At 39.2% G+C, this 144,179-nt stretch overlaps 3 protein-coding genes across 4 annotated transcripts in view; 2 read left to right on the plus strand and 1 right to left on the minus strand.

The window, feature by feature from the left end:
• The first annotated feature begins 57,658 nt into the window (after positions 1-57,658).
• Positions 57,659-115,126, plus strand: dlgap1a (discs, large (Drosophila) homolog-associated protein 1a). The gene is given in 11 exon segments (XM_043253272.1): positions 57,659-57,743; positions 80,415-81,479; positions 85,876-86,087; positions 91,916-92,093; positions 93,096-93,333; positions 110,248-110,373; positions 110,376-110,704; positions 110,989-111,068; positions 112,877-113,295; positions 113,706-113,797; positions 114,652-115,126. Coding segments are annotated over 10 exon segments (3,069 nt in total). The 5' UTR covers positions 57,659-57,743; positions 80,415-80,486; the 3' UTR covers positions 115,054-115,126.
• A 10,224-nt stretch (positions 115,127-125,350) lies between these two features.
• ptf1a (pancreas associated transcription factor 1a) lies at positions 125,351-126,691 on the plus strand. Its single transcript, XM_043219234.1, has 2 exons — positions 125,351-126,089; positions 126,184-126,691. The coding sequence occupies exons 1-2, from the start codon at positions 125,357-125,359 to the stop codon at positions 126,384-126,386; spliced, it is 936 nt and encodes a 311-aa protein (XP_043075169.1). The 5' UTR covers positions 125,351-125,356; the 3' UTR covers positions 126,387-126,691.
• A 7,605-nt stretch (positions 126,692-134,296) lies between these two features.
• The window catches only part of c2h10orf67 (chromosome 2 C10orf67 homolog), a 16,515-nt gene continuing 6,632 nt past the window's right edge, over positions 134,297-144,179 (minus strand). The window contains exons 9-16 of one of the 2 annotated variants that reach the window (XM_043256039.1): positions 142,179-142,244; positions 139,311-139,364; positions 139,155-139,234; positions 139,010-139,075; positions 138,844-138,931; positions 137,188-137,253; positions 137,029-137,110; positions 134,297-134,567 (exon numbers count right to left, since the gene is read on the minus strand). In XM_043256039.1, coding sequence (XP_043111974.1) covers positions 134,524-134,567; positions 137,029-137,110; positions 137,188-137,253; positions 138,844-138,931; positions 139,010-139,075; positions 139,155-139,234; positions 139,311-139,364; positions 142,179-142,244 — 546 coding nt within the window. In that variant the 3' untranslated portion in view covers positions 134,297-134,523. Of the gene's footprint in view, positions 134,568-137,028; positions 137,111-137,187; positions 137,254-138,843; positions 139,076-139,154; positions 139,235-139,310; positions 139,365-142,178; positions 142,245-144,179 lie in introns of both variants that reach the window. The other variant, XM_043256031.1, reaches the window with a different exon arrangement.

The raw sequence follows: 144,179 nt of genomic DNA on the forward strand, positions 1-144,179 counted from the left end.
TGGCTCGAGGCCTTAAAGAAAGCTGTAATACAGGACCTTTAGTGAACAAAATCATACCCAGTAATGTGTTACTGTTATGGGGTTAGTCTGTGAGCTTGGATGTCTCTAATTAGGTTTTGAACGCTTTAAAATTTCTTCCAGTGTTACCATGGTCGAGTGGGAAAACCTACGAGAAGACACACTTAACTCGGCCAAGATCATGCCCATGAAAGAGTGTTAATAATGGGGTGAATCTGTGGGCCCAGGCCTTTACTGAATAAAGTCATGCCCAGTAATGTGTTACTGTTATGGGGTTAGTCTGTGAGGCTGGATGTCTGGACGTAGGTTTTGAATGCTTGAAAGTTTCTTCCAGGGTTACCATGGTCGAGTAAGAAAGCCTACAAGAAGTCACACTTAACACGGCCAAGGTCATGCCTATGAAAGTGTTGTAGTAATGGGATGAGTCTGTGGCTCGAGGCCTTAAAGAAAGCTGTAACACAGGACCTTTAGTTAATAAAATAATACCCAGTAATGTGTAACTGTTATGGGGTTAGTCTGTGAGCCTGTATGTCTGGACGTAGGTTTTGAATGCTTGAATATTTCTTCCAGGGTTGCCATTGTTGAGTGGGAAAGACTACGAGAAGTCACACTTAAACCGGCCAAGATCATGCCCATAATAGTGTTATAGTAATGGGGTGAGTCTGTGGGCTCAGGCCTTTACTGAATAAAATAAACCCGACAAAGATCATGCCCTTGAAAGTGTTATAGTACTGGGGTGAGTTTGTGGGCCCAGGCCTTGAAGAAAACTGTAATACAGGGCCTTTAGTGAATAAAATCATGCCCAGTAATGTCTTGCTGTTATGGGGTTAGTCTTAAGCCTGGATATCTGGACGTAGGTTTTGAATGCTCAAATATTTGTTCCAGGGTTACCATGGTTGAGTGGATTAGCATCCTGGAAGTCGCACTTAAACCGGCCAATATCGCCTGGATGAAGTGCCTGGATGAAGCCCCTGGATGTCTGGACTTAGGTTTTGAATGCTTAAAAATTTCTTCCAGGGTTACCATGGTCGAGTGGGAAAGCCTACGAGAAGTCAGACTTAAGTCGGCCAAGATCATGCCCATAATAATGTTGTAGTATTGGGGTGAGTTTGTGGGTCCAGGCCTTTACTGAAGAAAATCATGCCCAGTAATGTGTTACTGTTATGGGATTAGTCTGTGAGCCTGGATGTCTGGATGTAGGTTTTGAACGCTCAAACATTTGTTACAGGGTTACCATGGTCGAGTGGATTAGCGTCCGAGAAGTCGCACTTTAACCGGACAATATCGCCTGGATGTCTGGACTTAGGTTTTGAACGCTTAAAAATTTCTTCCAGGGTTACCATGGTCGAGTGGGAAAGCCTACGAGAAGTCACTCTTAACCCTGTCAAGATCATGCCCATAAAAGTTTAATAGTAATGGGTTGAATCTGTGGGCCCAGGCCTTTACTGAATAAAATCATGCCCAGTAATGTGTTGCTGTTATGGGGTTTGTCTGTGAGCCTGGATGTCTGGACTTAGGTTTTGAACGCTTAAAAATTTCTACCAGGGATAATATGGTCGAGTGGGAAAGCCTACGAGAAGTCACACTTAACCCGGCCAAGATCATGCCCCTATTAGTGTTATAGTAATGGAGTGAGTTTGTGGGCCCAAGCCTTAAGGAAAACTGTAATACATGGCCTTTACTGAATAAAATCATGCCCAGTAATGTGTTACTGTTATGGGGTTAGTCTGTGAGCCTGGATGTCTGGACCTAGGTTTTGAACGCTTAAAAATTTCTTCCAGGGTTACCATGGTCGAGTGGGAAAGCCTACGAGAAGTCACACTTAACCTGGCCAAGATCACGCCCTTTATAGTGTCATAGTAATCGGGTGAGTCTGTGGGCTCAGGCCTTTACTGAATAAAATAAACCCGACAAAGATCATGCCCTTGAAAGTATTATAGTACTGGGGTGAGTTTGTGGGCCCAGGCCTTGAAGAAAACTGTAATACAGGGCCTTTAGTGAATAAAATCATGCCCAGTAATGTCTTGCTGTTATGGAGTTAGTCTAGAGCCTGGATATCTGGACGTAGGTTTTGAATGCTCAAATATTTGTTCCAGGGTTACCATGGTCGAGTTGATTAGCATCCAAAGAGTTGCACTTAAACTGGCCAATATCGCCTGGATGAAGCGCCTGGATGAAGGCCCTGGATGTCTGGACTTAGGTTTTGAACGCTTAAAAATTTCTTCCAGGGTTACCATGGTCGAGTGGGAAAGCCTACGAGAAGTCACACTTAAGTCAGCCAAGATCATGCCCATAATAATGTTGTAGTATTGGGGTGAGTTTGTGGGTCCAGGCCTTTACTGAATAAAATCATGCCCAGTAATGTGTTACTGTTATGGGATTAGTCTGTGAGCCTGGATGTCTGGACGTAGGTTTTGAATGCTCAAAAATTTGTTCCAGGGTTACCATGGTCGAGTGGATAAGCGTCCGAGAAGTCGCACTTAAACCGGCCAATATCGACTGGATGAAGCGCCTGGATGTCTGGATGTAGGTTTTGAACGCTCAAACATTTGTTACAGGGTTACTATGGTCGAGTGGATTAGCGTCCGAGAAGTCGCACTTAAACCGGACAATATCGCCTGGATGTCTGGACTTAGGTTTTGAACGCTTAAAAATTTCTTCCAGGGTTACAATGGTTGAGTGGGAAAGCCTACGAGAAGTCACTCTTAACCCTGTCAAGATCATGCCCATAAAAGTTTAATAGTAATGGGTTGAATCTGTGGGCCCAGGCCTTTACTGAATAAAATCATGCCCAGTATTGTGTTGCTGTTATGGGGTTTGTCTGTGAGCCTGGATGTCTGGATTTAGGTTTTGAATGATCAAATATTTGTTCCAGGGTTACCATGGTTGAGTGGATTAGCATCCGAGAAGTCGCACTTAAACCTGCCAATATCGCCTGGATGAAGCCCCTGGATGTCTAGACTTAGGTTTTGAATGCTTAAAAATTTCTTCCAGGGTTACCATGGTCGAGTGGGAAAGCCTATGAGAAGTCACTCTTAACCCTGTCAAGATCATGCCCTTTAAAGTTTTATAGTAATGGGGTGAGTTTGTGGGCCCAGACCTTAAAGAAAACTGTAATACAGGGCCTTTACTGAACAAAATCATGCCCAGTAATGTGTTACTGTTATGGGGTTAGTCTGTGAGCCTGGATGTCTGGATTTAGATTTTGAACGTTTAAAAATTTCTTCCAGGGTAACCATGGTCGAGTGGGAAAGCCTACGAGAAGTCAGACTTAAGTCGGCCAAGATCATGCCCATAATAATGTAGTAGTATTGGGGTGAGTTTGTGGGTCCAGGCCTTTACTGAATAAAATCATGCCCAGTAATGTGTTACTGTTATGGGATTAGTCTGTGAGCCTGGATGTCTGGACGTAGGTTTTGAATGCTCAAAAATTTGTTCCAGGGTTACCATGGTCGAGTGGATAAGCGTCCGAGAAGTCGCACTTAAACCGGCCAATATCGACTGGATGAGGTGCCTGGATGTAGGTTTTGAACGCTCAAACATTTGTTACAGGGTTACCATGGTCGAGTGGATTAGCGTCCGAGAAGTCGCACTTGAACCGCACAATATCGCCTGGATGTCTGGATTTAGGTTTTGAACGCTTAAAAATTTCTTCCAGGGTTACCATGGTCGAGTGGGAAAGCCTACGAGAAGTCACTCTTACCCTGTCAAGATCATGCCCATAAAAGTTTAATAGTAATGGGTTGAATCTGTGGGCCCAGGCCTTTACTGAATAAAATCATGCCCAGTAATGTGTTACTGTTATGGGGTTTGTCTGTGAGCCTGGATGTCTGGACCTAGGTTTTGAACGCTTAAAAATTTCTTCCAGGGTTACCATGGTCGAGTGGGAAAGCCTACGAGAAGTCACACTTAAATCGGCCAAGATCACGCCCTTTATAGTGTCATAGTAATCGGGTGAGTCTGTGGGCTCAGGCCTTTACTGAATAAAATAAACCCGACAAAGATCATGCCCTTGAAAGTGTTATAGTACTGGGGTGAGTTTGTGGGCCCAGGCCTTGAAGAAAACTGTAATACAGGGCCTTTAGTGAATAAAATCATGCCCAGTAATGTCTTGCTGTTATGGGGTTAGTCTAGAGCCTGGATATCTGGACGTAGGTTTTGAATGCTCAAATATTTGTTCCAGGGTTACCATGGTCGAGTGGATTAGCATCCAAAGAGTTGCACTTAAACCGGCCAATATTGCCTGGATGAAGCGCCTAGATGAAGCCTCTGGATGTCTGGACTTAGGTGTTGAACGCTTAAAAATTTCTTCCAGGGTTACCATGGTCGAGTGGGAAAGCCTATGAGAAGTCATTCTTAACCCTGTCAAGATCATGCCCTTTAAAGTTTTATAGTAATGGAGTGAGTTTGTGTCCCCAAGCCTTAAAGAAAACTGTAATACAGGGCCTTTACTGAATAAAATCATGCCCAGTAATATGTTACTGTTATGGGGTTAGTCTGTGAGCCTGTATGTCTGGACGTAGGTTTTGAATGCTTGAATATTTCTTCCAGGGTTGCCATTGTTGAGTGGGAAAGACTACGAGAAGTCACACTTAAACCGCCAAGATCATGCCCATAATAGTGTTATAGTAATGGGGTGAGTCTGTGGGCTCAGGCCTTTACTGAATAAAATAAACCCGACAAAGATCATGTCCTTGAAAGTGTTATAGTACTGGGGTGAGTTTGTGGGCCCAGGCCTTGAAGAAAACTGTAATACAGGGCCTTTAGTGAATAAAATCATGCCCAGTAATGTCTTGCTGTTATGGGGTTAGTCTTAAGCCTGGATATCTGGACGTAGGTTTTGAATGCTCAAATATTTGTTCCAGGGTTACCATGGTTGAGTGGATTAGCATCCGAGAAGTCGCACTTAAACCGGCCAATATCGCCTGGATGAAGTGCCTGGATCAAGCCCCTGGATGTCTGGACTTAGGTTTTGAATGCTTAAAAATTTCTTCCAGGGTTACCATGGTCGAGTGGGAAAGCCTATGAGAAGTCACTCTTAACCCTGTCAAGTTCATGCCCCTATTAGTGTTATAGTAATGGAGTGAGTTTGTGGGCCCAAGCCTTAAGGAAAACTGTAATACAGGGCCTTTAGTGAATAAAATCATGCCCAGTAATGTCTTGCTGTTATGGGGTTAGTCTAGAGCCTGGATATCTGGACGTAGGTTTTGAATGCTAAAATATTTGTTCCAGGGTTACCATGGTCGAGTGGATTAGCATCCAAAGAGTTGCACTTAAACCGCCAATACCACCTGGATGAAGGCCCTGGATGTCTGGACTTAGGTTTTGAACGCTTAAAAATTTCTTCCAGGGTTACCATGGTCGAGTGGGAAAGCCTATGAGAAGTCACTCTTAACCCTGTCAAGATCACGCTCTTTAAAGTTTTATAGTAATGGGGTGAGTTTGTGGGCCCAGGCCTTAAAGAAAACTGTAATACAGGGCCTTTACTGAATAAAATCATGCCCAGTAATGTGTTACTGTTATGGGGTTAGTCTGTGAGCCTGGATGTCTGGACTTAGATTTTGAACGTTTAAAAATTTCTTCCAGGGTTACCATGGTCGAGTGGGAAAGCCTACGAGAAGTAACACTTAAGTCGGCCAAGATCATGCCCATAATAATGTTGTAGTATTGGGGTGAGTTTGTGGGTCCAGGCCTTTACTGAATAAAATCATGCCCAGTAATGTGTTACTGTTATGGGATTAGTCTGTGAGCCTGGATGTCTGGACGTAGGTTTTGAATGCTCAAAAATTTGTTCCAGGGTTACCATGGTCGAGTGGATAAGCGTCCGAGAAGTCGCACTTAAATCGGCCAATATCGACTGGATGAAGCGCCTGGATGTCTGGATGTAGGTTTTGAACGCTCAAACGTTTGTTACAGGGATACCATGGTCGAGTGGATTAGCGTCCGAGAAGTCGCACTTGAACCGGACAATATCGCCTGGATATCTGGACTTAGGTTTTGAACGCTTAAAAATTTCTTCCAGGGTTACCATGGTCGAGTGGGAAAAGCCTACGAGAAGTCACTCTTAACCCTGTCAAGATCATGCCCATAAAAGTTTAATAGTAATGGGTTGAATCTGTGGGCCCAGGCCTTTACTGAATAAAATCATGCCCAGTAATGTGTTGCTGTTATGGGGTTTGTCTGTGAGCCTGGATGTCTGGATTTAGGTTTTGAACGCTTAAAAATTTCTTCCAGGGTTAATATGGTCGAATGGGAAAGCCTACGAGAAGTCACACTTAACCCTGCCAAGATCATGCCCCTATTAGTGTTATAGTAATGGAGTGAGTTTGTGGGCCCAAGCCTTAAGGAAAACTGTAATACAGGGCCTTTACTGAATAAAATCATGCCCAGTAATGTGTTACTGTTATGGGGTTTGTCTGTGAGCCTGGATGTCTGGATTTAGGTTTTGAACGCTTAAAAATTTCTTCCAGGGTTAATATGGTCGAGTGGGAAAGCCTACGAGAAGTCACACTTAACCCTGTCAAGATCATGCCCTTTAAAGTTTTATAGTAATGGGGTGAGTTTGTGGGCCCAGGCCTTGAAGAAAACTGTAACACAGGGCCTTTAGTGAATAAAATCATGCCCAGTAATGTCTTGCTGTTATGGGGTTAGTCTAGAGCCTGGATATCTGGACGTAGGTTTTGAATGCTCAAATATTTGTTCCAGGGTTACCATGGTCAAGTGGATTAGCATCCAAAAAGTTGCACTTAAACCGGCCAATATCGCCTGGATGAAGCGCCTGGATGAAGCCCCTGGATGTCTGGACTTAGGTTTTGAACGCTTAAAAATTTCTTCCAGGGTTACCATGGTCGAGTGGGAAAGCCTATGAGAAGTCACTCTTAACCCTGTCAAGATCATGTCCTTTAAAGTGTTATAGTAATGGAGTGAGTTTGTGGGCCCAAGCCTTAAAGAAAACTGTAATACAGGGCCTTTACTGAATAAAATCATGCCCAGTAATGTGTTACTGTTATGGGGTTAGTCTGTGAGCCTGTATGTCTGGACGTAGGTTTTGAATGCTTGAATATTTCTTCCAGGGTTGCCATTGTTGAGTGGGAAAGACTACGAGAAGTCACACTTAAACCGGCCAAGATCATGCCCATAATAGTGTTATAGTAATGGGGTGAGTCTGTGGGCTCAGGCCTTTACTGAATAAAATAAACCCGACAAAGATCATGCCCTTGAAAGTGTTATAGTACTGGGGTGAGTTTGTGGGCCCAGGCCTTGAAGAAAACTGTAATACAGGGCCTTTAGTGAATAAAATCATGCCCAGTAATGTCTTGCTGTTATGGGGTTAGTCTTAAGCCTGGATATCTGGACGTAGGTTTTGAATGCTCAAAATTTTTTCCAGGGTTACCATGGTTGAGTGGATTAGCATCCGAGAAGTCGCACTTAAACCGGCCAATACCGCCTGGATGAAGCGCTTGGATGAAGCCCTGGATGTCTGGACTTAGGTTTTGAATGCTTAAAAATTTCTTCCAGGGTTACCATGGTCGAGTGGGAAAGCCTACTAGAAGTCAGACTTAACCCTGTCAAGATCATGCCCTTTAAAGTTTTATAGTAATGGGGTGAGTTTGTGGGCCCAGGCCTTAAAGAAAACTGTAATACAGGGCCTTTACTGAATAAAATCATGCCCAGTAATGTGTTACTGTTATGGGGTTAGTCTGTGAGCCTGGATGTCTGGATTTAGATTTTGAACGTTTAAATATTTCTTCCAGGGTAACCATGGTCGAGTGGGAAAGCCTACGAGAAGTCAGACTTAAATCGCCAAGATCATGGCCATAATAATGTTGTAGTATTGGGGTGAGTTTGTGGGTCCAGGCCTTTACTGAATAAAATCATGCCCAGTAATGTGTTACTGTTATGGGATTAGTCTGTGAGCCTGGATGTCTGGACGTAGGTTTTGAATGCTCAAAAATTTGTTCCAGGGTTACCATGGTCGAGTGGATAAGCGTCCGAGAAGTCGCACTTAAACCGTCCATTATCGACTGGATGAAACTCCTGGATGTCTGGATGTAGGTTTTGAACGCTCAAACATTTGTTACAGGGTTACCATGGTCGAGTGGGAAAGCCTACGAGAAGTCACTCTTAACCCTGTCAAGCTCATGCCCATAAAAGTTTAATAGTAATGGGTTGAATCTGTGGGCCCAGGCCTTTACTGAATAAAATAAACCCGACAAAGATCATGCCCTTGAAAGTGTTATAGTACTGGGGTGAGTTTGTGGCCCAGGCCTTGAAGAAAACTGTAATACAGGGCCTTTAGTGAATAAAATCATGCCCAGTAATGTCTTGCTGTTATGGGGTTAGTCTAGAGCCTGGATATCTGGACGTAGGTTTTGAATGCTCAAATATTTGTTCCAGGGTTACCATTGTTGAGTGGGAAAGACTATGAGAAGTCACACTTAAACCGGCCAAGAACATGCCCATAATAGTGTTATAGTAATGGGGTGAGTCTGTGGGTCCAGGCCTTAAAGAGAGCTGTTATACAGGGCCATTAGTGAATCAAATCTTGCCCAGTATTCTGTTACTGTTATGGGGTTAGTCTATGAGCCTGGATGTCTGGATTTAGGTTTTGAATGCTTAAAAAATTCTTCCAGGGTTACCATGGTCGAGTGGGAAAGCCTACGAGAAGTCACACTTAACCCGACCAAGATCATGCCCATAAAACTGTGATAGTAGTTGGGTGAGTTTGTGGGCTCAGGCCTTTACTTAATAAGGTCATGCCCAGTAATTTGTTACTGTTATAGGGTTAGTCTGTGAGGCTGGATGTCTGGACATAGGTTTTGAAGGCTTCAATATTTCTTCCAGGGTTACCATGGTTGAGTGGGAAAGCCTACGAGAAGTCACACTTAAGTCGGCCAAGATCATGCCCATTATAGTAGTGGGGTGAGTCTGTGGGCCCAGGCCTTTATTGAATAAAATCATGCCCAGTAAAGTGTTACTGTTATGGTGTTAGTCTGTGAGCATGGATGTCTGGATTTAGGTTTTGAATGATTCAATATTTCTTCCAGGGTTACCATGGTCGAGGGGAAAGCCTACGAGAAGTCACACTTAAGTCGACCAAGATCATGCCCATAATAGTGTTGTAATAATGGGGTGAGTTTGTGGGCCCAGGCCTTTACTGAATAAAATCATGCCCAGTAATGTGTTACTGTTATGGGGTTAGTCTGTGAGCCTGGATGTCTGGATTTAGGTTTTGAACGCTTTAAAATTTCTTCCAGGGTTACCATGGTCGAATGGGAAAGCCTACGAGAAGTCAGACTTATTCCGGCCAAGATCATGCCTATAAAAAGTGTTATAGTAAAGGGGTGAGTTTGTGGTCCCAGGCCTTAAAGAAAATTGTAATACAGGGCCTTTATAGAATAAAATTATGCCCAGTAATGTGTTACTGTTATGGGGTTAGTCTGTGAGCCTGGATGTCAGGATTTAGGTTTTGAATACTTCAATATTTTTTCCAGGGTTACCATGGTCGAGTGGGAAAACCTACGAGAAGACACACTTAAATCGGCCAAGATCATGCCCATGAAATTGTTATAGTAATGGGTTGAATCTGTGGGCCCAGGCCTTTACTGAATAAAATCAAGCCCAGTAATGTGTTACTGTTATGGGGTTAATCTGTGAGCCCGGATGTCTGGATTTAGGTTTTGATCGCTTAAAAATTTCTTCCATGGTTAATATGGTCGAGTGGGACAGCCTACGAGAAGTCAGATTTAACTCGGCCAATATCATGACCATGATAGTGTTATAGTAATGGAGTGAGTCTGTAGGCCCAGGCCTTTACTGAATAAAATCATGCCCAGTAATGTGTTGCTGCTATGGGGTAAATCTGTGAGCCTGGATGTCTGGACGTAGGTTTTGAACGCTCAAATATTTGTTCCAGGGTTACCATCGTCGAGTGGGAAAGCCTACGAGAAGTCATACTTAACCCGGCCAAGTTCATGCACCTAATAGTGTTCTAGTAATAGAGTGAGTCTGTGGGCCCAGGTCTTTAATGAATAAAATCATGCCCAGTAATGTGTTACTGTTATGGGGTGTAATGGAAATTATTCTAATGATTACATTTAATGTTTATTGTTCACTTTTAACACTGAATTGAATTAACTTCACTATTAAACTAACTTCACTTAAAGATAGATTACATATATATGATGTTACATATCGTAACATCACGGTACTAGGCACGAACACAAATGCGCAATTAGTGACCTGGAATGTTAGAGTTATGGTAAACATACACTGTGTGCGTGGCAGAGGTTAAACCCATGTTAAACAACCTCATGTGGGTACAGGATGCCCTATCTGTGCTAGGTACGGGAGATAAACTAGAGAAAAACCAGACACAGTAAGCACGAGATGGGTGACGTGACTTTGGACTATTTCAATTGGTTCGAGGTGGATTTGAGCGACCTTGGAATGTATACTTTTGCCTATAAAACCTCTGACCTGTGAGCTCACTGTTATCTCTTTGCTCACAGACTTCACTGTGTGTAAACTAGATCATTTCATTCTCTGCGCGGAGAAATAAAAGCAAGACAAAGACAAATTTGCTGGACTCTTTATTTTTCAGTCTTCACATAATTTTGAGTTGAAAATTCCATGACAATCTTGGCGACGAGGATGGGATCCGACAGCTGATCGTCCGGGACTTGAAAGGCGTTGGTAGGCTGATCACCCTAAGCCCACAAAGGGTCTTAGCCCTGTACCCCTAAACGGTTTCAGGGAAGAGGGAACTGACGTCTGAGGGCCCAGTGGACCGTCACTGCTGGATTCCTTAAAAGAACCAGGAAAACGCGTGCGTGCTGAAAACGGTGAGACTGATTTTGAGACACAAGTTTGTCTTTGTCTTAAAAATTAAAAGGTATATATAAAAATAAATTTTCTTTCATCTTGGTCTGACAAAAACAATGAGCGGTTTGATATTCCTAGATTCACGAACGCATGGCCGAGCCGCCCTATAGGTTTCACGGGTTAGTGAAAAAGGTATTGTCTGCGTAGTAAGCAGGACAGAAGGGCGTAAGGGACTCTGTACGAGTAAGTACAGGAGTATAAAAGACTCTGCGCGAGTTTAGAGCAGAGCCACACGGCAGTGACGACTGAGTGTGAGGAAAGAGGACGCGCGTCCAGGTACAGGTAAAGTCTCGGATTGCAAGTATGGGGTCTAGTAATGTCAAACCTGAAATCGATCTAGACGATTTGAACAGCCCAATTTATGTTGACATGAGAAAGAAATATGGACAGAGAATTATGGAAGTGATACCGATTTGGATCAAGATCATGATTTTCCAAAAGGGGCACGTTTAGTGTGACAACTCTAAACAGGGTGAAGGAAAGTTTGGAAAGGCGTGAAAGTAAACTTAGGGATAAGAAAAAGTTGAAAAACAAACAAAAAGATCTGTTTCAGAAACATAGACAATATCTAAACTATTGGCTAGAAGAGGCGGAACGCCGAGAAAAACGGCAAGCCCTGAAAGAACTGCCTCATAAAAATGTAGAGTCAGAAGCAAAGGAAGTTAAAGGAACAGAGTATACTGCTCAGAAATCTTCTTCTCTCTATCCTCTCTAGAAAACCAGTGCGCCGCGGTGGACTTTGATCTTGACTCCTGGCCTTACCCCTACCAGCAAATGCCCCAGCCGCTGGCGCCACCACCGCAATCGCCACCACCACAACCGCCGTCTTACTACCCTGCAGCGACGACACCCGTGGGCTTATGGAAAGGAGGACAGTTGCCTGCCCCTCTTACCGCTCCAACGGCACCTGCACCATCTCAGCCTTCTACATCCAGCGACGGAGTTCGAAAGATGAGATACTCCGTGACCGGCACGAGAACCAGATCCAGATCGCTTGAAAGACTGGCACTAGAACCGGACTGCGTGGATGAGAACGACGGTGAGGGAAACGCGACATCTTTCCCCATGATTCAAGTGGCTGGCCCACAAGGAACCACGATGGTTTTTCGACCGTGGACTGAGACAGACTTGAGGCAGGTTATGACAAATCTGCCAAACCCCAGAGACTCAGGGGAAAAGTTTGTAGTGGAACTGGATGCGTTCTGTCAAGAATTCAGCCCAACGATGCTCGAACTCAAACGTCTGCTGATGATCAAGATGGGGCCGACGGACTGGCACAAGATCCGACCAGATTTCCCCCAGGCGGACACGCGGAGAGTTCAAGCAGAGTGGGGACACGCTGAGAACGAGCCATACAGGTCAGCAGTGGAAGCTCTGGGCGGACGATTCAAGGCCCTTTTTCCTGCTAGGATTAACACCGACAAGATCAACTACTGCACACAAAGAAGGGACGAGTCAGTTGACGACTATTTTGTGCGACTGTATGAGACTTTCAACACTTACAGTGGAATGCCAGAGCCGGACATTAGAGGGGAAATTCCACAGATGTGGGAAGCTCATTTACGCAGCCGCTTCCTGAGTGGACTGAAACCCGAAATAACGACTATCGTCAAGCAAACCTGCATCGAGTGGGAAGACGAGAAACTGGAGAGGATTCGAAAACATGCGTTGCATGCTGAAAAGATGTTAGCGGAGAAAAGCGTGAAAAAAGGCTGAAAAAGGAGCTCCAGTTGCCAAACCTGACAATGTACAGAGGAGCGAATTATCGAGGCCGAGGCGGGGAGAGGAAGAGGGCAAAGACTGTCTCAAGTTGATCCGGATGTTTGTTTTTATTGCAAAGAGCCCGGACATTGGAAAAATGAGTGCCCGCTTTTGAATAGACGCGCGGCGGCTGCTGCGCAAAATCTAAACCGAAAGCAGATTGACGGCAGAGTGCGAGAGAGGAGGGGGGAGTTGAGAGCAAAGTCTACGGCGACCACACTTCAGTAACAGATAAGTTTGACACACACACACCCACATCTGACACTGCGAATTGCAATGAAGAAATGCTTGCTGCGAATTGCAATGAAGAAACGCTTGCTGTCATACACGATTGCATTGCTAAATTAGAAAATGAGAAATCTTTCAGACAAAGAGAATTAGGCACATATACTCATTTGAATGACTTAGCATATCAACAAATGCCAGAGGTTAGCTTATGGATAGACGGAGTTGAAAGGGTGTTTTTAGCTGATTCGGGGGCCACGAGTTCAGTATTAAGGATAAATGAGCTTGCCTCTGTCCCCAAATTGAGTGGAAATTTTGCATGGACGATTTCTGCATCTGGTCATACTGTTAAAGAGAATTTTACAGTCCCTCTGAGGTGTAAAGATGAGAATGGTGCAAGTTTCAGACACAGTTTCCTCCTCTCACAGCACTGTCCCAAAAATCTGCTGGGAGAGATTTGATGTGCAAACTAGGTATTTCTCTAATATCTGGTCCAGAAGGTGTCAAAGCAGTTCAGTATCAAATTCAAACTCTGACTGCAATCCAACATACACCACTATACGTTTATCAATGGAAATTGCAAGATGATGAATTATGCGAAAATCTTGTCAATGCTGCTAAAGATAGAGTTTCGCCTGATTCTGATTTTATGCCATTCTCAGACTTACACTGCTCAGCACATGTGTCTCTGGCTAGAGACGAGTTGTTTGAACAGAAATGGTTTCCACGTATTGAGACATTGCAATTGAATTGGCTAATTTGGACAGAAAATAAATGTGCTGCTGCTGTTGCATTAAACGATGAACAGCAGATGTTTTTTGATGTTGTGGATTCTTTTCCCCATGTGTCGTTGTCGAAAGGGAGCGACAATCGTTGGGAAGACATTGGTCCCTTTGTAAAGACGTGCATCTTTCATGAAAATTGGTTGCGGACTGCTGAGGAAAATGTTGAATATAATCCAACTCTGTCTGCATATCGAATGAATTTGACTGAGCCTGCTGCGATGGCTGAACGCACAGTTCATGTGAGCGAAAGTGCATTGCCCAATCACTGCTTCCTTACAGAAACTGAAATGGAAAGCATTCCAGCTCTCAGGGAAGTTCCAAAGACCGTTTGGGCTTCTTCTAAATATGACGTGGGGTTGATCAAGAATTGTGACCCTATTCAAATTATTCCAAAATCTGATTACAGACCATGCAAACCTCTATCCTTTGAAAAGGGAAGCTATTGAGGGAATCAAACCAGTTTTTGAAGCATTGAAAAAGGCTGGAGTGATTGTGGAATGTGAGAACTCTCCTGTGCGTACACCCATTTTTCCTGTCAAAAAGATAAGAGACGCAGACCAGCCAGTTGAGTGGAGGTTTGTGCAAGACTTGCAGGCTGTAAATGATGCAGTTCAGACACAGGCTCCTATTGTCCCCAACCCGCATTACACTCCTCCTATCACAAATACCAGGTGATGCTGAATGGTTTTCGGTTGTTGATCTTTCCAATGCTTTCTTTTCTGTGCCGGTTCATAAAGACAGCCAATTTTGGTTTGCTTTCAATTTTAATGGCAAACCTTACACTTTTACTCGACTTTGTCAAGGATTCAAAAATTCGCCTGTGTTGTTCGGCGAGGCACTGAAGAGAAGTTTGGAAACATTACAATTGACACCAGGGTCAGCTTTAATTCAATATGTCGATGATCTCTTAATAACAGCCAGAGATGAAGAAACTTGTACACAGGACACTGTAAAGCTGTTGAAACATTTGGCTGCTGAAGGCCACAAGGTCAGTTTGTCAAAGTTGCAGTTTGCAAAAAGGAGGTGACGTTTCTAGGTCACATTATCAACAAGCAGGAAAATCTCTAACACAAAAGAGAATAGAGGCAATTCAAAAGATTCCAAAGCCTCTGACAAAAAAACAGCTCATGTCATTTTTGGGAATGTGTTCGTATTGTAGAACATTTATTCCCAACTATGCCATTGAAGAATCACCTTTGAGCGCTTTGGCTCACGGAAAAAGGTTGCAGCCACATGACAAACTGACCTGGACTCCTGAAGCAGAGAAAGCATTTGAAAGGTTGAAAATGTTGTTACAAACATCCCCAAGTCTGGGACTTCCAGACCCTGAGAGAAATTTTGTACAAACAGTTGATGAGAAAAATGGTTTCATGTCTTCTGTTCTGTTACAGGATCACGGGGGAAAGCTGAGACCGGTGGCATATTTTTCAAGTAAACTCGACCCTGTGGCAGCAGGTCTACCAAATTGTCTGAGAGCTGTAGCAGCAGCAGAAAAAGCTATTTTAGCTTCAAGGGAAATTGTGGGGTATTCTGATGTAACACTACTAGTGCCACACGCTGTCTCTATGATCTTGTTGGAACAGAAAACATCTCATTTGTCCACAGCCAGATGGCTCAGATATAATACCATTCTATTGGAAATGCCAAACATCACAGTGAAACGGTGTGTACAGTGTTGAATCCTGCCACACTGCTCCCAACCGAGCAGGATGGCGAGGAACATAATTGTATCGCTGCATTGGAACAGGTGTGCACACCGCGACCAGATTTAAAAGAAACCCCCCTTGACAATGCAGATTTGGTTTTATTTGTTGATGGTTCAGCGTCTCGAGACCCAGAAACCGGTAAAAACAGAGTAGGTTACGCAGTAACCACCGCGCATGCGACATTAGCAAGTGGAGCGCTCCCCGCGCATTACTCTGCGCAAGCGGCCGAATTAGTCGCATTAACTGAGGCCTGTAAAATCGCAGAAGGAAAAACAGTCACCATCTACACAGATTCTCGTTATGCTTTTTCGACCTGTCATGATTTTTCGGCTCTATGGCGATGTAGGAAATTTCTAAAATCCGATGGTAAACCCATCCAAAATCATGACAAAATAGCAGCCTTGCTAGAAGCGATTTTGCTTCCAAGGTCGATTGCTATTTGCAAGTGCGTCGCGCATTCCAAGTTTAACGATTTTGTATCATTAGGAAACAAACGCGCTGATATCGCTGCGAAGAACGCAACAAAGGGAACAGAACCTTCTCTTACATGTGTAACTGTTAACAATGACGAACTAACATTCCCTTCTAGTTCTCTTGCAGCTATGCAGGGTTTCGCAACACCAGAAGAGAAAAAACAATGGGTGAAGGCCGAGTGCAAGCTGAAAGACAACGTTTGGCTGAGCACCAAGACAAACCTTGTTTGCCAAAACACTTTTTCCCACACTATGCCAAATTAGTGCACGGGTTAGATCACATAAGCAAAATGGGAATGTTTGACATGATCAATCAATATTGGTTTACAAAAGGATTTACTTCCTTTGCAGAAAAATATTGTCAATCTTGTATGATCTGTGCCACAAATAATGTAGGAAGAGGACAACAGGTCCCTTTGGCAGCACATCCACCACCAAGTCAACCTTTTGATCATATAATGTTCGATTTCATTGAACTGACACCATGTGAAGGTAAGAAATTCTGCCTTGTTCTGGTTGATATGTTCTCAAAGTGGGTGGAAGTTTTCCCACATCTAAGCAAAACGCTGGGGCTGTTGCAAAGGCACTGGTGTCTGAGATCGTCCCAAGATGGGGAATACCAAAAAAGATTAGTAGTGATAATGGCACACCTTTTGCTAATGAGGCAATCGATCAGGTTGGGAAATTCTTAGGAATCGACATACGTAAACATACCTCCTATCACCCAGCGTCCGGGGTAGTGTTGAAAGAGAAAATGGAATTTTGAAAAATAAACTGGCAAAGTGTTGTGAGCAAACAGGTCTGTCTTGGGTCAAAGCACTTCCCATTGTGTTGATGTATATGAGAATGAGAAAAGAGCAAAGTCTAATCTCAGCCCATTTGAAATCTTGTTTGGCAGGCCTCCATCGCTTGGAGTGGACCGGAACCCGACCATTGCCCTCTACTGCTCTGTGTGAAGATGACATGTTGAACTATTGTAAAAATCTGTCTTCGACTCTCTCTCAGATCTCTCAACAGGTCAAGGACGCTCTACCTAAGCCAGCAGAGGATTTCTGCATGACATCAGACCTGGTGATTTTGTGGTGGTCAAGGATTTCAGAAGGAAACATTGGAAATCAAGGAGGTGGAACGGCCCGTTCCAGGTCCTGCTGATAACGCACACTGCGGTTAAGGTGGCTGAGAGGGCTACGTGGATACACGCCAGCCACTGCAAGAAGGTCCCACCACCACCAGAGGGGACCCAACCCAATAAACAGTGATTGACCCGCTGCCCGTGCCAAGGGGGACGTCTGACTGACAAAGGTAAACAAACACACAGTGGTGTATGGGAGCTGAACACGCAGCAACATCACTGTGTGGGAGTGATCTGATGTCAGTACAGGCCAACGGATGCCGAAAAGGAAAAGGATTTTTCCCATCACCATAGAAGAGCAAGGGCTCTCTGGATCAGACGCTTGAGGTGGCACACCAGATACCCGTTCACCCGATTCTATATCGCTGCTATAAGAGGAAAATAGGAAACGACGAATGTAAAGTAGTTAGACAAATAGTTGAACAAGATAGTGCAGTGTTAGCTGTCATTACCACAATTGGCTGGAGAGCATCACATTTGTATGAAGGACAGACTGCTGCGTTCCTGTATAGTAAACCAAATATAAGACCTCAATTAGATAGACAAACAGGGCAAATTTGTTTCTTCCCTACAAAAATACCAGGTGTCACGTGGCAGTATCTGACAAGATGGTATCCTCTAAATTGAGAAGGAAGATAGACAAGTTCAAAAAACTATACGACTTGTACCCAAACCTCTTGACCCTAATCATAAGTATGGCGCTGGTCGTCCTCTCATTTGCACTATTCATCATGATATACATGGAGAAACAACGTGAACATCATGTCACTGAATGTGACGATATGATCAATCAAACTCTCCTCCGGCAAGTCAGAGCGGTCAAGACAGGAGATGAGCACTGGTTAGATCACCCGAATCCGCCACATCCGTATGCTAACAATATGTGGTGGAGGCTGCTTAACTTCACTGCTAAAACGAATGACTTGACTGACTGCTACGTGTGTGCACAACTCCCTCACAGCATAACCGAGAGGATTGGTGGGCCTATCAAGACCCAGATAAGGATCTGATCAAGCACATAACAGCAATATCAGTGGCAGCAGCAGGGCTACCCGAGCACAGTGACTTCTGGATCATGGAGAATTCAACTGAGTGGACAAAGATTAGAACCCTGAAGAGGGTGGCAGGCCGCATTGCTATAGTGAAAGACATACCATCTAACCTGACCTGTTATCGAAATGACGGGGGACAAGACTCCATGGGAGAAATACCCATCAATCACTGCAATGAGATGTACAACTCACTCCTGATCACTCAAGAAGCCGGTCACAAATGCATGGGGTGCTTGTTGAATACCATCATTGGGGTAGGACTTCTGCCACAATGTCACATCAGCCGACGTTACCTCACGGTAGCAACCCCAACGATCGGGTGAGATGCAAACAAGATTGCTCAGAAGTCCACATTCCTGACAACGATGGTACCAGTGTGGTGGAGGAATGGTACTGGCTGTGTGGACATGTCGTGTATGCTTCACTGCCCGTCGGTGGACAGGCACATGTGCTATGGTACAGTTATATGGAGGAGCTATCGCGGTAAGAGCACCAGAACAACTTCACACGAAGAAGCCAGGACATCGCCTCACTAAGGCCAAGAGAGAAATCGAAAAAGGGTGACTTCACTGCGTGACCGAGTCAAGATATCAAGCCTTGGACGGAACAACCCTGTCCCGAAAGAACATCGACTATGGAATGGAGCTGAGAAATTCTTCCAGGCTTTGATCCCGTCTCTTGGGGTAGCTTTCCTCCAAAATGAAGTGGAAGTGACACGGTATGAACTAATCAGCTTCATGAATACCACAAAGGTGATGATGGAGGATCAAGGAGGAACTGAGAGGCCTGAGACTGACAGCGTTGCAGAATCGACTTGTGTTGGATCAACTTACAGCTATTTCTGGAGCGTGTGTGCTGTTGTAGGGACTGCATGTTGTACCTATATTCCTGACAATGATGCTGATGGTCATATGATAGATTTGGGTATTCAAAATATCACTAATGCTGTAAACAGGCTAAAGGCTAGGAGATTAGTGCTGATGATGATGTGTGGGGATGGAATTGGTTCAAGGGATTATGGCAAAAAGCTGAGTATATTGGTTTGCTTGCCATTTCAGCACTATTTGTGTTTGTCCTGTTACTATGTATATGGCCTTGTGTGATGAGCATGGTAAAAGAGCAGTGAATTCGACTATGAGAGTTTGGTCACCCACCAAATGATAACGTTTAATCACTGGGGAGTAAGATAGAGGATAAATCCAGAAAGGTGGTGAATATTGTTGATTGTGATGATTATGATGATTCAAGTGATGATGAAGAGTGTCCTAATGATTAAAGGGGTCTCGAGTAGATAGTTTCAAAAGATAACACCATTTAAAGGAAAAAAAATTCTACATTTCAATTAACGTTTTTATATATATAAAGTCAAGAGATGATTTCCTCAGATTGAGTTTATGTAATCTCCAGTTAATCACAAGTTAAAAATGTTTATTATGTTTTCAAACCCTTATTGTGTGATGGTGTGTTCTGAATCCATGTGAATTTACACACTTGATGTTATCGTAAGGGATTTTATTTTATTATATTCTAATTTGACAGGTGATCAAGAATGATCAAAAGGGAGGAGTGTAATGGAAATTATTCTAATTGATTACATTTAATGTTTATTGTTCACTTTTAACACTTTAACACTTTTAACTTTGAATTGAATTAACTTCACTATTAAACTAACTTCACTTAAAGATAGATTACATATATTCGTAACATCACGGTACTAGGCACGAAACACAAATGCGCAATTAGTGACCTGGAATGTTATGGTAAACATACACTGTGTGCGTGACAGAGGTTAAACCCATGTTAAACAACCTCATGTGGGTACAGGATGCCCTATCTGTGCTAGGTACGGAAGATAAGCTAGAGAACAACCAGACACAGTAAGCACAAGATGGGTGACGTGACTTTGGACTATTTCAATTGGTTCGAGGTGGATTTGAGCGACCTTGGAATGTATACTTTTGCCTATAAAACCTCTGACCTGTGAGCTCACTGTTATCTCTTTGCTCACAGACTTCACTGTGTGTAAACCAGATCATTTTGTTCTCTGCGCGGAGAAATAAAAGCAAGACAAAGACAAATTTGCTGGACTCTTTATTTTTCAGTCTTCACATAATTTTGAGTTGAAAATTCCATGACAGGGGTTAGTCTGTGAGCCTGGATGTCAAGATTTAGGTTTTGAACGCTTAAAAATTTCTTCCAGGGTTAGCATTGTCGAGTAAGAAAGCCTACGAGAAGTCACACTTAACCCGGCCAAGATCATGCCCATGAAAGTGTTATAGTAATGGGGTGAGTCTGTGGGTCCAGGCTTTAAAGAAAGCTGTAATACAGGGCCTTTAGTGAATAAAATCATGCCCAGTAATGTGTTACTGTTATGGGGTTAGTCTGTGAGCCTGGATGTCTGGATTTAGGTTTTGAACGCTTAAAAATTTGTTCCAGGGTTACCATGGTCGAGTGGGAAAGCCTACGAGAAGTCACACTTAACCCGGCCAAGATCATTCCCATAAAAGTTTTATAGTAATGGGGTGAGGCTGTTGGCCCAGGCCTTTACTGAATAAAATCATGCCCAGTAATGTGTTACTGTTAAGGGATTAGTCTGTGTGCTTAGATGTCTGCAACGTAGGTTTTGAATGCTTAAAAGTTTCTTCCAGGGATACCATTGTCGAGTAAGAAAGCCTACGAGAAGTCACACTTAACCCGGCCAAGATCATGCCCATAACAGTGTTATAGTAATGGGTTGAGTTTCTGGTCCCAGGCCTTTACTGAATAAAGTCATACGCAGTAATGTGTAGCTGTTATGGGGTTAATCTGTGAGCCTGGATGTCTGGACGTAGGTTTTGAATGCTCAATTATTTGTTCCAGGGTTACCATGGTCGAGTGGGAAAGCCTACGAGAAGTCACACTTAACCCGGCCAAGATCACGCCCGTTATAGTATTGGGGTGAGTCTGTGGGCCCAGGCCATTACTGAATAAAATCATGCCCAGTAAAGTGTTCCTGTTATGGGATCAGTCTGTGAGCCTGGATGTCTGGACAAACGTTTTGAACAGCTCAAATATTTGTTCCAGGGTTACCATGGTCGTGTGGGAAAATCTACGAGAAGTCACACTTAACCCGGCCAAGATCATGCCCATGAAATTGTTATAGTAATGGGGTGAGTTTGTGGGTCGAGGCCTTAAAGAAAGCTGTAATACAGGGCCTTTACTGAATAAAATCATGCCCAGTAATGTGTTACTGTTATGGGGTTAGTCTGTGAGCATGGATGTCTGGATTTAGGTTTTGAACGCTTAAAAAGTTTTTTCAAGTGTTACCATGGTCGATTGGGAAAGCCTATGAGAAGTCACACTTAACCCGGCCGAGATCATGCCCATAAAAGTGTTATAGTAATGGGATGAGTCTGTGGGCCCAGGCCTTTACTGAATAAAATCATGCCCAGTAATGTGTTACTGTTATGGGGTTAGTCTGTGAGCCTGGATGTCTGGACGTAGGTTTTGAACGCTCAATTATTTGTTCCAGGGTTACCATGGTTGAGTGGGAAAGCCTACGAGAAGTCACACTTACGTCGGCCAAGATCATGCCCATAATAGTGTTGTGGTAATAGGGTGAGATTGTGGGCCCAGGCCTTTCCTGAATAAAATCATGCCCAGTAATGTGTTACTGTTATGGGATTAGTCTGTGAGCCTGGATGTCTGGACAAAGGTTTTGAACGCTCAAATATTTGTTCCAGGGTTACCATGGTCGTGTGGGAAAACCTACGAGAAGTCACACTTAACCCGGCCAAGATCATGCCCATGAAAGTATTATAGTAATGGGGTGAGTTTGTGGGTCGAGGCCTTAAAGAAAGCTGTAATACAGGGCCTTTACTGAATAAAATCATGCCCAGTAATGTGTTCCTGTTATGGGATTAGTCTGTGAGACTGGATGTCTGGACAAAGGTTTTGAACGCTCAAATATTTGTTCCAGGGTTACCATGGTTGTGGGAAAACCTACGAGAAGTCACACTTAACCCGGCCAAGATCATGCCCATGAAAGTGTTATAGTAATGGGGTGAGTCTGTGGGTCCAGGCTTCAAAGAAAGCTGTAATACAGCGCCTTTAGTGAATAAAATCATGCCCAGTAATGTGTTCCTGTTATGGGATTAGTCTGTGAGCCTGGATGTCTGGACAAAGGTTTTGAACGCTCAAATATTTGTTCCAGGGTTACCATGGTCGTGTGGGAAAACCTACAAGAAGTCACACTTAACCCGGCCAAGATCATGCCCATGAAATTGTTATAGTAATAGGGTGAGTCTCTGGTTTGAGGCCTTAAAGAAAGCTGTAATACAGGACCTTTAGTGAATAAAATCATGCCCAGTAATGTGTTACTGTTATGGGGTTAGTCTGTGAGCCTGGATGTCTGGATTTAGGTTTTGAACGCTTTAAAATTCTTCCAGTGTTACCATGGTCGAGTGGGAAAACCTACGAGAAGACACACTTAACTCGGCCAAGATCATGCCCGTGAAAGTGTTATAGTAATGGGGTGAATCTGTGGGCCCAGGCCTTCACTGAATAAAGTCATGCCCAGTAATGTGTTACTTTTATGGGGTTAGTCTGTGAGCCTGAATGTCTGGATTTAGGTTTTGAACGCTTAAAAATTTCTTCCAGGGTTATCATGGGCGAGTGGGAAAACCTACGAGAAGTCATGCTTAACCTGGCCAAGATCATGCCCCTAATAGTGTTATAGTAATGGAGTGAGTCTGTGGACGCAGGCCTTTATTGAATAAAATCATGCCCAGTAATGTGTTACTGTTATGGGATTAGTCTGCGAGCCTTGATGTCTGGACGTAGGTTTTGAACGCTCAAATATTTGTTCCTGGGTTACCATGGTCAAGTGGAAAAGCGTCCGAGAAGTCGCGCTTAAACTGGCCAATATCGCCTGGATGAAGCGCCTGAATGTCTGGACTTAGGTTTTGAACGCTTAAAAATTTCTTCCATGGCTACCATGGTGGAGTGGGAAAGCCTACGAGAAGTCACACTTAACCCGGCCAAGATCATGACCATAAAAGTGTTATAGTAATAGGTTGAGTCTATAAGCCCAGGCCTTTACTGAATAAAGTCATACGCAGTCATGTGTAGCTGTTATGGGGTTAGTCTTGAGCCTGGATATCTGGACTTAGTTTTTGAAATGTTAAAATTTTTTTCCAGGGTTACCATGGTTGAGTGGGAAAGCTTACGAGAAGTCACACTTAACCCGGCCAAGATCATTCCCATAACTGTGTTATAGTAATGGGGTGAGTCTGTGGGCCCAGGCCTTTACTGAATAAAATCATGCCCAGTAATGTGTTGCTGCAATGGGGTTAGTCTGTGATCCTGGATGTCTGGATTTAGGTTTTGAATGCTTCAATATTTTTTCCAGGGTTACCATGGTCGAGTGGGAAAACCTACGAGAAGTCACACTTAACCCGGCCAAGCTCATGCCCATGAAAGTTTTATAGTAATGGGGAGAGTCTGTGGGTCGAGGCATTAAAGAAAGCTGTAATACAGGACCTTTAATGAATAAAATCATGCCCTGTAATGTGTTACTTTTAAAGGGTTAATCTGTGAGGCTGGATGTCTGGACGTAGGTTTTGAATGCTTAAAAGGTTCTTTCCAGGGTTACCATGGTCGAGTAAAAAAAGCCTAAGAGATGTCACACTTAACCGGACAAGATCTTGCCCATAAAAGTGTTATAGTAATGGGGTGAGTTTGTGGGCCCAGGTCTTAAAGAAAACTGTAGTACAGGGTGTTTAGTTTATAAAATCATGCCCTGTAATATGTAACTGTAATGGGGTAAGTCTGTGAGCCTGGATGTCTGGATTTAGATTTTGAACGCTCAAAAATTTGTTCCAGGGTTACCATGGTCGAGTGGGAAAGCCTCACGAGAAGTCACACTTAAGTCGACCAAGATCATGCCCATGATAGTGTTGTAATAATGGGGTGAGTTTGTGGGCCCAGGCCTTTACTGAATAAAATCATGGCCAGTAATATGTTACAGTTATGGGATTAGTCTGTGATCCTGGATGTCTGGACGTGGGATTTGAACGCTTAAAAATTTCTTCCAGGGTTACCTTGGTCGAGTGGGAAAGCCTACGAGAAGTCACACTTAACCCGGCCAAGATCACGCCCGTTATAGTAATGGGGTGAGTCTGTGGCCCAGGCCTTTACTGAATAAAATCATGCCCAGTAATGTGTTGCTGGTATGGGGTTAGTCTGTGTGCCTGTAAGTCTGGATTTAGGTTTTGAATGCTTCAATATTTCTTCCAGGGTTACCATGGTCGAGTGGGAAAGCATACGAGAAGTCACACTTAACCCGGCCAAGATCATGCCCATGAAAGTGTCATAGTAATGGGGTGAGTTTGTGGGCCCAGGCCTTAAAGAAAACAGTAATACAGGGCCTTTAGTGAATAAAATCATGCCCAGTAATGTGTAACTGTTATGGGGTTAGTCTGTGAGCCTGGTTGTCTGGATTTAGGATTTGAATTCTTCAATATTTCTTCCAGGGTTACCATGATCGAGTGTGAAAGCATACGAGAAGTCACACTTAACCCTGCCAAGATCATGCCCATAATAATGTTATAGTAATGGGGTGAGTCTGTGGGCCCAGGCCTTTACTGAATAAAATCATGCCCAGTAATGTGTAACTGTAATGGGGTAAGTCTGTGAGCCTGGATGTCTGGATTTAGGTTTTGAACGCTCAAATATTTGTTCCAGGGTTACCATGGTCGAGTGGGAAAGCCTACGAGAAGTCACACTTAAGTCGACCAAGATCATGCCCATGATAGTGTTGTAATAATGGGGTGAGTTTGTGGGCCCAGGCTTTTACTGAATAAAATCATGCCCAGTAATGTGTTACAGTTATGGGATTAGTCTGTGATCCTGGATGTCTGGACGTAGAATTTGAACGCTTAAAAATTTCTTCCAGGGTTACCTTGGTCGAGTGGGAAAGCCTACGAGAAGTCACACTTAACCCGGCCAAGATCACGCCCGTTATAGTAATGGGGTGAGTCTGTGGGCCCAGGCCTTTACTGAATAAAATTATGCCCAGTAATGTGTTGCTGGTATGGGGTTAGTCTGTGTGCCTGGATGTCTGGATTTAGGTTTTGAATGCTTCAATATTTTTTCCAGGGTTTACCATGGTCGAGTGGGAAAACCTACGAGAAGTCACACTTAACCCGGCCAAGATCATGCCAGTGAAAGTGTTATAGTAAAGGGTGAGTCTGTGGGTCCAGGCTTTAAAGAAAGCTGTAATACAGGGCCTTTAGTGAATAAAATCATGCTCAGTAATGTGTTACTTTTATGGGGTTAGTCTGTGAGCCTGGATGTCTGGATTTAGGTTTTGAACGCTTAAAAATTTCTTCCACGGTTACCATGGTCTTGTGGGAAAGCCTACGAGAAGTCACATTTAACTGGCCAAGATCATTACCATAAAAGTTTTATAGTAATGGGGTGAGTCTGTTGTCCCAGGCCTTTACTGAATAAAGTCATACGCAGTAATGTGTAGCTGTTATGGGGTAAATCTGTGAGCCTGGATGTCTGGACGTAGGTTTTGAACGCTCAAATATTTGTTCCAGGGTTACCATCGTCGAGTGGGAAAGCCTACGAGAAGTCACACTTAACCCGGCCAAGATCATGCGCCTAATAGTGTTCTAGTAATAGAATGAGTCTGTGGGCCCATGCCTTTACTGAATAAAATCATGCCCAGTAATGTGTTACTGTTAAGGGATTAGTCTGTGTGCTTAGATGTCTGGAACGTAGGTTTTGAATGCTTAAAATTTTCTTCCAGGGATACCATTGTCGAGTAAGAAAGCCTACGAGAAGTCACACTTAACCCGGCCAAGATCATGCCCATAACAGTGTTATAGTAATGGGTTGAGTTTCTGGTCCCAGGCCTTTACTGAATAAAGTCATACGCAGTAATGTGTAGCTGTTATGGGTTTAATCTGTTAGCCTGGATGTCTGGACGTAGGTTTTGAACGCTCAAATATTTGTTCCAGGGTTACCTTGGTCGAGTGGGAAAACCTACGAGAAGTCACACTTAACCCGGCCAAGATCATGCCCATAAAAGTGTTATAGTAAAGGGTTGAGTTTCTGGTCCCAGGCCTTTACTGAATAAAGTCATACGCAGTACTGTGTAGCTGTTATGGGGTTAATCTGTGAGCCTGGATGTCTGGACGTAGGTTTTGAATGCTCAATTATTTGTTCCAGGGTTACCATGGTCGAGTGGGAAAGCCTACGAGAAGTCACACTTAACCTGGCCAAGAACACGCCCGTTATAGTATTGGGGTGAGTCTGTGGGACCAGGCCATTACTGAATAAAAAATCATGCCCAGTAAAGTGTTGCTGTTATGGGGTTAGTCTGTGATCCTGGATGTCTGGATTTCGGTTTTGAACGCTTTAAAATTTCTTCCAGTGTTACCATGGTCGAGTGGGAAAACCTCACGAGAAGACACACTTAACTCGGCCAAGATCATGCCCATGAAAGTGTTATAGTAATGGGGTGAATCTGTGGGCCCAGGCCTTCACTGAATAAAGTCATGCCCAGTAATGTGTTACAGTTATGGGGTTAGTCTGTGAGCCTGGATGTCTGGATTTAGGTTTTGAACGTTTAAAAATTTCTTCCAGGGTTACCATTGTTGAGGGGGAAAGACTACGAGAAGTCACACTTAAACCGGCCAAGATCATGCGCATAAAAGTGTTATAGTAATGGGTTGAATTTGTGGGCCCAGGCCTTTACTGAATAAAATCATACCCAGTAATGTGTAACTGTTATGGGGTTAGTCTGTGAGCCTGGATGTCTGGGCGTAGGTTTTGAACGCTTAAAAATTTCCTCCAGAGTTACCATGGTCGAGTGGGAAAGCGTACAAGAAGACGCACTTAACCCGGACAATATCTCCTGGTTGAAGCGCCTGGATGTCTAGACTTAGGTTTTGAACGCATAAAAATTTCCTCCAGGGTTACCATGGTCGAGTGGGAAAGCGTCCGAGAAATCGCATCTATCTTGGCTAAGATATGTTGGATGAAGTATCTGAATGTTAGGACTAAGGTTTTGAACGTTTAAAATTTTCCTTCCGGTTGGTAGGATTCAAGTGTGAAAGAGTCCAAAAAGTAGCACTTATCACAGCCAAGATCGGCTATATGAAGCGCCTGGATGTCTGGACTTAGGTTTAAAACGCTTAAAAAGTTCTTCCAGGATTACCATGGTTGAGTGGGAAACTGTCCAAGAAGTCGAGCTTAACCCGGCCAAGTTCGGCTGGATGTCTGGACTTAGGTTTTGAATGCTTAAAAACTTGTTCCAGGTTTCCCATGGTCGAGTGGGAAAGCGTCCGAGAAGTCGCATTTAACCTGGCCAATAACGACTGGATGAAGCGCCTGGAAGTTTGGGCTTAGGTTTTGAGCGCTAAAAATTTCTTCCAGGGTTACCATGGTCGAGGGGAAAAGCGTCCGAGAAGTCGCACTTAACCCGGCCAATATCGCCTGGATGAAGCGCCTGGATGTCTGGGCTTAGGTAAAAATTTCTTCCAGGGTTACCATGGTCGAGTGGGAAAGAGTCCAAGAAGTACCAACTATCACAGCCAAGATCGGCTAGATGAAGCGTCTGGATATCTGGACTTAGGTTTTGAACGCTACAAATTTTCGCCAGAGTTACCATGGTCGAGTGGAAAAGCGTCCGAGAAGTTGAATTTAACCTGGTCAATATCACCTGGATGAAGCGCCTGGATGTCTGGGGTTTTGAATGCTTAAAAATTTCTTCCAGGGTGGTGGGAATCGAGTGAAAAAGTCATCCAAGAAGTCGTGCGTAACTCGCCAATATCGTCTGGATTTAGGTTTTAAACGCTTAAAAATTTCCTTCAGGTTACCATGGTCAAGTGGGGAAAGTGTACGAGAAGACTCACTTAACCCGCCAATATTGCCTGGATGAAGCGCTTGGATGTGTGGACTTAAAAATTTCCTCCAGGGTTACCATGGTTGAATGGGAAAGTGTCCGAGAAGTCGCACTTAACCCGGCCAAGATCATGCTCATGAAAGTGTTATAGTAATGGGGTGAGTTTGTGGGCCCAGGCTTTAAAGATAACTGTAATACAGGGCCTTTAGTGAATAAAATCATGCCCAGAAATGTGTTGCTGTTATAGGGTTAGTCTGTGAGGCTGGATGTCTGGATGTAGGTTTTGAATTCTTAAAAATTTCTTCCAGGGTTCCCATGGTCGAGTGGGAAAACCTACGAGAAGTCACTTTAACCCGGCCAAGATCATCCCCATGAAAGTGTTATAGTAGTGGGGTGAGTTTGTAGGCCCAGGCCTTAAAGAAAGCTGTAAGACAGGGCCTTTAGTGAATAAAATCATGCCCAGTAATGTCTTGCGGTTATGGGGATAGTCTTGAGCCTGGATATCTGGACTTAGATTTTGAAATGTTAAAAATTTCTTCCAGGGTTACCCTGGTCGAGTGGGAAAGCCTACGAGAAGTCACACTTAACCCGGCCAAGGTTATTCCCATAATAGTGTTATAGTAATGGGGTGAGGCCTTTACTGCATAAAATCATTGAGTCTGGATGCCTGGAAACAAATTTTGAATGCTTAAAAATTTTTTCCAGGGTTACCGTGGTCAGTGGGAAAGCCTACGAGAAGTCACGTTTAACCCAGCCAAGATAATGCCCATAAAGTGTTATAGTAATGGGGTGAGTTTTGGGCCCATGCCTTAAAGAAAACTGTAATATAGGGCCTTTACTGAATAAAATCATGCCCAGTAATGTGTTACTGTTATGGGGTTAGTCTGTGAGCCTGGATGTCTGGATTTAGGTTTTGAATGCTTCAATATTTTTCCAGGGTTCCCATGGTCGAGTGGGAAAACCTACGAGAAGTCACACTTATCCCGGCAAAGAAACGTGCCAATGAAAGTGTTATAGTAATGGGGTGAGTCTGTGGGTCCATGCCTTAAAGAAAGCTGTAATACAGGGCCTTTACTGAATAAAATCATGCCCAGTAATGTGTTACTGTTATGGGGATAGTCTATGAGCCTGGATGTCTAGATTTAGGTTTTGAACTCTTAAAAAGTTGTTCCAGGGTTACCATGGTCAGTGGGAAAGCCTACGAGAAGTCACATTAACCCAGCCAAGATCATGCCCCTAATAGTGTAATAGTAATGGGTGAGTCTCTAAGCCCAGGCCTTTACTGAATAAAGTCATGCCCTGTAATGTGTTACTGTTATGGGGTTAGTCTGTGAGCCTGGATGTCTGGATTTAGGTTTTGAATGCTTCGATATTTGTTCCAGGGTTACCATGGTCGAGTGGGAAAACCTACGAGAAGTCACGCTTAACCCGGCCAAGATCAGGCCCATAAAAGTGTTTTAGTAATGGGGTGAGTTTGTGGGCCCATGCCTTAAAGAAAGCTGTAATACAGGGCCTTTAGTGAACAAAATCATGCCCAGTTATGTCTTGCTGTTATGGGGTTAGTCCTGAGCCTGGATATCTGGACTTAGTATTTGAAATGTAAAAAATTTCTTCCATGGTTACCATGGTCGAGTGGGAAAACCTACAGAGAAGTCACACTCAACCCGCCAAGATCATGCCCATAATAGTGTTATAGTAATGGGGTGAGTGTGTGGCCCATGCATTTATTGAATAAAATCATGCCCAGTAATGTGTTACTGTTATGGGGTTAGTCTGTGAGCCTGGATGTCTGGACGTAGGTTTTGGAACGCTCAAATATTTGTTCAATCAATCAATCAATCATTTTTATTTATATAGCGCTTTTAACAACACAGGTTGCATCAAAGCACTGTACATTATAATGACAGGGATGTAATAATGAGAGTGACCAATTTTTTATTAAATGCAGAGACGGTCTCTGTAGTCAATTCAACGATAGTCACTAGAAGTTAAGTGTCCCCAACCAAGCAAGCCAGAGGCGACAGCGGCAAGGAAACAAAACCCCATGCATACAGAATGGAGAAAAAAAACCTTGGGAGAAACCAGACTCAGTTGGGGTCAGTTCTCCTCTGACTGGACGCCCAGCACTTAACTTCCAGTTCAATTTTAAACGCAGCTGTGTCAGGTAGTGTAAATGACTTAGTATGTGCGTGTGCGTGTGTGCATCAGGATCTGGTGATTGGTCCACGGGCGCATCTAGGTGTTCTGGTCTCTGATGAACATAATCTCTGGGTGCTGATCCACCATCTGGTCTGGATACAAACTGAAAACAGATTGAGAAAGAGACAGGACTAATATTAGCGTAGATGCCATTCTTTTTTTACGATATCACAAGTACATTGTATTTTAGGAGTAGTGTTCCCGGTTCCAGCAAATCTAAGTAATGCAGCCTAAAAATCCTTTATGGATTTGAATAATAAAAGGTGTGTTGGTGTGTTATGTGTAGGCTAAGTTAAAAAGATGTGTCTTTAATCTAGATTTAAACTGGCAGAGTGTGTCTGCTTCCCGAACAGAGTTAGGGAGATTGTTCCAGAGTTTAGGTGCTAGATAGGAAAATGATCTGCCGCCCGCAGTTGATTTTGATATTCTAGGTATTATCAAATGGCCAGAGTTTTGAGAACGCAGCGGACGTGCAGGACTATAATGTGATAAGAGCTCGCTCAAGTATTGAGAGCTAAACCATTCAGGGCTTTATAGGTAATTAATAAGATTTTAAAATCTATTCGATGTTTGATAGGGAGCCAGTGCAGTGTTGACAGAACCGGGCTAATATGATCATACTTCCTTGTTCTAGTAAGGACTCTGGCTGCTGCGTTTTGGACTAGCTGAAGTTTGTTTATTAAGCGTGCAGAACAACCACCCAATAAAGCATTGCAATAATCTAACCTTGAGGTCATAAACGCATGAATTAATATTTCTGCATTAGAGGTTGAAAGCATAGGTCGTAATTTAGATATATTTTTAAGATGGAAAAACGCAGTTTTACAGATGCTAGAAACATGATTTTCAAAGGAAAGATTGCGGTCAAACAGCACACCTAGGTTCCTAACTGATGATGAAGAATTAACAGAGCAGCCATCAAGTGATAGGCTGTGTTCTAGATTATTATATGTGGGGGTTTTAGGTCCAATTATTAGCACCTCTGTTTTTCATAATTTAACATTAAGAAGTTACTCATCATCCAGCTTTTTATATCAACTATGCATTCTGTTAGTTTCTCAATTTGGTGTGTAACACCAGGCTGCGCTGAAATATAGAGTTGAGTATCATCAGCATAGCAATGAAAACTAACACCATGACTCCTGATAATATCTCCCAGAGGTAACATGTACAGGTTGAAAAGTAACGGTCCTAGCACTGAGCCTTGAGGAACTCCATAATTCACTTTTGATCGATATGATACCTTCTCATTTAATGCCACAAACTGATAGCGGTCAGATAGATATGATTTAAACCATGCTAAGGCGCTTCCTCTAATGCCAACATAGTTTTCTAGTCTATCCAAGAGAATGTTGTGATCGATAGTATCGAATGCTGCGCTAAGATCTAATAGCACTAATAACGAGATAAAACCACGATCAGATGATAGAAGCAAGTCATTAGTAACTCTAATGAGAGCAGTCTCAGTACTATGGTACGGTCTAAAACCTGATTGGAAATCCTCACAGACACCATTTTTTCCTAAAAAGGAATACAGTTGTGAGGATACTACCTTTTCTAGTATCTTTGACAGAAAAGGGAGATTAGAGATTGGTCTGTAATTTACTAAGTCTTTGGGATCAAGATGTGGTTTCCAGTTTAAAGGTTTTGGGAACATAACCTAATGACAATGATGAATTAATAATGTTCAAAATAGGATCTATGACTTCTGGAAGCAGATCTTTTAATAGTTTAGATGGAATAGGGTCTAACATACATGTTGCTGGTTTAGATGATTTAACGAGTTTGTACAAGTCTTCTTCTCCTATAATAGAGAAAGAGTGTAATTTTTCCTTAGGGGATCTAAAGCTCATTATCTGATTTGAAACTGTAGTTGACGGCTGCATAGTTACAATTTTATCTCTGATGGTATCAATCTTAGAAGTAAAGAAATTCATGAACTCATTGCAGCTATACTCTTGGGGCATATTAGCACCTGTTGATGCTTTATTTTTGTTAATTTAGTTACTGTACTGAATAAATACCGAGGTTGTGTTTGTTTTCTTCTAAAGGGATGAAAAATAATCAGATCTTGCTATTTTTAATGCTTTTCTGTATTTGTTCCAGGGTTACCATGGTCGAGTGCATTATCGTCCGAGAAATCGCACTCAAAACCGCCAATATCGCCTGGGTGAAGCGCCTGGATGTCTGGACTTAGGTTTTGAACGCTTCAAATATTTGTTCCAGGGTTACCATGGTCGAGTGGATTAGCGTCCGAGAAGTCGCACTTAAACCGGCCAATATCGCCTGGATGTCTGGATTTAGGTTTTGAAAGCTTAAAAACTTCTTCCAGGGTTAATATGGTCAAGTGGGAAAGCCTACGAGAAGTCACACTTAACCCGGCCAAGATCATGCCCCTAATAGTGTTATAGTAATGGAGTGAGTTTGTGGGCCCAGGCCTTAAAGCAAACTGTAATACAGGGCCTTTAGTGAATAAAATCATTCCCAGTAATATCTTGTTGTTATGGGGTTATTCTTGAGCCTTGATGTCTGGATTTAGGTTTTGAATGCTTCAATATTTCTTCCAGGGTTACCATGGTCGAGTGGGAAAGACTACGAGAAGTCACACTTAAACCGGCCAAGATCATGCGCATAAAAGTGCTATAGTAATGGGTTGAATCTGTGGGCCAAGGCCTTTACTGAATAAAATCATGCCCAGTAATGTGTTCCTGTTGAGGGGTTAGTCTGTGAGCCTGGATGTCTGGATTTTGGTTTAGAATGCTTAAAAAGTTCTTCAAGGGTTACCATGGTCGAGTGGGAAAGCCTACGAGAAGTCACACTTAAGTCGGCCAAGATCATGCCCATGAAAGTGTTATAGTAATGGGGTGAGTCTGTGGGTCCAGGCCTTAAAGAGAGCTGTAATACAGGGCCTTTACTGAATAAAATCTTGCCCAGTAGTGTGTTAATGTTATGGGGTTAGTCTGTGAGCCTGGATCTCTGGATTTAGGTTTTGAACGCTTAAAAATTCTTCCAGGGTTACCATGGTCGATGGGGAAAGCCTACGAGAAGTCACACTTAACCCGACCAAGATCATGCCCATAAAATTGTGATAGTAATGGGGTGAGTTTGTGGGCCTAGGCCTTAAAGAAAACTGTAATACAGGGCCTTTACTGAATAAAATCATACCCAGTAATGTGTTACTGTGATGGGGTTAGTCTGTGAGCCTGGATGTCTGGACGTAGGTTTTGAACGCTTAAAAGTTTCTTGCAGGGTTACCATGGTCAAGTAAGAAAGCCTACAAGAAGTCACACTTAACACGGCCAAGATCATGCCCATAATAGTGTTAGAGTAATGGAGTGAGTCTGTGGGCCCAGGCCTTTACTGAATAAAATGATGCCCAGTAATGTGTAACTGTTATGGGGTTAGTCTGTGAGCCTGGATGTCTGGATTTAGGTTTTAAATGCTTCAATATTTCTTCCAGGGTTACCATGGTCGAGTGGGAAAACCTACGAGAAATCACGTTTAACCCGGCCAAGATCATGCCCATAAAAGTATTATAGTAATGGGGTGAGTTTGTGGGCCCATGCCTTAAAGAAAACTGTAATACAGGGCCTTTACTGAAAAAATCATGCCAAGTAATGTGTTAGTGTTATGGGGTTAGTCTGAGAGCCTGGATGTCTGGGCGTAGGTTTTGAGCGCTTATAAATTTCTTCCAGGGTTACCATGGTCGAGTGGGAAAGCCTCACGAGAAGTCACGCTTAACCCTGCCAAGATCATGCGCATAAAAGTGTTATAGTAATGGGTGGAATCTGTGGGCCCAGGTCTTTACTGAATAAAATCATACCCAGTAATGTGTTACTGTTATGGGGTTAGTCTGTGAGCCTGGATGTCTGGGCGTAGATTTTGAGCGTTCAAACATTTGTACCAGGGTTACCATGGTCGAGTGGATTAGCGTCTGAAAAGTCGCACTTAAACCGGGCAATATCGCCTGGATGAAGCGCCTGGATGAAGCGCCTGGATGTCTGGACTTAGGTTTTGAACGCTTAAAAATTTCTTCCAAGGTTACCATGGTTGAGTGGGAAAGCCTACAAAGAAGTCACTCTTAACCCTGTCAAGATCGTGCCCATTAAAGTTTTATAGTAATGGGCTGAGTTTGTGGCCCAGGCCTTAAAGAAAACTGTAATACAGGGCCTTTACTGAATAAAATCATGCCCAGTAATGTGTTACTGTTAAGGGTTAGTCTGTGTGCTTGGATGTCTGGACGTAGGTTTTGAATGCTTAAAAATTTCTTCCAGGGTTACCATGGTTGAGTGGGAAAGCATACGAGAATTCACTTAACCCGGCCAAGATCATGCCCATAATAGTGTTATAGTAATGGGGTGAGTCTGTGGGCCCAGGCCTTAAAGAAAACTGTAATACAGGTCCTTTAATGAATAAAATCATGCCCAATGTGTGTTATTGTTATGGGGTTAGTCTGTGAGCCTGGATGTCTGGACGTAGGTTTTGAACATTCAAATATTTGTTCCAGGGTTACCATGGTCGGAGTGGATTAGCGTCCGAGAAGTCGCGCCTTAAACCGCCAATATAGACTGGATGTCTGGACTTAGGTTTTGAACGCTAAAAAACTTTTTCCAGGGTTACCATGGTCGAGTGGGAAAGCCTACAAGAAGTCACACTAACCCGGCCAAGATCACGCCCGTTATAGTAATGGGGTGAGTCTGTGGCCCAGGCCTTTACTGAATAAAATCATGCCCAGTTATGTGTTAATGTTATGGGGTTAGTCTGTGAGCCTGGATGTCTGGATTTAGGTTTTGAATGCTTCAATATTTGTTCCAGGGTTACCATGGTCGAGTGGATTAGCGTCTGAGAAGTCGCACTTAAACCGCCAATATCGCCTGGATGTCTGGATTTAGGTTTTGAATGCTTAAAAACTTCTTCCAGGGTTACCATGGTCGAGTGGGAAAGTCTCACGAGAAGTCACACTTAAGTCGACCAAGAGCATGCCCATAATAGTGTTGTAAAAATGGGGTGAGTTTGTGGGCCTAGGCCTTTATTGAATAAAATCATGCCCAGTAATGTGTTACTGTTAAAGGGTTAGTCTGTGTGCTTGGATGTCTGGAAATTGGTTTTGAATTCTTAAAAGTTTCTTCCAGGTTACCATTGTCGAGTAAGAAAGCCTACGAGAAGTCAAACTTAACCCGACCAAGATCATGCCCATAGAAGTGTTATAGTAATGGGGTGAGTCTGTGGGTCCAGGCCTTAAAGAAAACTGTAGTACAGGGCCTTTACTGAATAAAATTATGCCCAGTAATGTGTTACTGTTATGGTTAGTCTCTGAGCCTGGATGTCTGGACATAGTTTTGAACGGCTCAAATATTTGTTCCAGGATTACCATAGTCGAAAGTGGATTAGTCCCAGAAGCTCACTTAAACCGCCAATATCGGGCTGGATGTCTGGCGAGGTTTTCAATGCTAAAAACGTCTCTCCAGGGTTACCATGGTTGAGTAAAAAAGCCCAAGAGAAGTCACACTTAACTCCAGCCAAGATCATGCCCATAAAATTGAGGCTATAATAATGGGGTGAGTTCGGTGGCCCAGGCCTTTACTGAATAAAGTCATGCCCAGTAATGTGTTACTGTTATGGGGTTATCTGTGAGGCTGGGATGTCTGGACGAGGTACTTGAATGCTTAAAAGTTTTTTCCAGGGTTACTAGTTGTCGCAGTAAGAAAAGCCTATGAGAAGTCATACGCTTAACCCGCAGATCATGCCCATAATAAAAGTATAGTAATGAATGGGTCTGTGTCTGGGGTGGGCCTTTATTGAATAAAAACCATGCCCAGTAATGTTACTGTTATAAGGTCCGTGAGCCTTCCGATGTCTGATTTAGGTTTTGAATATCAATATTTCTTCCAGGTTACCATGGTCGAAAGTGGGATGTGCACTCCACGAAGTCACACCCAACTCGCCAAGACTGGCACCATGAAAGTGTTATAGTAATGGGGGTGAGTTTGTGTGCTCAGGTCTTTGAAGAAAACTACCACAGGTTCTTTAGTGAATAAAATCATGCCCAAGAATGTCTTACAAAGTTATGGGGTTAGCCTTGAGCCTGGATATCTGGACTTGGGTTTTTGAAATGCTAAAAATTTCTTCCAGGGTTACCCATGGTTGAGTGGAAAGCCTAAGAGAAGTCACGACTTTAACCCAGCCAATATCATGCCCATAATATTGTTATAGTAATGGTGAGTTTTAGGCTCCAGCCTTTACTTTAACAAAGTCGTGCCCAGCAATGTTACTTATAGGGTTAGTCTGTGAGGCTGGATGTCTGGCGTAGGTTTTGAATGTCATCGTTTAAAAGGTTCTTCCAGGGCGTCATTATGTATTTGAGTAAGAAAGCCCAAGGCGAGCAAAGTCACACTTAACCCGCCAAAGATCATGCCCATAAAACCGTTATAGTAATGTGGGTTGAGTTTCTGGCCCAGGCCTTTACTGAATAAAGTCATACGTAGTAATGTGTAGCTGTTATGGGGTTAGTCTGTGAGTCTGAAGATGTCTGGATGTAGGTTTTGAACGCTTCAAATATTTATTCCAGGGTTACCAATGGTCGAGTGGGAAAGCTTCACGTAGAAGTCACACTTAACCCGGACAAGACTGTTCATAAAATTGCTGGTAGTAATGGTGAGTTTGTTTGCCCAGGCCTTTACTGAGTAAAATCATGCCCAGTAATGTGTTAATGTTATGGAATTAGTTCATGAGCCTTGATGTCTGGACGAGGTTTTGAACGGCTCAAATCTTTGTTCCCGTTACCATGGTCAAGTGGGAAAAGCATTCGAGAAGCTACGCTAAACTGGCCAATATCGCCTGGATGAAGCGCCCGAATGTCTGACATAGGTTTTGAACGCTTAAAAAATTTCTTCCAGGGTTACCATGTTGAGTGGAAAAGCTCTCCGCAGAAGTCACACTGTATTTGTTTTAAAACAACAATATATTAATTAATACGATTTAATAAATGCTTCTTGTTCTGTGTCCTTTGCTCTTCTTTATTTGGTTGTATCTCTAGCAAAGAATGACTGCCAAATACTGCCAAATAAATGTTATCAAAATGAAGGAAGTGTCTTACAAACTACTTTATAGAATTTATTACATTTGGAAATATTTTAAGCTTAACATTTCCTCAGATAGTCAACTTTGGTAAACAAAAGAAAACTATTTAGCATCTTCTTTTCATTTACTCAAGATTGTTTTGGAAAGGTTTGGAATTGTACATTAATAGAAATTGGAGTTTATGGAAAGCAAAAATGTATCAACAGTATATGTACAGTTGTGGCTGTTTTGAGAAATGACATAAAATATTGAAATTGGAAAAGTTGTTGCTTGTTTTTGTAATAGCAATTTGGTATACTCCAGAATGTTATGAAGAGTGATCAGATGGATTGCATAGTCCTTCTCTTTGCCATGATAATGAACTTAAACCTGAAAAAACTTCCACTGCATTTCATTGTTGTCATTAAACCACCTGCTGAGACTCATTTTCAGTAAACGCCTTGTTAACTCAGGTGAGAATGCTGATGAGCACAAGGCTGGAGATCATTATGTCAGGCTGATTAAGGGAATGACGGACTTGACATGTTAAAAGATGGTGACAGCTTGCATAAAAATGGCTTCACAGATTGCACTCTCCAACCAACAATATATAGACTCATCAAGAACTTCAAGGAAAGAGGTTCCACTCTTATTAAGAAGGCTTCAGGGCGCTCCAAGAAAGTCCAGCAAGCGCTGTGATCGTCTCTCAAAGAGGATTCAGCTGGCAGGATCGAGTGCCACCAGTGCAGAGCTTTCAGGAATGCAGAAGCAGGCAGGTGTGAGTGCATCTACACGCACAGAAGCTGAAATTTTGGAAGATGGCCTGGTGTCATGAAGGGACAGCAAAGAAGCCACTTCCCTCTCCAAAACATCAGGGACAGACTGATCTTTTTGCAAAAGTATGGTGAATGGACTGCTGGGGTACTGGGGCAAAGTCATATTCGCGATGAAGCCTTTCCATTGTTTGGGGCATCTGGAAAAAGGCTGTCCGGAGAAGAGGTTGGGTGAGCGCTACCATCAGTCCTGTGTCATACAACAGTTAATTCTGAGACCATTCATGTGAGAGGTTACTCATCCAAGGGAGGCTCACCCACAATTTTGCCCAAAAATACAGCCATGAACAAAGAACCTGTACCAAAACACCTCCAACAGCAACTCTTCCATCAATCCAACAACAGTTTGGTGAAGAACAATGCATTTTTCACACCGATGGAGCACCGTGCTTTCAATGCCATAAAAAGTGATAACTATGGCCTGGGACCAAAAACGCTGAAATTTTGGGTCCATGGCCTGAAACTCCCAGATCTTAATCCCATTGAGAACTTGTGGTCAATCTCAAGAGGCGGGTGGACAAAACAAAAACCCACTACTTATGACAAAATCTAAAAGAGTGATTAAGAAAGAATGGGTTGCTATCAGTCAGGATTTGCCCAGAAGTTGATCGAGAGCATGCTCAGTCGCACTGCAGAGGTCCTGAAAAAGAAGGCCAACACAAATAATGACTCTTGCATAAATGCTATGTGTAATTGTCGATAAAAGCCTTGAAACGTAAGGGAAGTGCTTGTAATTACACTTCAGTACATCGCAGAACAACTGAAACAAAGATCTAAGTTAGTTTAGCAGCAAACTTTGTAAAAACTAATAATTGTGTCATTTTCAAACTTTTGCCACAATTGTATACTAATCAGATTAAGTTCATCAATACCATTTTTGATTGAATGTCGCTTTTGGGATGTACTAATCAACTACGTGACTCTCTATAAGGAGTCAACCATGTGTTTTTTTAACCTCGAAAAAAATTCTACTAATATTATTCTTATTAAACAGTTTATTTACCATTTTTACAAACATACATAAAATAAAATGTACATTGTAGCAACTGTGTGAGAGTGTATATGTGTGTGTCTGTGTGTGTGTGTATGTGTGTGCTGCTTCAAGATATCAAACATATACTTGTAGTTGTCTTCTTTCAGTTTTATATTCATTTGTTCTAAATCATTCGTAATCATTTGACCTTTTTATATTATAGAGTGAAACATGGGGCCAAGTGATGACGGATGAGATTTAAATCAAGCATGATTTTATTCAAACTGAGCTAACATGTAAAATATGAAGCTAAAGTATGAAAGTTATTCCATGTTTAAAAATAAATGAGAAAAAATCAAGGTGGATATTTCTGAGATGCTAAAACAGCATGAACTATCAATGATTCATCTAAATCAGCTTTTAGTATGACTCATTAGGTTCATTTATTTACAGTGAAGCCCATTTTGACTGGTTGACTCTTCTCCACTTCCTCTTCATGATCATGTGTGCACGGCTCTGACAGGAGATGAAACGCTCTCTTCTCTGGACAGGTGACCATTGTCTGGAAATCCCTTCATCAGCGAGATCACGAGGGGGCATGTGGCTCACCAAGAAGCTTCTGAAGACATGAACACTACGAGTCCTGGCTGAAAGAGAAGCAGACACATCACAAGTTAAGAGATCTAGACACTGGTAAACACGGCACATACTCGTGCTAAATGAGTAAACAGTACAGGAAACGTTTTTTGTTGGGTTCAACATGAGAGCAGTTAAAGTTCTCCTCCATCTTACAGGATGGAGATCTGTAGCCTCGGCCTCACACACACTGATACTGATAAACATACTAGTGAGTCAGCAAAACAACTGTTAGCTTGCTGATATAGTGGTTTCATCGACAACACACTGGCCTGAAGTTAACGCTGGTTTTAGTTTTTTTGTAGTTTTTTGTTGGAACAGTGAACACTGCCAGGTATTTATTTTTTAACTTATAAGATATAATAATGCAAGAGGAATAATAAATTCTTGTTTTCAATAAAATACTGCAACATTTTCAAAAATTCAAAAACAATGGATCTGCCAAAAGTCTCGAAATAATCTCTCATTTGTAAGAAAGCGCCCCAGAGCCAGTAAACGCTATGAGAAGAGTGACTGTACATCTTTAAAATAGCAATTACAGATGTGGTTGTTTGTCCGCACTCCAAACTATCCATCAAGTGCCAAAGCACAATAAACTCCTTTTCAAGACCCTTTGGCTTAAGTAAGAGGGCTTGGGAATCCATGCTCTAGTCTCATGAGACCAAGTTAATCATTCTTAGATCTGACAGCATCTAAAATGTTCTGGTGTCAAAAGAGGAGTGCATACAGTGAGAAGTGTCTGGTTTCCACAGTGAACTTCAGGTGTAAAAGCTCTTTCTGTAGGGACGTATGAGAGCTGAAGGTGTGAGAGAGTTAGGTTTTATCAACCACTGTGTGATAAAATACAAAACCTCAATCTCCCTAAACCAGAACTCTCCCCATTAAAGACTCAGGTCATTTAAGAAGGAGTTAAACAGGACAGATGTAATAGTTTGTAATAAAATTTCCACATTCAGTGCCAAGAAGTTACTGTGAGCAGTACACTGTATACATAGAGTTATGGGAGGACATATTACACTAAAAACATCACACCTTGTTGAATTAAATCTGTGTTGTACTCATTTCCAAGTAATCCCATATTGAAACAAAAATGGCTAATTTTTACAGCTATTAATAGCATATATTTCTGCTTTATTAAGAATATGTTTACTACTCCAATACTTGCTATCTATTAACTAATACAGGTTATTAAACAGACAGTTTACTAAACTCTAATGACATGTAGCTGAAAAGTTGCTTACTGATCGTGGGAATGCCTAAAGTGGACTGTCAAATGTTGTCTAACTCAACGTTTGTAGGTATGTTAAAAGGAATATGGTTCACTGATTATTATTTACTGAATAAATACTTTATTCAGCTTCTGGTCAACCACAGAAAATTAGTTTTGAATCACAGTGAGCCTGAAAAGACTAATTATGTTGTTATGAATCCAATCTATAAATCAAGTAATTTCTGTTAAATATAAACAACTGTTAAATATGTCTTTCTGAAAACAATTTTGTATTTCATCGTATGTGCAAACCAGGGTTGCAGTGACGTGGCTGAACTAAATATTTAGTTTGTTTATTTCTATTTATTTTGCTAATTTTCTTTACCCTGATAATTTGCACAGATGTTAGCAGTCTCACCGCTACAGTTAAAGCACTACGGGGAGGCAAACTGAAAATATTACTGTTTAAAGGAATTTACCTAACAAGCAAGATTTTGTTATCATTTACTCATCCTCAAGCAGTTCCAAACTTGTATGAATTTCTTTGTTCCTCCCAACACAAAGGAGGATATTTTGAAAAAGTATGGAATAAAGGTTTTAATACCATTATTTTTTTCCTTAAGCATAAAATAGCTTCTTTATTTATATATTTGTTTTTGCAATTACATTCCCATGTATCCCCTTCATTAATTTGAATCACTAAGAGATTTTTCTTCTGATTTCTTCTTTATTTTTGGTCCTTTTTCTGTCCTGATTACAAAAAAGTAATACTACTGTGATACAGCCAGATGTACAACCCTGTTATATACATATTTACACTTTATTGTGGAGAGAAGTTACACATATTGATCTGTGGGTGGTTTCAGCCACACAGTGTTCAGACTCCTGCAGCATCCACACAGGAGATCTTCATCGACTGGAGCAGAGGATCCAACCCCTTCACCATCAGCCGCCCATGATCTCTGTTCTTCTGGAGGCTGCACTGTGAAGCCGCCTCCCTGCACTTCTCTGTGTCACTCCTGCTCACCCTATACAAACAATCAGAAGCATTAATCTAGTCTGATCCTCTAACGACAATCCAGCCGTGACTGCTGGGTGAGAGTCAGATAAGTGTGTGTTCCTGGCCACCTGCCCAGTGTAACCAGGGGTGGCGCTCAATGTCCTCTAAAGTGGGCCGTCTGACGCCGATGCACTGAGACACCAGCCAATCAGCTTGACGGCACTCTGTTGCACAACACAGTGTTCAGGGAAGACAGAAGCAATACTGGCTTCCACTCCTGGATCTGGACGTGACTCTGCTTCTTGCCTGTGGACAGCTCTTCTCTAGGCGCAGTCTGCTTCTGAGGTGACCCTCAACGTGCCTCTCTGAAGGGGAAACAGCCGCATAAGATGTTGTAGAGCCGCCACCACCATCAAAATCAGAGGCTGGTCCTTGGCGGATAGCTACTGTTTACTAAACCACTCAGGAGGGCGACTGAAGAGTGCCTGAGAGAGTCAGGGGTCAAATAAGACCCCAGACGCCACCCGAATAGGTTCCATTAAACAAATACAGATCACCGCAGTGAGATCAAACCCACCTGCAAAGTGTCTGTAGGCCGAGTTTTCAGCAGATCTCCAGCCGAAGTCCAGCAGCTTGATGTCGTGTGACTTGCGGAGATCAGCAGTTCTCCGGTTTGACGCCCCGGTGCAGGACTCATGGGTTCTCGCAGTGTTTGCGTGCCGTGACCAGCTGCAGCAGCACTTTCTTTGGCCAGACTTTCTCCAGGCGTCCGCTCTGGGCTTGCAGAAAGTGTCCAGATCTGCAGGAACGACGCCCAGGACCAAGGTGTAAGGCCTGGGAAAGTCTAACCACCCAGCAGCTGCAGGACGTTGGGGCAGGCAGGAGCCGACTTGACCAGACTCATCAACGCCACCTCAGCGCAGCTGATCCTGACCTTCCCAGCAGGACTTAACGCTAGCAAGTATCCAGTCAATCAGAGCAAGCAGAGCAACAGATTCACTCTGAACTCACGACTCCGCAGTCTCGTGTTCCTCTTTACAGACGTGCTTGATGGCAACCTGTGGACAGATGAAGACCACGCTGACTAATTATCACAGACCACGCTCACTGACGGCAACATTTCTTAACGCAGGGAGGTGAGAGGAAGTCTTACTGGCAGTCCGTCAGACCTGCGGTCCTGCATACACCGGGAGCCGGGACCCACCTCGCCCAGCAATGGGCCCTGACATATCGCCTGCAACATACAAGATCACAAGAACCTCTTTAACGTGGGACTTACTGTAACGCTCTTCAGTGGACGCACTGCTGAGTGAGTGGTGAGGTGTTTAATCTCAGGACTTGACCTGCGTGGAGCGCTTGGCAGCTCTTCTGCAAGGAGGAGAGACCTCATCCTCCTGGTTGCCGCCTGTCAGCTCCTCTCTCCCGGGTGGAGATGACGGACACAGAAACGGCCAACTCTGGACGGCAGAGGAGCCGATGCACCCAGGCGCAGCTCTGGTTCAGAGGCAGTAGTTTAAATGGTCATGAACCCTGAGCCAGCTGGCCACCAGAGTGCCGCTTCTCCTAACTCCTGAGCAGTCAGCCTGAGAGACAGCAGCACCCTGATCTGGGGAGCTGTCCAGGCTGCAATATTTCACACATCAGACACTTTACAGCCTCTACAGCCTTTATCATAACCAAGCACCAATTGCTTTTACTTCTCATTTGCTCTTGAATAGAAAATCAAAGGCATATCTCTTCACATTAATCTAAATAAAACATTGTACAACATCATACCATCATAGCAATAATAAACAAAACGTCAATTTTGTCTTCACTCCATAAGAGTTGCTGACAATCTCTCCAAACTCCACGAATACAGTAAATAAATAAAAAAATTAATTAGTTGAAGAAAGAAAGAAAGAAAGAAAGAAAGAGAGAAAGAATGAGAGAAATAAAGAGAAGGAAATAAGAAGAGAAATAAGAAGAGAATAAAATCCTCCTTCAAACTGTACTCAAAGGAAATATCCCCATCTCCTAAAATAAAAGTCTCTCTCGCTTTCCAGAACTGCGCCGAAAATCAGTGTCAGGAAATAATTCGGAAGTCTTCTGAAATCGCCACGCCTCTCAACAAACAGATATCGGCGGGTTTATGTTTATGTAGAATTCACGCCATAACACGCACGCCATAGAAACTATAGTTCACGTGACGCAGCGCTGACGCCGCGCAGTGCGAGTACAATAGCGCGAGCGTACGCTTATAGGAAGCGTTGAATCTTATGCACTTTTTCATTATTATATAGCGCAGATTTATTAATAAATGTATAAATTAATATATAACCAGAGTAGTTACATGATCTCGATTAAACTGAACGCGCTTATTTTCTCCCCGCCGATTTAACCGATCACTGTCAGAGGCCAATCATTCAGTATCTTCACAAATATCAAACTCAGAGTAAACCTGCTTGAAATGAATGTTTAAAGAAAAATTACTGAAAGATATTACTGAAAATATCAAGCATTTGATACAGTGATTCATTAGTTTTATTTTTTTTTTTTTCATAATTTCTTATTAAAATCCTTCGAATGCCTTCCTAATGATATATTTAATTTTCTGGAAGCATAGATTTTTAATTGAAACATAATTTTTCTGCTGACAAAATTCCCAAGCAAATTGGCCGGTTTTCACAGACAAGCTCTTTTCACCAGCTGCCACCCCACAACTATTTTATACGGGCCAACAAGGGCATATTAATTAAAAACAGATCTTTATTTTATCGTTGGCTCAAAGGAGGTATTCTTAGTAAGATGCAGTAAATTAGTTCATTTCAATGGGTAATGTTGTCGTGATACCAGGATTTCTCAGAAAATCCAATCACCTGTGAAACCAGGAGACTAGCATTTTTTCCAAAAGTGTACATTTGAAAAACTGTATTTGCTTTAAGACAACAATATATTAATTATCACTTATTTGGACAAATGTTTTGTTCTGTGTCCTTTGCTCTCTTTATTTGGTTATATTCTGTGTTAAAGAATGAATATCAAGCAACAAATGTTGTATCAAAATGAAGAAGTGTCTTACAAACTACTTTATAGAATTTATTACATTTGGAAATATTTAAGCTTAACATTTCGTATATTGTCAACTTTGGTAAACAAAAGAAAACTATTTAGCATCTTTCTTTTCTCATTTACTCAAGATTGTTGGAAAGGTTTGGAATTGTGTATTAATAGAAAATTGAGCGAGAAAGAAATGTATCAACAGTATATGTACAGTTGTTACTAAAGGTTTGAGAATGACATAAATATTGGAAATTGGAAAAGTTGTTGCTTAAGTTTTTTGTAATAGCAATTTCTGTATATACTCCAGAATGTTATGAAGAGTGATCAGATGATTGCATAGTCCTCTTTGCCATGAAAATGAATCAACTTAAAACCTGAAAATCCACTGCATTTCATTGCTGTCATTAAACTACCTGCTGAGACTATTTCAGTAAACGCCTTGTTAACTCAGGTGAGAATGTTGGGACGCAGCACAAGGCTGGAGATCATTATGTCAGAGGTGCTGCTCAGGTCCCAAGAGACCTGTTTAACCTTGTAAAGCTGCGTATTACAAGGTTAAAACGAGTCTCTTGGGGACCCATAGACAAGCACCTACATTAGATCTAATTAGTTTTTGCTGTTTTGTCCTTCTGTCTAGTCAGATTATGCATTAGGAGTCATGATGGTTGACTATTAGAGCATTTGAAAAATTGCTCAAGGCAATTTTCCAGTAAGTATATCATTTCTAGATCTGGGCAATAAAATAATAAATGCACACAGTTCACACACATATATTAAGTATTACACACATGCAGTATATAATTTAGAATTTGAAAATATTAGCATGCATTTACATGTGCATATATTTATATTTATATTATAAAATATTTATTTTCTTGAATATATACAGACATGTGTGTGCATGTACATAATAAATAAGCACAGTACACACACATATATGTACTCAAAAAATGTTTATTTATCATGATTAATCATTGCCCAGCACTAATAATTTAAAAAAGACATTTTACAATTTTACAATTGCATTTATTTTATTAAAAATGCAGTTAAAAAGTAATATTGAGAAATATGAATACATTTATCATTGTAATGTAATTAATAAAATGTAATTTATTAATTCGATGACAACGTTGAAGGCTGTCTTACATGGTCCTTCAGAAATCATTATAGTATGGTGGTTTGCTACATAAGCAACATCACTTATTATTATTAATGTTGAAAACAGTTGTGATGCTTATTAATTATTTAGGAACTTTTATTTTTTCAGGGTTCTTGGACAATTAGAAGTGTAGATAAATTAGAAGTATAAACAGATAAAGTAGATGATAATTTTGTAGAAATTAAGAGTTTCATTTTACTCCCTTTTTCTCCCTTTTCTCACACAGATGACAGGAAGCAATCTTAAAATTGCATCCACACCCAGCTTTAAATGTTGGATATTTAGGACTCATTTACTTTTAGTTCATGATATACTCAAATACAAATATTGAGACTTTTGTAAGTGTGAATGAAGACTCTGCATCCAGGGGTAATTTTTGGGATTCACTGAAGGCTTACTTAAGAGGCCTAATTATTGTCTGCTCTTCTGGCAAAAAGAAGAAGAAAAAAAGTCTACTATATTCTCGAAGGAGTAGGAATAGACCTTATCTAAAGATGATTCTGTGCTTAAAAGATTAAGCACGTTGAAGCAGTGAGGGAGTATGACATTCTTACTAGCAGAGAGCCAAAAGAATCAAACAATACTAGTATGAGAATGAGGATAAATGGGGAAACTGCTCACTTGAAAATGTAAATTCCCAAAAATAAAAATAAAATAAATAAATAATAAATATATATAATATAAATATATATATATATATATATATATATATATATATATATATATATATATATATAAATTCAAGTCTCAAATCTCAAACATGATTTGGAGATTATACAATTTCAAGATTATATGCCTACAGGACAGAATTCAGTGTGAATACTTTTCATTCATAATTAATCTTAAAAAAGATGATATTCTTTTTTTATATTATTGTTTTGTCATATGAACTGTATTAAGATTTTTCGATTAGCTTGCAGACATTGAACAAGTTTATTCTTCGGCGTTCAGGCGTACATGTACTTACCTCCAGATTTGTTTGGAAAGAGAACATGGCACAGGTTAGCTGAAACCTCAGCACAGGCCATTCTGTAAAAGCTGCAGTTCCCCAATTTCTGTTTATTTTACTGTGCAGTCCAGATAAGAGCTGGATGGATTTGGCAAGCAGAATATGCTGACTCTCCTGTATGGCAACGCTTAAAAGAATCACAAATTGAAGGTGTCCTTCTTGCTGCTGCAACCATTTCTTCCCGAGTTACTGAGTAGAAAGCTACTGCCAATCCATTATTATTACTTGTAAGGTTTGGACAGATATACAGAAAAAGTTAAATTGTAAGCAAATTCTTTTTATATTAGATCTATTCTCATTGTATTCTATACCACCTGTTCTTACAGATGGACTAGATCAAGCTGGTTTTATCTCATACCTACATTAAAAAACAAAACAACTTTTGACTTTTTATATTCATTTTGATTATTTATTTTAGTCAGTCAATTGATGTTTTTAGGCTATATATTTATTTAGTTAGTTAGTTTTATCAGTTTGTTCCTTAAAGATTTGACCCAGCAGTTGGATTAATTGTTTATCCCTAAACTGAGTAGTTATATTTAACATTTAAACTATTGTTTAAAATGCTTATATTTCTTGCTTAACATGAACGGAAAATAGGTTGGAAAATAATATTTATTAATTATTAATGAAACAAGCTTTAACATATTAGACTTAATAATTAAATAATAAATAATGATTAAACCGCTTACTAATAAATGTTCATCTTTTGATTATTACTGATGCCTCTATTAATCGTGGTGTCTAAATTCAAATTTTTCTAAAGTATTTTTGGTTCACTTTAAGGTGGGCTGGGTAGAGGACGACCTTCTCTTGAGAGACCAGTCTGACAGACTGATTGATGTTGCTTTGTTGTTTTGCAGTGCTCTCACATCTTTGTTTGTTATATGTGACGCGGCTCCTGTGATTTCTGTGTGTTCGATGCACGATGCGATACCTGTGAAACTTCGCTATCCTCTTGAACGTGTGCTGGCGGAGGAGTCGAGAGTCAGGTAAACAGGTCACGACCTACATTTCCATCACATAGAGTTTCATTGGATAAGCGCACTAGGCTTCACGGAGATGGTGCTTATTATGTATTTTTGTTTTGATAGCAAGTATGGCGACGCCGTCTTTGTACGCTGAAGATCTCTTTTGCTCTCTCCTCTCCACAGAGTGTTTGCTGATCTATCACCTGAAATGTAAATATTGTATGTTTTCATTATTTAAATGCTCTATTTCACTTAAAAGAAAAGTAAAAATCACGACTAATAAGTGGCTTGTTGTGTTCTTTTACCATCTTTAAACAAGCAAATAATTTAAAGTTGCGGCCAATATTCCTAGACAAAAATTCAAAAAAACATTGAATAAACAAGGGACGTAACATACACTGTAAAACATTTAATCGACTTGAAATTCTTTATTAGCCAGCTGACAATTTTTTTTTTTTATTTGGTCAACTTGAAATTTTAAGTTACTTAATGTTAGTTTAAGTAACAACTGCAATATTTTAGTTGACTAAACTAAAAAGTGTAAGGATTTCGAGTTTTCAAGCCCATTTTTAAACAATATTTAAACAAGTATTAAACAAAAAACTTTATAGGAGAGATGATTCTTTAATGCGTGCATTGTTTGAAGATGTAATTGTAAAACCTTAGAATAGTAGAATAGTTATAATGCTCCAAAAAACACAAAGCTGATATTACATCATACAATGTGGATTAGCTGCCTTTTGTTGTGACCACAAAGATTACAGCTCTGATGTGGCGTTCAATTTTCAGCTCAAACCTAAAACTTCTGTAGCATTTTCAATTGAAAACTTCCCATTAGCGCCCGACTCTGGTGGGCAAGTGCAATGAATGTGGCCTGGCACTGTTGCATCGGTGCCGTTATATTAAAAATAGCTACATCACAATGAAGCTACGGGGTGCGTGAATCATTAAACGGAAGTTAGCCCGTCTCGCGTGTGTCTAAAGAAAACTCTGAAGCTTCCTGCTGTTTTCGTATTCATCATTGTCATTATGACTGAGTGTAATTGCTTGAGATAGAACAGCAGATTCGCTTTGCTCCAGGCCCACACACTTGCACACTGGGCTTGTGTGACTCACTGAGGCGTCCAGAGGTGAGGAGAAGGTCTTGTGGGGTCAGAGGAAAAGCTCGGCAGACTTGGGATTTAAGCATAACACAGGCTTTGGGTCATTACTGCTCTAAATGAACGACTTCTTATGTGCTTGGAGGGAGTGTCTTTTATCTAATTAAAGTAATGTTTGTGTGTATGTCATTATGCTGTGGGAATCTAATGTGCGCTGTCCCTTTAAGCTGATGTATCTGGGCTTCTGAGATGAGACTAAAGGGTTGAACTAGGGTCACAAGGCTTGTGTGGTCACATGCCTCCTAATTAGGGAGAATAATAACCAAGCCATGATTGGAGAGACTGAGCTGAAGGCAAAGTATCTGTCAGATTTGTGGATAAGGTGAGAGGGCATAATTTTATCTCACTTCTGTGAAGCTTGGTGCTGCTTGAGTGTGTGTGAAATTTTGTATATTGTATATATGGGTCAAAAGCACAAAAGACCTGTAATCACACTGAAATGTGATGTGTCAAAATGTTATTGAATTAAATGGCAATTTATTATTATTAATAATGATAATAATAATTTATTATTTATTAAACAAATGCAGTATTAAATGCAGTATTATTTATATATAATAATGATAATAATAATAATAATAATAATTTATTAAACAAATGCATTTTATATATATATATATATATATATATATATATATATATATATATCATATTTTATTTTGTAATAAATATATATTTTATAATGAGCGGTTGATTGGTATTTATTTATTTATTTATTTTGCACCAATATATAAAATGTTGAATTATTTAAATTATGAAGGTAAAACTGAAGGTAAAATTGTTTGTGAATTATTAAATATGAAAAAAACTTGACAAAAAATATCTGTAAAATAAAAAGGTTTATTTAGATGTCAGCTGGTTATTTCTGTAATTCTATAATAGTACTTTTCAGAAAGATAATCTAAGTCAGTCTATGGAGATTTTTTTTTTTTTTTCAAATAAAAAACATGCAGTAAATAGTGAATATGACATGGGATCTAACTGCAGCTTTAAATTGAAATAACATTTTTAATAGTTTGAAGGAACCTTTTGACGTTGTGCATGTCCAGTGACAGAAATATCTGTCCAAATCCAGTTTACAGAAAATGGATGCTCGGATGCTGGAATTTTCAGTGCAGTCCAAAAAAAAGCCCCATTTTCAAATTCAAACAAAAAACACATTGGCCAAATGGAAAAACCCATTGGCAATGCAGGTCTTAAAAAGAAACATGTCAGCCAATATTATGGGCCTTGGATGGATGGATGGATGGATGGATGGATGGATGGATCAAGATGGATATAGATATAGATAATATGGGATATCTATAACATTTTCAGCAATGTGGACAGGCTTGTCGCCAGAATCTTGCATCGACTCGTTCAGACAGAGTATTCGTTCAATTGTAGTGAAGATCCCACAGGCTTGGCCTCCTTCTGAAGTAATAAAAGTAGTAATTCTTATGCAGAGGCAGTAGAGGAAGGTTGTCTGTGTGCGCCAGCAGTGATGATGTGCTGGAAGGCTGGCGTCAGTGAGGTGCCAGTCTGCACGCCCACTCGATGGCCACCCCCGGCACTGCGCTCTCTTACTCATCTCTAACTGCTGGAAAACCAATCTCTTTCAGCCTCTACAGTTATTTACGTGTCCACAGCCGTACTTACCCGTACATAGCACCCTGGAATGAAATGATCAATCTATTAATGTGATCATACCTCGGTACAGTATGATTACCATATTTATATGTCATGATATTTAAAGGGTACCTTCAAGGAGTCCAGTTTTGGCTGATAGTCATGGCCTAATTCACCCTTGTTGGTAAATGTCTATATATATATATTTTTTTCCTTTTTCACAGTATTACTGTCTACTGTATTTTCAGTCAAATAAATGCAGCATGAGTCTAAAAAAAAAAAAATCTTACATAACACAAATATTTATTGTATTGTATGAACAGTGGCGTTTTTGGGAAGACCTATACGATTATTAAATCCCTTCAAAATCATTTTAGTATTCAAAAAGCATGCTGTCGTCATATCTAAAATCAATTATGATACTATGGAACCTTTCATTTTTTGAATGATGTTTTGATTTTTAGCAGTTCTACTTCTTTTAACTAAATGAATAACTGCATTGTTCTGTTTTGACTTGCCACTAAAAATGTATTTAAATACTCCAGTGTTCGTCATAGTTTTCGAGCTTTAGCGTGGAGGCTGTATGTCCTTGTGTAACGGTGTTTGTGAGCTTCGTCTGCCGGATGAATGACACTGTTGTAGCCAGCGCAGCGCCTCGTGAGCCGCTCTAGTGACTGCTCTCCATGAGAGGCCTCCATTTTCATCCTCATTCAGTTTTAGCTGAGAGGCCCATTGATCCTGAAATCACAGAGCACTTCCCTCTGGAGAGGTCGTGGGCCGTCTCTCTTTACACCTACCAGTGGTGCATGCAGACCATTTCACCATTAAAGTGATTTAATATTTAAATATGCATTTTGTTGTCTGTTATGAATAGAGAGAAGACTACTAGTGGAGTTATTATATGCTGTAAATAATAGTATTTTTATATATTTACGTCTATGTGTCATCTCGTCTTGTCTTGCTTTTCATCAGCTCTTTAAATACCCAGGCTTTACCTCTTCTCCCTTAACTAGGCCTGGATATTGTATGAATTTGATCAATTTCGATCCTGATTCTTACTGAAATTAAAAAGCTCACGGGATTCATGAACGCATGATACAATGAATCAATTAAGATTAACTCAAAGAATGATTGATCAAAGAATGATTCATGAATGATGCAAAGATGAATACATTTTCACAGCCCGTTTCAAGCAAAAAACAACAACAAAGATTCACACAGGAAATCACAGGTAGAATTAAAATTGTAATTTTACATCAAAAATCCTATTCCTCATCCGATTCTGGAATTGAAAGTCGTTTTCAATTCTGAACACTTTCATATCCCGCTCCGCCTTTTCTCAGTCCTTGATCGCGTCTTTTCTTCCGCTCACCTTTTCCAGGGTCTGGGTTTTCACACGTAACCCAGTTAATGCACCAAATGTCATGGCGGCCTTTAGTAAATTGCATTTCCTGGGTTGTGTGCATTAGTACTTACCAACGGTTATCAGTATGATTGTATTTGACAGCGTACCATGTGCTTTTAAACATATAGTGTACCTCTGCTTGCTTTACGGTTAACCAGAACCTAGAATTAAAGCTATTATGTGTTATTACAAACATGCCAATATTAATGCAATATTTTTACAGTATATATTAAAATGTAGTTTATTCTTGTTTTGGCACATGTGAATTTTCAGCAACCGTTACACCACTCTTCATAGTCACATGATCCTTCAGAAATCATCTAAAATGCAGTGTGTGTGTGTGTGTGTGTGTGTGTGTGTGTGTGTATAAGCCCAGCATTGTAAGCGTTGCTTTTAATGAAATAGCAATGACTATGTAATGATAAAATGAGCAATAAGAAGGCATATGGATCATTTAAACCACGAAGATCTAGTCACCTGAATATCTGACCGACTGTATATGCACCTTTCCCTCTCACACACACGTATTGTAGTCATCTAAAGCCTGCTGAAAAGTGAAGAACAAAGCACATGCAACTCTACCAGTGGTCCTCAGTGATGTGTTGATTGTGTTGAGGTTTCAAATTTGGGTTCACACCAGTGTCATTGTGTGAAATCCTGCCCGTGCTGTCCGTTTCAAACCCCATTGCTCTAGCTCATTGTACTTTCTGAAATTCCACATTCAGTGGAAGCACCAGTGTGAAGATACAAGCGTCAATACTGCAAAGTAAACCAGTAAGCAGATGAGCCAGTAGAGGTATTGCTGTCTTTCATCTGTGTCACATGATCAGGCTGGGTGTCAGATGAACTGTGCGGTGCTGTGGGATCTGAGCTGCTTCACTACAGACGCCTGGAATGAGGTTCAGAAAACGCGGGTAAGGCTTTACGCAAATTCATATTTACTTAATATGCACAAGGAGCCAGAGGTTATGTTACTGTTAACCGTGTTTGTAAGGACACGAGATGTAAGCCTTAGCTTAGTTTTTTTCAGTAGCACTAGAATTACATGCTGACCGGTGTATGACAAGGCAACATTGGCTCAACTAGGGAGAGTTTAGTTTGCTTGACTGATGACTGATGGGGGAGCGTTCAGGGAAGTCTCTTTGAATTTTTTATATTTTGTGACACGAGTAGATGAAGGGCGAAGCAAATAAAAACTTAATGTAAATAAAATAAACTCTTTTTAAGACAGTTCTTTGTTTGTTGTAGAGTGTCAGTAGTTTACATTTCCAAACATACCTTTCACTATTAATTGTAATAATCCAGTGAGTTTGTTGTATGCACAAGAAATCTGTATGCACAAGGTTTCTTCAAGCTGCACTGAGATGCTGCCACTGTTCTTCTAAATTTAGAAATTTAGTCTGTCTTTTTTTTTTTTTTTTTTTCTTTTCTTTTTTGATTCTACATGTAATCTCATATGCACTGTGTGATGTGAGATCGGATCTCTCTGTGGAGCACTGGCTGTTGCCAGACATACAAAAGTGTAACATTTTCACATGTATTGAATTTTTGTATTAAGATAAAAGAAAAGAAAAAAAGAAAATGTTTATTTTTACCTGTTCATATAAATGTCATTTTTAGTTTTTTGATTATATAGTGATTTTAAAGTGTTAGATGATTTTTTTCTTTTTTTTTTTTCTTTATTGGAATAAATATTTTATTTAATAGTAATTTAGTAGATTTTATTAACTGATTAGTTATTTATTAATGTATATTTTTAGTGGTGTAGGGAGAGAGTCATTCCAACTGAGCTTTGTTTATAAGTACCTCTAATGTATGATTCCCTGATTTAAGTCCCCTTTCCTTAATATTGATATCATCTGATTTTAGCCGTACAGTTTCGAATGAATTAGCCTTTGAGGAAAAACCCTTACAAATCTGTACAGATGATGCATGTTGCCAGAGTTCTGCTGCCTGTACAGGAGACGTGATATAACTCCAGTGAGCCCTGGCAGCTGTTTCCAAAGCCGTCTTTTAGTCTCTCTCTCTCTCTCTCTCTCTCTCTCTCTCTCTCTCTCTCTCTCTCTCTCTCTCTCTCTCTCTCTCTCTCTCTCTCTCTCGCTCTCTCTCTCTCTACTGCACACTCCTTCCCTACCACTCAAAGACTAGTATAGTGCAATAAAATGACAAACTAATTCACTTTAAAAATCAGCTATCTTTTGCTAACTTTTATCCAGTCGTCAGTAAGGTGATGGTGGTTGTATGTCAAACACTTAGAGCATCCATAAAAAGCTGCTATATAAAGAACTGTACTGTAAGTGGCACCATATGCAATATATGGAAAAGATTAAATTTTATGACTTCATCTATTCCTAGATACATTTCATGGCCCAAGTGAAAATATTAAAGGCACAGTCCACCCAAAAATGAAATTTATGTTATTTACTCACCAAACATGCACGGGATGACTCTTCTTTTCTGAGGAACACAAAAGAAGATATTTTGAAGAATCTTGATAAACAAAATTGATTCTTTGTGATTTTTTTCATACAGTTGAAGTCAATGCTAACAGGCACTGTTTAAAATATCTCCTGTTTTCTATATCATCTTCTTTCACCGGCTTTAGTCGGTGCTGGGTTTTAAAACAAAAGCAGCTATATTCACTATTCCCCCTCTCTATTTCTAAATGAGTTTGACTGCTATGTGAAGAACGGCAATCTGAGCTGCTCTAAAAGTGAACATATTGCATTAGCATGGGTTAGTCAGTTGCCAGGTAGCCTGAGGCAGTGCCATATATCAGTGAGACTGGCTGCTCGGGCCCCTGGCCTCTCCAGCGCTCAGCGTTCCCACCACGTCCCTGCTTTGATATTACTTCACACAGCGGCCCGCATCACGGTAATAGATGTAGACTCATTCATTATCTCCATCAATCACAGGCGCTTACACACAGGAGCTGGGTGTAAGAAGAGCCTCTAGTATGGGGACTGAGAATAGCAGACAATTGAATTAAGTTAAGCTCTATATGCGGCCTGTCAAGACAGTAATTCTCCTGTATTAGCAAAAAGTCAAAGGTCATTTGAAGAAGATCTGTTTTGGTGGTGTAGCACTGACGCGCTGAAGATACTGAAAGAAGCTTAATGTGCTTTTTGGTCAAGGACATTGAGAGGATGTTTATGCATGTGAGTGTATTTCACTGTATACTGTACTGTGTGCTAATATATTTCTCCATGCTAAATTGTTTGTTTGCGCCTGAGGCGCCGGACTATCTAAGTGTTATCTGTATGCAAAGTAACATCAGCACTTTATTATTATGTATGAAAAGACCATAATAATTTGATGGCAGGAAGTCAATTTCAAATGCACATTTTTCACACCAGGTCAAACTATATTTAAATCCACAGTCAGCAAGAGTTTACTTCAAAGAATTATTTATGGGTTGTTTTGACATTTTTATTTTATTATTTTACGTAATGCATTTTAATGTCATTTAATTCTATTAATTGAGTTTACTTTAAAAAAAAAAAAAAAAAAAAAAAAAAAAACAAAAGTAATTCATTTTGTTTAATTTCTTATTTCCAGAAAGCATTTTTGGCGATGTCCAAATGAAAATTAATTTGGGATATTTTGACACACGCTTACTTGTGATTGAGATATTTCTTCGTAAATAAATTACATTAAGTACACCTCATTGATATTTGTGGTGCGTAATGATCCGAAAATGTATATGCATATGTATGAGTTCAAGAGTTCATTGAAACTCAAACACATTTGAAACAAATTGAGAGTGAGTAAATGATGACAAAATTGACAAATTTAAGGTTAAGCCTTGAAGTGATGTAGTACACAGCAACTGAGAGGTCGTTTAAGGACATAATCTGTGTATGTTTCACTTTAAGAAGAAGTGTTCTCTCTATAATAACTCTGGATCACCTATGGGATCTATAGAGAGGGTACAGGGCAGAAAGCCTCCATAAATTCAGTTCAGCGGGGAAATCAAGACAGCGCTTTCCACTCATTACGTCTCACACTCAGCCCACAGTTTACCCGTTTGTGTTACGGAGTTTCATCAAAGATAACATCTAATGATCAAAGCCAATGATGCTCATCTGTGTGAATAATGATGCAGAGGAAACAGCTTGTCTTGAGCTGCATCCGGAGGCTCAGGAAGAGTCCGCTTAATCATACAAACTCTCAGTGTGTGTGTGTGTGTGTGTGTGTGTGTGTGTGCGCGTGTTATCTCATGATACATCCATGGCTCTCTCTAATGCTTTGACGACTTTTACTGTGGAGGATCTCATAAAGAGTTCAATATGCAAATGGAGTGAAATCATAATATTGATCTGATATCTCTCCATGACACTCATAAAGGGCTCTTTGGAGTCTCGGTTAAATGACATGACGGAGCGCTATCCTTGAAGTGCCATGAAGAATTTTTATTTTGAAGGCTGAGTTGATATCAAACTTGCCAGAGATGAGAAACCAAAGCCATTGCGCTCGCCCTGGCAACAAAAATCGTGGATTACACGTTTCATTAGTTATTTGGTTGTATTGGTGTTTCTTAAAGATTGTGTTTTAGATGCATACTCTCAACCCCAAAGATTAAACTGATAGTTTTATTTATATTTTTAGTAGATAGTTTTAGATTTATTTATTTGTTAGTTTTGTTGTTTTATTTGATAATTTTTCAAATTTTACTCAACTATAAATAGATTTTTCTATGTTAATAGCTTGTGTTTTGTGCTTTTTCTTTTTTCTTTCTTTTTTTTTGGAAAATAGTATAATTTTATTGATAAATTATTTTCATGTTATATTGTTCTTTATCATTTTTTGTCTTTTTTTCATGCAAGATATCAAAACATACTTAAATGAGGGTAGATTTATTGGAAGGAACACTGTTCAGATCTAACTAATAATATAAAAACAGGTTTTTGTGAGGTTTTTGGTGAAAACATTTTACTTTTGTAATAATATTACTTAATAATTCTCACAAATTATTTTATGCAAGACTAAAATGGTAATTAAGAAAATACAGTCATTTACGGTCAGCTTTTATTTTTATTTGACGTTATAAAGGTTTATAAGTTTAACAAAGATATTGCAAATTCCGGGTGGTCTGAAATATGATTAATTTATTAGTTCCCGTGCATATTTCCAAGGGCAACATCTGCCTGTCTGTAAATGCGCTTTATATTTGTTTAGCCTGGTTTGTTTACAAGCCTGTCTTTTGTCTGCGAGTGTGTCAGGAAGAATCCTCTTCTCGTTCTCTCTCACCCCGTGTGTTTGAAGTGCCTTCGCCTTCAACCCTCTTTTGCTGTCTTCATCTCGGATAATAAACACGCAACCGCTTCTAATGAGAACCATAAAACCTCTCCCATTTTATTCTTCTCTTGCTCAAATTAGGTAGCGGTATATTTTTTGGCTTTGTGAACGTCCCTGTTGGTGCTCTTGCTAAATTTAATAACCTCAGTTCTGTTTCTCTTTATCCCCGTCAGGCTGGTGTGGAGTTTTGTAACAAAAGGATTCCTGTGTGCACTGGAATATATCAGCCGAAAATGAGGAACTGTTGAGCGTGAGTACGATTTCATGCGTTTTCACCAAATATTGTGTCGTATTATGAGCTTTGTGGAAATCTGCCTGTTTTGCTGATGCTGTTTGTTTGGTAAAATTTAGATTAACCTCATTCTTGACCTGATTGTAATATGCATAATAATAATTTAATTAGATGGGACATTGTTTAATATGCTCTCTGTTGTTTGGAAGTGTTATTGTGGGCCACATGGAAGGACACAAAGTTGTCTGTGAGAAGCCACAGACAGATGGGGTAGTACACACACACACACCTACGCTCTCACACACACACACACACACACTCATCTCTTGTCAAGGAAAACACAGTCTGTTTAATAGATAAGGAAAGGAGGATTAGGCTCGCTTTCACCTGGTTCTTGGGTGAATCTCTATAAATGATTTGATTTGAGAACGTATGTTAAAAGAGTCCACTATCTTTTAGAAATCTTTTACATTTTGTTTCATAAGGTTTTGAATATATGTAGAGCATCAATTTAAATGGGTACATTTTCATAAAAATACAAAAAAATGTAGAACATACGAGTGCAACTATATGAATCAGTATTAATAAAAAAGTATATTTCACAGGGGAAAAAATGTTTTAAGAATGTAATTGAATTACATTTGAAGCAGTTATAAAATATTTTTTCTCTGAGAAATTAAACTAAAAGATCATTTCAAGAATGCACTACTTTTTAATAAGGGCACTTTTATATATATATATATATATATATATATATATATATATATATATATATATATATATATATATATATTTTTTTTTTTTTTTTTTACTTATTTTTTAAAATAGTTGAATATTTAATAGTTTTTTATTAACTTAATGTCTAGCGGTTAATAAAGTGCACGTGTCTTGCAGAGGAACGTTGTAGCCGGAGCTACAGTGTTTCAGGACAGGACAAAAAAACGCTTATTATATAAATTTTGAAAACAAGCAAGTAATTGCTTGTTTTTAAAATCTTGTTTTACCAGAAATCAGCACTACAATCCAGAACACAAATGACCCCCAGCTGTCGTAGCTTTAGCTAGCAGCTAAACACAGTGTTTACGGACACATAGCAGGCGCGGTTATAGTGAGTATGGAGGAACCATGAGCCTCCGTCAGGTTTCTCCCGAGGCTGTGGCTCCTGTGAATCAGCAGCGTACTTGGATTAACTGTCCTGCACAGGACTATCACCTGATACTGCAGCTCCAGCGCTCCACACACAGTCTGCAGGTTCACCGGATGAGAGTCATGGCTGTTAAGATATCTAGGAGTGCTCTGTAGAGGACTAATCTGACACACACTGATAAGGGCTTCTGGAGTGCTGCAGCACGGCTGCTTTCATTAGGACAGAACTGTTTGCTGCACAGGAACACCAGTTAAATGGAGGCAGTGACACGGCCTAATTTAATCACACTCATGTGCTGCATGAATGTTCAATCTACAGCTGCCATAACGCAAGCAAAACAATCTTTCCACTGCGCAGTGGGTCTGCAGTGTTTGATAAGATGTGATTTGATTTTAAACACTTATTTAGTTTTCAATTTTTTTTTTCTCTTTTAAAGTGTTTTTGAAATTCATGGGAATGGATGCTGAAATATGGAAGAGCATATGAATCATTCCTTTTGAATTATTTTTTTATTTTTTTATTTTTTCTTTCAGCGCAGATGTAACAGCATGTACCTTATGCAAAAAGGAACACTGGAAATGAGAGGTTGTTAATCTTACAACCATCGATTGTCTAGATCTGTATATTTTAATAAACATTAGAATCCCACGCAGAGTGACACATAATGATGGGAACACTTTGGAATAAATGCAGCATCTAAAAGAAACATCATTTAGTCCACAGCAGCGTCTGAGTATAAGTCGATCTGAAGAGCAGTACTTGATGACTAATCTAGAATGACGTCCATTGACTGCGAGGTGACAGTCGTGAACCGAGGGAGATATGACGCCACATTTTTTTTACATTTATTTTTATTTGTTAATTAATTCATTCGTGTTTTGTTTTTGTTTTTTGTTTCAGTGGGAGAACAGACGACTAAAATTAGTTTTCTTCATCTGAAATCAGTATTGTTCTTTTCTTTTAGGCCATGGCAGTATGAGATACCACCAAGTTAAACAGCTACGCTCTAGGTGGGGCATAGTGTTAACCTATTCAACTTGATTCATGAATATTAATGATGATATGAACATGCCTAGTAGTCCTAAGTCCTTTTTACTATATTTAGTACTATATTTAGTATATTTACTATGTTTTCTTCACACCTTTGAGTTGTCCCAAATGTAATTTTTTTTATATATATATATATATATATATATATATATATATATATATATATATATATATATATATACATACATACAGTATGTAAAATTGCATTTATAACAACTCAAAGGTTAGTAGATGATGAATGATTTTTATGTATTTTTTTCTTTTAAGTGCTTCCTTGTTCATTTCATGTAATTTAGTTTGGTAAAGTGAAAGTTGCAATGCTACAGAAGTAGCTAGAGACCTTTCTCTTGTATCGTAATATACATCCAAATGAAACAAATTATCCCCAAAAAAAGGAAAGACAATTTAAGTTGGGGTCTTGGAGTCTGAGATGTGTCTTTTGTAATCAAAATTAGAGGGTCCAAAACATTGTGTAGTAAGATCAATAACATGCATTTAATAAGTGGAATTTTTATTTCACAGATACGTTATCTTTCAAGCGGGGCATTCTGTTGTCGTTTTTAACTTACAAAAAATTCTTTTTGACGGTAGCCTGTTATTTCCCTTGATGAGTAAAAAAATCCAAGTAAATATCAATTAATAGCCTAGATCTACTCAATATGAATTAAAAACTCAGCAAAAACAGTTATGACTGCATATTTGCTGTACGCTTTAATACTGCGCTTGACTGTAGTCGATTTGTCGATTTTTAACCCATCACCCAACTAGGTGTAACTCACCTTGTTATTTTAAAGACTATTTTTGAAACACACACACACACACAATTTCCTGCTCTCACTTGGCAGAGAATGGCAGAGATTATAAATTTCACTTTTTTTAAGCAGATGTAAATTTGTCTTAGAATAATTCTATTAATCTTGTGGAATACCTATTCCCAGCGTTCTTAATGTATTCTGTGGGTTTTGGTGAAAATCAATCCGAAATGACAAGTTACATATTTGAAAACCTTGCGGTGCGGTCCTGTGCGAGTGCGTGTATATCCCACACAAGAGTATATATTTTATCGGTTGTTCTCCGACTGTAAGATCGTGAACATTATAAGTGTTTTGTAAGTAAATGCATTACTCTTTCATTTGGGCGACCAGTTTATATCTGCACAGAAGAAAGCGCCTATGTTCTGGCCCCGAATTAATTGTATGCCGCTATTACTTTCTGGATATTTTATGAGAAAAAGATTCAATTTAGTTGCAATAAATGCATCAAGAATCCGTACCTGCAGCAGGGGAGGAACTGCATCACAGAAGATCATTGGCTCACCAAGTAAAAATAAAAAAGTGTAAAAGTAAAAATTAAGCTGAATTCTTGTTTTTGTTTCTTGGAAAAAATGAAAAAACTTAATAGGAGCTGTTTTCAATACTAAAACATAAAACAAGTGAACACCCGGCTCCCTATTTTTGGTTTCAAAGGAACATCTTTTTGCCATAAGTACACAGACCTTTTACCCGACTGTGTTTTTTTCAGCAGAGCTTCTCTTTCGCATTATCCAGTACGTTTTTTAGTGGATTTATTTTCATAAAGATTGAAGCAAAAGGTCTCTGTAAATAAAGCATACATGAGTTCAGTGATAGAGCTGCCTAAAGTTGCTGGGCATTTTCTAAAAAATAGGCCATGTTGTGCCATTCATGTGTACTCTTTCCCGTCTTTTGTGAGCGAGAGCGAACCGAGCCGTTTTTGGCACCAGCGAGCGTGTCACAGCAGAAGGTGAAACACGTGGTGGGAGATGCACTTTCTCAGAATGGTGGCTCTGCGTTGCCCGTGGCGAGAGCTCCGCTCATTAAATTTTCAGTTTAATATCTCCATATTTCCCCTCTTTTCCCATGTTCTGCTCCCCATTTAAAACAGCTTTATCTGATGAGAACATGAGCTGAAAAGTTGAAAAAAGTGCCAGTTTTTTTTGGCGGTTTTGTTAGTGACACATCCTGAATCACACAGGAGCAATAATGGAAGTGAGACACATTTGTGACCCTCATTTTTAAAACTGATAGGGATGTGATGCTCATGCTGAGTACAGATGACGCATTGTAGTACAAATCCCACTACTGCATCAAAATGACAGATGATTCAGTCGTTATTGATTCCAACTCTCGAAAAAGAAATTCACTGTACCCTCAAATATGCAAATAATGTGCTGTCATTTGCTTTCATCTTTGTTTTGCGTATCTTTTTAAATGTTTTTTTTTTATTTTTATTTCATATGCGTGAGTATCTTGAAGTGTGTGCAGTGCACGTTTCTCCAGGATATGCTGTTGATACACTTAATATTGATTCTAAATGTTTTCATGCTAACATTTCTCTTCAGGCATTAGTTACTCAACATGCTCTCACACAGAATCACTACAAACCCCATCAGCTGCCTCCTATTCAGAACGCAGCCTCCTATCCCAGAATGCATTGTTAAGCAATTTAAGAAGGTGGTTATGAGAGGAAAAAATACTTTTATTATAAGTATGAATTAAATTCATCAGAATTGATATTTATAATGTTACAAAAGATTCCTATTTAACCCTTAAAGATCTAGAACAGTTTTGGAGCAGCAGTTTTTTCAAGTCTATCCTAGCAGTCGACATCAAGCGCCATGTATTATTATAAACAGGAGAACTTAAAGTTTGTCTAGCTAATTTAAATTCCCAACTGTGCTGCTTTTTGTTCTAAAAATGAATGAATTTCCAGAATTTTAGAAAGTTGTATCTGGTCGTTTTACACTTCCAAATTAAATTTTGTCTACATATACTATTCCCCAAGCAAGTTATAGCCATTTATTGCAATATCATTATAGGAGTTTTTAGTGAAAAACAGGTCAATTTAGTTTATTAACACTATAGACGTGTCCAAAAACATTTACTGACAACGAAAATTAAATCAGTGTTATATAATAACAAAACAAAGCAAAAAGTCACAGTAAAAATACCTTTTTTTTCCAGAGAAGTATATTTTCAAACGGAAATAAATAATAAACCCAAAGTATTCAGCTAATAGTGAAAACCATTTATAAAAATACAAACAGTGCAAATGATTCACAAAGTACAAACAAATTGAGTGATATACAAATATACAAAGGATTTTTTTTTTTTTGCTAATGATCTTAATGAGCTATATAATGTCCATAATACGAATAATAATAATCAGAATCTCTTCTACGGGACATTGCTTTGTGAAACAAATCTAACAGGGTTCCATCAAAAGCCTATTATATTACTTGACCCCAAAATTTGAATGGTAGTAGTATATATTTGTAGAGTGTTCTGTCATCACCCCTGTTAAAATCAGTTGTGAGTCAAATCTCTACATGTATGACGCACGGAGTTGCTGCCTATGTAGAGTGTTCCAAACCAGTCACTTACGAAGATCTATTTCAGTTTGGATTCTGTCATAGACGGCAGCTGTGTATGTAGGCAGTAGGTAGCTCACTAGGTTTTGTAACAGACCAAGTGAATTTCCTTCCTGCCGTACTCGTCTTAACGGAACATTTTGCCTTGTGATGATTCACTCTTATTGTTATATTTTTAATTGCGTATGTTCACTTCACATTAACATGGTGCTGTCTTAAGCATTTCCTGTATGTTCGCATTCTCATGTCGGATCTTTCGCTACACGGCACCTTGAATGAAAAGAGGTTGTGCACTCGATGAAAGCCCAATGAGCTGCAGAGGCTTCCTTTCTCCACCATTACCTCTGACCTACAAACACACGTGTGAGTCAGGCTAGTAGTTACTAGCGGCACTGATTTAGCGCTCACATGTGAGGCATGAGCACTGTGGACACCTCCTCCTTTTTCAGATTGCTTTCTTTATTCGAAGAACTATATGCTTATATTTTTATAACACTTTAGAATAGGTAATTCTTTTTATCCTCAATAAATTCTTAATTTGCTTATTATTAATAGTTAAGATAATTGTTAAATTTAGATATTGGGTAGGATTAAGGATGTAGAATAAGGTCATTTAGAATAAGGCATTAATATGTGTTTAATTAGCACTAATAAAAGACCAATATTCTAATAATTTGCATGCGAATAAGCAACTAATAGATGTCATCTTAAAATAAAGTGTTACCATTTTTAGACACAAAACTGAATTTAAAGTTCTTACCTCAATAAACTCCTAATTGCTGGTTATTGATAGTAAGAGTTTTTGTCATAGTTTAGAGCATAAAAATAATAACTGTATATTAAGGTATTTGTGTTATATATATATACTAATAATCAGCCAATATGTTGGTAATACTGAATAGTGTTCACTAATCCAAATAATATATACTATTGTTCAAAAAGCTTGGCATCAGGATTTATATTTTGTAGTTGTTGTTCCTTCTCCAATCCAATGTCCCCAAACACTTTCAAATTTTTTATTTATTTTTTTTAATCCTTTGAACTTTTGATCAACTAATCCTGAAAAAATTTGTATTCCACAAAAATATTAAGGAGCACAATAGTTTGCAACATTGATAATACCCTGAACTGTTTTTCGAGCACAAAATAAGCATACAAAAAATGTCTTCTTATGATTTATCAATTTATCAAATCAAGTATCCACTTTATTTCTACGTTACATAAAGTGTCGGCTACCAGCTGTTCAGTCAGTTACAATGTTTGATGTTGCAAACTTGCTTTTGTTATTATTATATTGTTTTAATTTGTAATCGTAATCATTTTCCATAATCGTTTGTAGCACAGTTTAATCATTTACTGCACTTTGCTATTCTGTACTATTCTGGTTATTTACCTACACTGGCTAATGAATCAGAAGTCATGCATAGAAAGTAACTTGGTTCTGCGTTAAAAAATAAGGCAAATATTGTAGCAGAATAGTTTGTTTTTATAATGACTCTAAACCAGGTAACGGAACTAAGTGTTCCCAAATTAAAAAGGTTGTTATTGGCAACTTTACAGATCAGATAATAAAAGGGCTTGTGCTGAATTATATATACACAAGTATTTAACAAAACATGAGCTTTAAATGTCTGCTTTTAAACTGTCCCGAACACTGGTCTAGTTAATTAAAACAGCAGTTCCTCCCCAACAAGAAGAGCTGAGTGTGAAAGTGCAAATTGATGAGCGTTCGGCAAACACTGTTACTGGTAAATTCAACAGACGGTGGCATTTCAGTACTGTGCGAAGGAATGTGCGCTGAACATGGACTGATAGGATGCCAAGCCACATTAGTACAAGGCAGGCCACCCTGTGTATGCTGGGGGAGCTGTCCAGGGTGCTGAAGTTAATATGATGACTCCGTGAATGTGGGAGCTGTCCGTGGTAGCATGTACTGTTAGAGATGCAGTAACTTAGTATGAATTTCTTTGGTGACCGTTTCATAACGTTTACATTTGTGTAACACGGTTGTCATGAAAGTCGGTCAATCATCATTCTCAGTGAAATTAAAACAAGACTTGTATCTTCCATCAGCTCCATGTTAGATTTCCCACAAGACTTTACAGTCTTACAGTGCAGTTTGAATCTGTTTATGCAAATTGCATGAACTTTTATGTTCCCCCAAGTCATCCAACTCAAGGCACTAAACATTAACAGAGGACATTTGCATCTGGAAAATGTGAAGAGGGCGCCCGTTTGATATTTGTTTGCTTGTTTCTTTTTTCCCTTCTTTGTCTGTGTGTGTGTGTGAATGTGAGAGATAGAGAAGCACATTAATGAAACAGTCATGGCCTGAAGAAAACATTTCATGGGGAATGCAAGTGGCTAATACCAGCTTCATGTACTACAGAAATACCGGCAAGACATTTTCTCAGCTGAAGACACACTCCCTCATAGAACCTGTAGGAGGTTTTTTTTTCGGTATGTACTGTCCTTGAACTGTGAGTCTGATTTAAATAATTTGCAGTTATGGCAGAATTATAAACTAGGCATGTGAGGCACATGCTTCAGGTCCCCAGCCATATTACTTTTATTTTTTAGGTTGAGTTTTTTGGTGTCGTTTTTTTTGTTCTGTTCATAAATGACTATCATCTCATAAATAAATCATTTTACTTTGCATTTGGGAACAGCGAATGTCTTAAAAACCTAAAACCATGCATTATGAAGCAGTTCCTAATAACGTATTTTTTAAAATAACTTAGCAACAAGCAACATGGGCTTTGTGAACTTGATTTTGGACTCAAAAAACAACCATTTTCTTTTTAACAAGTAGAGATGCTTACACTGTATCATAATCGCTGGAAAATATGTTTCACATCGAGGGCGTCATGGGCATCATGGGTGGGTGACATTTGTGCCCCAGGGGCCGATGATGCTTTGATCCAAACCTGTTTGCCATGATTGACAAAAAAAGTGAAGAGTTATGATCTTACCGTGATCTATAGGGACACCTGACTGACAATGATAGGCCCCACCTGACTAGGACTGATGTTACACCTGTCATCTCGTAATCTTGTGTTCTTGCAAATATTTTTGACGACATGGATTTTAGTGTCTTTTTAACAAGCCCGCACTTGAATAACTAAAGCAGCTGGGTTTACTTGATCAGTCGATACTCTATTGCCTTGTAAAACCTAGCAGAGCATCACAATTCACATATTACTCATACTTGTTGTGAATCAGTTGGCCATGTTTTAGATTTAAAAGGATATTAAAACTTGTAATTAATGACTATGCCATTCCAAATATATAAGACATTAATTCCCTTCAGAACACAAATTAAGAAACTTTTGATGAAATCCAACAGTTTTTTGACCCTGCATAGACAGCCAAGAAAGTACCATGCTCAAGGTCTAGAAAGGTAGACATTATTAAAATAGTCCATGGTTCAACTTTTAATTTTATAAAGCTACGAGTAATAACTGCTCAAAAAACAAGTCTTTATTCAACAATTTCCTCTCTTTTGTGTTTTTGAAACATGTTTATGAGACTACCACAAATTATTTGTTTTAATTTTAACAAATCATTTTCCAAAAAAACGTGAACAGCAGTTTTCGCACTCAAAAACGTATGTTTATTTAGCGTATATGGTTCTCTATACGCTTCTTGTCTTCCTTGTGGCTATACTATAAAAATTGTGAATATTTTAACATTTTATTCATCCCATTTGCTTCCATCACAAGTAGCCTACCTCAGTTTAACCCAGATTTTTGAAAGAAAAGCATTGAAAAGTGAAAGCAATACTCCTCAGACGTGTCCTGACAAGCTGAAGCCATCAGGAGCGAAAACACCTCAAACCTGCCCAACTCTCCCTGTCCTCGGCCCAGCAGCCTTTCTCCTCAAAGCGCTGCCTGAACACCAGCTGAAAGGAACATTGCAACATAGCGGTGAGGAGTGGATAAAGAAACACTCTCTCACTCTCATTGCATCTCCTTTGCTTGCTTCTCTCTCTTCTCCGTGTCTCTCCTCTCTCGCTTTCTCTGAAAGAGAGCTCTTTCTCTGTCGCTCTTTTTCTCTCTCTCAAGCCCACGCCTGGTGCAGGCTCGGTTGAATCATGGGATTGAGTGGGTGGGAATGTGCTTCTTTTCTCCCAAAGACACGCAGACATACATAGACGCTGGCGCACACAAACTCACACACTCTGACGTATCCCAGGCGGACTGGAGGATGCAGCCTGCGGCTCAGCTTTCTGACATTTCTCCTCCCTTATCTCTTCTTTTCCTTCGCAATTCCTCATTTTCATGTGCTGATGCATAATGGATTTCTGCATACTGCCCGATGTGTGACATAATGAGCCAGTGCTCGCTAACCTTTTGATTCCATTAAAACTGCATTACAGATGCTTTTCCTTCCCCCACTCTGATTTCTCGTGCACGGCCGCTGAAAAGCAGATTGGCGTGAGAGTATAAACAGCATTACTCAACATATGGTTTCATCAAGCCAGCCACCATGTATGCAGTATGCAGACATTGAATTGTGATTTTGATTAGCCGATTGTGGCATTCTGCGGTCAGATATTTGTGTGTAATGATGCTAAAGTGTAGATTTGCCTGTTGTCCCTAGCAACGAATTTCACTCCATAGTCTTTCTAACAGCACACTAAAATAATTTCGGCTCAAATCAATATCGCATGCCGGTGTTATTTATACAAGTTGAAAATGTACAATCAACCAGTTATAACTGTAAAATAAACCTCAAAATTTGACAACAGGTGCCTTCAGGTCATTTAGATTTTTATTTTATTTTATTTGTCTGCTTATACAAAATGAATAATATAGAATTTGCATCTGATATGTTTTGCTTTTAAGTTTGTATATAATTTGTGGATGTGCTGTAATTGCAGATTGACAAATTTACTGTTAATACAGATGCTGCATCAATTTCCAAGCCTTAAACTTGGAGACATAACTTGAATGATTTGTGGTGAAACTGAAGCTTAAAGTGAAAGGCACTTCTGTCTCAGTTAGGGGGTCAAAATGTGTCTGGTTAGCTTATATTAGTCCCAGCTGTATACTCTACACCATCTGGGCTCAAAAAGCATCATTATCAGTCAGTAATTCAAAAATAGTCATGCATTTTGTATTTATGACAATGAATGATTTGTGTATATACATACAAAAATGTAGAAGTAAATCAGGGATGACATGCTGGCATTTGGCCCAGAGCTGCTTTGTAGAGCAGACAAAGCATGGGTCAATCTCACTGCTTGATTAGCCTGCACAAAAATAGCCTTTATCAATACTTACCTGCTTGCTGAACACATGAGACTTCCTTTTTGAGTTACATGGAGCTACTGGAACATCCCAGGCACATTGTGGAGCCCTAGAAACACCTGTAAATTATTTCTATATATTTCAAACTGTTTGGTATGTATCTTGGTAATATTTAATTGCTTTAGTAATTTAGAAGATAGATGCTGGGGAAAAAAAACATGAACATTTTTTAAATTCTGCGACTATCTTTGCACCTGTTTTTCTGTTGACATTTTTTTTTACTTGAGAAAACTCAAACTTGAGTTTTCAGCTGATTGGCTAGAGAGGGGTCTTTGTGGTCTGTAGTTCCCAGGCTGTAATCACGGCTTGATTGAAGGAAAAAAAGGAGTAGTGTCACGAATGCAGGGCCTAGTGAGGATGCTAAAGCCCTGTGGGATGAGCGGCTAATCAGTGGAGGATGTGTGTTGACAGATAACATCTGCACTGACTTTAAACATCTCTCATGTGGACCTCACTTCAATTTTGTCAGATAAAATGGCTTACAGTTAATATGATAAAACACAACCAGGCCTTTCCCTTTGCTAAAGTTACACCCTAATGCTTCTTTTATTGTTTTCCACTTTTCATTAGCCTTGTAATATCAATTCAGAGAACAACACAGACAAAATGTAGATTTTTATTTTTTTATTTTTGTAAAGGTAAAGGAAGGAACCTGTTGCCGTAATAGCAATGCTAACGTTTGATCCCAGTTTTGTGGTGAGTAGCTACGTAATCCAATTCTGTTCGTTTAAACTCATTTTTAGTTATTATAAACAACATTGCATGGTGCCGTGTAACAAGTTTCTCTTTCCCATGCAAATATATATGTAGTTTGAAGGCTGTTTTTGAATTTTTGGCTGTGTTAGTGAGGCCTAAGCTAGCATTTCTTTGAAATATTTATGTACCGTCCTCCTTTTCTTGACGGTTGGGTAATGATGAAAGGAAAAAGGAAAATGGCTAAAGATGTATTTTAGGGTTAAGATATGACAAGCCTCGACAAAGTAAACTTTCAATTTGTTTAAGATTTAGTTTGATTTGGTCACTTCTATCTAGAATCAGTATTGGGTGGACCAATAACAGGTATATTGACAATAATTGATCTCTGTATTTTGTCTATGCTTTTTTTAACGGCTTTACATTTACTCTATATTAAAATTCTGATTGTTTTGGAAAGCATAGCACTTATACAGTGTGTGTTGTGTACTTTTATTATCACTAAGGAACAGAGTTTAGTTTATGTATGCAAAGTGCAAAGAACAGACTTTGAGAGAAAAGTGTTATCTACTTGATGTAAGTTTTAATGTGTTTTTTTTTTTTTTATAAATAAGGTGCCAAACCATGTCTTATGTTTAGTATAGCTCAACGTCAAGTCCACAACGCATTGTCACCTCAATAGAAGTATGCTGCATTCATTTAGTACAGCACACGTTGTACAGTATGCACAATGATTACACTGAATGGCTTCCCGAACTCAAGTGCTTACATTTAAAGGACGGAACCCATCGGAGAAATACCACGCCACTGGGGGTTTTGTCCTGATTTAGCAACATAATCTCCCTTATCACTGCACATAGTTGCTAAGAAATCCAATCCAATAGCTTTTTAATTATCCTCATTCAAATGCTTGCTCTATCATTAAAAGGTCATTTGGCAGTCTGAAAACCCAGTGGTGTGCCCTTTCCTTTAGTATGTTCACAATGCTCAGGAAAGCTCATCGCTCACCACACTAAACATAGGGTGACGTTATTGAGGCTCATTAAACAATTAAAGTCAGATGACCATAATGACCTGCAATTCAGAGAAATGTGTAATTGTAACCGTGTCGCGGATGAATCCGTACCTGACACTGTGATTATTTAAAAGCCTCATATTACAAATCGATGCAGTTCTTAGTTAATTATTTATTGATCATACTTATGATACAAATGAACAAAGTAAACATTTAAGTTACCCGTGTCAGAATAGTGCTGGATTAAATAAGCACAGTTAATTAAATGCATTAATTATTTAATAATTGAACACAAAGGGGGACATCTGTTTATTAAAGTGGTAATTGTTGAATGAAATATGATAAAACAGTCAACATGTATGTATTGCACATGAAGTTTTGATCTGCCAGTTGCTCATGGCAGCCACACTATAAATATATGTACTGTACAATTTGTACGTTACCCACCCCAGTCATACACATTTTCCTCTGTGCTTGACAGCAGCTTAATCGCAAATTATTATTTTTATTATTATTGTCGTGTCAGTTCAGTGCTATAACTCAGAGTGCATTGTCAAATATTTAACTATATAGAGAATTCAATTGTTCAAAAGGAAATTAAAAAAAAACGAACTGCACTAATAATAAATATAGGTCTATATATGGAATAGTGGACACGCAGTACTTGGACATGAAAAGTGTTTTACACATTAACATTTAATGCATTTTAGAAGTGATTTACTGTGTCATCCATTCATCCTCACCTGAACTGATCCAAAACAATTTACAGAAGAAATGCAGTTTTTACTTTCACTTGTCTGAATCTAAAAGCCTCAAAATAATAAAGACATGCACTAGCATATGAAGCTAAAAGCTGAACTGAAGTCATCTTACAGTCGCTTTCTGTATACCCTCTAAACACAACCCCTTGTTTCCCACAGCTGGTACTGTCCTTGTGATGGAATCCTTGCAATGCAATTTTCCGGATAACTTGTTTTAATCAGCTAATGCCAATGTTTTGCAGACATGACATTGAAACCGTTCAGCTATAAAGGAAAGGACTCTTATTTATAACTCTAACATGTTTGCATAATTACCTCTATATACTTTCTTTTTCACTGCAGTTTCATTCAGTTCTTGGGAGAGATGTGATTTTGACATACATCGCCATGTAGCATTACGTAGTTATGTGCGTGACTTTATTTCTGCTACAGCTGTCTCAGATTTAAGAGTCCTTTAGAGGTCAATTAATAAAAACCAATTGAATTTTAATATCTAATGTTGTTTTGCTAGTTCATTGGTGTTTTCCCAGATGCCAGTGCCTGGTACATTTCATGGAGTCATGCCCAGGCTGTTTTTAAAAGGAGCAGAAATGTTTTGTAGAAGGACTGCAGCAATTTATATTAAAACCATCTGTTACCATGGTGACATTCACCCCTCATCTTTTGAGATATTTCTGGAACAGAACGTATTTGTGCACATACACACTAAATCCAGAACTAAACACAACCACACAGTATATTACTCAACTGTATAGATTCGATATATATAATTTTTTTGTCCCTATGTAGGTTCTGTGAACATAAAAGGCTAAAGTCCTGCACTGTCATATATCAGGGTTTATTTAAGGTCATATGGAGCACGACTATCTAGAGAGAGTCAATATGAAAGGCTTAAAATACCCACATGACGTAGTAAAACAGTATTCAAACAACAGATTGCTATAGCAACGCAGTTCAAGGTAGCGCGAAGAACTACGTGTAAACTCCTCCACTTGAATAAACATCCGATGGTATGTTAAGAGCAAGCACAGCTTTCCAAAATATGTAGCTTGTCTTATTTACCTTGGATGTGTGTGTGTGTGTGTGTGTGTGTGTGTGTGTGTGTGTGTGTGTGTGTGTGTGTGTGTGTGTGTGTGTGTGTGTGTGTGTGTGTGTGTGTGTGTGTGTGTGTGTGTGTGTGTGTATAACAGCTTGTAAACAGTGTCACATAATGTCACATTTACCTTAGAAAAACATATCTGGCGACCATAAACTCATTAGTCAGGTAGGTAAATTAACTCTAGAGTGGAGAATTTTGCACAACTTATAACGTTCATTATAATTTCTACTGTTCTTCAGTGTTTAAAAACGGTTAATTTTTGACAGACATCAAATGTTTGTTTCAAAAATGAATTGGAGTAGAAATAATTATGCTATTGTCATTTATCATTATAAATATATCATTAAGTGTAATTTAAGCATTTGTATGTATAGGAAATCAGTTCATTTTTACCTTTAATATTATAGTAATATAATATTATATTTTTCTTGTGAAAATTTGGCATATACTGTACTCGATATTGATAATTAATTTAATCTAAGTGAAATGGAAATGAAAAGATTGAGAGTCAGAATCTAAATGTCTACATTTAAATGTAATTAAATTAGTCAAAACCAGTGCTACTATTTAATATTATTAAATCAAAACTTCACACAAATTAACAGTTACAAATCGCTGTTTAATGCAATGAAAATTCTACCAAAATGCACAACTGGCACATTGTTCCAAACATGTATGACTTTATTTCTTCTGAGGACATTTTCTAGACTAAAATTTCTTTTTTGTTTTTATGAAATCTCAGTGAATGAAGACTGGATATTTTAAGCTTTAAAAACGATTCAGAACCACTATAAAAGTATCAAAGGTCAAGAACATGGCTTGCGCGCTATATTCCAGTTATAGCTATACAATAGCTTTGTCAGCCTGACATTTAAAGGGGTAGTTCGCAAAATGATTTTACTGACCCTTCGTGTTGTTTCATATTTCTCTGACTTTCTCTCTCTTCTGTAGAAAATAAAATATATTTTAAGAAATGTCTTAATAATGGAAGTCGCTGGTCACAAACATTTTGGCTACATGCATTCTTTAAAATAGTTTTTTTTCTTGTTCTGCATACAGGTTTGTACCAGCATGAGGGTGAGTGAAATATGGTGGAGTTAAAACTTTTGGGATAAACTATACTCTGGGTCATTTTTACTGATATCTTCTCTAGTAGGTAGTTAGACATTAAGTGAGTGATGGTTTAATATTTACTCAGATTCTTTAAAGATTCATTTGATCTGTTTAAAAAAACCTGCTTTTCTTGTGACGAGAAGTGATTTATGATTTTTAGAAGCAGTTGTGATATATTTATGGTACGTACATGGTCAGTTGTTTGTATAAAATGATTGCATGTCTTCAGAAGTCTACTTTGAAGCTTGACTGCTCCAGTCCTCAAGATGTTCATTACAAAGAAATGAGTGACCAGAATATTCTAACCTGGTCTACTAAAAATATCAACCTCTGTGCACTTTTTGTGCAGCACCATCTTTACTTGCCTTACTTCACGTTTCACTGCAGTTTTTAAGAGAAATGTCCACTGACTGGTGCTGGAATTACGTTGATAGCTATGGATTGCAGCCATTCAGAATTGAAGTATCCATGGACTCTTGCAAAAAGTTAATGCTCTATCATGTTGGAAATATGTCCTATACCAAATCCAAGCTGGATATGTGTGATGATAGCATTCGTTTTCAAATCTCCCAGCTTATTAATATTGTTTTGAAGTCATAACATGATATTCTATTACGTTATATTACACTTTATTAATCAAAACTCTGTAAATTTGTGTGAAAAAAAAAAAAAAAAAGGTGTCAGAGATTTACTGTTCATTTCTTTTGGAAACTGCAGGGATATGAACTTGTAGGTACGAATTTTGTGTCTTTTTAAATGGTGCACCATTGTGGTGTTTGTTTATGCCATGAGACCAGGTTGGAATATTCTTATATAAATATTCTTGTATAACTTTTATACTTTTAAAAGCCCTCCAGAAATGTGCAAAGTGGAAAAACGTGAATAATATAAGTTATTTAAATCAGAATACTTGGCTGCTTTTTGAATAATAAAGTTTGCAGTGCTAACCTGACCTCTCAAATGCTTCTGAGCTCTTTTCGAAGATCCATTAAACATGATTCACAAAATAACTTGTACAATATAAACAACCCACAAGCGAATCCATAGTCTACAGAGGCATATCCGGCAATGACACATGACCTTTCCCTTCTTAAGAAATGCAGGCCCATGAAAATCAGATCCTCCTGACAGCTAATGAACATTACACCCCTTCTCCTCTCTCTCTGTCTCTCTCTCTCTCTCTCTCTCTCTCTCTCTCTCTCTCTCTCTCCTCTATCTCATTCCCTCTGCTTCTCTGATTCCTGCGTAGGAAGAGAGGAAATCTATTCAAGTTGAGTTTATTTTTGGCTCACAGGAAGTCTGCAAACAGAGGCTCTTGAGTCACCAAAATGCACAATAGGCCTTTGCATCGATTCAGTAGCTCCGCCATCCTCACTCCAGCTAAAGCTGTGCCAACTAATTACACAAGTCTCGATACAACTACAGCCACTTTTAAAACCCTCTTCTCTCTGCACAATACCTCAGGATAACCCAGACGTACAATGCGATTTGTCAGAAGGTTCATAGCTTATGAACCTTTTTTTTTCTTGCATTATCATTGATCATAACTAATGCGTTCGATCTCGTAGGCTAATCCGTTTTCTTTAAACGATGTATAAATGTCAGATGGATATTGTGTTATAAACAAATCAAATTGCAGTATATTATCCTGGTCCTTGGGATGTTATCAATCAAGCTGCCTTCCAGCGGTATACCGCCGGACTAGGATCGATATCTCTCTGACCCACATCTTTATCAGCTCATCATTCTCTGCACGGACACGCGAGTGTGTGTGTGTGTGTGAGCATGTACTGTAAGTCCATGTTTGTCATCTTTATATTGATATGTGCACCTCCATTCGTCTGTAAGTGATATATGAGCAATTGAGGAGAGTCAAGGATCCAGTTCCCTGCTAAGATTGGGGGTTTTGAAGGCCATAGGCGTCCAAGTCTGTCAGCCGAAGGGAGAAGGATAGGCAGGAATAGATGGATAGAGAAAAGGGTGGATAGAGACAAAAATGGCTGGTGAGGAACAGAAGGCCCCATGGATCTTTCTGGGGTTTGACTTAGGAAGTCAGGAGAAAAGTGGTGACGGATCACATTTCCTGAAGCGGAACAGAGAGGGAAATATAAGCACTGTGCTTTCATTCATAGTTTTCAACAGAGATTTGACCTGTTATACCATGTGTCTATATACAGCGCTTCTTTTGGAGGATTTCTTGCGTCAAGGATGTTATGAATGCAGTTCTGAATTTTTTATGCAAAGTTGTAATTATTCCCTCACTGGTAAGTGGCTTGGAAACTGGAGAAAAAAAGTGTTGGCTCTCCATAAGCTGGTGGATGCCCACAACTACAGCATTAAATCAGGAGGAAAACACTCTCAATTCATCATAGTAATCCCATTCTGTCACAACTGCTGTCTGTACGAGAGCTCAGAGTCAGCTGTGATTTCAAGCATCACAAAGATACAAGTAACCGTTCAGAACTCTAGTCTTTTTCTTATTCTGTGATCAGGACATGGGACAGTAAATCAAAATGGCAATTGTTTCATTAATAGGTACATCACAAATCATGTAGATCACAGTTCTATCTAAAATCAATGTATTAGTAATAATGATCAAAAAAACTGTGTTTACAGTATACGGTGTGTGTGTGTGTGTGTGTGTGTGTGTGTGTGTGTGTGTGTGTGTGAAATATGACCTTTGAATGTGGGCATAACTATGTATTTTGCTCTACTTTTCTAGTATGTATATATTTTGTATGTATTTTTTCCCATCTGTTCAGCCACTGTGTGGTGACCCTTTTCCCTCAGAGACTAATTACTCATGCTGTGTAACCTCTCTCGTTAATACTCATGAAAAAGACAGATGGACATTGCCCATGCAAGACTGCAGTAATGGAATATACTTTTTTGTCACCCATAAAAATATGGCCCAGCAAACACTCCAGCACATATTCTGTGCTTATGCTTAGGCAGCATATAAAAGACGGTGTAAACAGATTTTCATGATAGAGTAGTACTGTGATTCCATTTATTCAATAAACTCTTAATTATTAATAGTTAGCAAAGTAGTTGTTAAGTTTAGTAAGGTTTGAAGTGATCTAAAATATGGTCAGGTAGAATAAGGCATTAGTATAGATTAATAAATAACCAATATGCTTGTAATATGCATGCTAATAAGCAGCTAGTTAATACTGAGAATTGCTACTTAATACTGGAGAGTGAGACACATATAATGACATTGTACAGTAGAGATTCACAATCTATTCTCAATATAACTATATCTTTGAGTGATTTCATATTTGAACTTTTTTTTTTTTTTTTTACATTGCATAAGATTTTTATGCTGTGCTGGTAAAAAAACAACACTAAAGGGAACAATGAATTGGCGTCAAGTCTTATGAATGGTAGCAGAGGATTCACCAGTATTAGGGGAAGGTGGGTGGCAGGTGTTAGTCTCCATTAGAAAGCTTTTACAGGGAATCACTTCATGGCCAATCCACACTCCACCTGTCACAATGACCTATTTCCCTTGCAGACGGAATACAATTCCAGGACTTGAGCCACAGGAGCTGTTAAGTTTTTCTCATTTGGCATCTCTCCAGAGACGACTGAAGGGAATGGCTTTATCAAGATGCATATGACATTTTGTATGTCAGTTTTATATGCACTGTAAAATAAAGGGAAAACAAAAGGATGGTCCACAAAGTGCTTTTCTATAATAGCTGAATGTTTACGGAAGAAGTATTACATTAGTTCACTATTCAATCGATAAGTCGATTTAATACTGTGCTAAATAATAATTGCCAACTGGGGAGCTGATTCTTATCAAAGCTAAAACAATAGCATACTTGAACTGCATTATTTTTATTCACTGGTTACAAAATTCCCCCAATTTTCAAGTGAATTATTTCCTTAACCTCTTCCTGTCTAGCTACTGTATCATTTAAAGACATAAACAATGCAGTCGTTATAATATTTTATTGATATATGCAATATATATATATATATATATTATATATGTATATATATATATAACTCTATAAGGCATAGTTATTTTATTGATTTTTGCAATATTAATTAAAAGTTCTGTCATTAAACTCTAGAAGGCATAGTCCGATGGGTCAAACTCAATCCGACTTACTGACATAATCGTATAAAGCAGTTGATTGGCCCTTTTGTATCAGGAGCCAATAAGCTTGCTGCTTTTTGAACACTTGTCTAGTACTCCAGCAGTTGCAGTGAACTTCAGAAACCCTTTACTTTCCCCAGCACCACCTGTATAGATCTGCTACTGGTTGATTCATGTATGCCATATGGGGGTTATTTCATTTGTGCAGCAGTATTTCTTTCTGTGAATGTATTGGCAGTAGAAAGTAGAAGTCTTGGTACTTGCTCTGCCACAGCGGCTGCTTAACATATCTATTCCGCCAAGACCAAACAGATTAACATTAGCTATGTTTTCATCCAAAGATTTGAATTATATACATGTTCAAAACTAGAATATCACATAAAACATACGCAAATAGAGCGCCGTTTTCTTGCAAAGAGAATAACAGTGTCACTTCCTGGGAAACTGTGGCATTAAATATCAATCAAATGAAGCAGAAGGCACTAAATATAATCATTTTCATATATGATACAGGCAAATTAGCCTACTTGAGCCTCAGAGCGAGCTGACAAAACGCAATAAATGTAGTCATTGCTTTTGAAGGCGGATGCTGCTGTTTAGGAACGTAGTCGTGTAAAAAAGTTATAATACAGACTACAGAATTTGCTCATCCAGTTCGGAATGATCATAACATGTGAATGAGATCGTTCAAGTTATCCCGTCAGTAAATGTTCTTATTATTTGGTAAATGTGTTTTACTCGTAGCTTATGCATATTTTTTCTAATCAGACAAAAAGTTTATTCTATTTAAATGTGCTCATAAGTTTTTGAGCACATTTTTAGAATTTATTCTCATTTATTTGCTTGCCATTTCCATCCAATTTTTTATTTTTTTTTTGATATTCCAAAATGTGCATACAAATAGGATGGAAACGTAGCCATGTAAGTTACCATGCCATTCCCTCCAAAAGTTGTCATAATATGTGTGCGTGTATGTATATAGTTCCGTACAGAGCATGAGCTATAGATGCTGTGTATCTGGTTGATGCCTGTTGTTATGAATAGGATAGGTGATGCTGACACGACAGTGAAGGACATTCTCAGCACCAATGTGAACCCCAGTGCTATGTGAATCAGTGTCTTTGCAATTGGCTGTCTAAAGATTTGCTGTAAATGAGCTCCTCTCTTCCTGTTTGTGTATGTGTGATATGAGTGTGTGGCATGTAGGTGTTTGAGATCCGTTGCTTTGCACTCCAAGCTGCAACAGCCCCCTCCCATTAGACTGTCACAAGGCCCAATAATAACCTCTCTAATAACAGGGTTGGCTCTCTCTCACTCTCTGCTGCTCTCTCTCTCTTTCTCTCTTTCTTGGAACAAATGTTCTTCTTCATATCCAACGTCACGCAATTAGTGTGGCTGAATGAGGATATGCTAACCATCTGCAGTTAGCCACATTTGGCTGTATGCCTTACAAAATGCCCAAAATTGGGATGACGAAGTTGTTCACATGAGTGATTCAGTCGCATCATATACCTGACGAAGGGGTTTATCCCAGCTAATTTTTGCCTGCAATAGATAACCTAACTGATAAATGGAACAATCCGTTTTGGTTTTTGTGAACTTAGTTCAAACAGTTACGGAGTGTGAGCTTTCCAAGAAAAGCCTTGATGAAAGCCTGGGCTCTGAAAACATCTGAAAAGACATCAGTATAAAAAGGAAATTGAGATTTTCTCAAATCAGTGGCTCTAGGAGTAATGATCAGGCTTCACATCGAAACAGTGCCCCAGTAGACACAGCGCTGCCTTGTGTCCCATCAGGCTCAACATGCAGTGATCTTAATGACTCTGACAGAAAGCAGCTGAAAGTAGCTGTGATTGGTAATGAACTGAAAGTAGTGTTCTAGGGGTTCTAGGGGTTGTACTGCTTGACTAGTCATTAGTTAACATGTTGGGTTTGTGTCACAAAGTCTTTTAAAAGCACTTGAACTGCTCTGGTTTAATTTGTGTGTGTGTGTGTGTGTGTGTGTGTGTGTGTGTGTGTGTGTGTCTGTTTACGAATTAAAAAATTAATTACATTTAAAACTTTAAAATGTTAAGCAACATTGAAATAAAAAAAAAGTTTTAAAAACTCATAAGTTAACTCCGAGCACTCCAGAGGGCCTAGTTTCTCTTAAATACTTCATTGTGATTCTCAATACTACTTTCCTTTTTACATTGTCTATCTATCATCTGAATCTTAGCTTTCTTCCCTTCCCTCTGAGAAGAACAGAAAAATATGTCAAGACTTCTCAGCCTTGAATAATCCTTTCAAGTACTGTCAGACAAAAAAGCATTTTGAAAGCCTGACTGTTGCTGTGTAATGTCAAACACAGATGTTCATTGAACTAACAAGGTGTTTGATCAGATCAGCTCTGCTTGGGTAGGTTTGAGTACATATTGTTTTGTGCAAAGTGGTTGTGGTTCCACTTTTCAAAGAATAAGAGTTTTATTGAACTGTTTGTTGCTGGTGAAAGGGTTAATAGATTAGGTCACCCAAAAAAATGAAATTTTTACTTATCTTCGAAGCATCCTAGGTGTATGTGACTTTCTTATTGCAGACAAATCCAGTCAGTTATATTAAAAACTGTCCAGACCCCTCCAAGATTTTTTTTTTGGGACTAATCGGGTGTTAACTGTATGCACTTTGGAAGAGGTTAAATAAAGTACACACATCCATAAAAAAAATGCACCAATGGCATCCACCAACTGCTTCCAGTTACCACAGTCAACAGAAATGAGAAATAGTGTTTATTACGTTTGAAAAATGTTATTTTTCTCAATATTTAAAAATTATTCTTACATTTTTATTTAGAATTCAAAATTGAAAGATGATATATACTCAAATCATTGTAGCTGTGAACTGTATTTTTGAATAAATTAATAGATCTGGCAAAAAAATAAATAGAGCAAAACAAAACAAAAAATATATATATTTTTTTATTTAGCTCATGGTCATTTATGTCTTTTTATGTATTCCCTGCAGACCGTCAGGTAATTTTGGATCCGTACTGTGCGTGGATGCCTCCGACCCTCGCTGGATGATTCCATCTCTGTGATGAAAGGCTTATCCAGCAGCCGCAGCCACCACCACGTGGTGACCTGTGACCCCTCTTTTGACTCCATGGGTCACCACTTGGACCACAAGCCCTACCTCATCAGCCAGATCGACAACCCCCACCCGGTCGACCACTCTTACTACTCCCAGAGAAGCCCCTACCAGCCCGACTGCGTGGTGCCTTATGGGACCTTCCCCCGCCGACACTACAGCTCTCAGCATGAGCTGAAGGATGAGACCGCTGTGGTTCCCTACACCGGGGGAGGGGTTCCAGCCAACAAGGGTCAACAGCGTCTCCCTGTCGCCCTGTTGGATCAGTTCGACCGGCAACTCCCAGTGCCTCGGGACGGCTATCACACGCTGCAGTACAAGCGTGCCGGCGCAGCCTTGGAGCAACGGAGCGACAGCCCTGGCCGAAGTCGGCACCTGGTGCACTCCGTTCAGAAGCTCTTCACTAAGTCCCACTCACTAGAGGGCCCACACCATGGTCACGGCCACGGCAAGGGCAGCATCAACGGAGGGAAGGCAAGCCCCGACGGAGAACCCCCTGCTATTCGGCACCGCAAGCGCAGCAAGAGCCGAGAGCGCTGCAAGTCGGCTGAACCCAAGAACAGGACACCACCTTCTGGCTACTGGAGTTCGGATGAATTGGAACGTGAGGCCTGCCTGTTTCACCATGGACCACCAGGCGTCATGACCATGGGCCGTCACCCGGATAAGTCGCAGTCGCAGTACTTCTTGGAAGCCTACAACACCATCAATGACCAGGCACTTAAAAACTCCCGCAGCAGCAATGATTTGGGCAAGTGCTCGACGTGCACGAGCATCCCGCTGAGCGTGGACGCGTCACAGCTCGTGAAGAAGAGCTCGTGGTCGTCCTCTCTCACGGTGAGCAGAGCACGTCAAGTCTACCAGAAGGCCTCAGTAAATGTAGATAAGGCTCTAGTGAAAGCAGAGGCTTGTCAGCAGGAGCGCTCATGCCAATTCTTGCAGGTATGCAAAATGCCTTTCAATTCTCCCCTACACCCACATGCTCACCTAACCCACCTCCACCTTTCCACCACCCTCCTCTTCTTCCTCCACCACTGGAGAGAGCCTCCAGTTTTGATTTGAGTTCTGCCGAGAAGTAAGTGCAACCCACTAGCTGCCTTACTTTCTGTTTAGCTGACAAGCATCTGTTTGGATCCATTCGATCTCTGACTGGTATTATTTCCCTCTCTATACCTGAAAATCACTTTTTCTTTTTCTTTTTTTACACCAATGTTTTTACTAAGTTCTTATTTTATTGGGTTCTGTGTGAGTTTGTATGTGCGTGTCTGTGTAGGTGGTGGGATTGGATGAGTGCTGTTCTTTGTGGATGTGTATAAAGAGGATAGACTACATCCATTATAGTCGGTGTCATGAACAGTTATGTGCTAGCTTAGCATACTGTTAGCTGATTAGCCTGCTAGCTTACCCTATACAACAGAGCTGTGCAAAGTTCAGAAGTAAAGAATTGGCTCCCTTTCCATTAATCAGCATGAATTTAAATTCCATATGAAGTTGAATTAGACTAACAAGAGGAGTAATGCAATTTAAAGAGTCCATGGTCCAAAACATTATTTGACTAGAAAGCTGCAGTGTGTAGACTTTTTTGGTCAAAGATTAGTAAACATTGGTTATCAAGGTTAGCTTAAACAACATCTGCAATATCCTACACAATATTTTCTTTTACACGCCTACAACAAACAGCTGGTAAGGACTAGGATCAGCTTTACATAACATTTACATGAACATGCAACAAAGGGTAATGTTAAGAGGTATAACATTAGGTAATATGTAAAGTTTTTGCTGTTCCTTTTGTACGCAAGGATGCACTGTCCGAGAGAAGAGACAAATGAGGTAACCCGTTACGTTATACATGTATTAAACCAGCGAACTAGAGAAGATCTTAAGACCACCTGCAGCGCACTGTGAATCAGAGTTTGCACGTGGGCAGCCACATACTAATTCAGAGGCTAAATTGAGCTGGCAGGATGTCTCACATGTTCTCTATCATGCTCTGTCAATACAAAGAATAATTGGCATCTTTCTTCAGGGCTAAATCTGGATGCCAGTTGCCATAGTAACCATGAGTGACAGGGCATTGCACTGTGCTGTTCTTGTTCTAAAGGTTTGTGGAAAGATTCTTCAGATGTTCAGCAAGTTGTTATTCGCTGTCAATATCAAGTTATAATTATGATGTGGATGTTGTAGATTTTATACAGACATTTACAGTTTCCTGTTTGTTCTTTTGGGGGTGTGTGTGTGTGTGTGTGTGTGTGCGCGCACTGAGGAGAATCATAATAATCGATCAGTATAGTGTTTTAAGTGATATTTTAGATTAGATTATTTCTTTCTGAAATGAAACTCCAGGTTTGATTAGTTTATAGAGATGCACAGTATGACCAACAAATTGTACTCCATATATTAGTATGACATAATAATTAAGTGAATTGTCATTATTATGTATAGTAATAATATATAAAACATAGGCAAATGTAAAAAGTACACTAACTCTTCTGTAACTTTTTTTTGTTGTAGTTGTATTTAGAAATGATCCAAAATCAATATTTGAGCAAGTACATAACTAGCCAGTGTTCAAAACTATCGCCTTACTTTTGCCCGATTTACAATGGTTACCTTATAATGTTTTCTAATTGGTATGGGTAGACTTTTGCAGGAAATTTGAGCATGGAACTGTGTCATTACATGTCTGTAAACATAAACAAGTTGTCCCAGATACTAAGCTAAAGCATGTGAAGATACTGTAAGTGGCGGATCATATATAGCCTTTTCTCATAGCAGCTGGAATAATTAAATGTCAAAAAATCATTTTAATGGCTGATTGTAACTGAGAAAGGGTTATACGAAACGCATGTGAATGAAATGAAATTATATTCCATTTTTAAATGTGCTTCTGATTAAAGATAGCCTGGGATTATGCAAGATTTGTAAACACTAGAAAGAACTAAAATCAAATGTAATTTATAAACCTTAGTGACGATATGACCCTGCCTCCATTGTGACGGTTCCTGTGTCAGCTGTGCAGCATGCAGCGCGCTTTGATTCACTCACGCTGTTTGTTAAATTACGTCTCACAAGGTTTTCAAATTACTTTAAAAGTTATTTAAAGTTCCCGTATTATGCTATTTTTAAGGTTTCTAATATTGCGTTCGGAGTCTCCTACAATAGCATATTTTGAGAAACCAAAAGCGTTTTTACCTTGCATGCGTTTAATATCACCGTTTTACCGTGATTCTCACAGGATTAATTCAAAGCAGTTTTACGATTCCGTGAGCCTACTCTGTTCTGATTGGTCAGATGGCCCAGTCTGTTGCGACTGGTCTACAGCGTACAGCAGTTGTCAGTACAATATATAGACCACCGCTCAAATGTCCCTAAGCGATAATCGACCTATAGTGATCGGTAGCCAATCAATCAGAGGACCCCTACATGTAACGCATATATTAATAAATATATATTAACACGTATATTCATGTAATTTAAAAGTATAATTGTCATATCAAAAAAGATGTCATTTTGATTAATCACAGAGCTGTCGTCGGCGCACCAATAGCCTTGTTCGAGTTCGAGTCCTGTATTTTGGACCTTTTCCGATCCCATCCCATCCCTCTCTCTCTCTCCTATTGAAATAAAGGCACAGAAAACACTTAAAAAGTCACACAGGCTTCGTCTGGAGAAAGCTCCAGCAAGCAGCCAACATTGCTTACTGCACTTTTAAAAATGTGCTATGGGGCTGGAATACTCACCTAAAGATATAAACTGAAATTCTGTTAATGGAAGCAAATGGTAGCTCTCATGTGGGACGCAGTCTTTCATCCCTTGAAATGAAGAAGCAAGGCCCAGTCTGCTGTGAGGAGTCTAAGTCTTGTACCCAGGTCTGCTCAACAGGATTTATCTTCATTTTCTGCTCATCAGACTCGATGCTTGTGTGGGTGTTGGTGGTATCTTTGAAGGAAGTTTTTGTGTTTGTCGGATCTGTGAGCGCGTGTGTGGGCAAAGAACCGGTGTTACTGGAGTCATTCTTCCTCTAACTGCCTTTTATACACTTCCTGACGTCAAGGCCAGCCGTTTCCCCAGTAACGCAAGCCCTGCTCTGATTCATATAATCACAGTGAAATTCTTTAAAGTGGGATTTTCTCTCGATGCCAGCTGAGAATCTCTTTCTGAACCTTAAAATGAACCTCAGTGCAGAGTGATGCATGCAGCATACGCACAGCTGTGCTCTCTGTTTTGTATGGCCTTAGTCTTTTGTATGCTCGCATTCTGGCATTTTCAATTAATATTTGATTTTTGCATGGAAGCAGTGTTTAAATTGTATATAATATATATTGTTTGTATATTATATATATATATATATATATATATATATATATATATATATATATATATATATATATATATATATATATATATATATAGTCATTTAAACAGTGGAACTAATAGTGGATCCTTGTGGTTATATGATAAGAGTACAACCTAGTCTTTTGTCAATGTACTGTGGACTCATGCAATTAAAATTATTTATTATACTATTTACGTATTTGCTGAACAGTCACATTTATAACAAACCGGCAGGTATTTCTGCAGATGGAGTTTACAATAATCAAGTTGATTAAAACGAAAATTAAACCAAATGAGGTCCTGCTTCTACATCTGCTGGCCAAAATTTGTAGTTATACTTGATTTATTAAAAAGGGAAAATGTAGTTCTATATTATAATTCTTGGAAATTGTGCCTTGGTCATTGTGCATAAATTTGACAGTGAAATATTGTAACTATTAATAATTTATATATATATATTTGTGTATGTATATGTGTGTGTGTGTGTGTGTGTGTGTGTGTACACACACACACACACACACAGTGGATTCATACAATTCTCATTTTATTACATCAGACATGCTTTTATGTAGTTTTAATGAGCATTTGTCAAGGCTTTATTTCAATTAGATTAACATTTGATTATCATAAAACCAAGCAGCTGAAAATGTAAGCCTTTCCCTTTTGTCAGTCTGAGTTGTTCCTCTCTCTTGAAACTGCAGTCCAACTTCTCATGCTTTCATAGAGAGTCCTATTGATGAGAGTTTGCCCTGGGAGAGCTGCACTGAGACAGATGCTTAACTACCCAGGGAGGCGTCGTTAGTGTAATCATGCAAGCTCACACCGGCAGCCTCATTAATTATCTCTGCCGGCTCAAAGAGAGGAAGTGGAGATCAGAATTTGTGTATGTGTGTGTATGGGTGTATGGGTGATTTGTGGAGCCGAGCACATGGGAGACAGTTTGGACGGTGACATGCACCTTTCAGAAGAGGTTCATGACACAGTGTTACCTCTGACCCCGCAGGTCCCTCAAGACGAGTGGGGAGGCTTTCCACTGGGGAAAGATGAGGATATCCCGTGCAGACGCATGCGCAGCGGGAGTTACGTGAAAGCCATGGCGGAGGATGACAGCGGAGACTCGGACGGCAGCCCTAAACCCTCGCCCAAGATGCAGGCACGACGGGCCAGCTACCTCAAAGCCACCCAGCCATCACTCACAGAGATGACCACTCTAAAGTAAGTTTAGAATTTACAGCCATTGTGTTCACATTTAGTTTTATTCTACTTTAATTACTAAGTTACGAAAACCTAAATAAAAATTTCAATTGAAAAATGTAAAACTATATATATATATATATATATAGACATATTTGGGGGTTATACACAATAAAAACATGCACAGCAAACTGAACGTTTAACTGAAATATAAATAGAAAAAATAATAAAAATATTGATAATAAAACTATAATAAATGTTCAAAAAGTAAATAGTTGATTGCCATGCACAGAATCATATATCATGCGGTCGTATTTGTGCAGTGAATTCTTTAATATACCAACTGTTTCATATTTTGGAAATTTATTATTTAATAAAATAATATAAATTATATATGTAATTATTGTTTTTGTCTGTTGTTGTTGTTTCAGTAAGAACGGAATTGAACGTTTTTGGAAAAATTAGCTATATGAAAGGCGTCACATATGTAATACTGGTAAATTGGTAGATTATCTAGGTAATTGTCCACCTATTTTCTTTTATGAAAATGGCAGCTCAGTCCTGACATCCGGTTTCTACCTTAATTCTCAACTGCAATACTTCTCTGAGAAGCTGTGAGAAAAAGGGCTATTTTTAGATAATGAACTACTAAACTGATCAGCGACCGTGCTCTGCGGTTTCATCTAGTGATGACTGATTCAAAAGTGGCTTTGTAATGACTCATTTTAACCAGTTTGGAAGTCACTCTTCCAAACTTTTCACTCTTGAGTTATCTTTTGAACGAGCTAAATTGATTCACCGAGTGAATGACTTACTGAATCAAATGACTTGATCGAATGACTGATCACCAGTATGGCAGATTTGTTCTGGAATTGGGATAAAAAGTTAAATCATTAACAAGTATTATTCAACAATAAGCAAAAGATGTATGATATCCTATTATGTTGACCTTTGGACCAGTTGAATCAGTTATCCAACACCTTCAAAATAAAAGCATAAGAAGCACTGGACTGCATTGATGGCAGTTATTATATTATTTAAGTTTATTCAGTAATGGATTATTGATTTGCAAGTATCAATTTTTTGTTCCACAGTTAAGAGACTTCATAATATATTGCGTGTGTTACGTAAACTGCAAGTAAAGTGAAATAAAAGTAAGCATGAAAGTGTTTGATTTTGGCAACAGCTTTAACCACGTTCTTCTGCGCTGGTATCCAAAGCTTGGCAGTTCTTAAAGAATGACTGTGCTTTAGCCACGTAATAGTCATCCAGCTGGCCATCTAACAGCTCGAAATCCTCTGCCTGCCCAATCCCCATTTTAAAGCACACCAGCGCTGTAGTCAACACCTTTAACACCTGCCAAGCATGCAGATCTGTTATCATGTAGCTTTAGAGAGTGACGAGTTTATTAACTGTCTGTTTTATCTGCTGCGCTGCACTCATCTCCCTATGGAGAGGTGCAGGGAGAGTCTGTTTTTCTAGTCAAGATATTAATTTGTCTGGGACTCAGATCTCTGTTGTTTTTGGGTTCTCATATATTTGCCGTTTTTATGATAAGACATGTCAATTTAGTCAGGCTTTTGTCATTTTCGTGTGCTGCACATTATTATTTTTTTCTTCTGTAAAAAATGTAATCAAAATTCAAAAAAGCTACAAAACAAAATGCATTTGTTATGTCTCCCAAAATGCATAATAAACATGCTTTTGGTTCTAGTGTCCTCATGAGGACAAATCAACTTCCTGTTTTGTAACAGAAAGTCGTTTTAATTTGAAACCCCACAACATTTTCCTGAGAGGTTGATTTATGACATGATTTAAATGATAATTACAAAATATTATAATTTTTCATAAGAGTTTCACTAAATTAATTTCAGAAAGTTTCAGAGGAGAGGGAGTGGTCACAGTGTAACATCCAATCATTTGCTCTCTCTGAAAAGCTCTGAATGTGCTCTGTGCAGAACATGTAGAGTCTCAGAGAAATTCACTAAAATATATGTCCTCGCATGAGTACGCAGAGTCTTAAGAGGTTAAATATACATTTATTTATACAGTATATCCATAATAAATATATTCAGCACACACATTATGTAAAGAAAAGCATTTATTTTTGATGTGGTTAATTGTTTGACACACTAATATACATGTAGTTTTTTTTTCTTACTGTTCTCGCTCTATGAGCGAACAAAAAAGCTTTCATGCAAGCCCAGTCCAGTCTTTTTCTCTGTTTTGCTATTTGTATTGCTTTTTTCATGTATTACTATTTTATGCAGTAAATTGCTTTGTTAGGAAAGCATTTGTTAAGAACATGAATGCGATATACAAAAGCTTTTGCCTTCTAGGTCGGTGCGCAATTCAAATTAATCATGTCTTTGCAATTCAAATTGAAAATCCATTAGCGGTCTATCCAGAGGGGCGTCAAAGACTCACTGTTGTATAAATTAAATAATATCAAATGACTGCCGTTGGATTCGGGAGATATTACATTTAATTTAAAGTTTAAGCAAAACATTAACCTCGAACTGGGTGCCCGTGCCCTTTTGACTACCACTCGGAACTGCGTTCTTTGTGTTCTTCCTTTTGGTTTGGTCCAGCTCTGAGCTCAGATTGATTGGGTTGCGCTGGTATTCCTCTATGCCCCGCTTCCCCGTGCGCTCCTGACTCCTGTTCGTGTAGGTCACCAGGCTTTTCTGTTACTGCTGAGTAATGAGTGGCTAATCAGCCAGGGTTCTGCTCTGCGCTAATTACCAACCTGCTGTATGACTTGGGGCTCCTAGCACAGCTTGACGGGCAGAACCCATAAAGGATCCGCACGGAGACATTGAAGGGTGCAAGATTAGATGGTCAGAAAGACATGCTTCCCACAGCGGAGATATCAGTCGGCGTCTCCACAGTAACACAACACCATTATTCCTGCAGGTCAGGAGCCGAGTGTGGATTTAATTAAGGAAGGACAATATGGCACGCCACTGCAGTGGCAAAGGTACAAGTAATTACTCTAATTAGCCCAGAGACTTCCTTAAAAGCTCTTGCATTGTAAAACACACTCCCATGCCAGTTGACTGAGGTCTTGTAAGCAGCAGGAGCTCGTCAGTTATTCTAAGCATTAATTGACTTTACAAGTTCTCCACTGATATATTTAGCAGGCTTAATATGCAATATTACTGCATCACTGTGGTTTTAAAAAGTCCAGCACATCACAGCACATGCGAGTACACACACATGCTCGCGTGCGTATGTGTGTGAGCGGAGGTCGGTCTACGTCGGCCTAAGTCATTGTGGGTTGCCATAGTAACAGATTTGTGCTGTAATATGTCAAGGTTGCCTCAAATGGTCTGTAGGTGGGTTGACTTCATTAAATCAGTTGTTTGTTCTTATTGTATCTGTTCTCATTTCTTGCATTCTTTTCTGTTCTGTTTTTGTCTTTGGAGTCTAATGTACAGTGCTCATTTTTTCACACTTTTTTTTGTCCATCCATTCAGACTAGTATAGCATTTAATTTCATAATTTGTTCCCATTTTTTATCAGATGTAATTTTAGTATATATGACATTTTAATATTTAATTTTTGCATTTATAGCCTATTTTGTGATCTTTTTTTTTTTTTTTTTTTTTTACCTCTGCAAGGTTTTGACAACAATGTGCAGTGATCAATTTCACAGTTTTTTATTTAGTCTTAGTTTTTTGTCACGTGGGAAGTGATTGTCATATTGTTAATTAGTTTTATTTTAGTTTTTGGGTTTTGAATCTAAATTTTAGCTGACAAAAAACACATTTCAATTTGTATATTCATATGCAGTATATACAGTATATATAGATTTATATATATATATAATATATATGTGTGTGTGTGTGTGTATATGTATATATGTATAATATATATATGTATATGTATGTGTGTGTGTATATATATATATATATATATATATATATATATATATATATATATATATATATATATATATATATATATATATATATATAATATAATATGTATATATAAATCATATACAGTATTAAACGTTATACGTTATACTTTAAGATGCAGATTGTTGATCTCATTTTCATCAGCGGTGAAACCAAAAGTCCTTTGTTACCATTTTTCTCAGTAATTTCGTTGTTGAGATTAACACTGTCTGACATGTAGGATTGACAAGACAGCAGTGTAATTTCTTTGCTTCAATTTCAGATTGATATCTGCTCAAGCTCTACAAAAGTGCTCCGAGATTCCACCCTAAGCGCAGTGGAAAGCCCAGACAAGGATTGGAGGATTTGCAGATTTGTAATACTGTTCTGGCATTATGAACGCTCATAAATATTTCATCTTGTGGAATTTCCTCAATCCCGCGTTTTGATGGTTTTATCTGTTTATTGACGAAGAAAAGCTTCAAATGCCAGTGTTACATCTGCATGTGAGAGGGAGGTTTGTTTGCTTCAGAGTACAGTCGCAATCCTTCCAACCAACTAATGCCCTGATTATATGCCAGGGGACAGTGCTTTGACCTTTAACTTTGTCTGCTTATGATTAATAATACTAAGTGAGTGTTTGATGTCTATATTTATCGAGCTCGTTCTTTATATTAGGTAGGAGTTGAGCTGCTTATTTTATAGCTCAGAAGACCGAATAACTCACATGTATATTAGTCATCAGATACAATTCCGTATCTTTGTGAAGCATGAAAATAGACAGTCTTAGATGCCTCGGGGAGCTGCCACTGCAGCAGAAAGTACGTGAGGCACAGCTCTACATTGTGAATGGCTGACGTAATTAACAAGCGTTACAGCGACCAATCCATCGAGACGACCGCGACAGCGAGGCGGAAACTTATCGGCTTATTCCGCAACGATGACATCATGCATAACCGGTTCCCCAAAGCCAGGTTCACCATGGGGGGACTCGCCCCCCCCTCCCCCGGAGCGCTTCTTGTGAAGTTTAGCCATACTGTTCTCCAGTAGTGTAGAGAGAAGCCCTGGGGCGTCTTGGACCGCACTGCTCCTTCGAGGAGTTGCTGTGTTCACTTATTATGTATGTGTGTGTGTGTGTGTGTGTGTGTGTGTGTGTGTGTGTGTGTGTGTGAAGCCATGCAGATGGAGGGTGGGAGATCTGCGCCAATGCTGGAGCTCCCACTAATTCCCATACTGCTGATGCGGATGCAAGGTGTCTGCCTGTCAGCAAAGCGTCAGCACGAGCGCCGGGCATGTGTGTGCTGGGCTGCGTGGGCGGCCTTAAGTGAGTTTAGCTGTTTCTCTCCTTGCCCGCTTGCTGCACTCACCCCACCTGCTTTATGCCTGAGTGACCTGATGGAGCCGTCTCTTTATCTATTTAAAGAGCCACATCCATAATGCTGTGCACTGGACACATGCAGTGGTCTTGCATGAGAGTTTGATTTGCTCACAGAACCCCCATCCTCGCAAGGCCTGATGAAGGAGCGTGGAGTCTGAATGCTTTTAATACTTGTGACGTCAAGGAACATGCTACACTTTTGATTGGAGGAAATGATATGTGGCTTTCAGTTTGCATTATGCCATCCAGAGAAGAATGACCTGTACAATCATTATAAATGCAATACAATTATTTTAGGGAAAGCATAAATCTAACCTGATAACTGGTCCTATATTTTAAAAATATTAATTTATTAATATGCTTCATATAAAGTTTTTTTTTTCATCAAAGAACAATAATAAAATTATATATATATGTATGTATATTAGTGAATTGTATTATTGTTCTTTGATGAAAAATGACATTTGTCTACACATAATATTCATTTGCATTATCAATTATTAGGTAAGGTAGCAGGTATTCTCTTTCAGCAAATAAATAAATATCTCTTGTTTCTCCTCCATGTACAGTATCTCCACAGAACATTCTCCAAAGCTGCAGATCCGGAGTCACAGCTACTTGCGGGCGGTGAGTGAAGTTTCCATCAATAGGAGCCTGGACACCCTGGATCCCAAAGCTCTGCTAGCCTCTCCCCAATACCGCTCACGCAACGAGAGCTACATGAGGGCTATGAGCACCATCAGCCAGGTTTGTGCTCGCCCCCAAACACACCGTCACAGCGGGGTGCAGGGGGAGGAAGGTCACAGTCGGTTAAGATTAGTCCCAACAAGTCCAGTTAAAATCCATAAAACCGAACTGTGATTCATCCAGATGAATTTTGGCCATCACCATAAACATCGTTCAATCACAGATGTATACGTCTAACCAACTAACATTTTCCATGTTTTGTAGAACTAGGATGGCATTCATCAGACAGTTACTCATTCTTCTTAGGCACACTTAGTCCCCAAGCACTGATTTGTCATGCTAATTACAAAATGGCAAGCATTACATCATTGTCATTTGGCGCCAACGTTGACTCTGAGATGGCATGTGCTCTTTGATAGAAGCTCAAAAAACGAAATAAACAAGAAAAATTAGCATTAGAAATGTTTTAGACCTTCCTGTAAAGACTTTGTAGATGGCGCATAATTCTAACCTTTAGTTAGTAAATAATAACATACCCATCTAGCTCTCATGAGTGATTGGGACAGAGTTTCAAGCTGTAGACCTTGTCCAAAACACCCACCCTTTCTAAAATCCTCTTTCCACATTTCCACCTCATCACATCTTCATTTACCCCCTGTACTCATCCACCCTTGGTTTCAGTTACAATCAACACTAATGAACATGTTGATCCTGTCTCTTTGTCTTCCACCTTGTCAATAAACCCCAATTGAAGAGTTCCTCCCTGCTGGTGTGGCTTGCATCATCATTTACCCTGTGAAGCTGTCCTTTTTTTTTTTACTCTTCCTCCTCTTGTCACTGCCTTGCGTGTTTTACCTGCACCTAATGGCATCTCTGCAGGCTTTGTTTTTCCCTCCCCTATATTCAGTACAGTGCCCCGTGGTAAGTGGGTCTTGAAGCTCATTGGACGGCTCTTTTCCTCGACCACTGCCCTGTCTGTTTCTCTTGACTGTTCTTTTCTAATTTTCATTTCTTGTCTTTTCTTTCCCTCTGCATCTTTCCTCTCTTCTCCTCTGCCTGCAGGTGAGTGAGGTTGAGGTTAACGGGCAGATCGAGGCAGTGTGTGAGAGTGTGTTCAGTGAAATGGAGTCACAGGCGGTGGACGCCCTGGACCTGCCCATGCCCGGGTGCTTCCGCATGAGGAGTCATAGTTACGTGCGCGCCATCGACCAGGGCTGCTCGCAGGACGACGACGGGCCTTTGCTCCCTGCCTCCCCCCCGAGGACCACCACTACTGTCAGAACCATCCAGAGCAGCACAGGTCAGCCTGCGAATACGTCATCATTTTGTTGTTTTCTTTATCCATCTATTGTCCTATCGTTCAGTCTATTGTTCTATATGTCATCTAGCAGTGCATTTTTAGCAGTTCGTGCTGGGTATAAACAAGCCGTCCAGATTAAAAACAAGTGAAACGAAATCAGTGGCAAAGAAATCGTTTAGCTAAATGCATGCACTTTCAGAGACTGCCAGAAAGATGCCCATACCAACACGGTGCTCACAGAGCGTGAGAGTATTGAACTAGCCTATAGCCCTTGAATGGTTAAATACACACATTTGTTTGTGTCAGAATGCACATTTTTGCTGTGATTTAGGTCTTAAGTGAAAGCAAACAGCTAAGAATGTAACCGTATATTGGATCCAGGTACCTCTTAAAGTCACAGCAGTCTAATATTTCTTCATTCACGTTAATCAAACAACAAAAGAAAGAAAATCTGTCAAAAATCTGTTTTGTAACTTTAATAAGAAGAAATATTTAATTCACACAGTGAAGAATACGCTGTTTTTTTTCCACAATATTTATACACGATTACTTTGTGCAATATATTTGTATTTTAATGCTTACTGTTTACTTGTCTTCAGCTGGCTTGAGTTTTTTTGGGGGGGTGATATTGACACTGGGGAGAAGAACTATAAAATTTCCATCCATGGTTTCATTTTTTTATATCATAAATACCTTATTTAAAGCAAAAATAACCATATCATTACATACATTGTTATCGTAAAATAAAATTACGTATTGTGAAACAAGATTTTGGTCATATCGCTCACCTCTAATAGCAGTACAGAAAACTCTCTATCATCAAGGAGGTTGCCAAAAGGAAGTATCAGTATTCATTTGTTGTCTTTTCTGATGGTCACAACATGTTTATCCTCAGAAGCCCTGACAGGATGTGTCTGATTTGCTTTTTATTAGCACTGCGAGGCACTAACAGCAGTAATGGGAAACTGAATGATTGAGTAAATCTGATTGATTGAATCTGATGTATAGAGGAAGAGTAAATCATTGCATGTGCTCTGCAAGTAGGCTGTCACTAAAGAATATATGAAACGGAAAATTGAGTATCTTTTACAAATGTATATACTTGTGCAAATAATTGCTCAGCATCCAAGCTTAGATTTCAAAATATATTGTGATATTTCAAGTGACCAATAGTGATCCAGATGTCAGGCAGGATGTGTAAACTCAATGTGACCTGTGTCTGCTTTTGCTCTGGGGTTTTCTTTCATCTGAAACCCCAGTGATCACTAAATCCACCCCCAGCATAAGAACCCAGTTTGATTTAATCACAGTTGGCATCTTCATAAAATTGTGCCCACAGTGCCTCAAAAATGCAAGGCTTTTGTTTACTATTGAATGAAACCTTTTGGTGATGCCTGTCTGTTCTTAAAATATTTTACCCCAGTTTAAACGTGATTGTAAAGACCTTTTGTTTGTGCCGTCGGTCGCTAGAATGTGTTTCTATTGTTAGCCGTTATCGGCGGGCTACATAATGTATTGCCTCTGAAAATAAGATGTCAGTCTGTTTTGACAAGGAATCAATTTTATTTCTGCAGGGGAGAGCATTTGGATACAGCAGTGCTGCATAATACATCATATCATGAACAAGATGAACGATTATCAATGCATGAATTTAACCTGCGCAGAATTTCTGGCTCAGTTTTCTACAATTTATTTTTATTACATTACTGTACAGTATGCAGATAGAAATAATCATATGTGACATTATCATTTTGAGACGGGTGTCATAGAACTGTTTATAGAAAGACAATGAAGTAAAAAAATGCTTTACGATTGAGTCTCATCTTTCAAAGTATGTGCATTTTATCTTGCAGTTATATATATATATAGGTGTGTGTGTGTGATATAGTGTGATTTTTTATATATATATATATATATATATATATATATATATATATATATATATATATATCTGTCACATAATCACTCAGCCTTGTGTAGGAAACGCAATGGACTGAAGCAGGTAATGTTCTCCTGGCATTCACCAAATATTCAAAAAGAGATTTGTGACTCCATATAGAATGAGTTTCCACTGCCTGTGGCCAAAATGCTTTCACTATCCAGTAATATGACTAACATGGAATACCTAACAATGGTGAAATTTGACAAACAGATTTATTTCAAAGGTAGCACCCTTTCACGGTACCATTCAATTCACTGAGCTCTTTAAAATGACCCATTTATTCATGAATGTTTTAAATGAAATAGCCTGTGTATGTATATATGCAAAATGGACAAAGCATGTCAGGTACAGAACAGCGAAATGTTGACATTATCTCACAGGAAACCAATCATCTCTGGACAATAGTCACTACAAATCACAGATTCTTACTGGAAATGAATGACTTCCGGTTGCTGTGTCGCTGCAGGTTGCAGTCAGTGTGAACAAGGTTTAAGTTTGACAGCGTCTCTGATGGAGTTTTCACATTGGCAATTTGTTGGGAAAAGCAGAAGTATGTAATATTTTGTCAGTAAAACATTAAATGAGAGATTATCCACAACGCTGCAAACTTTGACATGTTGAATTTGAATAAATCAGGATGCTCTGAAAACCGTCTGATGTCGTAATCCTTACTGGAAGTTGCATTCACTCTATATGATGCTGTTGAGGCAGTACTGCAGTCTCTCTCTGCGCTGGTAATGCAGATTGGAGTGCTGTGTTCTCCACTCGTCTTACTACTGTTCTCAAAATGCCTGCGGCTAGTCAGAGAGCCAACATATGGCCACCAGCCTCAGTGCATCTATGGAGAGAAGACAGCTGGCTGAGGGAGAGGAAAGTGAAGAAATCGTAAAAAATTCTTAAAATCCTATAGGATAACCTTTAGGGTCTCACGTTAGCGCTTACGTCACCTGTGGGTCGATTTAATGGAGTGGAAGTGCAGGCCTTTGAAGCGCATATTTGAGTCACAGCTTCAGTTATGGCCATTAGCATGGTGCTCCTATCGGAGGGGAGCAAAACACCAGGGAATACAGCCTGTCAGAACTGACAAACTGTTATTTCGAAGCTTTCATTTTCATGCCATCCCTCTCGATAAGCAGCCAGACCTTGTTTATGGGAAGATTTTAAAAATAATTAGAGGCAGCGTGGTCTAAAGGGTTTGGCCCTTAGATCAATACGGGGGCAGTGATGTTTTAAGACGCCAATCTTTTCAATTCGTCTCACACAAAAATGCAAGCAACCAGGATCCTTTTAAAACATTTTATTACTCTATGCTTTTAAAAGAGTTACAGAATTAAAAGATATATATTTAACGTAATGCCACTTAGTGTTTTTCTGTCTAAGCTTTGCTACAAATATTTATTAATATCATTAAGTAATTATTCAAGGAATGTCAAAATTAATTACAGCGTTAGCTGTATATTTTATTATTACGATTATTTTTTATTTTTGTGGCATTGTTTACATTCACTTTGGACATAACTGATTGTTTACATTAATACCTTGGTAAGATTTTGACACATTTTTGTGTCTGCTTGTTACTGAAGTACTGCATTTGACATCCTTATTTAAAGCATACCAAGCGAACAATGGAAAGTAACTGGCTTGGATATATTGTGGTGATATAACCATCCGCTTGTGTTTCAGCCAGCTGCTGAAAGAAGTGTGATGTGGATAATTAGAGATAGTGTGTTCCTCTACATGGGCTGCACCTGCCAGCCAGAGGCAGATGTAGTTTGGCAGGGTTGCGGAATCGATAGCTGCCATTTGTTTAAACTTCACACGCTGACAAAACTCAGAAGGGAGCAGGAGCCTGATGTGACGCTTTGGCTGGGGTGACTCTGGCGAGAGATGTGACAGACGTGACCTGACCTTCTATCTGTGCCTGACGTTGATTTGAGAATGAGAATTGTTGTGCATTTGAGTGTTGTTTGTTGGGGACAAAGTCTGCGTGTATCTAGCGCAAACTGGGTTTGCGTAGTTTTGAATTGTCTTTTGCAACCGGTTCACCTGGTTACCGCAAAAATATTTTGGTGGGATTTGATTTATTGGATGATAGAACGTGTTCCAGTCCTGTGTATCGTTATCACGTGCTGCAGTTATTGTTTCGTTAAAGTGCTGAATGTTAAAAGATCTTTAATTTGTTCTTTATGGAAGTGATCTTTGAGGTGGCTTCAGATTGTTTTTAATTACTTGTTAACTAAAAAAAAAAAGAAGGATACAATTATATTTTTCCTGGTTATAGTTATAGCTGTATTGTGGACATAACTACTCACGGAATTAAGGCCATGGCACACTGAGTGTTTTTTTTTTTTCATCCTTTTTCTATAAAAATGCTTGTTATGGATGCAAGAACGCAGAAAATCAAACCTGAGCTGAACGTTTTTATGACGGACGAAGCTTTGAAGGCAGTTTGGAAACGTGATTGACAAAACGTGAGGTCGTATTTATTTTTGCAAAACATTCGGATGAAAATTTCAGACTCCGTGTGCAGTGACCTTTAGAATGATTAATAAAATTGCATAGCTATAATTATAGTTGTCTTCATCTTAAATGTGAATGCTGCCTTTGCATAGAAAAATAAATGTTACTCGTCGCTAAATAGCGATTTGGTGGTAAAGAAATGGTTCAGCCACATAGTTGTTTCATCATTTATTCGCTCTCATGTCTTCCCAAACTTGTATAACCTTTTTTTTGAAGGAAGTTTCGACATGAAACGAAAGTTACAGGTGTTCAGTGTTATGTTCGAACCCCGCTGACTTTCTTTGTACGGGCAAAAAAAGAAATACACCGAGACGCTTTAAATCATCTTCTTTGTTCCACAATGAAAAGAGAGTCGTGCAGGTTTGGACCGACAGGAGGGTGTATGAACGATCCTGTATCTGTAGATACCAGTGTCCAGTCACCCCTGTCCAGTGTGGGCCCTTCCAGATGTCCTCGCCACAGAGACCCGACCAGACGAATTATGAGATGGCTAATTGAGGGAGCTGTCAGGGTTGACATTGAGAGGGCACCTATCTTCCCTTCATCCCCCTCAGAACACCACTGCGTGTTCAGACGAACAGAGCGGCACCATCTGCCTGGTACCCAGCAGGCCCCTTATCACACGCTGCAACACTGCCTTTGGGGTAGCGAGCAAAGTCTTTGAAGTGGAGTGTGGCGAAGTTTAGGATTTTACACTTTATTGTTTACGTTCGAAATGTTCCACTGAAGCTGTTATTCATGTTTATTTTATCGTAATAACATGCGGCTTTTGATAAATTGTTAATGGCTTGGCTTTGCTGCGCATTTGTCTTTTAGTACAGCTAATTGGCAAACCATTAGTGTGCAATATCTCATCCTCACCACAGGGGGCACACAATGAGTCAGAAAACATAATGAGTTCTTGGGAGCACGCTCGCGTGTTCAACGAGTCATGAATGAATGCGATGGGCAATTTCTTCTATTACTGTCACTCATTCCCAAGTAAGGCGTTACACTCTTTTGCATCCATTTGCAGCCTTTTAAGATATAGTTAACCACAGAAATTAAGATTTCGTCATCATTGACTCACCCTCATGTCATTCCTAACCTGTATACTGTACGTTTCTTTACGTTGAATGCAAAAGAAGATATTTTGAAGAATGGTTGGTTTCCATTGGACTTTTTGAATACTGTGGAGGTCAGTGGGGATCATTAGCTATTTGATTAGCAGTATTTTTGAAAATATCTTCTTACATGTTCAACATATAAAAGAAAATCATACAGGTGTGGAACGTTTTTCATGAAGCCAGTTTAAAAATGGAAAAATTATCCTAAACTAGTGAAATAAAAGAAAAATTTCCAATAAGGGATTTTCTCCCTTAAATTGATTTCAAGTGAGGGTTTTTGATATTTATTAGGAAAAAATGTTATTAAATGCAATACGTTTCATGTAAATTCATATGTTTGTTCAGCAAATACGATTATATTAATAATATATTACGGGGGTGTTACCAATCAAAAAGAAATATCAACAAAATCCATCTTTGCACTGCAGACGTGAAACACTTGCTGCATCTGAAGTGCTATTTAGATTTACACAGATGTTTAAAACTAATCAGAGATGCCATAAATTACACTGCAGTTACATTTGCATAATTTATATTCAGAGATTAATGTGTTAAATATAAAATATGCTGAGTATAGAACTATGAAAAAATACGTATGAAACTGAAACTGGCAACAAGTCATCGCTTATTTAATGAGTGAGTCATTGATTCATTCAACCAGTTTGTTCAGAAGAGAATGAAGCAAGTCATTTTGTAACTGTGTAGTTATATACTACTATATGCTGGAAATAGTAAGAGGAGTACGTTAGGATGCAGTTTTTAATTTAGCATCTTTATAGCTCAACTGATTCATTCATAAACACTGAATTATTCAGGAACAGAAACATGATCGGAAACGCAGTGATTGGCAAAATAGAGCAAAACGGTCCATGCTGAGAACGTACATGATTTGATATTAACCTAACATTTAACTTTTTTTTTTTATATATATATATATATATATATATATATATATATAAGTATATCGAAGTCTAAAATAGTGATCTTTAAATGAGATCCATTTCGTTTCAAGTCGGACATGAAATTTCAAAACCGGACGGATGGCCACCCTAGTCAGGACACAGATACAGCCGAGCTTGTTGCTTTATATCAATAAGGTTAAAACATTAAAACCCGTAGCATGCGTGTGTTTACCCAGTGGTGTTTGCTTCTTAAATATTAAAGCGTGCCTGAGCTGTGCAACACGAGCGGAGGATTCTGACCCCCGACAGGCAGAAATTGAGCAAAAGAGGTGGTGAAGTAAAAGGCAGGAAGTTTAGAGAAGCAGCCAGGGGTTAGATGTTGACAGGTGGGCTGTTGCACTGTGGAGCATTTGTTTGCACGGCGTTGTACCTTTTTGTAAGGCTGACTGCACAGAGCGCTCCGGTGATGCTTTAGCTGTGACGTCCCTCAGGCTGCAACTGCAAAATCCTCCCACTGTCTCTAAACTGTGTTCGCGGCCCGGCAGCAGCTATCATTTAGACTCATAGTCAAAGGACGGAGGCTATTTTAGAGCTGTCCTCAGTCTGCGTATGGCAGGAAAATACCACAGCTGCCATCTCTGGGACTGATGATCAATGTTCCCTTTAAACTACACAAGTGTGTGGCCTCGCAGCTCTCATGCAGACAGAGCGAAAAAATGTTAGACCGAAAATAGCCGGATGTGTCTTAAATCAGAGCTAAATGTACAGGCAGAGCGTATGCCCATTGCATTTCAGCACTGAAAATAAAGCTCTGGGACAATTTGCAGAGGTGGCAATTTCACAAGATAAGGACCGAATATTAAAATAGCAGCACCAAATATTTTTAATCATCCATCTTTGGCTTGACAACTTTTTTTATATATATATATATATATATATATATTATATATATATATATATATATATATATATATATATATATATATATATATATATATATATATATAATGTTTACAGTATACAGTTTAAAATTGTCTCAAAATGTGACTTTAATTTTCACAATTGTGACAGTTCTCCATTTTGTTATTATTTAATTTGATTGAATTATTTATTGCTTGAATGCAAAGCACAGGCCGTGCATCATTTTATTTTATTATTTTTGTATTGCAGTATTTTTTATATATTATTTTTCACTTTTTGAATGAAGTCATGTTACGCTGAGCGGGAAAAGAAGTGAATGCAAAGAATATGGATTACAAAAAGAATGTGCGTTTTGGTACAAAATGAAGTTTGAATCTATTATTTTAGCATGTTTTCTCAAAATAGTGATCATGTTTTATGTCAGCGTGTGTAAAGTATTCGTCTTTTCCCAGTTTTGTATTTAGCAAAAACGCATCATAATACAAGATGTAAACAGGCCATTAGTTATGTTTTTTTTTTTATGTTGGCAAAGCAATGCTGACAAAACAAGTTATCGAATTATCTTGAATAATCCAAGGCCTCTTTTCTGAGAAATGCAGTATAAGTAGTCTTCTGGTGCAGTTATTCTTTAAGCCTATGTATTACTTTCGTCTTTCTGTGTACAATGAAATACGAATAAACCCATAAATGGTTCGTGTTAAATTGCATAGCTAAAAGAAAGAAGTGGACTGTTCTGCATTAGTTATTTAAATACAATAGAATTTCTTTGTGAATAATGGCGCGGTGAACACTCCACAGTTCAGGTACGTGGGGTGTTTCGGTTCAGGTTCAGGTGGCAATGCGTTTCTGCACAAATTGGAAAAAGCATAGCTGATGATATGCTCGCCTGTTATTCCTAAACTCCCTTTTCTCTGGTTGAGTTGAGCATGGAATCCGGCAAAAGTGTGTGTGGGGACGTGTGTGAGGGGTGAAGTGTGATTGTACATGACGTGCATGTAATACTGGTGCGGGCTGAGCTCGAGGCTGAGATATGGATGGGATAATACTGCTGCTGGAGAAGAAGGCCCGTCACAGTCACTCTTAGTTGATGCCTGACTCATGCACACACACACACACACACACACACACACACGTACACGCAAACACTTTCACAAGTACAGCAGTGGGAAGCGAGCATTTATCAGTGGAAGCTGTGACGACGCTCTGCCACATTATTCCACATTTTCAGACTGGGAAGTCGCTGCTTGGATGGCTTTGTCAGCTTCTTGTTATCTGCCTTGGTTGAGGAAATTATTCTCCATTCTTTTCCTTCGTTCTTTTGTCATTACTTAGGAGACATTTCGTTTTATTGCTGACAAAGTGATTGAGTGAGGATTTGGAGTACAAATACCTTTGCATATTCATTCACGCGCTCATTCGCAGTGAAGGTCATTTTCAGGGCAGCGTGCCAGACACTGGAGTGGACAGTGGGTCTGAATGCTTTCTTGATTAGCATTTTAATATGGGCCATGTAAAACTGCATTTACGTTTCATTTATTGAAATATTATATATTACATTCTTGATTCAAGTAAAACAATATAATATATAATTAGTACTGTCAAACAAGTAATCATGATTAATCGCATCCAGAATAAAAGTTTTTGTTGACATAATGTGTATTTGTATATATGTGTGTGTGTGTGTGTGTGTGTGTGTGTGTGTGTGTGTGTGTGTAAGAAAAAAATGTTTAGAGTTTAAATATCTTATATTATAAACTATGATTATGTAAATACATGCAAATATAATCAAAGTATTTACTGTGTGTGTATTCATATATACATAATAAATATACACACTACACACACACACATACATGTAAATGAAAACTTTTATTTTTATCTTGACTAAATAAATCGTGATTAATCCTTTGCGAGCACTAAATGTAATGCAATATAATAATTTATTTGACTTTAGAACAATGATCATACAGTACCATTCTGGAAACAAAACATCTGTAATATAACATGTTTTTTATATTAATATTGATACTAATTAATATACCTATATATATTAATAGTATATAATATAGTATACCATATAGTATATAATAATATACTTTTTTGCGTACACACTGATACACACTGTCCTGATACACACAAAAATACATGGCATGGTCAGTAAAAGTATTATATACCTAAAAGACAGTAAAGTACCATAAAAGTAAGACTATATGCAATATATTCCAGGACTTCTGGAATATTCCATGCAATATCTTTGAAGGAAATGGTGTACGGTGTGACATCAGTGACTCACACTCGGCGACTGATGTGACCGACACGCATAACATACATCTACATTATTCATAACACACACATTTTGCAGCTTTTAGCTTCGACTTCTGCCTGCACACAGTGTTTATCATAGGATTATGAGCAGTGTGTAATGCGTTTGTGCGGCAGAAGTCAACACACTGAAAAGATTCATGCATTACGTTTAACCTTTTACCCCCAGACCGTGATAATCTGCAGGTCACTCTCGTAACCCTCAAGCTGGACGCAGTCACATAAAAACTTGCCACGATTACTCTCCGTGTCATTTTACTACGCCAAACACAAAGCAAAAAAAAATCCGCCAGAATAGTGTGTGAGTGGCTGTCGGACGAAGTTTTATCCTGGGACCCACAGTTTGGATGGCACTTGACCTTTCTTCTTGTACGGCCGCCTGTGTACTTTTTTTAGCCAGACGGCTTGTGTTAATTGCCTCTCGTGGGGCAAAACGACAGCCAGCGCTCTCTTGAGCTCTCTCTTTTTCCTCTCAGGTCTCATCTGGGAAGAATTAGACCGCATTAAACACTTTGGCAGCTTGAGATATGGGAATAAAACCCAAAGATTCCTGTCCAGACCGGATGGCTTCTTTTGTGGTCTTAAAAATCACTCAGGATTACGCCGATTAGCCGAGCATATACGACTCTGTCCTTGAAAAAGATCCCACGTTAGGGGATGTTAAGGGCACTCGATACGCGTGTGGATACTCGCGATTATGGATGTGGAGTGTGATTCGTTATGATGTTTCTGTATGGCTGAAAGACCATTCGCCTGAGGAAATGGAGGTGGGTTAATTCTGCCGGTTTGTCATCCGAAACAACCCTGTCAGGGTGTTTAAGTACAAGAACGTGCAGAGAACGTCTTGTCATTGTGGGACAGACGAGTGGCGGGCCGGAATTGATTTGTCTGCGACCGTATCGTTCACCTTGTCCTCTGAGCTCAGGGTCAGAGCGTTGCAGACACGATACAAATGTGTCAGTGACAGCAGGTCAAGGTTTAAACACTTAAACACGCATTTTATCATCTTTTCGCGCACTCACACGTGTGCGAGTAGCAAAAAAAACGCATCTCTTCTAGTAAGCAAATATGTCATCGTAATCTCCTTCTGGAAGCTAAAAGCTTTACACGTTTACTCTCAACGAACAGCAGTAATTAAGTGAAGCTATTAAGATATATTAAAATAATAGGCTGCTAGGGTTAAGTATCAGATATCTGTGTTCCAACACCAGCACATAAATAGTTTTATCATCTAGAGACATCTGTTCGCTCCCGTTTTTTCTTTTGTTTGTTTGTTTTTTTGGAAGAGTTAAATCCCGAGTTGATCGCATCTCACATTTTGAAGGCTTTTCGAACAGGCTCTGTATGACGTCTGTAATGCACGACCTTGTAAGGAGTGAAGTCTGTGACGGGCCAGAAGAGCAGCGCCTGTATGTGTGGGTGTGTTTACACTGCGCTTCAGCAGGACTGCTAACTCAGCCCATCTCTTCCCTTTACATTTACATTTTAGTCATTTAGCTGACACTTTTCATTAGTATAGAGAAGTATGGAACACTGGAGCAGGATTCCCGTTTCTTCCTCGAAAGGTCCGTGATGGCTCAGGTTGGACGTATCTGCCAGTATCCCTGCATAAATTGCATTTAATATATTTTATGGCTCTGTGGCTCTGGTTGCATGTGGCTCATACATATATATATATATATATATATATATATATATATATATATATATATATATGTATGTGTGTGTGTGTGTGTGTGTGTGTATATATATGTATATATATATATATATATATATATATATATATATATATATATATATATATACAGACGTGACAAAATTGTTGGTACCCTTTGGTCAATGAAAGAAAAAGTCACAATGGTCACAGAAATAACTGTTATCTGACAAAAGTAATAATAAATAAAAATTCTATAAATGTTAACCAATGAAAGTCAGACATTGTTTTTCAACCATGCTTCAACAGAATTATTTAAAAAAATAAACTCACGAAACAGGCATGGACAAAAATGATGGTACCCCTAGAAAACACTGAAAATAATGTGACCAAAGGGACATGTTAATTCAAGGTGTGTCCACTAATTAGCATCACAGGTGTCTACAACCTTGTAATCAGCCATTGGGCCTATATATATGGCTCCAGGTAATCACTGTGTTGTTTGGTGATATGGTGTGTACCACACTCGACATGGACCAGAGGAAGCAAAGGAAAGAGTTGTCTCAAGAGATCAGAAAGAAAATTATAGACAAGCATGTTAAAGGTAAAGGCTATAAGACCATCTCCAAGCAACTAGATGTTCCTGTGACTACAGTTGCACATATTATTCAGAAGTTTAAGATCCATGGGACTGTAGCCAACCTCCTGGACGTGGCGCAGGAGGAAAATTGATGACAAATCTAAGAGAGCGGATAATCCGAATGGTAACAAAAGAGCCTAGAAAGACTTCTAAAGAGATTCAAGGTGAACTTCATGCTCAAGGAACATCAGTGTCAGATCGCACCATCCGTCGTTGTTTGAGCCAAAGTGGACTACATGGGAGACGACCAAGGAGGACACCATTGTTGAAAACGAATCATAAAAAGCAAGACTGGAATATGCCAAACTACATGTTGACAAGCCACAAAGCTTCTGGGAGAATGTCCTGTGGACAGATGAGACAAAAATCGAAGTTTTTGCCAAGGCACATCAGCTGTATGTTCACAGACGAAAAATGAAGCATATCAAGAAAAGAACACTGTCCCTACTGTGAAACATGGAGGAGGCTCTGTTATGTTCTGGGGCTGCTTTGCTGCGTCTGGCACAGGGTGTCTTGAATCTGTGCAGGGTACAATGAAATCTCAAGACTATCAAGGAATTCTAGAGAGAAATGTACTAGCCAGTGTCAGAAAGCTTGGTCTCAGTCGCAGGTCATGGGTCTTGCAACAGGACAATGACCCAAAACACACCGCTAAAAACACCCAAGAATGGCTAAGAGGAAAAATTGGACTATTGTAAAGTGGCCTTCTATGAGCCCTGACCTCAATCCTATTGAGCATCTTTGGAAGGAGCTGAAACATGCAGTCTGGAAAAGGCACCCTTCAAACCGGACACAACTGGAGCAGTTTGCTCATGAGGAGTGGGCCAAAATACCTGCTGAGAGGTGCAGAAGTCTCATTGACAGTTACAGGAAGCGTTTGATTGCAGTGATTGCCTCAAAAGGTTGCGCAACAAAATATTAAGTTAGGGGTACCATCATTTTTGTCCAGGTCTGTTTCGTGAGTTTATTTTTTAAAATAATTCTGTTGAAGCATGGTTGAAAAACAATGTCTGACTTTCATTGGTTAACATTTATAGAATTTTTATTTATTATTACTTTTGTCAGATTAAAGTTATTTCTGTGACCATTGTGACTTTTTCTTTCATTGACCAAAGGGTACCAACAATTTTGTCCACGTCTGTATATATATATTATATAATCATTTACAAAATAAAGGTTTTTCTTTACATATCAAATGTATGTACTGTGTATATTTTATTAATATAAATACACACGCACACATTATGTTCATATATTAAATATATTTGTTAGAATATAAATATATGCAAATGTAAATATTTTCCAAATACGCTGTATGCGTGTGTCTTTACACATAATAAATATACACAGTACACATATATTATGTAAACAAAACAATTATGTATTTTTTTTGGAAGAGATTCATCGTTTGACACCACTGTTTTTTTTAGTGTTCTGTGTTTTCAATGACTTCAGAGTCACATGATTTTTATGATTCGGGTGCAAAATTTGTTGTACCCACAAGTGAGCAACTCAAACACGTCTAACGGGTCTTTTAACTTCCTTTGAGGCGTGTTCTACTTTCTCCGGGTATTACAAGAAAACAATTCGGAACAACATTCGGACTGCTAAGCTCCGGCCACTTTCAGAAGCCGTTTCACGCTAATTGCATCCTGTCCGCTAATTACCTCACGTGACGAACCCCCGATCACAACGACCATTTTAACGGTCTCGGAACAATCCCGTCTTACTCTTTCACCAGTTATTGTAGAAGCAACTATTAGGACGCTTTTGAAAGCAATTGTCAAACAGTCCTTTGAACATCTGTTTTTGCATAACGACAACAAACGGCGAAGATAAAGACACAATCAGCAGCAGTCTCGCTGGTAATTATGCAAAAACAATCACGCTTTGCAACAATGCAGCTTTAGTGATCCCCTGTATCACTACAAACCCAGGTGGACCATGAAAAGAGCGAGCTGATTAGAAAGGGTGAGGGGGGGAGAGGATGCCTGGATGACAGAAATCTCTAGAGCTGGAGCAGCATCTGATCTACGGGCTGTTATCTCAGTAGCGCACACTGTAGCTCCAGAACACAAGTTTGTCCTCAACTTACCAGCTAGACGTCTTGGGATGAAACGGAGCGTTTGTTTTGGCTGCAGTCGTGTGTGTGAACCTCGATGCCGAACGTATGCATGTGAATAAATGAGGATGCGAGAGACTGAGATTAAGTCTGGAGGAGCAGTTGTGTGTACACGAGCTGTTTGATACACTGTAGCTCAGGGGAGATGGATTCAGCTATTCAAACACATATCGGGGCTTTCTCTGTGAAACTGCTTGTCAAAGAAGCAGACAAGAACGGGGCGAAGACAATGTGATAGACCGTCTTGTGAACAACACGGTTTTATCTTACGGAGATTTGAAAGGTAATTCAAGAAGGGACGTTTTCTGCCGAAATGTCAAGCTTTGTTAAATAACAGTCATTAGTCATTTTTATGAGACAAAATGTCATAATTTTGCAATAGTAGGTATTTATGACCGAACGTGGAAATTGAGATTTAAAGTCGTAAAACAAGTGTTAAAACAAGACAAAAATCTTAATTATGAGTTTTGAGTTGAGAAGCCGTTGTTTGTAATATAATAAATCATAATTATGAGATAAAATATTGAGATTATGACAGGAAAAAAGTTAAAAATACATAACATAGTTTGAGTCATTGTGTTGATATTTTATAAATTTTATAAAATGTGTTATAATCAACAGCATGATTGAACCATGCGTTTTTTGGGGTTTTTTACTGCGTCTTGTCAAAATGTAAACTATTAAAAATGACTGAGCATGCTAATATTATATTTTTTATGTGCATTGCATATATATATATATATATATATATATATATATATATATATATATATATATATATATATATATATATATATATATATATATATATATATATACTAAAAGTGTACTTATATTTTAAAATGTTCAGATTTATTTATAATACATTTTGGAACATAAAAACAGTACAAGAACGTCACTGCATAAGTAGGGAGAGAACAAAAAAAGTGTGAAAATGAGGAAGCCAAATCAGAGAGGATGTTAACAGCTGGTCTCTGTCTCGCTCTAGACTGCCCCCTTGTGGATTTAGAATTTAAATGATAAGGAAAATACATGCCTTGCTCACACGGACTCTCTCGCTGTTTATCTCACAACACACACCTCTATCTGCCGCTTCATGCAGCCATCGATTAGTGATTTGATGTTTAGTCTGGGTCGTGAGGGGTTGTTGCGCTCTTTGAAGTGAAGTGCTGGAGGAAATGAGCTCCACCAGCACTGTGTCAAGCGGTAGCACTTCAAGATAACACTTTCAATGTCAACAGATGGCCCGCTGATATAATGGGATTCTTCCATAAGTATGTTAATAAGTGAATATTTAATCATGCACTCTGTCAGAAGGACTTAAAATAAAATGAAAATGAATGTAATAAATATAATAGCCCGTGCTGGTCAAATAATATTGTTAAAAGGTCGTAAATGGGGATACGTAAAGTAGGAAATGTATTATAATTTCAAATTTGGGGTAGTTAAGTTACATTTAGTTTAATTTATTTTATAATTATAGTTTTGTGCCAGCACAGTCTTGCTTTGAAGCAATTTCTGCCTTTTGTATTTATTTGAGAGTTAGTGAGGCTTTAATGCAGGATGTTGCCAGTTTAGCAGATGGCAGTGGTCTGGTAAAGAGATGGAAAATCAGCTCACAATGCTTCACATCGAAAACGCACAGAATTCGCTCTTCCGTCTTGGGCCCCATCTGTTGCCGGATCACAGACCCTATCTGTGTGGCATTTGGGCTTGACCTGAAAAAAGTTTGCTAGACAAATCTCATGCAAATCCTTGGTTTATGAAAGGGCTTTTTTACCGCCGGATTCAAGGTGGTGGCAAAGGCAACAGATTAGCACACAGAGTCATGTTGGAAGCGTGGTGTGTTCTGAGTCTTATCTCTTATTCCCCATGACTCCAGCAAAACATTCCTGGCCTCTTTAATGTGCTTAGCTGTGTGTGTTGAAGAAAACTTAAAAACCACCGGCGTAACGGTGGGCGGCGTTGACTTTTCGTTCTAGTAATGACAAGTTACTGCAAGATAGGCACTTACGATGTGTAAGATTTTCAAGCAGTTCAAAAAGATTTTATATATATATATGCTGAAAGTTGTAATGAAAACTGTTGTGCTGTTTAATATTTTTTTGGAATCCTTTTTCTGGATTCTATGAATAAAACTTAAAAAAGAAGAGCATTTATTTAATATATAAATCTTTTCCAACAATATACACTACTGTTCAATATTAAAAATAAATAAATAAATATTGTGTGTAAAATAAATCAGCATATTAGAATGACTTCTGAATAAATTCTGCTTTGCGTCATTTAAAGTATATTCAAATAGAAACCGTTATTTTATGTTGTAGTAACATTTTCCCCTGTATTTATGATCAAAATATATGCGGCCTTTTTTAGCATAAGAAACTTAAAAAAATGTAAAAAGAATCTTACTGAATTCTTTGTATCATAAGAAACATAATAATGACTAATGTTTTAAATATGCATTTGACATCATGTGACACTGAAGACTGCAGTAAATGCCGAAAATGCACCTTTACCATCAAATTTGTATGAAATGTTTTGGAAAAAAAGGAATTATTAGTTCATATTAGTTTTAAACAGTTATTTGTTTGTTTGTTTTGTTTTTTATAGACTTGGTAAATATATCCTATAAAGGTTTTTTGTCCTTATATCTGTTTCCATTCTAACTTCTACTATTTACTGTTAACATACTTTTATTTTCATGCGTCTATATTTGTAAGTTCGAGTGGACAAAAGCATCCGAGAAATAAATAAGTGTACTTTCTCCTCCTGTTCTCTACAGTATCATCATGTATCACCACCTACAAGAAGACTCCTCCACCTGTACCTCCTCGCACCTCCACCAAGCCCTTCATCTCCATCACGGCCCAGAGCAGCACAGAATCCGCGCAGGACGCTTACATGGACGGTCCGGGACGCGGGGGGAACCCGTCCTCCACTCTGGCCTGAGCAATTCCACCGAGAGCATCGATAGCATGAAAGCGCTGACGGCAGCCATCGAGGCGGCCAACGCTCAGATCCACGGCCCTGCCAGTCAACACGTCAGCAACAGCACCATCACCATCAGCACCACCCCTCCCTCTCCGCTGCCCATGCCCATACCTATGACCATGCCCATGCCTATGACCATGCCCATGCCCATGCCCATGCCCGTCCCTGTCCCCATACCCATCCCTGCCCTGGAAGACGTCCGCAGGGATGTGCTCAGGAAGAGCAGGTGCCTTTCTATCGGCATCCAGGTGAGTGAGATTCAGAGTGTTCTCGTTGTTTATTCATCTACTGAGATGTTCCTGCTGGCTATTAGAACAAGATTTAGTTGTAACATCCACTATAATCTGTTTATTTGGTATCTGTACACTAAATATATATTCATACAAGTTCAATCTTCCACAAGCTGGTCTTTTTATTTCTGTATACAAACCCACACAGGGTGAGTTGGAGATTTGTTTACTTCTCCCTGAGGTAGATGATTCTTCTGTGGACTGTGGAGGTGGTTGGTTTACTGTGTGATGTGTCTAAACAGGTGGATGGGCCTGAGGACCAGGAGCTGGAGGACCAGTCCAAGTTTCAGTCAGTGGGGATTCAGGTTGAAGAAGAGCACGGGTGAGTCTCTGTGTGTGTGTGTGTGTGTGTGTGTGTGTGTGTGTGTGTGTGTGTGTGTTTCAGAAACAAACAGCACCCCTGAGTCACTTTTACTTTTGTAATACTATGAAATGTTTTTACCATTTAAAATAGCTTTTTTATTTAAGCATATATACAAATGCAATTTATTCCTGTTTTGGCAAAACTGAATTTTTTTAGCTATTACTCCAGTCTTCGGTGTCACATGTTTCTTCAGAAATCATTCTTCAATGCTGATTTTGGTGCTCAAGAAATATTTTTCTTAATATTTTTGTGGAAACCATGCAGTTAGCATGCAGCATTTATTTGAAATAGAATTTTTATGCGCATTAATATGCATCCTTGATAACATATCCTTAAACATTCTAAAGCAATCTTTCTCTGGTTCTCTCAGAAGAGAGTGTATCTGTGCTGTTTGGTAAATTAGCATCCAGTGATGCAGGGCTGAAACAATCACAGACATTAAAAATTCTCACAGTAGTCATATTAGTGGTAAATATTGTCACTCTATTATTTTATATTTGACTACACTATTGCACTTATTGCAGTTATGGGTCATTATGTCGACTGCTGCATCAAGTTTCCAAAATATCCACAACGACCAAGTCTCTCATCATCATCATCTGTTCTCTGTGACCTTTAAATGGTCCGTTTACTCTCAATGAATCACGGTCTAAAATGTCTGATCTCTGTTTATCGGATTGCTTCAATCTATAAATGACTGCGCTTGATCGAAGTTCATACTGTTGCTTTCTGAAAAGTATTGTTTATCCTCTTGAGCTGTTATATTGCACGCTGCATATGGTGAGAGAGTGCCTTAAATTTGAGGATTAAGAAACTCTGTATTATAGAGACACTTTGACTTTATTAAACTTATTGAGCAGGGACAGGATTATCCCAGAGCGCTAAAGCTGGCACACCATGGCTCTTCTCAAAACTGCCTAGCTAGACAGTATTAGCTCCTGATGTCGCAAAGTGTAGACAACAGACAATGCAGCCTAATATTTTGCTTAGATTTGAACTACATGTTGTTGTCTCGATAAGGCACTCTCGCAGCTCATTGTGACAAGCTTAGCAAAACATTTTCATCGGTAATGATGAAACAAATGATGAAAGTAAAATGTTTATTATGTCACTGCTGAAAAGTGTTGACGGGAAATTAAACGGCTTTAAAAGATGAAATATTTTATGCAATTCTCATGTTTGCTACATCGTTTTTATTAAATTATCACTAGCTGTGTGCTTTAAATGAGTCTCTTTTGCAGATCACTTGAGTGCTGCAATTTGTCTGACAAATAAATGGCTGTTAATGATGTTAGTGCCAACAAGAGCATCTCAAACAAGTTCATTTTGTGGTATACATGGTGTTTATGCAGACAGAAGTCTGTGGCATATGAGTACTTGGACATGGTAACGGAAAATAAAATATGTAAAATGTAATACATTTAAATTGATCAATTTAGTCAAATGATTTCCATAGTTTTATTTAAATAATAGGATAATATTATACATTTAAATTGATAAATTTAGTCAAATAATTTCTGTAATTTTATTTAAATAATAGGATAATATTATACATTTAAATTGATACATTTAGTCAAATAATTTCCGTAGTTTTATTTAAATAATAGGATAATATTATATCCAAATAATGGATAATAATAAATCACGAATATCAAAATGAATAATTAGATGAATTATTTAAGCTATTTTCTTCATAGAAGAGTGTGTGGTCACTGTATATATTAAACTATGAAATGATAAAATCCTTCTTTTGTTCTTGGGTTCAGTCACCGGCGGTTCAAGCGTTCGAACAGCGTGACGACAGCGGTGCAGGCTGATCTGGACACTCCGGACTACACACCAGCCGACTCTCCTGTCACAGATTTCCCCTCCTCGGGCTGCTTGTCACGGCAGTACTCACGTGATGCCGCCACCTCCACCGTCAGCATCCAGGGCTCAGGGAATCACTACCACGCCTGCACCTCAGATGACTACGAGGATGTCGGCTTCGATCCCTCCATCCTTCCTCCACCTGACCCTTGGATCGATAGCGTAACGGAAGATCCCCTGGAAGTCGTGGGCCGCTCGGTGTGTCAGCGTGACGGCCGCTGGTTCCTGAAGCTGCTGCAGGCGGAGACTGAACGCATGGAGGGCTGGTGCAGGCAGATGGAGCACGACGAGAAGGAGAACAAGCTACCTGATGACGGTGAGTGTTCTGAAGTCTAATAGTCCAACAATTATAAAAAAAAAAAAAAAACATTTTAACACTGTAGTATGTTTTGTGTATTGTTCTAGTACCCAATAGGCATGTGAAAAGAATGCTTTTTAAATTGTATTCATTTACAGAAGAAATGTTTGCTGAAGTGCAAAAATGCAGCAACTATTTACTGAATTAATCTTACCCGCTTTGAAACGATCTGCTCCCTGCTGGACATTCTGGTCCTCAAAGAGTTTTTCTGACTTCAAACCTATCTTCGTAGGCTCTCCTAATTTTTATAATAATAATAACAGAGCTTGATGGATTTTTTTTAATCCCGGAAGGAGCAGAATTGTCCTTTTCTATTGCTCTAGGGCTGTTATTATGCTCACCTGTTTGTTTTTGTGCATGCTGTTCAGTCCTGGGGAAGATCCGCAGTGCGGTGGGAAGCGCACAGCTGCTCATGTCCCAGAAGTTTCAGCAGTTCAGGGAACTGTGTGAGGAAAATCTTGTGAGTACTAGTAGGATTGATATAAAATAACGTTTTATTTGACTTCAAAGTTTATAACTGATTTGAACTTGTTTTGAAGTTGATTAACTATACACTGTTGTAACTGAACTGAAACAGCTTGAGCTATTGTAATCATGCTGTTGTCTTTTTAGTGCTTTTAATGTAAAATAAAGGTGACAGTCAAGAAATGTCTGATACATTAGATTTCTATATTTTTTTTAAAGCTGTTATTTCAAACTTTATATTTAGGAAATTCATCAACTCTTCTACGAATTCACCTTTGTAATCTTAGAATTAAAGGAATAGTTAATTTCTAAATTATGCCAAAAACTACTCATCTTGAAGCCATCTTAGGTGTATATGTCTTTCTTCTTTCAGACGAACACAATCAGTTTTAAAAAAAAAATGTACCTTGGCTCTTCCAAGCTTGATAATGCTGGTGGATAGTGGCCATGATTCGGAGAAACTCATATACACCTAGGACGGCGTAGGGGGTTATTGGTTTATGGCAGAATTTTCATCTTTGGGTAAACTATTTCTTTATCAAAGGTAGAAAAACATATTTTAAATAGTACAATATTTCACAATATAATTTTACTACAGATTTTTTAATTAAAATACATTCAACCTGCACAAATATTTAGATAAAAATGCAGACCCCGAGCTTTTCAGAAGTATTGTAAGGCTGTGAATCTTCGTAAAACAATGGAATTGTGGGTACTTTTGCACCCTTGCGAGCGCAATACCAGGATGGACACACCCTCTCCAGAGAAAACAGATCCATCAGGTCCTTTCAGACGATTAGGCAGCACAGTTTTATAGTTCTACCTTTGTTCCTTCTCTTGGCTCAACAGAACCCAAACGCTCACCCACGGCCAGTGGCTCAAGATCTCGCAGGTTTCTGGGACATGCTTCAGCTTTCCATCGAGAATATCAGCTTAAAGTTCGATGAGCTTCACCAGCTCAAAGCCAACAACTGGAGACCCCTCGACCCCCCTGAGAGAAAGGTACAACAAACTTGCAGAATCAGTACAGAGTCGTTGACAAAAGAAGAATTAGAATGCAGACATGCTAGCTGCCTGATTGCAGGACAACGTTGTGTTTTTTTTTTATTATTATTATTCATGTGCATGATCTGTTGCTTCTGTAGTGTGATATTATTCATTCAAGGGTGGGCACTGGCAATAACAAACCTCCAAAATCAGCTGTTGCTGTTGCCTCCCTGTGGCTCATGTCGGTCTGTTGGTCTAATGTGACTGTGAATGTTTCACTCACTCTTAATTTGCTGACATCCTCTTCATGTTTGCTTTGTTTGTTTGTTTGTTTGTTTGACAGTGAGCTGTTTTCAGAAGTCATTCCATCCGGCACGCACCATGGGGGCAGCGGCCCCAACCTCTCACCCCCGCCGGGCCGCTCTCTTACCGCACGCAGTCGGCCGCGGAAGCGTTAGCGCCGCTCCGTAACGCTAGCCGCGGCTGGCCTTAGCGCTGTCTGTGTGCAGGTGTGCCATATTGCTGTCTCGGCTCGTCTTTCTCCGCCCGCCGCGGCGGCTAACTGACTGTTTGTCGCCCTGTTCAGGAGAGAAGGCTGCCTCCCCCAGTGCCAAAGAAACCCCCGAAAGGCCACCCTTCCCTGGCCAGAGATCGCTCGTTGGAAAGCACTGAGAAGCAGCGGCAGGAGGCGCGCAAGCGTTTGATGGCGGCCAAACGAGCCGCTTCGGTACGGCAGAACTCGGCCACAGAGAGCGCAGACAGCATCGAGATCTATATACCTGAGGCCCAGACCAGATTATGAAACTGCCAAAACGCACTCTCACACACACACGAACGCCCAAGTGCAGAAATCCGCCGTGAGCACAACACGTCACACAGATCTACATTTGCCTAATGATAAGATCACTGTATATTAGGAGCGACATACACCAGCACCATGAGAGCACAGTAGTAGGAATTTGACCTTTCATTACTAAAACAAAGGACATCCGAGATAGATCTACATCATATTTCTATGACACTAAGACTTCAGGACAAATCACTTGTTTAATTTTACACAAATGAAAACGAGGCTGTTGTTGTTTTTTTTTGTCTCTTAGAAACGTTTTGGAAAGACTTTATAGGGTTTCTGAAAATTAGTACTTCCTGAACGTCTTGTGTTGGAAATGATTTTTTTTTTTTTTTTTTTTTAGAAGCAGCACTGCATAAAATATTAAGACTTGTTTCAGTAGTTTATATATTGATTATACACTACGAATATCTTATGCTCACCAAGGCTGCATTTGACTCCAGTCTTTCTAATCATTCTAATATGCTTATTTGCTTCCTAAAATTCTTACTATTATTATTAGTGTTCCCAAAATGTGGAAAAATTAGCCTTTCAAACATTTGTTTGAATAGAAAGTTTAAAAGCAGAATTTATTTGAAATGCAATCTTTTGTAACACTACAGATTACCTCAATTTAAGCCATCCTTGCTGGATAAAACTTTTTCATTTCTTTCATTAAAAGAAGAAGAAAATAAAAAAGAACTCATTATATATAATATAGTATAATATTCTAGTTTTAAAGATACAATGACCAAGTTTCATAGACGGTTTAAGCCAGGAGTATGCTATAGTCGACTTAGGACATTTCATTTTTATAAACAAGCCTTAGAAAAAAGTATTACTGGTGTGCATCTTAAGACAAATCAAGGGCCCTGGCACGTTTTAAGATCAACTGAAACAGCTCAGATTTACATTTTAGTCTAGGACTAGGCTTAAGCCTTGTCTATGAAACTGTCTTATGCAGCCTTGCTTCTCAATTGATTGTGTTTCAAAGATTTTTATATACTTTTACTGGAAAATATTACAGAAATTCTCATAAGAACATGACTTTTTCAGTGTGTAATCGTATACTGACTGATATATTTACTGATATTTTTCTTTTTCTTTTAGATTAGAGCAGAACTGTCCCTCACAGCCTCGCTTTTTATTTGCATCAAATTAAATATTTCTACCCTGAATGAGATCTACGACTAGATCATTCACATGCGCACTATTTGGAGCTCAGCCACTTTATATATATATATATATATATATAAATATATATATATATATGTACTCTTTTTTTAATGCATGTGTGATTACATACAGTTTGTTTGTAAACACATACAGACGTGGTTGCAGATGCACACGTGCATAACAACCTCTCTCGGAGCCGTCGGCTGACCTTCGCTCGCAGTGTAGATAAATATGAGCATATACACACGTATATACTTTATCATTTAACATTTCTACACAGACTCATCACAAATAATAAACATACGCGCATTCACTCTCGAGTGGAACAGGCTGGGTGTTTGTAATATAATCTGTCTGTACCCTTTTCCTTAAGAGTTGAAGGAATGTTATAGCAGGTTTAACGTTTTACTTCTCCAGTCGTTCCATCTGTCTTTCTCTTTCACACACTGTCTTAATCTAATGATCTAAAGAGATGTGATCATAGTGAATTATGTTCCTAGCCCTGTGAAGTAGGTAAACCTTTTCTCTCAGTCCATTTAGGAAATACAGTATCCTGTTGTCTTTTAGCATTCCTGTTTTTGTTTAGTTTTTCGTTTTAGTTGTTTTTTGGGTTTTTTTGCAGAGCAGATCTCTTTCCCGCTTCCATCCCTGCCCTCTCTTCTTCTTCTTCTTCTTCTTCTTCTTTTTTTTTTTTTTATGTTCAATTGGAAAACTATGACCACATAACAGGGTATTTTAAGCTAAAAGCAATACTCATAAGAAATTCCAGTATTACTACATTATTTTGATGCAGAGATTCTGTAAAACTGATTCATTGCTAATGAAAAGATGCCTTCACTATTCTGTAGCCATTTCTGTTTCCCGCCATTCTGACGCTTGCTATTGTGAACGCTTATCAATGGCCACTCTTCTTCTTATTTTAAAACCTCTTTAGTCATATGTAAGACCTTTTAGGCGCGTTATTATATTCTTTAGTGTATAAAATACAAATAAACTTACTAATCATTTTTCTAACATAGATTCGGGGCCTTCTGTGGATTTTTATGTAGACAAGTAGAGGTACTTCAATGAGACGACTGCAAAAAAGTGACACAAGAAGGGGAGTTTTAATAAAATGCAAGCTTTTCATCATTGTTCACGAGATTATGTCTTTCCAGTAGCAATTTCAGTGACTTAATTTAATGTGTTTTAATACTGTGTTGGGGCACAGGGGAAGTTTTTTTGTAAGCTTTGTGCTCAAAAGGGTTGTGACTCTGAGAGGACCGTGTGACTCTGCCTGATCGGTCGCGTCAGGTGAGCTAAACTAGCGTTAAACTCTCAGGAAAAGACAGAGGTGAAGTGAGTGCAGCAAATTCAGGGTCTCCCAGTGGTGATGTTTTCCGCGTGTTTTTGTGAGCGTGTTTGCGTGTTCACTGCGCACAGGTGCGAGTCTGTTTGTGTTTTAAAGAATGTATGTATCTTTATGGTAAATTGGCGTGTATGTGAGCCTGTGTGCATTGCGTGCGTGTGTGTGCGCGTGCGCGTGAGTCTATAAAAGTGCTTCCTGATTTTATTGGTTAACACAATCTTTGAATTTTTTCTGTTGGTTGAAGTCAAGTAGCCTCATGAACTCGTGTACAGTATCAAAGCCCCTTGTTCTTATTTTAGTCTATATTGTTTGTACAAGAAAACAATGATGAGGATGTTCCTGTAAGCATGCAGACACAATATGAGTCCTATAGATATATATCTGATTTATACTATTATTTATTTATGTACTTATTTATTTGTCTTATCTATTTAGGGTTTATTTTATACGGTTTTGATTCTGTTTAGTGATCTGTCATGCCACCCTCATATTGTGAATATGTTGTACTGTATGTATAAACATTATATGTGCATACATACGATGAGCAAAGAATAAATTCTTGAAACTTTATTTGTCTCGCCGTGTATTACAAAATAGCACAAGCAATACACATAAAAATGGTTTACGTGTTTTGCTATATACTGAAGATATTTATTAGATGTTGTTGTGACTTTAATACCTTATATAACAAACACTGGGTTTATAATGAAAAATATACAATGTCAGTTTTGCTGTCTACTTTTCAGGTGGCTTTTAAGGGGCTCTTTGGAATAAGCTCTTTTTTAACTTTATGTAATATTTATAGACCTACCACTTAGATAGAGCGACGCTTTAGTCATTGAGAAGACTCTTGAGGAAATGTCCCACTTGTGATGTTGTTTAGCGCAAATACCTAGTACGAACAGAAGGGGGCGCGCTAACGAGAGAAAACTACCAGAGATGGTCTGGATCTCGGAAGCAGGCCTACAAAGACGCCGGCAGTACAGCATAGTTAGTGGCATCGTGTTCATGAGACTGGAGGATTTTAAGAGATTGCGGGTCAAACAGACTAGGCAAACAAGTTTCCCGCTGGATTGACTGCGCGGAGGAAGAAGGGTGCTTGCAAAGCTAATATTCCTCATTATTCCTCGAATTGCCTGTGCGTGAGTCATGTCGTTTAAAACAAACAAGACCGCTTTATGCGATGTACGGTGTAAAATTCGAAATGAAATGACAAATTATGCAATTCTACTTAGTTCTTGAGATCTGATGCGACAGTGCCATCGTCCAACCACTAGGCGTCACTGAGGATACAGCAACAAAGCACTTGTTGCTCTTAAGCGACCCTGCGTGCGCTACAGCACGTTCCCGGTGTTGTGTAAATGAGCTTTTATTTCATAGTTGGGCCTAAACGTAATTACGATCCCTTTTGAAAACGATTGCGCGAACCATTTTGGAATTTGTGACCGTTTCCTAAAAGCATCATTAGGCAAGCAGTGTCTACCTGAATGAATGTCGTGCTCTAGGACTGCACGTTCACGCCTGAACGTAATAATGGCCTATGGCTCTTTATGCGTTAGTGGTAATATCAAAGTGCTTTTGTTATAAATTGAAAAATGTAAGTATTTCTGACAACACCTCATGGGTAATCGTGTCATTGTCATTGCCAGGAAACGCGGCCTTAGTGGAAAAAAATAAACTTGCATGACAAAAAGGCAGCATTTCAAAAGGCTACGTGAAGAACTGATTGCGACTTGAATATTATATAATATGCACAGGAACGCTAATGTTTTCTGTTATATTAAGCATAAACATATTAAGCACAAACATAAGCACAAATCTGAATAAAACACAACCAAGAATCAAACTACTGAGGGTGTTATATATATATATATATATATATATATATATATATATATATATATATATATATATATATATATATATATATATATATACATATATATATATATATATATATATATATATATATATATATATATATATATATATATACATATATATATATATATATATATATATATATATATATATATATATATATATATATATATATATATATATATATATATATATATATATATATATATATATATATATATATATATATATATATATATATATATATAAGAAACGAAATAGAACTCAACCCGAAATAGAACTCAACCCGTTACTTACGCGCTGTCTCCTCACGCACCCGAACTGAACTCGGCATAATCACTGAGGTATAAATATTAACAAAAGTTCTTCAAGTAGATAATGGATAGTTTTAATTAACCATGCTGAGGCTGTTGAACTTGTTTTTGGTATAACTGACAAAAAGTTAGACGCGTCCTCTCCTCTCCTGTCCAGCAGATGATGTTCCTGGTTGTCATGGTAACTCACAGACACCAGCAAGCTAGCTAAACCTTACTATAAAATAATTTTATTAAAAGGGTTTTAACGTCTTTCCAGAGTTCAGGTTCTCTGCTTTATACATTTGATTAACCTATGTATTAAGCATAAATTGTAAGACTCCCCAGAAAAGCTAATTCTTCTGTTAGACACTTACTCTTTACCAGTGAGGCTAATTCTTCTGTACCTCAGACCGTATCTGTCCCGATAAAACATCTATCTGCGGCAGATGAGATGGTCTAGCCAGTCTGTGTGTCATTATTTCACTTTCATAACTCGTTAAGAAATAAAAGTTTGATAACTCATATTTCATATTTCATATTCATCATGTTTTCCTTTCTTGTCGATATCGAGCGCGCGGCGATCAGTTGTGGAGGCGCGCGCTCTGTATATCACGTCACTATACATATCGCCCTAATTCTGACTCTCTGAAAAAAAACAATTTTATCTTTAAACAACGTTCAATCTAGTGTCTGAATTTTACTTACACCTATACAGCGACCCCTTATTATATTATGTGTCATAATTTAGTCAATGGTTATATTTTGCTAGATTTTCTGTGCTGGTGCGGTTAAAGATTTCGACATCTGTACCCTGGGCTCCTCTGTAGCCTACCTGACTGCATCCGTTCGTTCTGCTTAAAAAATAAACCGTAATGAAGAGGAACGGGAATGGGACTAATGCAGCCAACCCCCGCGTTTATTTGCTGGACGCTATAAAACAAACACCTCACTAATCTCAAACAGCCTGCGGGCAGCCATATTTTCAGATTAACACAGATAGACGAATCAATTAGTCTAGGATGTAGTGAATCAATAATCTTCTTAATCTCCGCGAGGATGAACGCAATAATAACTACGTGACACTTTTCTAGGCGCTGTTTACGCTTTTGAGGGGATTACGATTAGCCTGCGCTTCCAACTACGTTCCCGGTTTCAGATCCGTGAAACCGATGCTTTTAATCTAAGAGGAAAATATAAATCTTCCTTTAATGGGTTTAATCGAAATGTGCAAACTCGACAGGCCCATGCTTCTTTGAGACGCCGAGCCCTGGTTTCTGCCATATACACCGCTGCCTTTCTTAACCCGTTACGGGACAATGCGTCCCCGTGTGATGTGACACTTAAGAAAAGAAGGCTTTATTTGTTCGTCCCTGTGAATGCAGGAATCCCTCCACGCCCCACGACCGCCGTTCTAATTTGTCTGGCAAGCTGGAGGACGAGCGCTCGGTGCGCAGTCGCCGCTCCCGTCGCTCCGGCGCATGTGGCTGGATTCCCAGGGATCCCCAGTGTTCTGCAGCTTGCGCTCCTAACATCTATGACCCTTCAAAGAGGCCGTGAAAAACGCAAAGCTCCTGTAGTCAATAGTTGTCTACCAGTCAATCTTTTTGAATACCGGGTCAATAAATGTAAAGTGCGGAAACAATGAGAGCCACTTGACAGGCGCGTCGGCGAAGTGTGGTGCCTTTTAACGTTTTACATTACCCAACACGCGAGGGCCGGCGCCGCTCGCGTCGCGCGCCTTTTGTTTCAACAGTTGTTGGCTATTTGTTGCTGAAAATGGATTTTTTTGTAAATGGCCCGCGAAGTGTCTTTCAGTCAAAATCGTGTCTTCTGTAACGTTAGTGGTTCGAGAGGTTCGGTGCCCTCACTATCAAACCCATATTACCTTGTTAAGTAGCCCAATTATTGTCATTGATTGATTCGTTTAATCTCTCTTTATATCTAATCCTTTCTCTAATCCTGTTCGACACAAGAGATTAAACGGATTAGCAGCGATTTGTGTTTAGAATTAAATAAACTTTCCTTTCGTTAATCCAAACTGTTTCTAAAGCATCTGTAACATAATAATAATAATAATATATTAATAAAACAAAATTCACTTTTGATGATTATTGTTAATAGCATTATTAATATCGTTGGCTTTTGTGTAGCTTTCGAAGATTTTGCCGTGTCTTTCCCTGCTGCTTGCAGCCTTTACGCGCCTCCTGATCTCTAATGCACCGTGACCTGAAATAAGACGTCTCATTTATAATGTTCATCGTTGTAATATCTGCTCGGAAATCCATGTGTTGCTATTCCCATGCCAAGCCCAAGGTCTGCAGCCGCGTCCGCTGAGATATGTGACATTGCTTAATTGATAGCGCAAAGGTGACGGTCACGGTCCTGTCTGCGCTTAACGCCTCAATGAGCCGCTTTGCTGAACAACCGGTGCGCGTTCAGGTGCCGCTTGTGTCGCTCCGCGGTGGACTACAGGTGCACCATTCCGAACCGCGGGCGCTTTATATGCGCGTTACGCACTTGAACGTGAACTTTGTGCTCTCGGGTAAACGGTCCTTAAGTGACATTTCTTATTTATGCTAAGAAGACGAACGAAACCGCTCGGTGAAATGCTCGCAACATCGACGGAGACGTTCTGACGTCCTCAGTTTAGAAACTCCCAAGCAATATATTAATTAAATTAACAGACCTCTTACCAAAAAAAAACAAAACAGACATTTATCAACACCTTTTTTAATATTCTAAATACGCGTTTTAGCATGCAAGCTGTAGGGCTGCTGTGTTCATTCAGTGCCGGTCTCTTTGAGCGCAGAGCGCGCAAGTGGTGTGATTCCCACGGATTGTCCCTCGCGTTGCAGCTTGCAGCGGGGTGCAGCAACCATACACTCACCAGACCCTTTTTTCCCTTTTACTAACAAAGTGACCCCCTCCATCTTTATTTGAATAGCGGAGAATAAGGGTTGTTTATGGGCTCCAACCAGTTAGCATCTCAGGTACCGGCATAATTTGTTGTGAGGTGTCTTACAAACCTCCTCATTGGGCGACCACTGTGAGGCACACTGCTCTTAATGCCAGTACCAGCCCCCTACATAATAAAACCATACCCGCTGCTTGTCGTTTGTCCGCTGGTATATTTATTCTTGTTTGTTATTCAAGCACTTGTGTAACGACGTCTCGCGATAAAAGAAAACATTTAAAGCACCACTTTATAGGACAAAAACTCCCTCTTTTCCAAAGATTGAATTTGTCTGTCAAACGCGTGGCGCTCTCCGCTAACCCTCAACGGTATTTCTTACAATAATTATTTTAAATGTAATTTATCTGGTATCCATAATACATCTATTTTAAACCGTTATTTTAAGCAATTAAATTCTTTCAGGAAAATGAACGTGGAGGTTTTAATGAAGGATTTACCTACGTTTTCCTGCATGCATATATATATATATATATATATATATATATATATATATATATATATATATATATATATATATATATTTCTTTATATATAACACTGAAATCTCACTGAATAGAAACATCCTAGTTGTTATAAAATGGCAAATAAACTTTATTTATTTTTATTCTTATTATTCTTCTTATTATTAATTACAAAACTAAGAGACCCTGATTTAATGTGACGCTCTGCAGGTGTCTTTCAGATAGCCTGTCTCCAAAGTCATTTTTATGTTTGTTTTGCCATTCTTTTTTCCGCCTGTTCAGGAACACTTATTGTCACAGATCGTTCGCTTAGGGTGACAAAGCTCCAAACGCCCCCGCTTCATCGCTGAAGCTCTTGCCTTATTCTTTTGATTGTTTCTTGGACAGGCGAGTGTCCACTGCTTCGACACAAACCGGCGGCCTGGCACCCTACAGCCCGTGATTGATGAGAGACCTATTCTTTACCCTTTCTGCCTCTTAAATGACAGCTCCTTTCACCGACATCACTCATACACAAATGTTTGTGCTGTATTGTATGGACCTCGTGCACAACCAATGGGGCTTTAACATAGCTGCACGTCTTGATAATTAAGAGGCCGATGGAAGGGGCTTCGCGCACGCGAATGGTAAACGCTTGAATAGTTACCTGCTTTAAGAGGAGCCTCAAGGTGACAGGGTCAACAGTGGGCCTACCTACCTCTCTGACCCCTTAACTAGGTGCACTTTATCCAGTTAACGTTAATGGCGGAAAGACAAACGGCAAGACAAAACTAACATTTAAGCTTCAATAATTAAGAGAGCGCAGCATGTCCTTAAACCGCTGTCACGTGTCTGTCTTTTCATTAAACAGCGGAGGAACTGAGAAATTAGACGATTCACACAATGACTGTACAACTTTTGGAGCATCCATAGACTTTTAGAAAAAAAGGGTACAACAAAAGTTATCACTGGGGTGGCACCTTTTCCAAGAGTACACGTTTATTTAAGCGGGTGCATGTTGGTGCCTTAAAAATAAACGTCGTGAATAACCATTAACATTAATGTAACCTTTTGTTGGACAAAAGATTTTTCGGGGAACCCCAAAATTGTTCCTTTTGAATCCTTTATGTTTCATACATGCATTTCAATGCATGATGACATACGTATTAATTCTATTTTAGGTAACTAATTTCGTCCTAAAATATTCGTGCTTTGCAGCTAGGCTTTATCATTGCGTGTGTGGATTTCCTTGATCGGTAATATTATTATTTTATAAAAATTTAGTGTGCTTTAAAAATCGCAAACTTCTAACATTTATGTCGAACAAAGTGTTTAAACGCTAGAAAGCGATAAAAAACCAAAAACTAAGAAATAATGCATTTATTTAGTACGGTCATGTATTAAGGTTCGACTGGGTCACTGACGGAGACACTATTTCTGATACAGTTGTCAATATAGGCAGTCGCTTTGTCGACAATTTAGGAGCATGTCCTGTCTCGGTGTTTTGGGCTCAGGGGGCGTGTACTGGGGGGCTGGCCTGTAAACATGCCTTATCCTAAGGTGAGCTGCCTCAGCTGCGGGCGCTGGGGATGCTTGGCGCTGATTGGTTGGCGCTTACGGTCAATGGCACGCGACTATGGATGTAGTTATAAGAGTCCTCGCGTGCCGCCTTTCAAACCGAACCAACTCTTGAGCATCAAGAGGAAAGATCGAAGAGTCGGCGATTGTTGTTACTGGGCAACACCAACACAGCACGAAAAAATGGACACTGTGTTGGATCCATTCACAGGCTTAGACTCCTTCTCCTCCCCTTATTTCGACGACGATGACTTCTTCACGGACCACTCGTCGAGGGACCACTTGGACACAGACGACTTTTTGGACGACGACGTCGATTTCCTCACCAATCAAATTCAAGAATATTACAAGGACAGTCGGATATCGCAGGACGGAGATTATTGCGACGCTGGCAACTTCTCTTTTTCCTCGTCGTCCTCGACTTTCTCGTACGGATGCGCGGACAGCACCTCGGAACTGTCCCCTCACAGAGACGGTCCCTTGCTGAAGAGGCGGAGGCGCATGAGATCTGAAGCGGAGATGCAACAGTTGCGTCAAGCTGCCAACGTCCGGGAGAGACGGAGGATGCAGTCCATTAACGATGCTTTCGAGGGACTGCGGTCTCACATTCCTACTCTACCATACGAGAAGAAACTTTCGAAAGTTGACACTTTACGTCTGGCAATCGGCTACATAAACTTCCTTGCGGAACTTGTGCAGTCCGACATGCCGATCCGGAACCCACACAGCGATGCTTTAAACCAACCCAAGAAGGTCATCATTTGCCACAGAGGAACAAGTACGTATATCGTTATAAGTGTGCAGTATTTTATAGGACGTATTAGTTGTAGCAGTATTAATATTAAACGGTTCTCTCCCGTTTTTTCCCCCAGGATCCCCATCTCCAAATGACCCAGACTACGGTTTGCCTCCTCTCGCCGGACACTCTCTGTCATGGACTGATGAGAAGCAGTTAAAAGATCAGAACATCATCAGGACAGCGAAGGTCTGGACACCAGAAGACCCGCGAAAGTTGCACTTAAAATCATCCATCAACAACATCGAGAACGAACCCCCCTTTAACTTTATTTCCTGAGGCGGTGCCGTAATTATTCTGTATACACGTTGTGTACAACCGAATTGTATGGATATATCCATGTTTTCTTTATTTGTAATGTATTATTGTTACTATCTGTGTTTTCAGCTTTTTAGTCTGAACTGACGAGAGAAGGCCACTGGCAATCATTTTGTGTCGTATTTAATTGCTTAATTGTGCTGTAATATATTTTTCTAATTTAATACGGATTTTATGTCAAACAAAACCTATTTTTATACAAACGGAAACACGAAAATCGTCTATATTTATACTGTTATGACTCAATAAATTTGTCTAATATCTCACTCTCTTGTGTTCGAGTCTTTCAACGCCCGCCACATAACGTATATAACCTATATAAAACAATTCCCGCGAACGCACGGACATCGCCGTTGCTCGTTCGCTTCCTCAAAACTCAATAACATATCAAAATAATTCGAAATGAAACGAACTTAGGCGAGCGTGCGTCACCACGCTACGCATAATTGCAAGTGCGTGCGTAAACGTGTAGCGTCAGCATATGACGATACATCTTGCAGACGGGTCACCTTTTATTCTCTGCCCGTGAATGGAGTCAAATCGCGCGATTAACTGTAACTAAAATGTGATTTGTGAATAGATGCTTTAATGTGAGGTGTGAAGCTCTGGACGTAGTGAAGGACGACAGCTGAAAGACGTCACTATTTATCATTATGGAAATCTGACGGACCCTTGCTGTGACTCTGACAGTTTGGGCGAAAAATAAATAAATAACGAAACAGGAGAGGAAGGAGTACGTTTTAAAGTGGTAAAAGAGGCATGACGTTTCCTTTGCCTGGGGCGCTTGGCCTGGGTAAACCGCAGGTGCTCCAAGGCGAGATTTTCCCGTGGCATCCGCTCGTGTCCTGCGCGCCCAGTCGCCTCTACGTCAGCTCCCGCGGTTATTAAGAGGTAGCCCGAACACATGCCCATGTCCACATGTCCAAAGTAAACTCACGAAGAGCGACTGGAAGCTAATATCGTGGATAGACTCAGACTGGAAGCACAGGTATTTATTTAAGAACATCTCAATTGTTTATAATGCATTGTCCATTAGCAATACAATCATATCTTTAGTGCAATTGTTATTGTTGCATCGCATGATTATGAATTTTTTTTTGTTATTAACCAATATTTATTGCTTTCCAATGTGTTTGTTTCCCCAATTTTGCTAGTCGCTATCGTGTCAGTTTACTACGAAGAGATGACTATTTAATATTTGGCAATGAAATCTTAACTGATCGACGTAATCCAACCTTTCCATGTATCAGCGCCTCATTAAACGCGTTGATTTCTGCTATCCGGGGCGCAGGACTAAAACCATGTAATCCCATTATGCTCATTAGAAAGTCAAATGTTACCAAGTCAGACTTAACTAAGATAAAGGGCCCCAGACGTCTTATGGCGATTTCAACTATTCGCCCGTGGTAACATTTCAATTTGATTAGGGGGAGACAAAAAAAATGCTGCTATCATTGTGTTTTGGCACCTCGCGCTGTAGTGAAAGAGAGCGTTTGAAAACGGGCACAGTACAAAACCCCTTAAAGCATCTTTTGGAAGAGCGCCGGCGGAGCGGAAGAAAAAGGCTGATGCACTGGATCTTTTCAGGTTTCTGTTTTGTCACTTAGGGGTTTTGGCTTGGCAAAGCTTAAAAGGCGACCATTTACTGCTTGTCAGGTTCATTCCCGTTATTAGCCCGTGTGTTCCAGCGTCCCACGCGACTGTGGATGCCCGTGGGTAGATAGTGATGTTGTGGGGAGCGCGAATCAGAATAGCCTACTTGTTGCGCGAGTCACTGCGCTCGCAGGGCGATCTCGCGTTGTTTTTGCGCAGTCGCGGAGATTTCAAACAAACCACAAACAAACAGAATTCAATAACTGTATTTTTTTATTATTATTTTGTTAAATCGTGACATCACAGCAGACCTATTTTGCGCAGCGAAATGTTTAGCCAAACCCGTTGTCCGTGTAGTCCGCACCTAATTATTAAAGAAAGTGAAGCGATTACGCACGGTTTATAGCTATCAGTGTCAACAATCTCAGGATGCGCGCTAAGCTGGGAACGACGCCTATCGGGGTTCTCATAAGCGTTAAATCTGCTCATATTCGGATTATCCCCTGCAAAAATATGGAGGGTAAGACTGAAAATCTTTGAGTCTAGCGCAGTTTCATTAGTGCATGGCAACAGTGGCATCGGGGTGCCAGCTGCCAGCTTGAACAAACACCGGTTGATTCCCCTCTACCCAAACTCTACTAAATCCCCCACGTCCGAGTCGCGTCCCCGGGGGTACGGCGTGATCCTCAATGCAACAAATATATCACTAATTATTTGTCCAAAAATATTACCTCGGGAGGGCACGGGCTAACAGGTGCGGGAGAAAGCTTGGCTCATCGCGCACCCCGCGTAGGGGGACTTTGTTGCCAAAGTGCATGCCGTCCAGGCGCCCCTAGTTTTACACGGTGCTGAGTCTGCAGATAATTGCCATGATATCTTTATTGCTTGGACTTTAACATCTCGGTCGCTGTCGAGTTTTTCGTCGATGCACCTGGTATTTCAAACTTGTTCTTTTTGTGCGCCTGGGTCCTGGACAGCAGCTGCTTAAAACAAGCAAAGAGGGAGGCCCGTCTCCGTCTACAACGTCTCCAAGACGTGTTGGCATGGTCGTCTTGTCTTTAATGTACCATTAGCCTTTGTCTCGACACAATATGGGAACAGTAAAGCATGACGTGCGTTATAATAAAACACATTTTCAATGATCCGCCCGGATTTAGGGCGCCGACGCGAGCCAGCCGACTGCATTGTTTTGTCCTCCGAGTCCACGGGGCAATAGACGCATCGCTGTGTCTTGATCAAGCCATTAAATTTATGTCCACCGATTTTTCACGTGCAGGAAAAAGGAGCAGAGCATTGATTTCCCCGCCATCACCTGGCGCCCGCTCGGTTTAGAGGGAAGGGTAATGCGAGGCGCTTCGTAAAGTGACTCCGTTAACATAAGGCCCTCACCATCCCGCTCCATTGTTTCGTCTTGTTAATAACTCATTACCCGGATTTAACAAATCCTCCATTGCATATGTTTGGTGTCTCCATATTTTGATCCGTACGATTAAGCAGATGTTACGATTGAAAACTGAAAAGTCCAAGGCTACTCATGTCTGAAAGGAGAAGAGCGGTCTCCGCGCGGGCCTAACAAAGAGCCTTGGAGATCTTCAGAGAGACATTTACGACCAATAAACAGACTTCAACCTGCTCTATTTCAGCCATTGTGTCGTTTTTGAATAATTAAGGTTAATAAGAATAGGTTTGTATACTTTGAATGCCAGGACCACAGGTGCGGGGTGACATGATGAATGATGTGCCTGATTTTTGCCAAGCTTGAGAGCCCTTCTCTTGGACCTTCAAGCTGATAGAAAATATTGTCATTTCTTTAATTCACAGCATTACTTTCATTCAGGACAAAGCCGGGTGATGAAAAGCTTATGTTGTAATGAAACACACTACGTGGTGGCTGCGCTGCCTCAGAAAAGAAAGAGCGAGTCAATGCCCGGGCGCGCTTGGGTTTGTGCGCACGTAGTCTGCTCCATCTAAATCAAATAAAGGGAACCTTTCCAACTTTTAAAAGACCACGTTTTACCTTTATTATGGCCTTTAAGACCGTATCCATTAAGCATATGGTGCGAAAGCAGCAGCCTTTGTACTGAGGAAACCCTCGACAGAGCAACCGGTGTCTATTGCGAATCATTTAACTTCTTAGCAGCCAAACGGGATCCAGGGAAACAAGTGCACAAAAGCGCGCACGCGTGCAGGACTTTTAAGAAAAAGAAAATATTGGTCAAACGCGCATAAAAGGAGAAAACGACCGCCTTAGACAGCACCTCGTTCTGCTTTGTAACAAAAGACGCCAGTTAATTTCAGAAAAAATACTCTTTTGCCGTGACATTGGACCTTGGAAAATAAAATATCACCAAGGCAAGCTGGGGTTTTGCGCACGGGATGCCCAGCTAACAAGAGCGAAATGGGTAGCTGGCAGACTTTGCTCGTTTGAAGGCGGCCTCCCTCTCTTCACCCCAAAGCTTGAATCCAACTGCAGCACAAACTTTGCCTCAAGATTTTTATTTTCTTGGCTCGCTTTCTTTCTGTGAGAATTCTTAATGCGCTTAATGTGCTTCTTTGGAAATGTTTAAATGAACGTGCTGTTTTACATTATCTCATTAAATCTTAATAAATCGCTCAAACGATAACCAAGGCAGGTTCATTTTTTTGTAATTAACAGCTCATCTATGCAAAGCAAAATTATGCATATGCTTAAAACTTAAAAAAAAATATTACAACCATAGGCTGATATTAATAACTGACGATCGTTTTAATAATAGTTTTGTGCATTATGACATCGTTGTAGTTTATCGGTGCACAGCAGTTCGGTGAATGGTAGGCTGCTTGTGTTTTTCCGAGTCACGGTCAAAGCAAACCTCAAGAAGATTTGCGCAAAAAAAGCCAAACGGTTACTTTAGAAGTCATAGCTGAGCGTGCAAAACATGCATTTGCCTAGCAGTGGTAATCTAGAAGGAAAATAAAAAAAAATGGTTGAACTTTAAACTCATAACACAAGGTTCACGACTAGCCACAATAGCATCTCTGGTGCTTTATAATAACAATTCAGATCGGTCGCCCTACACCAGGGACAGCTGGCTTTGCTTGGCCATGGAACCCCATACCACCCTTGGTGGACCATACACAACGACACTGACCTTACCGCGGGGGAAGCCAAAATGTGCCTTTGACTGAATTAGCCTCAAAGACGTCTTGCTATGATCTTTGTTCGCCACAGAATGGACTGAATATTGTTCTTAATATGAGAGGCATTGTATCCAGCTTTTGCGTGCCCCATATGAAATATTACCGCCCCTTTATTCAAACGCTCGTATTTCAAGGCAGGCATGTAGTTACCGTATGCGGTTTTGTGTCCGCGCTAAGATATCCAGACCCTGCCTGTCACTTCATTTCAATGCAGGGATCCCATACTTTTATTAATGTTTTCGGTTTTGTTCGAACTCATGGCCAAGGGAATGCACATACGCTGACAGTTCTTTAAGGAATACGGGCTTAGAAAATACGGTTACCATATCAAGAACCTACACTCCATACCACAATACATGCAACCGTTCCATAAATTAAATAAATAATCGAATCGTGCAAATTATGCAATAATAATTTTCTTTTAAAGTAGTGTTTTGTTTATGTTATATTTATTATTTTATTTTCATGACAAAAACCGAAAGTAAAATTTGGCTTAAAAAGGTTTTCTCTTTTCCCTGGTTGCAGTTTTTCCCCCCTAACAGCAACTTTTTTTTTTTTCTTTTTTTTTTAATTCTCCAAAAGAACCAGTGTTCTGCCTATGAGAAGGGAACAGCTTCGCGTTGATAATTGATCCAGTTTTTTATTCACACTTCTACCTTCCGCAAAGAGACAGAAAAGTCGGGCTAAAATGTGATAAATTACAAATATGCAAATTTCATTCAGTGTCGTTTGTAAGTGTGTCTATCTGAAAGTGAATAAGGTCTTGCAGTCAGTCTGCGCGCACTCGGGGAGCTCGGGACCCCAGGGCGCGGATCAAAGCGCCCCTTTCTTTTTCATCCCCGGTATTCTCCCACAAACGATTTCGATACAATATGTTTCCATGATGCACGTCATGTGCCTGGGACGCAAAACTCGTTGCATCTTTGCTCAATGCGTCCACCGCCTTTTGTTCGACAGGATGGACTTGAGAGGGTTTTTCCCCTAGTTGCCGGGTTTCTAAAGTGTAAAAGCATGCATCATTTTTCACCAGGTCTCGTTTTAATATTCACAAAAGGAAATCTATGAAAACAGACCTTTCAGTTGTTCGCTGGCATGAACCTCACTGCTGTCCAACTGATTTCTCCTATTATAAGCATTTCTCAGCAGGGAGGTATTTGCAACACAAATGCAGCTGTAACACACACACACACACACACACACACACACACACACAGAATAGCATATTTAGAGTAAAGACATCCAGACATTATATGCCATTAATGCATAATTTCTCAAAACAATATATATATATATATATATGTGTGTGTGTGTGTGTGTGTGTGTGTGTGTGTGTATATATATATATTTGTTAAAAGCTGGCTATATATATATATATATATATATATATATATATATATATATATATATATATATATAGCCAGCTTTTTAACAATGATCTAATAATAAACATGGACTATATTATTATAATATTACTATAATTAACTGAATGAATTATTATTATTTCTTTATAATATAATAATTTCTTTCTAACCCCTGCACGCTGAAAAAAGTTAAAATGTCTCAAATGTTTTCCAGCTTTAAATGAACTTATATCTGTGGCAGAGGGGAAACAAAAAGCATAAAACAGCAGCTCGTTGCAACTTGACCATAAGTTTCGAGTGATTGGCTGAAATGGCCTTGGGCCAGAGCTGGGAAAGCTTCCAGGCCAGACTCCCATTAACCCTCTATGGTGAAACTCTGCTGGAATCCAACACACCAGCCATCGCCATTTATCCACCAACTAATGAAACTAATTAATTTCTGGAGTTCAGCTAAAATTCCACTTTGTTGTTTTACAACCTTAGCCTGAAACCCTGTGAAAGTAGCAAACATCTTTAGTGCGATACCCCCTCCTGAGATTGTTTTAGCTAATGATATATATCTGACATCTTATGGTGGTTTCTATGGTAACGGGGCTGCAAGCCGTTCGGACCACGCTGGTCTGTTCAGTAGCACAGCAGTATGGAAAAGTTGTTTTGTGACTCTGGCAATGGACCAGTTAGTGGAAGATTACAAGGAATTAGGCCATAATCACATAATCCCTGAGAAAAAGGTCACGGCACAGTGATCAAGCTGATCAAGTCATAACCCAATAACCATCCGTTGTACATGACAGATAGTTAAAGGAGAAATTGGTAATTGATTCTAAGCTTGTCCCCGAGGGTCAGTGGGGTCTGGAGAGACCAGAATTCGGAGAACAGCTCCACAGGGGTTTGCCACAGAGCGACACTGTTTATACAGAACACTACAGCTACCAGCCAAACCGCTCTGTTCTACAGATTTAGAAGGTCAGTGGTACTGTTTATCACTTCATTTAGTAAAATTAAATGTTTGATTTTTTTAAAGCATGTACAAAAGGTAAAAGAAGAGCCCATTTCTTATAATCATTTATTCTGTACAGTGTGAAGAAGCGAAATAAAGGCCGAGAGAAAGCGATGGGGGCAGAGCAAGACTAAAGACTGAAATGGGTTCGAGAGCCAAGATCTTATTGTTCTGCTTCACAGCCATTGAGATCGCCTCCAAAGCTGTGCATTCCGCTGGTTTTGTGCTGTATGCGGCATGCGGAAAGCGAAAGACCATTCTTGGAGCACTCTTTACTGTGGCAGAAGAATGCATACAGTTACTCATGTCTGCACCTCTCCAACAGCATTCAGGCTTAAGAGCTGCAGTAGACTGAGCCCATTCACAGCACAGTCAATTACAGTCAGTTAAAGTCACGATAGCCTTTTGTTTTCTCTTAATGGGAGCTCTGTGTGGCTTCACTATGGGAGAAATCTAATGAATTTACTTAAAGAGATTTGAAGTTTTCTCTTTGCTTTGCTTGAATGCATGCCAAATGAGTTCAAACGCACTGTACAGCGCCATGATATCTTCGCCGAAGAAGTGAACTGGCTTTTCGAAATAGGAATTGCTGTACATATGCTTTATTAGTGCGAGAAACATATAGATTAATATCCTTAAATATAATAATAACACTATACATGCAATCTAACTAGGTGTTTCCTTTTTAGATATAAAACTATTCATTCACTGTTAAAACAATGTTATTACTGATGTACAAAAATATATATATATATATATATATATATATATATATATATATATATATATATATATATTCTTAATACATCTCTTTGACCTCCTCAACTCTGCAATATTATTTGATTTATAAAATGTAAGTTTATAAGTTTCATACCATCATCAACAACCTGTGCACTGACTAAGCCATCTCTATTTTAAATTTGAACTTCAAAAACCATGTTGAAATGCGGGAAAAAACTCCAGTTTATACTTCTTCGTCTTCCTCATCTGCCACGCTCAACTTGGGATCTGCAATTAGATAAAACACTCAATTAGCAAAAAACTTCACAGTGCCAAGACAATCAAAATATATCTAAAATACACTAAACAAGTACGCTTTCACAAAAGAAGCCCACAGTTAATAATTTTATAGTAAATTAAATCAAGGGAGCTGATGGTAAAACTTAATATATAGCAAATCATACATTTCATCCACATTAGAGCACTTATAAATTGCGATGCAAGAACTGTGGTTTTAACCATCCCAAGTCATTTTTTGTACCAATCAAGTGAATGTGAGCACTGCCCATGGGAGGGGCAACATGACATTTCCCTGGCCGATTCAAAACAGGTCACGGACCCTCCATAGACACCAAGGCGGTGGGAGGGAGAACTTAACCACACCGTGTAACCGAATCAAACCAGTGGTTACCCCTTTTCAGCCCACTGGAATAGCCATAACAATACCATTCACTTTGCAGCAGAGAAGACATGCTCCTTTGAGACTGACTGAGAGGCTTTTTATCAACTGCGGGGCTTTGTAGCCTTTTAAAGAAAAAAAAAAACTGAGAGGGACAAACAGAAAGCTCATTTTGACAGTTGCTTATTTTTTCGAACGCATTTTATTTTATTTCATTGGGCGTGGCTCTCAATATAAGATAAGAGTCTTAATAATGGCAGATACAGAATGTGCATTTTTACGTGCGGAAAAATCGCCAGGCTCAGGACTGCCCTGGTGCTGACCTAGGCCTTTCAGGTTGCTTGAACACATCAGAATTGCCATTGTTGAGGTTGATTAATTGAGTCTGATAAGTTACCATGAATGAAGATTGTTATAGTGTTTAATGTGGTGGGCCTGGGTTTGTAAATGCCTCTTTCAAATAGTTCTGCGGAAAAGCATATGGGCCAGACGTATTCATGAACAAAAAGAGAAAAAAAAGCCAAAATTTATTATGGTTGTGTCCAAGCAGTCTTGTCCCCCTTCTTTTGATCATTTGCCGAATGACTTTGAAGCCATGCACTTGCCATATTAAAAAGGAAACATTTAAATCTTTTAGAAAAAAAGTCAGATTTTACCGTTCTGCTCAAGTTTTTACTTTCTTTGTCCATGTTCGAAATGCGGCTAAAATGTTTAATACTATATTAAACGTTTAATTAAAATAAAAAATGCAAACATTTTATTTAGTCAAACACATTGGCATTATATCTGCTTGCTCCTAGAAGATAATATTCATATTTAAAAAATAAAGCTCAGCTAACAAGACCCTATCAGACAGACAGTTACATGTCCAAACAAGAGCTTGTAAAAGTGCGTTTGCCATAAAAGCCTGAAATTATTCACACCAACTTAGATCGGTGACACACTGAATAAACATAATCTGCTGTGTGACAACAATGTTTGCCAGCTCTTTCCAAGTGTCAAGACCCTCAGTAGCTGGTTCCTTATCTCCAGTGTCTCAATTATTGGGTGTCAGTGGTGATGTATGGACCAGATTCCCATGGTTTAGACAGGGGCCAGCTAGCAGTTGTAGAGGTCACTAGCCAGGCCCTCTGGACAGAGGACCAGTGACCCCCTTCATGCTGACCCACTATAAACTACTGCAATGGCCTGTAGACATCTCTATCCACCCAGAGCCGAGGCTGCAAGTACAAGGCTTTTCTCAAGTACTTGAGCAAATATGCAGAGGATTAGACAAGATGCAAAATCCAAATACAATAAAAACAATAATATTGAGAAATGTTTATGATTTCAAATATTTTTTTCTATTTAATATATTTACACATGTAATGTATTCATATGATAGCAGCATGAAATTAATTTATTTAACGTACTTACTCCAGTCTTCAGTCACACGTAATCCTTCATTCTAAAATGCTGATTTTGCGCTCAAGAAAAGCAATTTAATGCTTCAAAAATAATAAAATATAAAAATGCATATATTTTACGATATCGCATTCATTTTAAGTTTATAAACCTGTATATTGCAGAAAAAAGCAATGCGAAACCAATGACACACAGCTATTGTCTATGTTTACTAGCCTTTTGAAATCCACCGACAGGACAGCGGTGTAATCTAGGCAGATTGATTAGTTAGCTTCTGTGCATCAGATATTTGTGTCTGAGAGCTTCCATATTGACAAAGGGTATTAAGTCTTTCAGTTATCTGTCCAAGTCATGCCTGCTAAGCTCATTAACCTAGATCCCAATCATCAGAACGTCAATAATAGGCAAAAGAGAGATTAAAAAGTAGCTGAGGCAAGACAACTCTCTCCATCATTTCTCATTCCTGGTCCTCATGTGTCACTGCCGATATGATAATAGGCACAAGGCAGCCTTTCAGAGTGATGGACATATTTGGTCAGATCAATCATTTTGAACATGTTATAAATATGTTTTGTTTTTTTTTAATGTGGTGAATTTGAGGACAGGTTAAATGAGATGTTTTAGTTATTGGTCTGTGTTATGTCTTTCAGGAGGTCGTGCACTAACCTAATCCAGGAGAAGCATCTGCTCCTCTATCACTCTGTAGACCGATGTCCATCTTCTGCTGGCCTGCAGCACCTATACGTGGCTTACAGCAGATGGATATTTAAGCTTTAAGTCCATCACACCTAAACCAGAACAATTGTCAGTTGAAAGATTTCTTACCAAAGGAGCAGTATAGCCCAGCCTGTCTGCTGGACTCTTCTGCCGTGGTGAGCAAGGAGCATTCATCTTCAAGAAAAAGATGCATTAAATAGTTCTAGTTTTCATACACAACTCATCGATGCAACCGTTTGAATACAGTTTGTATTCAACTCAAACACTAAACTAAATTTATTTTTAAATTATTTTAAATTATCATATTTTAGATACCTTAATCTTACCCCATACCTAAACTTAACAACTATAATACTATTAACAAGTAGCAAATTAGGAATTGGTCCCCAAACTAAAGTGTGGCCATATTTGTTCCTCAGAAGTACCTGTACACAAACACACAATTACTTGCCAAATCTAAAAGCAGAAATATAATAGACTTTCATTGTTTTTATAATTAATCATAAATACTACAGACAAATCAAACATATATATTAAATATATTATCACCCAAAATTATAGTAGGAACTAGGAATCAATCAATCACATTAATTTATATATATCGTGTCAAAGCATTAAACAGTATTAAATTGGAGAGTAGAGTGTCAGTAATGTATAACGTCAAGATTAGGCACTCAATTTTCAGCTAAAGGCATTTCATTATTAAATGCAGAGACGTTGTTGTCTAGATCAGTTCAGTTTCAATATGATCTTTGTAATCAAATAAAAATTCGGTAAAAATTAGTAAATCAAATTTTAAATGCAGCCATGTATGCTATCATTTAAAAGTTTGTCTTCAGTAAGCGCTTTCTTAAAAAAATACTTTTATTCAGCAAAGACACAATAATGTTACAAAGAAATTGTCTTTCAGTTATATTTAGTTACTTTGAATCTCTATTCATCGAAGAACGTTGCCGTTTCCACAAAAATATTAAACATCAACTTTAAGCAACAGTTTTTACCACTGATAAAATATATATAACTTAAGCACCGAATCAGATGATTTCTGAAGAATCATGTGTCATTAAAAACTGGAGAAATGGCTGCTCAAAATTCAGCTTGGCCATCACAGGAATAAATGACATTTTAATTATATATTAAAAGGCTAAAACCGTTATTTTGAATTAGAAAAATATTTCACAATACTATTTTACTGTATTTTATGAAATATTTTATGAAAAATTTTAGTTTTTGTTGTTGTTTTACTAAGTTTTAAATGAAGTATACATACAAACACAATATATATAGTGGAAAGCATTGGGTACATGTCCTTTTAAGCTGTTCTAATCTGTTTTCATGTGCATTATTTGTGTAATAAATGACATCCGGCACAGGCAGGCCTCAACGATGTGATCTGAGTTGCATTTGTCCTCCTGGTAAATGGGGTGTGGGGTGCAGCGCAAAACAAAAACAAAACTTATGCATATTCATCAGCCTTCACCAATTGAGGCCAGAGATGAGGGGCTTAATGTGCGTGCACCTGTTAAAGTCTGTTCTGGGTTAACCTCTACTGTATATGTGCTCTGTGTGTGTGTGTGTGTGTGTCTGCGGGACAGGCCACAGGTGCAGATTTCATTAAGGGTTACATGATTAAAGCTCCTGCCCTCTTTCAGTGTAATAAGATCGGCTTTGAAGAAAAAGACATGCTTTGGTTTAAATATCATTGGAAGGGCATATTTTAGTCAAAGTGGACAAAACTGTAGCCCTCTCAGAGAAGCAACTGACCGCAAAGCTGACTGAGGCGTTGTGCAGAATGGCTTCCTGCCGCTGCAATGTCTGCCGCAAGAACATCTCATCCTTGATGGCATGGAAACTTAAGAAAGAAAATGTCAATGTAGAACAGCTCATGGAGTCGATAAAAAAAAAAAAGCAACCTAGAGTTGTGATGTACCTCTGTCTTAAAATCTCAAACTTCTTTTCCCACGCCTGATTGGACATGTACAACTGCTTACTGAGCCTGATAATATTGAGAAATCATAAGAACAACAGAATAAAATATATATATATATGTGTGTGTGTGTGTGTGTGTGTTATACCTTTCAATCTCCTTTTTCTGCATTGCTTCAGTCTTTTTGAGTTCTTTTATTTTTTGAGCTGACTCTGCATCCCCAGGAAGCTGAAGGAAAAATAAAGCTAGGATTCAGATATGTTTATGCATGCATGTAGTTCTACTTGAACAAAGTGAAGGCTACCTCCATGGTTGTAGTTTCTGCTGTCTTCTGCTTCTTCTTTTCAGTGACGGCTTTCTGACAACAAAACATTTTCAAAATGTCAAAAATGCATAACTGTATATAATTTGTACGTCAATAAAGGAATGCAAATAAAGTGTTACTTCTGTTTCATTTGAGTTTTCATTACTGTACAGCCCACAAAGTTTCAAAAGTTTTTTTATGTAACAAGATATTTTGAGAAATGTCTCAGTAATTTAGAACAAGATGATGAGCCGATAATAATTTTCATTTTTCATTTTTGGGTGAACCATTCCTTTAAATCACTGAATCTGGCCACAAGTTTCATGTGCCGGTCTACCTCATCTTAGAAGAAAGGAAATGGCCTTGGAGCTTTATCTGTTTTCCCAATGGAGATTTAAATGGAGGGCCATATTCTGTGTCATTATATCAATCCTTCGTTCACAAAGGGTCATTTTAACACCAAATGTCCACTTTGTGTGGCATGTCCAATCAAGGCCTGACACAGCTTTGTGGAATGTCATGTTGGCTGATTGAGTGCGTACGTTCAGAGCAGTGTGAAGGTCAGGTCACCTCAGGTCAGCTCGGACATCCACTTTTCCACCCGTGTTCCCCCAAAAAGGCCTAACAGAACGTGGGAGTGCCTTTTTAAGTTTCTCTTAGTAAGAGTGGGTGCAGTGTGTGTTGTTAGTCTAACCCAACACAGAAAGGATGTCAGTCTACCCTTTTTCTTTCATCCTAACCAAAGAAAACAAAGAATGGGAGAAAGAAAGTTTCCTTGCCAGATTGTTCAAAGAGCCATTGTGTGCAAAAAGGAGTAGGTGTTGATTTGTGACAATATGATAGTGAGTTGTGTAAGGCCTCTGAAGTCCTCTGCTTTGAGAACAGACACTAATGAAGGCATGCTACACTTCGGCTCATTTCCTTACTTGATGGATGCAGGATGTCCGTTTACAGTTTAGGCATAAAATACAGATCATTTTATAGACAGTGTACATACCAGTCAAGGATGTGGAGTCAATTAGATTTTCAAAAGAATTATCTTGCATTGTATGAAGTTTCTTCATGAAATCTGTGTTATTGTGAGGGGTTCATTCAGTAAAAGATAACTGTTTTCTATTTAAAATGTAATTTATTATTGTGATGGTAAGGCTTAATTTTCAGAAATCATGACTAAAGTCTTCAGTGTCATGTTATTCTTCGGAATGCATTCTAATATTCTGATTTGGTGCTCAAAAACCTTTCTCATTATTAACAGCTGCTTGATATTATTGTGGAAAACTTTTTTTTACATACATACTTAATTTTTTTACAGAAACAGAAATATTTAGTAACATTACAAATGCCCCGAATGTCACTTTTAGTCAATTTAAAACATTCTTGTTAAATAAGCATATTAATTTCTCAAAGAACAAATTACTGACCCTACATTTTTACTGGAGGGCCGTATTTTGTATAAATAAAATGACTTGATTTTGAAATATTGCTTCTAATCATTCAAGCACAGACCCCACTTTTATAGATCTATTGTTTGCCAAGGTAAATAAATCAAACTGTTTGCGCATTGTACGTAAGTTTGAGTCACTGTCTATAGAGGGCCAGGCACGTGCCAGTTAAAATCGAGGCTTGGGCATTATAAAAAAAGATAAGAGTTGCACACATTTCCATAATAACTAGCCACTACAGTGGCCAAGCTCATTGTAAGGGTGCCCTTTATGAAGTGGACTTTAAACCGGGCTCATTGTCCATTTCTATTCAGCTGTACCCCATCACCCACTCCATCCTGTCACTGTGTTGTGTCAGCTGCATGCCACATTCCACCCTCTGCTAGGCGCTGACCGCCTTCTCGGTCGCCTCTATGCGGTCACCATGTTGACAGAGTCATCGTCCTGATCACCACCCACCCCCCCACTCCAACCTCACCCCTCCCATCCAACTGAGCCTTAACAAGCCATGAACAAGCAAATAAAAAAAGGGGAAGTATAAGTAAGAAGCCTGGATGCTATGGCCACTTTTAGGATCAGCTTCACATAAGCTAAGCGTGTTCATTACATATATATTATAGCATGCGATAAATGTAATACTGCACAATATGTAAGAATTATAATAATGCATATACATGTACCTATATAATATAAAATATTGCAAAAAATTTTTTATAACTTCAAATAACTGTTTTCAATTTTTTAAAATGTAATTTATTCCTGTGATGACAAAGCTGATTTTTTCAATGTTATCAGTGCTCAAAAAATGTATTTTTAGATATTTCAGGGGGTTTCTAGAAACTGTAATATTTCAGGATATTGTGATGTAGAGAATGTTCAAAATAAAATTCTTTCCTGTCATTTTTGATCAATTTAAAGCATTTTTTTGGAATAAAAAAAAAAAAAACACAAATTCTTACTGACTTAAAAGAAGTATTTTGGTGCGAAAAACATTAATTGAATCTTACTGACGGTAGCGTACATAAACATTAATAGCTTGAGTTATATTTTTCCTTGAGTTAGCGAGGTTTTAAGTCCCATCTGTTACAAGAAAAAAAGCATTTCTGATGCATTTTCAATGAAAAAGATCTGCACTTGAAGAAGGGAGAGGGGAGCTGCCATCCATCACTCAGGGCTGTTAATGAATGCATTTCACCGTTGGTACGGGTTGAATTTTAACTGCAGACTCATGGCTAAAATCGATATGACTTAGACACTGCGTGTGCACCTTATCCTCTGTCTTTGCTTTAGGACTCTGATGTCTGGGGTAATGGAGAGACCGTCCACTGGTCAAGGGTTCAAGACCTCCAAACATCCTGAGACAGATAGGACTCACGCCAAGTCCGTGCCGTATCTGAGCGTGCGTTTAGCCGTGTCTCATACTCACATCCTTCATGCGTGAGGCTTCAATGCATGAAAGTTCTTTCTCTATTTCCTCTTTTAGCTGTTTTATCTGTAAAACATAATTAAACAGTTGTGTTACAACAACAGTGGACAGTAGGTCAGACTTTACGTTGTTCGCTTATTTGCAACCATCCAAAGGTTTCTTGGATGTTTACACCCAGGTTAAAACTTCAGAAGTGGTCAGCCAATAGTGCTGTTGACAAGTGCAGTTGTGCGGTTGACGGGCCGTTCATTTGGATGTCTTTTCACAGAGGCAAAGCTTGCACCCAGCTGAGCTTCACACTCCACTCTGGCCTGGGCTTCAGCCTCTCATTATAGGTCTTTCCTGCAGCCTTCTGGCTATAGAAACAAATTTTCTGCTCCATTGATCAAAGTCACCAAAATAAAGTGGAGAAAAACATCATTTTTTTTCGAAACGTCATTTTTTCACTTTACATTTTTATGCATAGCCACCATGCTAGACCTTAACATTGAGTTTGTCAGTCACAGCAACAAAGGGGCGGCTCAACAAAGGGTACAAGACTGAAAAGAGGCCAATCTAAACTGCTACACTAAATATGGATAATCCTTTTCTCCCGGTGGCTCAAACAACATTAAGGAGGTCTTCATTAGTGGTTTTAACCAGGGCTTCTACATGGAGTGTGTTTGGCCACCACCTGCTCCATTAATCTCTTTCCTGGCCCTACCAGGTTTTGTGGCCACTCAGTATTATGTGAAGAGCCGGAAGAACATTATTGATCTGAAACTAATATGCCTCTCTATTATAAAACACTTACAAAATAAAAAAAGAAAGAAAATAAGGAAGAAAAGATAACAAAAAAAATACTGCAATATAAATATGTAATTTAACTTACACAAATTAAAACTGTTAGAATGAAAACAAAGAAATAATAAAAAAGCAGGTTTGAATGCATGTTTTATCAGTTTCAACAATTCAGTAGTAAGCTTTCTAGAAATTGACCATGTTTTTTTAAAATAAATAAATAAATAGCACATTTAAAACAATTTAAAGGTTTGTTTTTTTACGATGAACAACATAATTAAAAACTGTATCATACAGTATATCTGTATATTAAATTAAACATTCAATACATATTAAAAATATTCAACAAAAAAATAATAATGTGCATTGCAGAATATTGTTAAATTCATTTCAATGATTCATTTTAAGTGTTGACCTTTATAGAGTTTTAAATATATAAAAATATAAACCTAATATAAACTAACTAACAAGCAACTAGTGACAATAATAAACATCTGTATGCATAGTTTTCTTTACTGAAGAGCTGTGCTAATATGAGCGTTTGATTGCAGGGTAAATTATGCCAGCTTTGACAGGACCCTTGCTGCTTGTCTCCCAGCAACCCTGCAAGGCCAGAGGGAGACTTTTAACCTTCTAGATTCTGTGTGGCCGAATTCAATGGCTGAGTACCATAGAGTCTTTCACACTCTTTTTACGTTGTCCTCTGTGTTCATATTTTAATTCCAGCCATTGTGTGGCAAACTTGGTGCATATTGTTCCTTGCAATCAACCACAGACGCTGTGTAAAATGATACTTGCTAACCAGTGCTGGAATACACTTTGTCTGCAAAACTGTTTAAGTAAGTAAATGAAAGATTCTGTGTTTTTAAACATTTCGATTTGCATTTAAAGATTTGGACGGTAAAATAAAGCGATTGGCCGACATTTGAGCTCATGACTTATGAATACAAGGCAGCAGTCCAACTTAGAGCGCATTCAAAATGCTCAACAAAGCACTCTGACCACATGGTTTCTTACTGTAGTGCAATAATATAAATTCTGGCAAGGCCCCAGTCTTAACACCACGCAGTGCTACTTCACACACACACACACGCTTTAGCTTTACTGCACAAAAGATAAACCACTAAATAAACAATACTATATCAATACATGTCAAAACGCTGCGCCACATCCATTCACCAAATGTTTTACCAATATTAACATGCTACAATGTCAGCTTGC

The sequence above is a fragment of the Puntigrus tetrazona genome, chromosome 2, assembly GCF_018831695.1.
Source record: "Puntigrus tetrazona isolate hp1 chromosome 2, ASM1883169v1, whole genome shotgun sequence".
NCBI lineage: Eukaryota > Metazoa > Chordata > Actinopteri > Cypriniformes > Cyprinidae > Puntigrus > Puntigrus tetrazona.

What these genes read in the sequence shown, in the direction of transcription:
- ptf1a (XM_043219234.1), top strand. Translation starts at nt 125,357, where the DNA reads ATGGCACGCGACTATGGATGTAGTTATAAGAGTCCTCGCGTGCCGCCT. An exon ending in CATTTGCCACAGAGGAACAA is followed by an intron (nt 126,090 to 126,183) that starts GTACGTATATCG and finishes TTTTTCCCCCAG; the next exon opens with GATCCCCATCTCCAAATGAC.